Consider the following 124,774-nt stretch of genomic DNA (forward strand, 5'->3'; position numbering starts at 1 on the left):
GAGAAAGGGAAAGAGAGGAGGAAGAAGGCAAAGAAAGGAAAGAGGCAGGCAAGAAAGGGATGCAGACGTTAGAGCATGTCTGGGAACTTGGTGGCCCTGAAGTTTCCTACCCCACCGCTCCCCGTTTCTCCCCTCTACTGCTAGTTTTGCATTTTGCAACCAACAGCAAAAAGTCTTAAATGCTTTCTTCTCCCTCCAAGTTCTTGCCGATGATGTGAGAGCAAATGGGGTAACAAGTATCTCTAAGTGAACTGAACTCCTGGTCTGAGTTAAATCCAAAGCCTTTTTTTCCCTCTCACCTTTCTCTTTCAATTGACTTAAAACATGGATTAAAAAGTGTATCCTCTTTAGTTCTTGGGAGTGAGTGCCATTTGCTATGACGAGTCGTAGTTTTGAGCCCAACAGCCACGGAGAGTGTGGTTAGCATGGCTTTATAGAAAAGTGCTTGGCAATCATAAAGCAAATGCATTACTAAATCAGAACAATAGGTACATGAATCCCCTGAATAAATTAGTATTAGATTCAGTATTCTAGATGGAAATGAACTAACATGATATTTCTGTATTTGACTTGGAAAGACGTAACTGAAAATGAAGCTTCAACTGGCAAAAGAAAGGGAGATACCATCCGGTTTTCTTTCTCAAAGTTCCAGTGCTGTTTTGAGGTTGAAAAAAAGACATTCTTGTAGTAATATGACCTTGTTAACCTTCCAAAAGAAGTTTAAGATTAACCAGAGGGGATATTACTTAGAACAAAACATTAATAATGCATACTGCAATGAAACAGATGCAAAAGAAGCCAATAAGCCCACTCAAAACTAATTATTTAGTAGGCAAAACATCAAAAGCGAGTGGAAAGATGTACCCGACACAAGTTTGCATTTGTGCCCGAGCCACTGGGGCCCAAAAGGATCATCGCATTAGCCGGCTGGCAGATGCACCCAAAGAACTGGCAGTGTTGTGTCTTGTCATCACAATGCTTCTTTCTGTTAAATGGCTTAAAATGTTTGACAAGCACATTACAAAGCTATCCAAGGAAACGCTTTCCTTCTAGGGATTAGATTCTTGCAGCCAACCATTAACACTGGCCTTTGTCAGTGATTCGGCCCACAGTGGGGGCAGGGCGGGTGGGAGCTTCTCACAGAGAGACTGGTGTCAAGGAGCCTCTGGGGAAACACTAAGGGCTTTGTTACTGCTTCTTCACACGTTATTAATGGTGGTTTAACTGAGGCAAAGGGGTTTTTCCTTGTCTTCAGCAATTTGTCTTTTTTTTCAAAGATTTTATTTATTTATTTTTAGAGAGGGAAGGGAGGGAGAAAGAGAGAGAGAGAGAGAAACATCAATGTATGGTTGCTGGGGGCCGTGGCCTGCAACCGAGGCATGTGCCCTGACTGGGAATCGAACCTGCAATGCTTTGGTTCGCAGCCCACACTCAATCCACTGAGCTATGCCAGCCAGGGCAGCAATTTGTCTTTTTTAAAAATAATTATTCTAATCTTTATCATAGTAGTATAATCAGATGGCAATGAGATAATCACTTAATTCCTAATTAAATGGAAAGAAATCATCAAACAAAATGGTATTTTTCACAAGTGTGTATACCTACCAAAAAGCCTTTGGCCAAATTACTGTCAAGAACACTCAGAGCCATAGGAAACAGGGTCTGGCCCCAGATTAATACTTCTCTACACAATAGGGCAATGGTACGAGAATAAATTCCTAGACCAGCTCTCCTTTTCATTCAGTATTTATTACCATGGAGTAGCTTGACTCTCACTTGGTTTGCAATTTGTTTTCATGGAGTCTTGTTTCTAAATAAAAATTGACTCTGTCCCTTATCATTTGTTAATGCTCTCAGGTCTTTTCATCTTCTTATTTTACTTCCCACCTCAGTTTCCAGAAATCATTGACTGCACAGAGAAACTTCAGTAGCTCATCATCGTCCTCAAAAACTGTCCCCCCTCCCCACCCCAAAGGCAGATGTGACCACATTTCGGTTGGAAGTTGGCTACTTGACCTCACACATCTTTCCCTACATTCAATTCTAGAAGCACAGTGAAAAGCACAGTTTCTTGCTCTAAATCACGTGCTCTGTTATTGCCCCTAGTCCAATCTAAAGGCACATTATGGAGCCAGTACAATACCAGACATGCTATAGTTAGATCATTTCCCCAGCCTCCAACCACGGGAATGTTTGGGGCTTTAGCACACGACCTTTACTGACACGATGACACAACTGGGATTTATAGATGACACAACTGAATTGGAAAAGTCGTTCAATGTAGGACATACATGTGTATATACAAACACATTGTGTTTTACCTTAATATTGTTGCACACTGATTCTTCAGTCTTCCGTTGTAGAACCAGGGTCTTTTGAATTTATTAACTTGGATGGACTGATTGAATCTATTCTCTGTACAATTCCATTACAGACGTATCTATGAAGTTCAAGGCTATTTTTAACATTCTTTTAAGCAAATAAGAGTTTACCAGTGTTTGCAAAAAGCACACTTAATGAAGAATCACTAATTTTAATTTTTCTAATATTTGACAACTAATTCACCAATGTTTGATTCAATATAATTGTTAAAATGACTCTCTTTTGTGGTGTTTTTTCAACTTTCTGAACTCATTTTCCACATAAAATTTCCTTCTCCTCACATTTTGTTGCTTTAAATATTTAATTAATTATATAATTGTACAAGTACAATAACAAGTGTATCTAAAACAAATAGTTTATGGAATATACACAATTAACATACAAATTTCTTAAATATGGCACAAAAAGCAAGATCCATTTTAAAATTTGATAAATTCAACTTTAAATTAAAATCTTATCCTCTCCAAATGACACTATTAAGAAAATTAAAAGATAAACCAGACTGGGAGAAAGTATTTATAAATCACACATCTCATAAACCATATATACCCAGAATATATGAAGAATATTTATAACTCAATAGTTAGAAGACAAACAATCCAATTTAAAACTGGGCAAATTTTTGTATGGTTATTTCACCAAAAAAAGGATATACCAAAGTTTAAGAAACACATGAAAAATATAATTTATTAACGTCCCCATCATGGATAAAGAAACTGAATCAGATAGGGGCAAAGTATTTGTGAATCCGGGACCCAGACAATGCGATTTCAGATTCCCGTCTCTGAGGTGCTGTGTGTGTGCTGTCTCCTGACCAAACAGTCGGCCTGATTGCTTCATCTGAACTAAGTTGAATGAGATTTGGTGCATTCTCTATATTTTCCTAGACTCCTGCTAACACAAGGTTCCCAGCACCTTACGTATCCATGGCCTCAAAAATGGCAGTTTCATGTGGTTCGATCACAACTTTATTTTTTTTCAAAAGTTTCTGAAACTAGACCTCATAGGTAAGTACATGCTATTTTAGATTTTAAAACATTCTCATAAAAGGGAGATGGGCTAGGCAGAGCTGGGGAGAGGAATGGGGGGAAAATGGGGGCAACTGTAATTGAACAACAATAAAAAAAATTCAAAAACATTCTCCTAAACAGATTCATGCATTATCTAATTCCATAAAGACTTTGGCTTTTTATACACAGTGACTACAGATTGTTCAATCTGTTAAAATCTATTACCCACACTATCACTGTCTACACAACCTCCTAGTTCTCATGTCTTGGTATTTGCTCTTTTTAGATTTTTTTCACTAGTAATCCTGAAGACATCTGCTTTGCCTGTTCTCATCATTTTCAAGAGGAGTAGATGGGTGATTGCTTACCAGAGGCAACCATAAAGACAACACCAGTAAGAGTCTTCATTTTCAATGACACAGCATTTGATCACCACTGTTTTTTGAAAATGTTGAATATTACTTTATAAGCGTAAAGTTCCACATGTATTCTCTTATTTCTGGATCTGTTTCTGTAAACTTCTAGATTCATGGTAAGTAAACAATCTTCTATTTTTTTAGGTGCCTCCACAGAAGCATAGAGAAATATTGTCCTGTGTTCTATTATTGATAAATTGTTTAAAATCCTTTTCTAAATAAACAAGAAGGTACGTTTTTCTCTTCTACCCTCAGATTTTTGGAACAAGCTTTTTAAACTTTTTGTTTCCTATTTCTATGGCACTTCCAAAACCACATAAGTATATAAAATAGTCCACTTTAAAATATGCAAATTTTATTGTCCAGTTGCATATTACCTATTATTTGTTTCACACCAAACTTATTCAATACATAGGAAGATTCAATTTTGTTTGGTCAGGATCAGCACCCTGTTAACACCATTGCTCACTCCTAGCTCAAGATGTAGACTCTTTAAAAAGAGGGTCTAGGTTTAGGCTGCCTCTTTTGAGGGAAGCCCTCTAAGAGCGCCCCTGTTTGCCCTGTGGAACAGCCCGCCATCCTCCCAAGACTGGGGGTCTCTCTAGACATGTGAGGCCCAGGACCACAGCCACTAGCCACAGGAGGCTCCTGGGCACCTGTAATGTGTCTGGTCCAGATCACTATGCGCTATGAGTGTAAAACACTCACCCAATTGCAGAGAGTCAGCATGAAAAAAAATGTAAAACATCTCATCTGTGGTTTTTATATGGATAACTTGTTGAAATAATATTTGGGACAGCTTTTTCTATATGGCACCAAGTGTTCCGCAGTCTCACAACTCACAGCTTCACCTGCAGAGAAGAACCTGGCTCAGTTAAAAGATTCCAAAGAAAAATACCTATTGATCCACCTTAGGTCAACTGTTCCCACCCTCAGGACAAATCACTATGGCAAGCAGACAAGGTTCTGCGATTGACACGCACGGACTGAAATACATGGATTGACAAAGCAAGATAGCTGCTCCTCAGAAGAATGGGGGTGCTGGGCTGACGAAGGCGTTCACAGCAATTGGAAAGCTCTTTAATCAGGAAATTTTCACGAGTCAACCTTCCTGATCGTCTTCAGTATAATAAAAACAACAGCATATGTAAAACAGGAATCACCACTATATGCTCTTTTTTTAAATTCATTTTTAGAGAAGGAAGGGAGGGAGAAAGAGATAAGGATAGAGAGAGAGAGAGAGAGAGAGGGAGAGAGAAGCACCAATGTGCAGTTGCTGGGGGTCATGGCCTGCAACCCAAGCATGTGTGTGCCCTGACTGGGAATCGAACCTGCGATGCTTTGGTTCGCAGCCGCGCTCAATCCACTGAGCTACATCAGCCAGGGCTCTATGCTCTTTTAAGCTCTGTACTAAAATGCAAGCAGGGGTGATAAATTAAAACAAAATGGCAAGCCCTTAAGTAAGTAGACACTGTTTCATTCAGTCTTCACAACAACCCTAGGGGGTGATAGTTTTAGTATTTCTAGTCTATAAATGAGCAACTTGGGTCCGAATTTACCAAGTCACTTAGTTACTAGCAGGCTTTGAAAAGCAGATAAGCTCTCAGGAAACTTAATTCCAGAAGCTGTAGTTTAAACATTATAATATACATACAGTAAAAATATCCCAGGAGTCTTCTATATGTTGACTCCTCTGATACTTAAAAAACAAAAACAAACTCCATGAGGACAACATTATTATTCCCACTTTATAGACAAGGAAATTTAGGCTCAGAAAGATTGTATAACTAATAAAGGATAAGTGTTTGGGTGTAGATTCTTAATCAGCTCTGTCTGGCTCCAAGCTTATTAGAGTGAATTCTGAACAGTGGTTGCCAAGGTGTGGAGATATGAATTGCTGGCATGTTGGGGACCGTGAGCAGTTTGGTAAGGTGGGAGTACAGTGTGCACGGGAGAGAGCAACAGAGGGTGGGACTAGAGAAGCCGAACTAGGGTGGGGTGGATTGAGAGGTCATTTATTTCATGCAAGAAAAGTTTTTAATTTATCCTGACAGCAATTTAATTTAAGCCAGAGATTAATACAGTCAGTCAGATTAACACTGAAGTGGCATATATGCTGTGAAAATTTTGAATGTAAGAAAAAGTTCACAGTATGTTTTCTTTTTAGACTTGGGGATGAAGGGGAAGGCCTTGCTAATACCTGGACTTCATAAGAAGGGACTTCTTTTATCTTGGTGTCTAAGTTCACTTGCATCCCACAGTGCTTTCATATTTCAACTCGTACACAGATGTCAGTAACAACTGATCATTAGTTGATTATTATCCTTTGACTACTTATCAAGAATCATATTGTATTAGGTATCCTCTTTCCCAGTTATCCTCATTTGGGATAGTTATAAAATAGTGTGCTTAATTAAAGAAAAGAAAAAAAACAATGATACAGATGAGCCTGAACAGGTTCAGGTGTCAAATCCCAATGCAGATTTTACATCTAGTGTTACAAACTGAAACAAAAGAATGTCCTCCCAAAATGCTGTTCCTGGGCGATTATTGTTATTGTAATGACTTTATTATTATTATTGTAGCTAAAAACTGGCCTTGTGGCTTTTACTTTATTTAAGTCACCATCCCTTTTATTAACTAACAGGTCTTAGGAGCAAAAAGGCAGGCAGACAGTGTTCGGCTCTCTGCCGAACTGATGCTGCCTTGCACAGTATCAGCACATGGTAGGTGCTCACCAAACAGTTACTTAATAAACCAATGGGACTCAATTGAGGTCTTCACAAACACTGAGAATTTTCAGGATTTTTTTTTTTCAGTTACCGTTCTGGAAGTACAAAGATGGATAAGACAGTCTTTATCGTCAGGCACAAATATTTATTGAAATACTAATTTGGTAAATGCAGTAACCACACAAGCATAGTTCAGCCACCTAGCCCTGGGGCATGAAAAGATCAGAAAAGATTGTTGGAAAACTTGAAGCATTAGCAGACTCTTAAAGAGAGGATCAGAGCTAGGAAACCAATGAGGGAGATGAAGGCAGCAATACGTGACCAGTATTAAATTCTCTCAACATTCCAGGGATAAAAGTTGAATATAAATTCACTTGGAGGATGGGGCATACTTCACCTGCCAATGCCCGGAGACCACCGGTTCGGCCCTCAGTTACCTCCGCCCACTTCCGCTCCGTTTCCACAGTCATGGGCAGTCTTCAGGAACCACAAAGAAATTGCTGGCATTGATGAGATTTAGTGTGAGAGTCAGGCTCATACAAAGCAAGCAAGGCCACTGGCCTGGAAAAGGCCTTTCTTCTCCGTGTGCTCTTCCTACCCGTCTCCTGTAGAAAACAGAGCTCCTTTGGATCAAAGAATCAAAGAATCCTGGAGCAAGAAAGAAAAGACTTACTTTTGTTTTTGTTCAAAACAGTTCCAGTAAACCAGCCCCGGGCTGCACATCTCCAAGTCATAAATAACTGCTGCGGTGTGCCGTAAAATGCTAGTGCCTGGCGCCGTCACTGATGTTGGGGCAAGGGGAAAGATGGAAGTCTGCCAAAGAGGGGGCATAAACTTGTCTAAGCATCCGGAGAGTTTCTTGTGGATACCGCGCCCACGGAGGACGATTAGGGAAAAGGGCAAGGACTTCGCAGTCAGATACAGGTGTGTGGAATCCTCCCTCTCCTGCATAAATAATTATGTGGTGTTGAGCAAATCACTCGACATTCTTGAACTTTAGGGTCCATATCTACAACATGAGAATACTAAAACCTTCCTTGCATGGTTGTTCTGCAATTTAGTGAAAGTATATTTTAATGTTTCAACACCGGGCCTTGGCACAGAGAAGGCACCTGATAAGTGGTAACTGGGAACTATCACCGCAGCACGGCCCCAACTCCAGTGGCTCAATACACGAAGCTTTGGAGAGGAGGATGCGGCACCAGAACCAACCCCGATCACGTTAACATGCTCAGGGGCGCTGTCCAAGGCCAGACGTATCCCCCTTGCCAATTGTGAACTAATAAAACATCCAGCTAGACCTTACAGGACATTCTCTTCTAGTCTTGCAAACCCCGACACAACACCCATCTGGTTGGTTTGCTTGGATGTGACGTCAGCTTTTCCTTGAGGAAGACCCATCTCCCTGACCAAATTGGCTACATCACAGCTCAAGGCCTTAGCCCAAAATCTGCAAAAAGGGACTGATAGAAATTCGGTATATTAGAACAAAAAATGTTTTTAAAATCAATCATTAAATAAAATAAAGTAAAATAGAAAAAAGGGCAATTAAAGTTGGTTTTTAAGTATTTTGTTTGGTTTTGTGTTTGCTTTTGTTTTACAGGGTGTAGAATTAATAGGCAAAGCACTTTCAAGGAAAAATTGCATTAATAAGAAGAGGAGGCACCTTCTAGATTACATGTTAAAACAGAATTTAAGCCCTTTTATGGGAAAGTAGCTTCAGTATTTACTTTAGTCCATCTTTTGCCCAGTAAACATTTCTGTGTTTCTACAGTATCCTGTAAGATATATGTACATATATACACACAGACACACACACACTGTGTACACACACATATATGTATATATACACACAAATATATATATACGTACATATATATATCTTTGCATGATATTTTTCTGTAACCTGATATATCACCTGGAATCTCTTGTACACTGAATATTTGTGAACAGATCCCAAAACTATAAAATAAATATTTGAGGGGTTTTTATGCTCTATTACAATCCAAAAAAATCAAATTGTTTTTCTTCCAATTTGAATTTCTTCTTCTTTGGGAAGAAGAAAAAACACATTAATGTTTTATTTGTGTAATATAAAACAGTGGAAGAGTTCATCTATTTTATACTGTAGTAAACCAAGTTAGATACTTCAGAGTAAAAAGTCTGTTCAGTCTATAAGAATCTGAAGTCTACATAAATGAAATTAAGCAGTTAATTGTCAGATCTGGAATTACTTTGTGTATTGAAAGCAATCTAAACACTGTGCTTAATAATTAAAACTTTTGCTGTTGTTTATGATGCTAGCCTTGTTCTCAAGCATAAAGCAGCACAGCAAAGGTTTACTTTGCAGAGCAAAGGATTTTTAATGATTGCAACACCATTTTTCTTGTTCTCCAGGCATTCCACCGTGCTGCGGCGTATGGCAGAGAGAGCGCTTCACCCTCACTTTTCTCAGTGGAGGGTTGTTACTTCAGAATGGCTGCCCTGCCAGAGACCACACTTCCCAAACCCTCCTTCTTTCATGTACACACGGACATATGACTGACTTTCCCCATGGAATGGGAGCAGCAGAAATATATGTCACTGCTCCAGTGGGGTAGTGACCACTCACTTTCCGTGGTAGATGTCAAAACCCAAAGAGGCCTGGGATGTTGACGGTGGCTGCCATCTACCTGGCCCTCATATGGTTAAAGGGGACAAAGCACCTCATCTCCCCACCACACGCTCCTGCAGTGCAATGTTATGTGAACAAAAAGAAATCATTTGTCTGGTTAAGTGACTAGAATTTGGGGATCTGTTCATTACCGCAGCTAGCATTACCATTACTAATACATGGTAGAGATGATTATTCAAATAAAGAAACTGAATTATACAGCAAGTAATTACACAATACACTTACTACAGATGTCAGTGCAAATAAAGAATTGGGAGACCTACCAAAATTAAATAACAATGTGTAAGAGGCCAGCTCACAAAAAGCTTCTTATTGTGTGGTATCTTAGTGGATTTATCAAGCTATAACTTCTGGACCTCTATATGGAGGATGCAAAGTTAACTTTGCTCAGACGACTTAACATATATTAGCCAAACTCACAGGAGGTGAATATATAAGCCTGAACACCAATGTATTCATTCACTATGATAACTGCATCTTTTGTACTGTCGTTGTTACTGGTGAAAAATGAGTTCTTATGGTGTTGAGAGGAAAAGAATTTTCTGAGACCCGCACGGGAGGATGGGGCTCTGTGGCATGGTTTATCACTGATAAAATTAAGGGGGTTCCCCTCTTGATGTCCCAGCATCCCATCTTCATCAGCCTCACCATGGAAAAAGCCCAATCTTGTCTTCAGTAGGGCCACCACAAAAGCCAGTGTCCAGAGTTTCTGCTTCATGTTGCAGTCAAGTCCAGTGCAGCACCTGGCAAGCTTGGCTTGTGTTTCCAGCTGCTGTCCATTGCTGTGCTGCGGTCTTCCGGCTCCCTCCTGGAGCCTGTGTGTGGAGTCCCCACAGTCATGGGCCACACAGCTGCTCGGGCCACGTGGGTATGGAGAGAACGGGCAAGTGCACCATGTGTATGTGGGACATCAGGAGAGAGAGAGAGCTTAGTCTTTTTGGAGCCCAGCAATCTGCCATAGGCCCCAGGGGCTGCTAGATGCACATGGTTGTGTGCTCCTGTGTGAGGGAAAGTGTGCGAATGTGTGGACGAGTGCATTACCAGGTGGGGAGAAGGAGAGAGAGAGAGCGTGAGCACGCTTCTTTGTTTCCCTGGGATTATATTCCTTTGGGTTTGGGACAGACAGGTGTCTTTTCAAAATGACCCATGAACTTCCCCGGTTTTCATGGGCTTTGGATGGGTTTCCACTGCCTAGTTAGACTGACAGACTCTATAGTCTGGAACAACCCCCTGAACCCCCAACAATCTGGTACCAGAGGAGAGGAGGGAGGAGTGTTAATCCCCCTGGTGGAGCAATGCTGTAACCCCCTGGGGTGTGGAGCTATAGCTTCCTGGGTACCAAGCATGCTTATGCTTCACATTTTATCAAACTCAATGTCTAATTCCCTTTGCAACCCTTTTCTAGCTAAATACTGACAGTAATATCTTGAGCATCTAAGGTAAGTACTCCTAGAGACAGTCACCAATCTTAGTTTTACCCCAGAATATATACAGACCTCAATCCTGTTAACATAATTACTCTAAATCATCAAGTTATACCAGAAATGAGTAGATAAATGTAATAATATTATCTCTGCAGATATATCTGGCTCACCTAGTAGAGACTTGGAAGTAATTTATATTGAAACAATTTCTTAAGATGGATTGCTACACAAATGACTATAAAAATCTTCTTTATGTGGATGTTTGCTAGTTTTACTCTAAATGATTGACCATTTTCTCTGTTTGAAGGAACACATAGAGGACAAGAAGTAGGAATAAGAAAGAGGATTGAACAATTGTGTTGTGAGAGATGAATGGCCCTGAAGAGAGATGCACACACCAAGTTTAAAAGGTATTTCTCGTGACGTCAGTACCTGGATCTATGGCCGAGAGAACTGAAGTAACTCAGTTGCTTGCAGCCTTGCTGTGCTTCTGTTTGTGGCATGCACTTGGCTATGCTGTCCCACCTGGCTGAAGCCGATGAACCTCTAGCACGTATTTGCAGAATACCTGCCCCACGTGCCATCCCTTCCCGAGGGTCCAAATTTAAGTAAAAAAAAAAAAAGTCCCATGAAAAAGAAAAATTTACTGGGCCAGGAAATTAGAAGGCCATTTTAAGTGGACAGATTTTTCAGAATAGGAGAAAAAGAGAAACCTTAATATAAAAAAAAGAAGTTCCTTTTAACGTTAAATGTAAGTGATTCCCAGAGAAAGGCGTATACCTGTGAAAAACTTCTAAGTGTGTTAGAACTTATTGTAACATGAGAAATAGCCTTACTACAAATTAAAGGTTGTAGACAGTGAAGTGTATTTTAAAATCTGTGTTTTTAAGAAAATTCTGCACAGGGACTCTCTTCTACTATTCCATGCCATAAAAATACTTGTTCTGTCATTTTACTTCATTGTATTTATCTGGCCTTCCAGGTAAGACCCCCAGTCCGTGAAGCGGGGACTGCATCTCATTCCTCCTTTATCCCTTACAGCCGAGGCTCCAGAACGGAGACAAGGGCGGCAAGCAAGACAATCTCCTGGAACGCAGGAGTCCAAATATTTGAACTTCTATTAACTTCCTTAACTTCAGTCTTCCACTTATCAAATGTTGTATAATATAACATAGTACTTTATTTATAAATAACAATTTGGGGAGCACATGCACAGAACTTCTTAATTAATAGTGATACGGGACTAAAATTATATAAACCATTGCCATATGGAAACTAGCATAAGAAGAAAAAGAAAAAAATTATTAAAATAATGTGCTGACTGGGCGCTTGCCATGCCAGGGGTGTAGCTGCAGAGGAAATGAAATGGATGCCCTTGAGATTGAATTCATTCTTTCATTTAGCAATTATGCATTGGGCATCTACTATATGCCAGAGGCTGTGTGGGGCAGCGGCCACCAGAGAAGCGATTGGGTTGTTAAAAATAGAGTTAAGTGACAGTAAATCCATGACCATTCTCCCCACTGGGGACCGGCTTTCCATTTCCTGAGCAGTTCTCTGATCCCTTCTCTTCGGTTAAGGACATCCCTGGAGGGGCCCCCCCGACCCTGCGTGGCTGAGGAGCTGTGATCTCTGGGGGTCACTCAGTGGATACTTCCTGACACACTGACAGTGGGCTTGCCAACACAGAAAAAAAGATAAATTAATTCAATTATTTCAGTATTGCTCAGGATTTTCAAGTACATATACTTTTCAGTTATATGGGCCAGGATCCCAAGAGAGAAAATGTGATCCATATACAGTTGCCATGAATGGCAGTTAATAATTTCTCACTATATTCTAACAACTGTACTAACAGATGCTGAGGAGCCCTAGATGCTACATTCACATGTAACCATATAATTAAACAGATATAAAAACATACTCATACAGCAAGACTGTAATGTAAGACCAACACTGTAATGATCCCTGAGTTTAATATACAGAAGAGAAAAAGTCATAATTGACAAATCACACACATAAGGCATCCATATGATTTAGAATAATATGCTGCAAAAAAAGGAAAAGAAATATCTGACACACGTTTGTTTTTTCTTTTCTATTTTCTTTCTCATTAAAGAACATTCACATGGCTTGCTTAGTCAAGTGATTTGCTGTCTTGAAGACATCTGGCTGAATACATCATAATGTTGTAATTCATTTTGTGTCTCTCAAAGAGCAGTGTTTCTCCTGAATTCAGTCCCTGTTTAAACAAAAGTGACATTTTCTCTCCGTATTAAAATTAAGATCTAAAGAAGCCAACCAGCACTTTCCATGTGTATAAGTAAAGAACTTTATAGCAAGATGTGATCCTTCTTCAAAAGATCCATGGTACTCAAAGGAAGTGTGTTTATATGCAGATCACGATGACAAGACGTGGTTTATTTGATTACCTCAGTTGAGGGAAAAGGGGGAATCAGTCCACTCTCCTCAGACATGTAATGAATGGGGACCCACAGCTAAAGATCATTACCTTTCTCGGCTCACAGGATCTGCCAGAAACATTTTCTGCTATGAAATATTAGGGAAACAAAGAATTTTGAATGCCACTGGCTTTTTATCCATTACCCTTTACTTAGTCTGTCTCACAGCAATTTTCAACAAATTCTTCAATAAAATTACCAAGCAATTTTATTCTATTTGATCCCTAGAAATAGGATTCAATCTGATTTAGATTTGTGTGTTAATATTCAAAGGTATCATAATAATTTTTCCTATGGAAAGTAATTAAGAGTTAAGCTATCAAATGAAGAGAATATATTAGTGAAAACATAAACCTATTTCTCAAAAATTAAGCATACCTTTTAACATAGCTCCATGGATGTGTTTACTTAAAATGTGGATGTGTGTGATGAAATAATATAGACTATGCCTAAAGATATTTAGTCTTAAACTCTCAGAGTCACAAATAAAAAACCCTAGTAGACTCACAACACAGTGCTGAAGAAAGGAACAGTGGAAGCAAGCCAGCTTGGGAACTGATTAAGCATTCAGCAGGGAGTTCTCTGTGGCTCTGTCAAAAGGCTCTGTCAGTGCATTTAACTGTCAGGACAAAAGGGTGTTGAAATCACACAAAGGACTGTCCCCATTCAAATGCTGCAGATGAAATGATATTCACACAGAAGCACACCAGATCTCCAAAGCTTAATAAAGGCCACATCTACTCATGGTATAGCTTTAACTTGCAAGTGGAGTAAGAAATTGAAATAAAACAAGCATTAAAAAATCTCCTTAAGAATGGAATTCCTACTTTTGCCTTACATATTTACTCTCAAGTGCACGTTCAGGGAGAGGGCCAGCGCTAGGGCGGACACGAAGCGGTGTGAGCAGGTTCCTTTGCCCCGGTGCGAGAGCAGCATCCGTTTCTCTCAAGCCTGCAAAGCCTCGTTATGTGAAAAGTGGGCAAACACTTTTGTGTTGGAACATTTGCAGACAGAGACCTGCTGTTTAGCAGAACAATCTGAGAACGCACATTCAAAGCAGCCCTGTATTCAAATTTGGATGAGGACTAACAAGTAAACAAAACGACTTCATGTACTTAATGGCTCTTTGATAAAACTTCTTTGCTTTCATTGGCTCAGTGGGTACAACAGCTTCCATCAGGGTTAGCCCAACAATGGAGGGAGGAAAAAAGCAACACGTCAGATAACCTCCACCAGGTGAGCGTGAGTTCTGTGACCTTCCTGTTGCACTTCTGTGCTGGCCCTGTAGTTGAATCACATAGGGTCCAATTAGAAAGAACTCGGTAACATTTAAGGGAGAATTTCAGGAACTCTGCCCCACAGACTCCTGAGCTCCACAGGAGCTGGCAGGGAAAGAGTAAGAGGGTAGGGAAGCCGTCGGGGCAGGAGCCCCAGCCTGGCCTCCGGGCAGCCAGAGCAGCTTTTGTTTTCTTCCTTAAACCACTTTATGGACATATGATCGACATGTGAAGAGCTGCACATATACCCACAACCTGACGGGTGGGGAGGTAAGTATACATCCACCATGAAACCATCAGCACAGTCAAAGCCATAAACTTACCCATCATTTCCAAAGGTTTCCTTCTACCCCTTGAGTTTATTTGTTTTATTTTTTAATGAATGAATTTAGTTTTACTTATTGACTTTAGATAGAGAGAGGGAGGGGAGAGAGAGAGAAAGAGAGAGAGAAACATTTGTTGTTCCACTTATTTATGCATTCACTGTTTGATTCTTATATGTGCCCTGACTGAGGATAGAACCCACAACCTTGGCCTATCTGGACGATGCTCTAACCAACTAAACTACCTGGCCAGGGCCTATCTGTTTCATTTTTAAAAAAAATATTTTGTGTTGGTTTTGGTCCCAGGTAGAGTCAACCAATTGATGTTTTTCTCTCTTACATCAATGTCTCTTTCTCTCTCTCTCCCCACCTCCCCCTCCCACCACCTCTCGAATCAACACACATATCCTTTGGTGAGGATTTAAAAAAAATAAAACCAAGATGCAAACAGCTACAGCATGATTGAATTAAAAATAAAATATTCTTCCCGCATTGGAATCTCAATTTGTCTCTCAACGACAGGATGCAGGCTCAGAGTCTAGTCATCTTTCTGCATCTTGTTCCCGACTATGGTCGCAGGAAAACAAGCTCTTCTGAAAATTCCTGACTGTCATTGACATGACTCAAGCATGTGGGAGTTATTATTATGTGTGACAGAATACAAAATATTTTCCCCAAGTGAAAGATCTTTACTGAACATCACTGCCAGGTTAAAACCACATACATTTTCATTGAAGCTGCAAAGAGCATATTTGGTCCCCAATCTGGCTGCTGGGAGGTGTGTGCACCTGCCCATTACTTAGAAGAAAATAAAGGAAAGAACTTCGTTCAGACTGGACCACTCCTACAAACAGCTATTGACCAGGCTATAGAGCAGTAAACTCCTGATTTATTAGGGAGGTGAATGGCTGGGCCCCAAATAATTCCCTGAATAAGATGCACTTTTAAAAAAGGAAACTAATTAATAGAAATCAAAATTACACAAAGGAGAGCTTAGTTTCGAAATGAAATGACATTTTCATATGAGTCCAGTATTTTAACATTTAAAACATTTATCAAACTAGCATTTTTCTTCAAATGCTTTCTCTTCGTAAGTGGAGTAGTAACCGATGACCAAAAGAAAGTGGCGAGGTCCTCGCAGGACCTGAGCCTGAAGAATAGCACACATTGTTGCCCACAGGAGCAGTGTATTGTGTCTGAAGGAGGTTGTCCTTTGTAAATTATGATCAGGACTGAAGTGTCATAATCTCACCACTGACTCCTCAATTTAAGCTAATATTCTGTCCATGAAACTACAGCCCTGCCCATGGCTATAGAGAAAAACTTAGTCTATTTCACTTCTTCCTAAAGTTATCAGTCAGCAACTATTGATAGATCAGTCAGGCCATCTGGGTTTTACCTTCTCAGACTACCTCACAGAAAACAGCAGTACAGAGCCGTTTTTAGGACTCAGACTTACAATTAAAAAGATGCTAAACAAACTCTCAGTGTTGGGAGGTTTCAAGCAGTTATGAAACTGGAGTTTTTCTTTGTCTTGCACATGAGAGAAACCATTGTTCTATGTTGCTAAAAACATCATTTCCTATTTTAGCCACAGGTAATCAACATATTGAGGAGTGTGAATACAGCAAAAGGCTCTTTTCATTTAGGAAACTGCCACTTGGTTATTCATAATCACTTGTACATCCTTGCCTGACTCCTTTAAATATTTTGTCTATCTCCACCCACTTCTCTAAAGCAATGCAGGTTGGCTAGGTGACTTTTTAATTCCCATAAAAAGGGAGTGAGCTGGCCACACGTCTCCTCTTGTTTTTATGTACGGCATGGGCTTGCCTAATGAAGTAGACATGCTAGGAAAGATGACAAGTTCCAACTGCGTGGCAATGTGGCCAAATCTGAACTGCAGGGGAAGATGTGAGAAGGTGGATGAATCAGTAAACTGGATGGGCAATTCAGGGTGAGCGCTTTGCAAACACAACCTGCTAGACACTGAAACTCCAGAAGCACGGCGTGCGTGGAGAATGAAGAAGGGTGGCCGTGGAGAAGAATGAAGAATTGTGGATGAGTCCACTGGATGGAGACAGTTAACAGAGGGAATACACTGAAGTTTCCAAAGTGAGGACAACTGTCTTGTTAGCACTTAATTAGGATGATAGGTATATCCCTGGTACCCTATCAGGCTTCTTTTTTACTTTTAAATTGTAAGACTTGGGTTATTAGGCATGGTCTCTTTAATTACCTTTATAGTCACTTGTCCAATAAAACTGATAACAGTCATAGTGTCCTTCAGACTCGACGCATGAACTCTACCAGCAGGCCAAATGAATAAGAGCGAGAGGACCCTGTTCACCTCTAATGGGGCTCTTCAGCCATCCCTCTCATCAATGCTACAGCCTGCTTATTGCTGCGAGCCCTGAAGATTGGTAACAATTACATGAATGCGGGAAGGGATGCTTTACTTTGTGCTTCTTGTGCCCATGCCCAGCCTCGCCCGGCACAGCATGTGTAAGCTACGCAAGAGACTTCTAGAAAAAGAACGCCTTGCTAGACCTGCATTCAGTATCTAACATTTAGTCTATTCCATAATATATACCTGAAGTCAAAGTCATCATTTCTTTTGGCAATCAGCATTATGGGGCTTCACTAATTGCCACGTGATTCCGGAATCCAAGAACCAGAAGGGATCTTACTGCATCATCTAACTTAAAGTTCATTCCACAAGTACTGTCCTCCTCAACCATGTACAATGGATGATGATTTATGCTCAAAAATAAATGTACAAGTAAATAGATAAAGATGCCATTGGTTTTTGTCAGCATTAGTGTCCTTAGTTTAGCCCTGACTTGATTATAAGTGTCTTTTATAAGTCAGTTATGAATAATATAAGTACCAAGCTCCTTACAAGATGCTCTGGGTAATTAAAGTGAAGGCGTAACTGCTGACCTCAAGAAACTTGCTGTGGAGTGACAGAAACAGAGCACATAGAGGCACACCGCATGTAAAAAGAGCTTGCGACTCTCGGTGTTGTTTATGCTAAAGTGTCTATCCTGTGGCCAGGTGGCTACATTGAGCTTCTCCTCCCAACCTCTATTAACTGGTGTCTCGGTTGGCTTATCCATCACATTTGTCCCTCGGAATGAACCCTGCCCCACCCCGCAACCATGACTGACCCAGAAGAGTTCTTGAGATGAAAAAGATGATCAGGATAGAAGAAATTCAGGCCGAGGGATCAGAGAGGAGCTGAGACAGCAGAGGTTTTTACCTCATGTTATTTCCCCAGTGAAAATGAGTAAGCAGTACCTGTCACACCATAAAGCATTTATTAATTGACTGCTCAGTCCACTACTTTCATTTTACACTATCCTAACTCTTTTAAGGACCCCGGGAATTTCCCCTACTTCCAATGCTGTAGTCACTTTTAAACTTTAGGTCTTCCATACAACTCTAAATGTATAACAACACATTTTTATAGCATAAAAATAAAGTTCCAGCTCCCATGTGCTATTAGAATTATAATCACAATTATAAGTGATGAACACATTGAGTTGGGTCATGTTTCGGTAAAGTCCAAGGATGTGCCGATCTGGAAATTTATTTGGTTAGGTTCCTGTCTATAACTGTGTGAGGGAAACTCATTTTATTCAATTTAATAAGATGAATAACTTACTTACACTAAACATGATGGAAAAATACTGGGTATGCCTATGCCTGGATGGAAATCTAAGACTTCAGTTTAAACAATTAGCACATTATTAAAAGTAAATATTTTAGTAATGTTTCCATGCCTGTGTCACTATAAAATATGTCACTGAAAAGATCTTTCAGCTTCTTAGCCATCCTATCTGATGTCTGTATGGTGGTTATATCATCTATTAACCTTATGAGAAAATAACTAGAAATACTATTTACCTTGAACACAATGTAATACTCAAGGATACTCTTACCCTGCATGTAAGAAATATAATCGTAGATCTGGGTGTTACGCTAAAGGACCTGAACTCTCACATTCTGGGACCTCTGATGGCAGGGAATGGTCTTCTCACATCCTAGGCTCCTCCGGGCTGTCAGAGCTCACTGGAGATGAGGGAGAGCAGAGACCAGTCTCCATCTGTCCTCGGGACAACTGGACTAGCCAAGGTCCCAGCAGGAAACAGAAGTCACTCCTCGGATCGTTCAGATGAAGAGACTTTAATAAGGGAAATAAGTATAGAGGTGGGGGCAGGTTTAAGGGAACCAACAAGAGAAGTTCACGCACTGAGATATTAGCAACAGAAGGAAGTCAGAGCTATCACTCTGGGTAAAAGAAAGAAGGGGAAGAAATAGAATTAACCAGAGCACAGCGGCGACTGAAGCAACAGGAGAGGATCTGCCAGACAAGAGCTGTGTTGCAGCCATTACCAAAGACAGACCACCAAAGGGAGGAAGTGGAGGAAAAATACCCTGATTATCTCCCTTCCAGCCCTTTCATCTCCTGCCAGTGTTTCCCATTGGCTGGACCCAACCAGAATCCAGAGAAGCAGCAGTACCCAGGGATCAGTTTTTTGAGGTAAAAAGTGGGACAAAAAAAATAGGTTACAGGAAGGGCAAACAGAGAAGATCTGGTAGAACTGCCAAAACCCAGCAAAACCCAAGTTAAAGCAAAAATCTGTGCAAAGTCTCCCAGGCAGTCTTCTCCAAACTTTTAGAAACTTCGGAGTACATTACTAAGAAAACGATATCCCTACAGTTTTTACTAGAAAATTCATGGGGCCATTCCAAATGGCTCCAGCTTGTACATACCAGGAGAAAACATCCACAAGAGGTGAGCAGAGAGTACTTGAGGATGTTGACCGGAGACCCTTGGAAACAGAGACAGTGATCAAATGTAGTCCCTTGGTGGCTGAGCACAGAGCTCAGGCTCAAGAATACTGAACAGCCAAGGACCCGGATGAAGATACATGTTGCCATACTTCAGGGACCTACCAAAACTCAGAAGACCAATTCTATATCATCCTTGCTTCCAGACACCTCCATAAGGTGAACCATCAGCATTTCAAACTCAACGTGTACAAAAAACATAATTTCTCCCTCTCCCTAAACTCTTCCATATCATTCTCTACCTAAGCCCACTACCAAACTTACACACAACTACCACCAACCAAAAACCTGTTCATCTTTCTATCTTCCTTATTTCTAATAAAGTATTAGACTTTATATAGTATTATAAAGTCTAAGGAATCTATTTCATTTACCATCTTGGACTCCCCTCTGCCCACTGAATCTGGGGCCAAGACCTCTAAGAGACAACCTGCCCTCACGTGAGCCCGCAACCAGAGTAAGCACCAAGCATTGTGCTTTGCTCACTCCATTGTTCTGATTCGCATTTGTTACTCTTATTCAAGTCTATCTTTACCCTTTCTTGCCTGCATTCAATTCATCTAATATTATAATGCTCTCATATGAAACATGAATGAAGCTCAGCTGTGAACACTGAATTCATCCACGCAAATATCTCTTATCTTCCCATGTCCTGCAGATGGTAGACAAAATTACTTAGCATAGTAGTCAAGTTCTGGCCTCCACTTAACTTTCCAACTGTATTCTGTTTTGTCTTTCTTTCATCCACTTAATTCCAGCCAAACTCATGTATAATTTATTTCTTAAATATACCATGTATTTCTGCCTCTAAGACTTTCTTTCCTGTAATGAGTATTCTATCATCTTTATATATCCAAATAATTCTTTTTCATTATTCAAATCATTCATAGCCTTGCTCAAAGGCCACTTCCTTTTCAAAATGTTATCCAATACCCTCAGATTTCAAAAAGTTATAAAGTCACTGGAGTACAGGAGGACATAAATTTGTATCCCCTATCCTACCACCTTTTCTTATTTGCAGAGTCAAAGGACATGATATGTTCCTCTTGTGAGAGTCATTACTTTCTAGCTTATATTATGGTTACTTATATATTTCATGTACCTCACAAGGTTATATTCATAAGAGAAAAAAGTAGATGTTATTCAATTTTGTATAGTCCACAACATCTAGAGGAGAAAAATTCTTAGTAAGTCTACCCTCTACTTTGCAAGCAATGTCTCATTTAGGCTCCATAACAACAGCAACTGGTCCTAATGGCCCTGCTTTATAGCTCAGAAAACTGAACCTCAGAGTGGTTGATTGACTTGCATAAATCAGAGCCAGGACTACAAACCCCAGCAGACTGTGAAAAAGCTCTTGTTCTGTTTAAGACCCTCTGCAGCATTATGCGGACAGCTCCTGCATGGTGCCGTGATGAGTTCAACGGAAACTAAAGACCCTCTGGTCCAAAGGGCATTTCAGTTTAGTAGCCATCTGCAGCTATAGCTCACCACCAAGGAATTTAACAGTTTCATTGATCCTAATGCAAGCAATATCAAGAGGTTTGCCTAAAACAGAAATCTAAGAACATTACAGATTTGTAAGAATAATCTTTTTTTAGAAAATGTTTGTTCAAGTATAACACACATTCAGGAAAAGGCACATACCATATGTGTCCAGTTCCAAGTGACTCACCCACTTAGCAGCACCCTGATCAAGACACAGAATAGAATCATGCCCCAGTTCCACGCTGTGTCCACCTCCAGTCACTCCTAGCATACTGGAGAACAACCACTCTCATGACTTCCACCACCGTACACTAGCTTCAACTGACTTGAACTTTATGCAGATGGAAAGAGCATGCTCTCTTTTGTGTCAGCTTTCTTCCACTCAACACCATGCTTCTGAAATTCACTTCTGTTGTTGCATGTAGATGCCGTGTATTCATTCTCATTGCTGGACAACGGCATTATATTACACAGAAATACTTCAACTTATTATTGATAATGCCATTGGTGAGCGACTGGAGAAATTTTCAGCTTGGGGCTAATATAAACAGTGCCACTATAAACAATTTTACACATATCATTTCTTTGGAGACTATAAATAGAGGTGGAATTACTGGATCGTTGGATATGCATATCGATATAGCAAATATTTTTCCCAAGGTATCCCAGTGATTACTTCTACTTATATGCAACAAAGAATAAACAAGAATTCTGGTTGCTTCACATCCTAAAGGGTACTTTGTATTTCTTAGGGTTTTTTTTCTTTTCTCATTTTAGTCATTCTAGTAGATATATATTAGATCATGCCTCAGTTTTAATTTGCACTTTTCTAATGACTAATATTCATCTCTGATACATTTTGACTGTTTAGGTATTGTCTTTTGTGAGGTGCCTGGCCCAGTATTTTGCCCATTGTCCTATTGGTATTTATACTTATTTCCCATTAGTTTTTAGGTGTTCTTACCATGTGATTGGAAATATTTTCTCCCACTCAGTGGATTGTCTTTTCTCTCCCTTAGTGGTGTCTTCTGATGAACAGAAGTTGTTAACTTTAATATAATTCAATTTATTAATTTCCCTTTTATGTTTTAGAGGGGTTTTTTTGTCCCTGGTTAAGACACTTACATCTGCTCCAAAATGATGAAGATGTAGCCCTACATTTTTTTCTAAAAAGCTTTATTATTTATTTCAACTTGATGTGGAAATTGACTTTTTGGTATGATGGGAGATAGAGTCAAAGTTCAGCTTTTTTCATATGGGTATCAGGTTGACCCTGATATATTTATTCAAAAGATTATCCTTTGCCCATTATAGGGCAATGTCTCTTGTGTGATAAATCATATGACTCTATAGAAGTATATCTGTTTCTGAGCTCTATATCCAATTCCATTGGTCCCTTTCTTTTCTTCCTAGTGCCAGGAACACATCCTGTTAATTACCTTTGGAAAGCAGGATTATTCTTAAAATGCCTTTTCTCTTAAACAGTGCAGACAAGAAAAACATGTATTTTCCCCCTTAACTGTGAAATCTACATTCATTAATGAGTTCGTGAAGTCTGTGTTCAAGTATGTTTACCTAAAGGTTAGCATAGAAGCACTACCATTAAAAGTAGTGGTGGGCTCAAAAGATCTTGCTTCTCTTGGACAGAGTGATATTGACATGCTCAGTCAGTTTCTTTCTTTTTCTTTTAAGGAAGACTTGTACATGAATACTCCCTGCAGTTATTCACTACAGCCAAGAAGCTGGAAACAGTCCAAATGTCCAATAACATGTTCATCTATTTTGACAGGAAACTAGCAATCCATCTACACATAACTCTGAAGAATAACCCTTCTAAAATTTCTAAGTTAAAGTAATTTCATGAGTTTCTTTTCTCTTATTTTAAACTATGAAGGTTAGAATCTGTACAAAGTTAGCATGTGCATCAAACAAATGAGTTTACTCTCGCACCTCCCTCTGTGAGGCGGGTATTGCGGTTACATGAGACCTTTCTTCCGGTCAGTTGTTCTCAACCTGCATGGCCCATTGGCACCACCTGTGGAATATTAAAAAACAAATACCTGGGCCCCACACCCACAGATTTTGGTTCCATTGTGCTGAGTAAGGTCTAAGTCACAGGTGGCAAACACAAGGCCCTCAGGTCAAATCCAGCCCTCCACCTTGTTTTATCCAGCCTGGCACCTTGTTTCTACCCAGCAGCAGCACCAAGCTCTCACTTAACTGTTAAGGAGTAGTTACATTTATACAGCCCTAAAGTTACATTTGGCCCTTTGAAGGCAACCGTGAGGCTGAGGCTGCTGTGGCCCCTGGTGAAAATGAGTTTGACAACCCTGGTCTAGGCAAAGGGACTTTAAAAAACTCCCTGCACCTGAAGGAAGTTCTGATGTGCAGCCAAGCTTAAGAGCTACTGTTGCAGGCTCAGCAAGCATCTCTCTCTCTTGTACAGGTGGCGTGATCACTTAGAAGGATGCCTGGGACATTGGGGCAGACAAGTAAGACCACACGCATGAAACTGACTTACACAGGGAGTGGCACCTGGTAGGTAGTCCACACATACTTTTATCCTATGCCCCTACTTACCTTCTCATTTGCCCCCTAAAATTGCCCATCTGTCTGAGGGAGGCCACATTCTTTTTAGGTGACAGTGTCATGATCAAATAATACTTAGGCAAAAAACCAACTGCTAGAAACAAAAATCCTTTAGGGTTAAAGGAAGAGCAACAGCAAAAGTGAGAAGAGGCTTGTCCACAGGACAATGGATAGAGAGCGAAACTTGGGTTTGCCTAACGCAGACTTCTCACGGCTTCTTCTCAGTTCCTGCAAGGAAGCCGAAGTGTGATACACAGACATTCTTCCCTAGCAGTCAGCTTTTTCCTGAGGATCCCACCATCACATACTTAACAATGGCCATTAATAGAAACATTTTTCCATTAAAGATTTTATTTATTTTTAGAGAGAGGTGAAGGGAGGGAGAGAGGGACAGAAACATCAGCGTGAGAGAGACACCTCCATCTGCACTCCCACAGGGCCTTACACATGCCACCCAGGCATGGGCCCTGGCCGGGGATCGAACCCACGACCTTCTGCTTTGTGGGATGACACCCAACCCACAGAGCCACACAGGTCAGGGCGAATAGAAACATTTTTACATTGTCATTAAAAAGCACCAGAAGACCCTTTTTTCTGTTTCTTTCTCACCTGCCTGCTAAAGTCACCTTTCATGTACCAAGACCCAAATCAAATACCGCATCTTCCAAGAAACCTGTCTACATCCTCTGGGGTAAAATTAATCTCTCCCATGACCTTATCATTATAACTGTTTGTTTATGAACACAGTATGACATTATTAGAGACGTTTATATGTGATGGTCTCTGATAAACCACGATCCTAGAAGGCAGGGACCAGAACTGGTCATCTTTGTGATGATCTGTGTGCCACATAGGGTTCCCCTATGATGTGATATTTGCATTTCTAAAAGTCATTGTGCTATGCAATGTCTTTGTATATACACCATAGGGTGCATGGGAAAATGGGAGGTTAGTGTACCACATCATTAATGACACATAAAAACAATATAGGAACTTGGTAAAAACAGTAGCACGGTTTTATGCATATTAAGTGGTTAAGAAATGCTACAATAAATATGGCACTATACTCAAAAAAGACCTGAAGTTTGCTGGCAGAAGCAGAGTCTGGAAGGCTGGCAGCCTGTGAATCATTAGAAAGTGGTGAAAGGAGGGTTTTCTGAAATCGGAGGAAAAGTTGTACAGGCAGCTGCGGATGGGACTGACGCCTTAGGTCCCGATGACCAGATAGATGGTAGATATTTCAAGTACGTGGGGTTGACATTTATGTATTTCTATGCTGCTAGTGCCAGCTGAGTGTAATTTTCTGTGTTTACCTATTGTTCCTGAGGACATAATTGCACCTACCTATAAATTTGAATTTCAGGCATACACAAATCACATCCTAATATGTCAGTCACACTGAAGCAAATTCACATTTCCCAAACAAGTGTTATAGCAGAACTAACTTATAATACTACCTATACAGTATAAAACATTATTTTTGTATTCGAAAATAAGCAGAAAATGCTACATAAAGATTCCTTTTTTAATGCTTCTAAAGAAAGCTAAAATATGGGGTTATGAGCCAAAAATATGGGTTATGATCTTCTTTTAGGATGTAATATAGGCAATCACCCAGGCTTGCTCTGCCCTTCTTTTACATTCTCTAAAATGGGAATAATATGCCATCTCCTTACCAGACCGTTGCGGTGTGATGATTGGGTAATGTTCCACAGTCACTGAAGATGAAAGTCATTCTGATAAACTCTAAGGAATGAGCTTTTATAAACTTCACAACAAAGGTATGTTCTTTGCATATCAAAGAGTGTGCTTTGTCAGCATATATGACCTATAATCTCTAGAGGAAGTTCAGTAATCCAGTGAAAGTCAACATTTCCATATAAAGAGATACAACTTCTGGCCAGGATGGAGGCATATGTAGATACACTTTGCCTCCTCGCATAATCAAAAGAAGGACAACAACAATTTAAAAACAAAAAAGAACTAGAACTGCCAGAAAATCGAACTGTATAGAAGTCCCACAACCAAGGAGTTAAAGTAGACACATTCATCCAGACCGGTAGGAGAGGCAGAAATGGGCAGCTGGGCAGAGAGGACTTGCAGCAAAGTGGCAGCTGGAGGACCTGCTGAAGCAGCGGCTGGCAAACTGGTGGTCCCACATTCTCGTGTGGATAAACTGGGAGGAACAACTGGGAGAGAGACAGACCACACAACCCAGGGTCCCAGTGTGGGGAAGAAAAGTCTCAAACATCTGACTGAAAACACTTGTGGGGGTTGAGGTGGCCGAAGAAACTCCCAGCCTCACAGGAGAGTTCATTAGAGAGACACAGTGTCCTAGAATGTACACAAGCCCACCCACCCAGGAATCAGCACCAGGAGGGCCCAATTTGCTTGTGGGAAATGGGGGAAGTGAGTGAAAGGCCGCTGAAAGATAAGCAAGCAGCACTGTTCCCTCTCGGGCCCCTCCCCCACATACAGAGCCACAACGCAGGGACGTGGGTTGACCCTCCCTGGTGAACACTTCAGGCTCTGCCCCTTACTATGTAACAGAGTGGCCAAGACAAAAAAAATATGGCCCAAATGAAAGCACAGATCAAAGCTCCAGAAAAAAATACAACTAAACAATGAAGAAATAGCCAACCTATCAGATGCACAGTTGAAAACACTGGTAATCAGGGTGCTCACAGAAATGGTTGAGTATGGTTGTGAAAAAGAGGAAAAAGAGAAGGCTATACAAGGTGAAAGAAAGGAAAGTGTACAGAAAACCAACAGTGAAGGGAAGGAAACTGGGACTCAAATCAACAATCTAGACCAGAAGGAAGAAACAAGAATTCAAAAAAACAAGGAAAGGCATAGGAAGCTGCAGGACAACTTTAAACGTTCCAACATCCATATCATAGGGGTGCCAGAAGGAGAAGACAAAGAGCAAGGAATTGAAAATGTATTTGAAACAATAATAAAGGAAAATTTCCCCAATCTGGCAAAGGAGGTAGACTTCCAGAAGGTCCAGGAGGCTCAAAGTCCCAAAGAAGTTGGACCCAAGGAAGGAAACACCAAGGCAACCAAGATAAGGAGAGAATCTTAAAAGCAGCAAGAGAAAAGAAGCCAATTACCTACAAAGGAGTGCCCATAAGTCTATAAGCTGATTTCTCAAAAGAAACCATGCAGGCAAGAAGGGACTGGAAAGAAGTATTCAAAGTCATGAAAAGCAAGGACCTACATCCAAGATTACTCTATCCAGGAAAGCTTTCATTTGGAATGGAAGTTAAAGGAGTTAAAGGAGTTTATTATCACCAAGCCCTTATTATATGAAATGTTAAAGAGACTTATTTAAGAAAAAGAAGATAAAAAAATATGAAGAGAAAAAATGACAACAAACTCACAACTCTCAACAACCAAGCCTAAAAAAAAACAAAAAAAAAAACCACACAAAAAAAATGAACTAAGCAAACAACTAGAACAGGAACAGAATCACAGAAATGGAGATCACATGGAGGGTTATCAGCAGGGGCAAGAGGGAATAAGGGAAAAGGTACAGGGAATAAGTAGCATAAATGGTAGGTACAAAATAGACAAAGGGATGTTACGAATAGTAGAGACTGAATGGAGAAGTCGAAGAACTTATAAGTACGACCCATGGACATGAACTAAGGAGGGTGAATGCAGGTGAGGGGGTGCAGGGTGGAGGGAAATAAAAGAGGGAAAATGGGACAACTGTAATAGCATAATCAATAAAATATATTAAAAAATAAAAACAATTCCATATAAAGTATAAAGGTCCAGTGGTGTCACTTAAAGACAAATTCTGGCCCTGGTTGGTATGGCTCAGTGGACTGAGTACCAGCCTGCAAACCAAAGGTTGCCTGTTCAATTCCCAGTCAGGGCACATGCATGGGTTGTCAGCCAGGTCCCCAGTAGGGGGCATGTGAGAAGCAACCATACATTGATGCTTCTCTCCCCCCTCCCTCCCTTTCCTTCTCTCTAAAAAAAATTACTTAAATTAATAATTAAATAAATAAAGACAAAGAGCTAGTCAGTTGTTCTGGAGTCAGTGTTGCTAATGTTATGTTGAAATGACTTGGAGCAGTTGGCTTCTCTAGCAGTAAAACACAGATTTGGACCATAGTTTAACATTAAATTTGCCTTTCAAGACAAGTGTCAAGGATGCAACTTCATTTTTTTAACTGTACTGAGGAAATAAACTGATGCCCCTCAAAAATGACTTAAGGCAAAAGACGTTAATGGCTCTTCTATTCTCAGATCAGAAGGAAGTAGAGGACCACATGAATGCCACATGGGGTCAGCCAGTCATTTTCTGAGGTGCTGGTTTAGACTCATACGTAATAAAACAGGAAATAACTATATTTTTTCTTTTATTGGTATGATAAGAATATTTGTGTAACAAATTTTTATATGTATTTACCCTCTACCAGGTGGCTATTTCCTACTGAAAGTATGACGATTTTAATTTTTCTGCCTTCTACTCCTTGAAAAGGGAGTGTTCCCTTTGCTCTCTATTCATTTTGTATTTCTGATACACACACCCTGGACTTCCTAAACTAAGTTGGAAATTTTATATCAGTTCTCAAAATCTCATACTGATGTACCTTTCAAAAGTTATTAAGTTTGATACTTTAAACTGTTATCTAAAATCAATATATTTGCATTCTAATTTTCATATGACTCCTTACTGGTTTTATAGAGAGCTATAGTACTAATAGCAAATAATAACTTAGTGTTTACTAAGTATTGTACTTAATCTGCTCAGTCACCTCACATGTTGGGTAATTATTCCCATTTCACAATTTAGATAACTGAGGCATAAAGTAGTTAAGTAATTTGTTCAAAGTCCAAAAGTTAAAAGAGTTAGAACTGGTATTTGAAACTGCCATCTGGCTCCAGACTGTATGTATTGAACAACTCTGCTCTATTGCTTCCAGGTACATTATAATATAGTCATCAACCTGATTTTTAAAAAGAAATTTGTAAGTTTCTTTGTTGGCAATTCGGGATCTCAATCATGGTTTCAAATCAGCTCAAGTTGCTTTTGCGTCAAAACCCACCTACCCTCATTCCTTCTTGCATAAAAACCTAAATACCCGCATCTTTTCTAAGTTTACGGCTCTTCTTTTCTCCACACTTTAGTTGGTTTTGGTGATTAAAGAGAATTGTTCACCTGCAACAAAAGCAAAGACATTTCTGCCGAAAGCAAAAAATGACGGCAGAAACAGCATTTAAAGTACATCTTGAATAAATGTTCAAAAGTATGGCCTTAGGGCAATTTCCTGTTTTACTGGAAAATCTACTTTGCTGGTGTCTGATAAAATTGTATGAACAGGGGAAGCTTAATACTCCCAGGCATGTTCTGTGAAGCATTTGACAGCTTATCTGATGAAATCTGCTCTACTACCAGTTCAGAGAGAACACGTGCCCATTGTGAGGTGAGCCCAGTCTGAAGGGCTCTTGGAGCCTGGGGACTGAGGTCATTAGCTCCTAAATGAACTGGTTAGTGTTCCGTTGACTTATTTCCCAGCGACTGTACATGTGCTTGGTGCACCAAGCATTTTCCATTTCCTATGATCAATACACTGTGGAGAATGACTTTCTTGTGTGTAAAAATCTTATTGGAGCTATTTAGTATTTTGAACCATCCAGGTGATTCGATAAATTTAGACAAAATTAAATCACAAAATGACATGAGATTGGATGAAGTGTCAGTTCAAGCCCACAATTAAATGTTCCACTTTGGGGAACTGTTGCAAGAATAAACAGTCATTCATAAACGGAGTGCCAAGTGTGTGGCCCCAGTGGACCTACTCTAAAATACTCACACTGTGTAAGTTAATAATACATTAACGTTAATCACTGGAAATTCACGTACAGTTCCTTAAGTCTTTCTACCGCATATCCAACAATAAACATCAGGGCTACTGGACTGTCCTGAGCTCCATTAACTGCCAAAGTTTATGATGGCATACATGACCAGCATCCGAGTCTCTGCACTCCAGGTAGTTCACAGAAGTTACGTGTGTGTGTGTGTGTGTGTGTGTGTGTGTGTACATGTGTGTATCTCATTCTCCTTGCATCAAATGCTAATTGGTACTGATTAGCTTGATTAGAGAGATCGATATTTGTGAGCCGATGTAAACCTGATCCTTCAAAAATGTTTTGGTTTAAACTGTATCCTTTTGGTTAAGCCATCCCAGAGCCAAGCTGGACAACTGAACAATATTATTTTGGGGTTCCCATAGAACTTCTTTTGGGTTCCTTATAGAATTACCTCTTACTTAGATGTTGGTATGGTGTCATGTTATAAGGGATAAACAAAACTTTTGGATATATTTACCACATCAATACTGTGGAAAAAATTATTTCTCACATCATGTAGTGTCCTCTTTGTGAGAACAGCCAAGGATACTTCTCTGGGGTCTCAGAATTGTTCTACTTTTGAATCACTGGTTAGTTTTGCTTTAGTAACAGTGTGCGGAATGTAATTGGTCTTTCTCTTCTGCACAATGTAAACCCAGAGTTGCAGATCACCCTTAGAACAGGCACCAGAGGTTCTGATGAGCATTGCATATACTGATCTTGTTGTGCTTCACCCTACAATCTGAACCTCATCAACTCTTGGGATGCTTTTCCTCTTTTACTTATTTGGCCACGCAGAGTGTCTACCTTCAGGGTATATTTCTACCTTCAGGGTTCTGAGACACCTGAAATTTTTCAAGAGCATGTCCAGGTATGAATGAATGAACGAGTAAGTATTTTAGGACTAAGCACATCAGCTGTTCACACTCAAAGGTGATTATTGTGATAGTATGTCAAGGATGAAGATGAGAATAAAGACACGGTTATGGAAAATCATAAAAATTTGACAAATTCATTTTCATAGAAAATTTATTTGCTGTCTCTGTATCACTAAAGAAATTACCTAACTTCCCTGAGTCAGATAATATTCTATATGGCTGTTATGAATGTTTTATGAGGTAATTCACTTATTTATTCAACCAGTACAGTAGCTACCATACTATATTTGGTGTATACATATGTATAAAATATACTAGTATAGTGTATGTGTGTATACACATAATATATACATATATGTATATATGTGTATATATGTATACATTATACATATATTACACACACACGTGTGTGTGTGTATATATATATAAATAAACTATTCTGTATGCTGGGACAGGGCAGAAAAGATAGGTAAGGTTCCTTCTCTCCACATGTATTCTCCTCAGGGGAGGCAGAAAATCAATACATAAACCAATGAACAGAGTAATTTCAGATGACAGAAAATGCTCTGAATGCTGTGATAGAGAAGTTGGCCATACTAGTCTTCTTGAGCAGCTGACATTGAGCTCAGACCCCAGGCATGGGAAGCGTTAATTTTATAAAGCAGGGAGAGGAGCATTTCAAAGGACTTCGGGTAAAGGCATCAGCAAGTTCAAAGCAAGTTCTGCAAGATGGCAGCACACCGGCCCCCAGCAGCCAACAGGAGGAGGATGGCCATGCTGAGTGCAGGGAGTGAGAACGGCAGGATGGAGGAGGAAGGGGAGTGTATGGGGCGCTTCCTCTGTGCTTGGCATGTCTTCTCATCTGCAAATATCCAGTACAGTGAGGCAGCATGTTAAAGCAAAGGGGGAAACCATAAATTGCTTAAAGTTATTTGCTATTTCAGGGAGAAAAAAAATGACTTCATTTCATTCCACCAGGAGCCAGGACATACAGCGGAAACAAGAAAGGTGACGGATCACGTGGGGCAACGTTAGCTCCTGAAGAAGCAGCGGGTTCATTCCCTGAGCCAGAGCATACGGCAGGGCCTGTGTACAGGCACCAGGGGTGTCACCAGCATACCCTGGAATCCACTCAAAGCCCTGACTCCCTCTTGAGGAGGACACCAAACCAGGACTGAGAGCGGAGGCGGGTTTGTCCTCAGCCCACTCCCTTCTGTACTGACTGATTCTCCAGCCAACTCAGCTTCACGCCCCTTCTGATAAAGGCAGTGGGAGAGAACCATAGTGATGTAGCCTCTGCTTTCCTGGTGCCTCGTAGCTACTCAGACAAGACATGTGCACAGGAAAAAAATGAAATGATTATGACGTTCTGCAAAAGCTGACTCATAGTATGCAGTATAGGCCCAGTGTTACTAACACTCTAACTCTGAAGTAGGTACACAGGAAAAAAAAAGTCTGGAAATTCCGTATAAAAGAATCCTTTAGAAAAGCAACAGCTATTTATTACATTAATTAACACAATTGGAAGGGAGCTGTGGAAGAACGTGAAGCCTTTTGATTATTTTAAACCACTTAAACTATAGCACGCATCTTGAATAGCCTCGAACTCTCAAGTGGCTTTTTTTGTTAAATGAGAAAAGTCTAGCCGTCAAACCCACGAAGCTGAACTATCAGAGGCATCTAGAATTGGGTCAAATCCTTTTTTTCTGCCATGAACAGGGTGGGCTGTCCCACTGGTGAACATGCTCTGTGTTAGAAAACTTCTGATCTCAACCCAGAAAAGCAAAGCAACGATTAAAGTGCCACGGCTCACACACGCTTCCACTTTCGCCTGCAGAAGCCGGGAAGCCCAGGGAACTTCCTTGCAGAGGGCACTCCCAGCCCCCTCCCCCCAGCAGTGTCTCGGGGGCCAAGACAAGCATTTGCTGCTGGTGTTTAGTAGACCGGAGTGCTTTTCACCAGCCACCATACTTCGCAACCTCATGAGAAAATATTGCAGGATTCCCGTCCGTTCCTAGGAGTAGGTAGAGACATGGAAGGAAGGATGGCAATTATTTCCCACTGTAGGAAAAATATACAGGAGAGTGGTGAAGACAGGACAAAGAACACACCTACTGATGTGACTTCTGGATATCTCCGTGTGTTTTTATGAGATAAGAACCATCTGGGAACTGTCAGACAGTTGAGTTCGGGATTTTGGTCTTATTTCTCTGTTGTTGTTACTGCTGTTGTTCATTTTATGTAGAAAAATAGGAGCCAGGGTGGCCCTTGAGATCTTGCTTATAACATTCTCCTCTAGAACCTCAGGGCTTGGATGTGAGGCCACAAAGTTGATTTATCATGGGGCTCTGAAGACAGTTAAGCCTTTGCTGATTAGCATTCTGTAGAGTTGAGTGAATTTGCTACTGATATTAAAAAGAACACCAAACCTAGCCTTGAAACTTTGTGTAACCCAGTGATTAACCTAGAACAACAAACACATTCATTTGGCTTTATTACTGGGTAGGGCAAAAGTAGGTTTACAGTTGGGAGTATGCAAAACACAGAGTTTATTCTTGTGTTTTTAGGTATTGTATTATCTTTCATGTGAATAACTGTAAACCTACTTTTGACCTACCCTGTACAAAATGCTGAGAAGCCAACACCTGCAGGTTTGTATCTATAAAAGGCTAACTTTTTTACAATTCACAGTATTTCCTTTAGTTATAATTTATTGTGGGAATAAAGAACATAAGTTATTTCTTTCAAACACATAATTTACTTTGTAAAGATGAGTTTTTCTAATAGGATTTGATTGAAATCCACATTTGCCACTTGGGGCAGCATTTGCCCTGCTGCTCAAGCTGATATGAGCTCTAGAATCTAGTAATGTTGATGGGTGTCCGTGGTTAATGTCACAGATCCTTCTTTTCAAAGCACAGATGGAAAATGAAATGCAGGTATATGGGACTTCAGTTCTTAAGTTTCTCCCATCCCAATCTGTTCCCTATCAGAGAACTCCAACATTGGCTCTGAGTACATGTTTCTCCAACTTCATATCTTCTGCATTTAAAAACAACTCAGAAGAAAAAAAAAAACAACTCCAAGCAATTGTACATCAACTTACATCATTTGGTTTTCAAGCAGCCTTCTCAAGTAAGATCAAAATCTCCCCCACAGTCTAAACCGAAAGTTTGCTTCCCAAACTTGGGCAAGATTCAAAATATAAATCATAGATGCTTGTCAAGTCCTTGTAAGCACGTGACGGCTTCCCAGGAACTGGTGCACAAGAAACCAGTCTGGTTTCAGGAGGCAGAAGAAGCCCAGTTCTGGTCAGCATGTGGGTTCTGTTTGCTTCCGCACCTCTCATCAGTGCTCAGCCAAACCTGTCTGCTCCCTCTTCACAGAGCAACAGCCATGTGTGACAAACACAACTTGGTCAAAAACAAGATCTGTAACCCTGTTGAAGGTTCATCTTGGAGCACATTTTACCTCTACATCTTCACCGACCTCCACGAAACAATAAACAAACAAGTCAGCCCAACCCACAGCTCTCTCAGGAGAGGAATCACTTCCCCAAGTGCTCTAGGACTCAACTGTCGGATGTGTCACCATTTGTCACTGGGGGTCTTCTACCTTTTAGGTGATGACTGTGGAGTAACAGAGCAAGGCCACAGCACCAGCTCTTTGAAAGTGTCACTGACCCACAGTGGAGGACTCTCAGGGCTAAACAACACCCTGGTAAATCAGGCAAGAAGAATAGGAACTCAAAAGCTCCACAAATTGTTAGCTACTCAAATGCCACAACTAGCAAAAACAAAAAAGCGGTGAGGAAAAGGGAGGAGATTGAAGGAGACCACAGAATTACGTTTCATGGAAGTTCCACAGAGGCCTTTTATCATATTTAGTCACAATCTACTAAATGGAAACAGGTAAGTTCTGCCTGCATTCAACCCTGTGAAGCAGAAGCAGCCAGAGGAGAGTCAAGAAGTCACATGCTGGGAAATTTCTAGAAAAAAATTACCTGACAATACCATCTTTGGTTTGAACCATCTCATTTCCCCTCTAAAATAAATAGATATTATTTGTACAATCAGAAAATTAAAGAAAATAGGAATCAGGAAGAAAACAAAAGAGAAATGTACAGAAGGATTAAGAGAAAGAAGTATGAAAGAGAGAAAGAGAAAGAGAAAGAGAAAGAAAGAGAAAGAGAAAGAGAAAGAGAAAGAGAAAGAGAAAGAGAAAGAAAAGAGAGAGAGGGAGACAGAGGGGGGGACAGAGAGGGGGGACAGAGAGAGAGAGGAAAAGAGGGAGGGAGGGAGGGAGGGAGGGAGGGAGAGACTGGCTCTTTAAAAACCCAGCCCTGGCTGATGTGGCTCAGTGGATTAAGTGCTGGCCTGCGAATCACAGCGCCCCCTGTTGGATTCCCAGTCAGGGTACATGCCTGAGTTGTGGGCCAAGTCCTCAGTTGGGGGCGCATAAGAGGCAACCATATGTTGATGTTTCTCTCCCTCTCTTCATTCCTTCCCCTCTCTCTAAAAAATAAAATCTTTAAAAAAAAACTAAATAAGGAGAACACAGTAGTACAGTCCCCTTCTAGGAAGAGTTGCCTGCACAGTGACTGCTAACTTTGCCCACACTTGGATGAAGCTGAAACGTAGATTTATAATGAAACTATTTTCATTTCTCCAGGATAAAGAATTCAAGGACATGAAAGTCCTCCATGGCATGAGCTTCAGCACCAGGGACATAGCTGGAGCACTGGAGAGGCTTTTCGATAGCCCTTCAGGGAAGGGAGCTAAGTGCCTGTGCCACTAGTCCCTTTGCTTATGTTATTCCAGTAAACTCTAGCCATCATTTATCCACATAGTCAACATTATTCTCACTTCATGCAAAGAAAACAAAAGTCAAGAGGTTGACTGAGTGAAGTTCGCACAGCTGGAAGAGCAAGGATTTGAACTCAGACCATGTGGCCCTGGAAGCTGTGTACACTCTGTCTACCCCACATTGCCTGTGAGTATGAGCACCTGTATCTCAAGAACCCACTTCCTGTATTTTATAAACTCAACTTTCATGCAACCTAACACAGATCTTAAACTCTGGCAACCACGGCTATTTTCATCTTAACACTAGTACATTGCTAACACAAGAATATTGGGGCTTATTTTTTTGCATTCAATATATTTCTTAGCCAGCTGCTACATTCCTAATAACATCAATTTGTTTAATTGAATCCCACCACTACACTTCAGCTGCTCTTGTCATTCCAGTTGTCAAGTGAGGTGAGGACCATCTTCCGCTCCACCAAGCCCCCACCAGCTCCCTCAGCCAATCCCCCCACCATTGTCCCTGTCCTTGGGTCATGCACAGATGGCACAGATGTTCTTTGGCTAATCCCTTCACCTTCTTTCAACCAGTCTCCACCTCACCCCCCACCCACCCACCCCTTACAGCTGGGTTGACAGCAGTTGACGGTTAATTATTTCCTCCATTTTGAAAGTCTTTATTCACTTGATTATCAGAGCATTAAACTGTCCAATTTTCCTTCTGCCTTCTAATGATCCTCTATAGTCTCCTTTGTAAGCTATTTCTCTTCTTCCCTCTTATTTATGTACATCAATTCCCTCATTGATTTTATCTATGGTTTCAGCTTCATGTACCATCTAGATACCCCATGAGCTCCAGAATTGCCCTGACATCTTCCAAAAGACATCTAACAGGCAGCTCAGGCTTCACATATCCAAAACAAAACCCTTCCTGTCTCCTCAAATCATGACCCACCATCAATCCTTCCAATTTTGGTAAATGCAGCCTCCATTTATCTGGTGGCTCTGGCTAAAGCTTCAGTGGTCATTCTTAACTTTTTTCCACCTCACACACTGCATCAAACCCAGTAGTAATATTCTGGCTCAACCTTAAAATATTTTTTCTACAATCCAAACACTTCTCCAGCGTCCGCTGCCATTTTCCTATCTCAGATACCATCATCACCTCTCACATATACAACTGCAGCAATCTCCACGTCCCACCCACAGCTTCTTCTCTCACACGTGCAGAGTCTACTTCTAACACACACAGGGAAGATCCAGCTCCTTGCCTACAAGTTCTTACATGAGCTTATTCGGCCTCCCTCTATGATCTTACCCCCAATTCTCCCTCCCTCTTTCCTTTCCACGAGCACTCCCCTTCCTGTTGTCCATCAACTCACAAACCCATTTCTACCTTAAAGCCTTTGCATTTGTTATTCCCTTTGCCTAAAGTGCTCTTCCACCACATCTCATGATTCATCCTCTAATTTCAATGAGCCCCTTAAAGAGATCTCCCCTATCCACCCAAATCAATGATATCTTCCTACATCTTTGCTCTACAGTGTCTGTTGCATTTGATTTTACTGAATGCATTCCTAATATATTCCATGTTGTTTTATTTATAATCTAATTCCCACTAGGATACCAATTCTACATAGGCCAAGACTTTGCTGCACTCATTCTCAGTGGTAAATCAGTGTACAGAACAGTGTCTAATACACATTATGTCTCCTAAAATATTTATCAAGTGAAAAAATGAATCAGTGACTAATAGTAAGCAAAAGAAAATTGGTGAGAGGTAACAGGCAAAGGTAGACAAGGGTCAAGGGACCATGGGTCTTGAAGGCCACAAAAAGTAGTTTGGATTCTCTCCAAATGCTACATAAAACCTGTGCAGGCTGGGTGGAGGTGGGCCAAGGGGGTAGAATGGGAAACATCCTTAATGGTGTCAACAATAAAATTTTTTTAACCTACATAGGATTTTTTTCTTTTTTATTGAATTTATTGGGGTGACATTGGTTCATAAAATTAAATAGGTGTGAGGTACATAATTGTATAATATAACATCTGTATACGGTATTGTGGGTTCACCACCCCAAGTCAAGTCTCCTTCCATCATCATTTACTCCCCTGCCCCTTTATCTTCTTCTACCTTTCTCCACCCCTTTCCCTCTGATTTCTCTCTGGTGATCACCATACTACTGTCTGTGTCTATGAGTTGTTTTTTTCTTAACCCCTTTACCTTTTTCACCCAGCCCTGCAACCCTCCTCCCCTCTGACAACAATAAGTTTGTTTTCTGTGTCTATAAGTCTCTTTCTATTTTGTTTGTTAGTTATTTTGCTCATCAGAGTCTACATATGAGTGAAATCATATGGTTTTTGTCTTTCTCTGACTAGCTTATTGCACTTAGCATAATCATCTAATGTTTTAAGAGACAACTAACTGCTTGATGGATAATGATATATGACTTTTCAAAACTTCTTCAAAATCTGTGTGCAAATAAGATTTTGGTACATTCAATAATAGTCTTAAGATGTTATAGTAGCCTTAATTTTATAAAATAAAGACTCCATGGTTGGTGAAACTGCTATTTGATGGGGACAGGTTTTCCTATTAAGGTGGAATAAGAGCAGAAATGATTACAGCTATGAGCTAAGCAGATTTAAAAGAAAACAAATCTTAGTATAGAGGAAAAAGAGTTATCCCTTATTCCTATCCCCTGCAAACTTGTGGACCTAGATCTTTTTTATTGCTTATTTGAAAAAGAAGAAAAATATTGCCTCACTGTCAGACATTTTTTAACTTTTAAAAATATTTTATTTATTTTTAGAGAGAGGGGAAGGGAGGGAGAAAGAGAAGGAGAGAAGCATCAATGTGTGGTTGCCCCTCACATGCCCCTAACTGGGGAACTGACCCAAAACCCAGGCATGTGCTGCGACTGGGAATTGAACCTGTGACCTTTCCATTCACAGGCTGGCACTCAATGCACTGAACCACACTGGCCAGGGTTTTTCAAGGTACTTTCACTTCAAGCTGGTGGAAAGTAATGTACAAATATAGGAGCAAAATATAGTGTGAAAAAACCAAGAGAGAAAATTGTAAGACAAAGGCAGTTATCTTCACAAGCTGGACTCATTTAAGCTTATTTTTTATCCTCATCAGAACAATATAACTTCTCCCAGAATAACAGTGAAGGCCTGCAGCTGGTTAATAAATTCAAAACAAACACTGAAGTACACAGAAGATACAGAAAACCTTACATGTTCTTGCTCTGCTTCATGGAAGTGGGGAGCCATATTTTGCGGCGACATTCCACAACCTTGAAAGTGATTTAAGCAGAAATAGTGATGCTCCATGCCTGTTGACGTAGCCCCTTTCCCATCTCTAACATCTGTGAAATGAACAGAGCTGCTCCCCTAAGGGAATCCTCAGGATTGGGAAACCGAGGCCAAAGCTTGCCTGAGTAGCTTGGGAAGCCCAGACAATTGCCAACAAAAAGAGGCCTCAAACCCCAGGTCTTTGCCTTCCCTTGCCCCATTCATGTTTTCTTTAAAAATGTTTATATGTAGAAGATGGATTCGATTAAGGTAATGCAAGAGACCAATTCAACCCCGTGAGTCTTGCACGCAGAAATGTGAAACAGATGAGTTCATTTACAGTCAGTTGTATGTCAACAAACAGAAAGAGGAACACCCCACACACACACACACACACACAAAAGGACGGGTGGGTTGGAGGCAGACTTCCTAATTAAGGACTAGCAAACCCAAACCAAAGGTAACACATCCCTCTGGGGTGGGGGCGTTGGGGGGAGAAGAAGGAGCTGAGGAAATGGGGGTGACACGTGAGTGATAACAAATGAGTTTGGAAGACACGTGAGCAACAATGACATTTGTACACAGAGACAAAGTGGAGCAGAGAATGAAGAATACAGTTTTAAATTAAGAGGAAAATAGAAAATGAAAATGTGGGGTTTTTTTAAAAAAAAATAGTTTCTCCTCTACTTAATTGAATAACAACCTCAAAGTTAAATGTTGCTATACTGACTGCAAGCTCCTGAAGACAGGAACTATGTCTTACCCCTTTTTTTTCTTGAATATCAGGAAATCGTTCAATGTTAAGTAATAATAATTGAAGAAGAGAAATAAAGAAGGAGGAAGAAGCAAAGAAAAACAGTCAACATTCTTATCCGAGGCCTCTTCGCTATCTTGCAACAAGAAGCAAATAGGCAAACATAGATCCACATAGTCTGGGGGCTTTCTTCATTTAAATAATTGACCTAAATTGCTAAGTCAAAATCATTCTGTTTATAGTAAGGACAACTATCTAAATCAAAACAAATATTTAAAGTGCACATTCCAAGTGCAGTTTTGCAAACTGGTACAGGATCCTTCCACATCTCATCAGAATTAGGGCTGTGGTATGAGCTTTCAGACCTAGGTGAGGTAGGAGAAGAAGGGAACCCCATTCCTCTGTACCCTGCAAAACTTCCCAGGGTCCCTACCAATATCCCAGCTCCTCCTTTTTCTGGTCTTCCCTCTCCGCCAAAACTCTGCAAGGCAGACAGAAGGGAGCTGTCCCTATGACCTCTGGAAGCGTTTCACTCATCCCCAAGATGCTTTCTGTACTGCTAAGAACATGACCAGGAGGAATTACTGATCTCTGTAAGAGAAAGACGGTCCCCTTTCCCTGGATCTCAGTGCTTAAACAGGGCATGGCACTTTAGCCTGCCAGATGGGAGAATCAGTCTGGCTTCTGCTTTTAAACACAGATAAATGCACTCTTCCCTAGAGCATCTGGATGCTTTTGATGGTAATAATCACTCCAAGTGATTTGGTTAAGCTAGAATAATAATTCTATCCAATTTAGCATCGCTCGTGTCAGGAGAGACAGGACTGATCAAAAGACTCTGAAAGCAGGAATCTGGTTCGGCAAGGGAGCCTGGCAGACCCTGCAAGTCCGGGCAAGCACTGCCCAAGACATGTGGCCAGCGGGCTTATGCGGAAGACAAGCTAAATCATAGAGCCACAGGAGACACCTGAAGTGAGTTCCGTGCAAACAAGGGGGTCCCACAATCCGGGTTGACGCCCTCAGGCAGGGGTTTCCACCAAAGGGGACTGGATCAAATAAATGCATTTACCTCTGGCGACCACTAAGCTCTAAAATTTAGAATAAAGGATAAAAATAATACAATTAACAAAAACAAAAGAGAATTGTGTGTGCCACTATGTCAATAACATTTTAGAAGATGGAAATTCCAAGCACTAGTTTCAACAAATTCAATGGAGTCCAAAAGGCAGGCTCCCATCTGCTGAAATTAATTTGCAGCTCGGGTCCCAGATAGCCAGAAGGGGATGCGGGAGGGGCTGAGTCATTCAGTCATTACAGGGAACAGGGAACATTGCAGATCTAGTCCCTGACTCTTTTAGCTGGCTGACTGTCCCCTAACTCAGACAAGATGCAGGAGGTGTATTCTCTGGTGAATTGGACCAAAAAAGTTCTCCTGGGGCAAGGGCGAAGCACCTCACCAAAAACAGGATAGTATCACATTTTCCATGTTGAATGTTAATGTTCTGCTGTGTGAGTGAACAAAAGTTCCCAAGTCTGGGGTTGCAGCCTGAGGAGATGGGAGGACAGGAGTTCATCGGGACCAGTAGGTACAAATTATCCTGTGGGCAGAGGGCTCTGCCTTCTTGGGAATCACAGTGGGGCCATCACACCTCATTGCTCTTAGTCAGTAATTAAATAAAATGAGAGGAAAATGGAAAAGCCAAAACTTTTTAGCATGCAATTTTTAAATAAACACTGCTGTAGCAGAGAACTCAAACATACACAGAAGTAAAAAGAATGGTGCGATGAGCCCATTACCCACATCCAGCAACTATGAACTTCAGCAATGGCTAACTTTCAGCCTGTCACATTTCACGTTCACTCCCTTCCTTCCTCGGCACTCCTTTTTATCCCTTATTACTTAGGAGCAAATCTTACTCATCACGTCACTTTTTCCACAAAGAGGTCAGTGTGTTTCTCCAAAAAAGTATAGGTACGTTAAAACTTCACAGACCTAGAACTCACCTGTAGGTACACACAACCATCAATGATCGCATTTAGTGGTTGAGTTTTCTACACTGATTTCTTTTGAATTACAAAAATAGAAAGGTAAACCCAGAGTCAGGATGTCATGATGTTAGAAAGCTATTTAGAGATATCATCTAAATGCTCTTAGTTAGCCAGCGCAATGTCTGAAGGCCAGGGCGTTTCAGTGACCTCCCTCAGGTGAGGTGCTAGTTGGAGGTGAAGTCCAGACGAGCACCCGGGCGTCCCTGGAACCAATGAGCTTCAGGTTAGGGCTGTGTGGATTGTGGAGCTTAGTAAAGTCTGCGACCTGCTATGATGACTCAGTATTATGTCAAATCACCTAAGTGGGGACTACGTTTCCTCACACGGTGTGAGTCAGGACTAGCCAAAATGAAAGTTTTTTCCAAGATTTACAAGGTAGGAGGCACGCAGCAGCCATGTCTGCCCGGGAAGATCTGTTGCGAGTCAGGTGCTGACCTGAGCTCACACCACACACAGTGCAGCAGATGCGCTGGGTCGCCTCATTGGCCTGGGGCCACATCCAGGCTCCGGTTCTTCCAGCAGCTCCCAGACCTCCTGCTTAGCTTCTCCGTGGCACAGCGCAGCAGCTCTGCTGCAGTCGCCCGTACCATCCAAGTAGGACGCTTAGAAGCAAAGACCGCCTGGAGGTCCAGTGAGAGACAGACCCAAGTCCCAGCACCTCCTCACAGTTCTCACCGTATCACTTACCTCCCACACCTCACAGGCTTTTTGCCTTTCCAACCTCTCCCAGCCGAGTTTGGCCTGGCACTGGTACTGGGGGAGGGTATTTATATAATGTCACACCCGCTCCCATAATGGCGTGAAGTCAAATCTCTAAAATAAATTCCTTTTATTACTCAGTGTGGTTCTCGTTGAACCCTCGTTTACACACCCACATGACCAACGGCACTCAAATTAATTAATGATGTATGGTTTAGATGCATTTGAAAATCGTTATCGGCTACCATGTTTTATCAAGGTGGTGTCTTTTAAGATAGCACGTTTCTCCAAATCACGGAAGAAAATGTCTCTGAAATAAACCTGCAATTTTAATTTGTACAACACCTTAAACTTTGTATAGCCTGCTCACCTTCATTATTTAACTTCATCAATTCGTAAGAAAATGTAGGCATTTTGCAAAGGAAGTTTTGGGGGCTTCTCATTAATAATTGTGAACAAGTTTAATTGAATGGAAATCGGGAAAACTATTTTGTTAGCAGTTTAGAATGGCAGGGTTGTCCGGCTGAGTTTCCTGTTTTTCTGCTGAGGCATCGTGGACCCTTACTTTGAAGTTAACTAGTTGGTCCGAAGGCTGTGGGTTAGTGTTAAGCTGATTAACACAGCTAATGTAAGTAAGGGTTGGTTTTCTGTGTGGTGTATGGCAGGCATGTGAGGCTGGGTTGACAGGATTACCTAAAAATCTCCTGGAGATAAATACATCTTGGGAGATGAATAAGTAATGGAAGAAATAGTGGCAAAAATTAGTCATGACTTCATTTATTTATTCAGTCCTTTGTCCCCAAATATTTATTGAAAATGGTCTACTATTCTCTGAATATAAAGTAGTGAACAAGACAAATGAAATTCTGCTTGCACGGAGCTCGTTCTTGTGGGAATGTGGATGTGAATGAGTAAGTAAATGGAAGATCAATAAGCAAGCAAAAAACGGCATAAATACTATACACAACATAAATACAAAGGGTAATAAGTGCTATAAAACTGATAAAATAGGGTAATGGCAGAAGAGCAGGCCCCGGGGGCGTCCGCTGTGGCAGGTGGCCAGGGAAGACGTCTCTGAGGAGGTGACGTTTGTACTAAGTCATGGGCGGTAAGACTGAGCCACACGGCTCTCCTGGGAAAAACACTCCGGCAGAGGAACCAACACGTAGAAGTGAGTGGAGAAGTCCAATGAGCCCGAAGCATGGGGAAGGCCAGGAGGGGGAAGAGGCACAGCCCCAGATCCTGATGAGTCCTAATTATTGCTCTGGGAAACGGCGAGAGATTAGAGGCAGAGAAGAAACCTAGTCGGATTGATGTGATGCACAATCTCTCCAGCTAGAAAATGAGAGCTGGAGGAGGAAGGCCAGCTACAGAACGAGCCATCTTGTTGAAGGCATTTTCCATGACCTGGTGAACCGTTGCAACAATTAGAAAGGACTGGATCCCAAAGGGCAGTTAGTTTTCCCTCAAGGTCATCCAAGCCAAAAGTGAGGTAATAATCTGTGGGCTTCCTTCCACAGCCAGGGAGTGGCCGCCGGGCCAGCCCCACCGCCGTGCAACACCAGGCAGCGATCGGGCAGCGTCTCCCTGAGCTGAGTGGGCAGTGCCAGGGGGCCTTCCCCGACGGGGGTCAGAGAGGGCTGCGGGGAGCCTGTGCCGGTCGGGAGCGGCACTGCAAGGTCACGGCCGCACTGGGCGTTCTCCTCTGTCCTGACGGGGTTGGGAAAGCTGTTGGGACTCACGTGAGGAACTGGGTTGTTCAGGCAAGGTGCGTCATCATTTCAGAAACATCTTAGTTGTGACTGATTTCTCTCGTCAGTAGCTTGTTTTGTTATCCTGTGTGTTTCAAATATTTGGACCTCAAGTTTTACTGCTTTGGAAGACCTCAGACAAAACCCTTATGGCTTTCCTTGCAAAGCATGCTGGGGCCTCCAAATGAGCTGTCAGAGAAAGGGGTGCGAGGGTGACCCTGCAGTGAACGTGAGTCTAACCTAGAAGTGGGATTAGGTCTTTCTGGAAGGTCTGGCAGCCCAGAGCAGAGTGTCTGAGGGCAGGCAGAAATGCAGCTGTAATTCATCCGGGCTGCTTTGGCTGCTAAAGTGTCAGAGCTGGTGGGTTAAGTAGGGCACTGTTTCAGGTCCCCGAGTGGTGGGATCATGGTGCTGGAGAGCTCTGAGTGAGGAAGAGAAGAACACACCATCGGAACAGGACATTTTCAGGTGTAAGGGCAGGTAGAGGTTGAGAAGTTATCCCAACCCTAGATGACTACGTTGTGCTTAGAACTGTATTCCAGCGGAACAGCAGAAGCCAATCTGGCCCCCGGGGCAGTCCTGGAATTGCTCCAGGAACGCCTGCTGGTAGGGGCGAGGCCACGGGGGTCTGGACTGACGGAGGCACCAAGCAAGACCGAGCTCACAGCTTAAATCCTGCAGCTCCCGCAGCTGAGTGAAGATTGGAGGAGGCATGCCCGAGAGCCACCAGGGAGTTTAGTGCTGGCTGTTATGGAAAACACCCTTATTTTGTTCGTTATTACACATTTTCCTTTGATTTTTCCATGCAATTTTTTTTTTTTGCCTGCTCATCAGAACCTCTTTGGCACGGGACAGGCTGATAAGATGCAGGATTCTAGGTGATGAGACAGCGGTCACTACCCAAAAGTTTATGTGTGCTCGTTGAGGTGAGCTAGTGGGCTCTAGCTACTTCTAGGCCGAATGGTGGTTAAATATCAATTTTTTGTTTAAAGGAAAAGCCTTTGCTTCAGAACTTATATTGACTACTTCTCCTTCACGGTCTAAGCCAGGGAGTAGTAAACTTCTCTGTCAAAGGCAACACGGGAGATGCTTTAGGCTTTGTAGGGTGCACGGTCTCCGTTCGCAGTTCAACTCAGCTGCGGACCACAGGTAAACAAATGGGCGTGGCCATGTTACATTAGGCTTCATCTAGAAATCAGGTGATGAATTGGGTCTGAGGGCTGTTTATCTTGACCCCTGGTCTGTATCAGCATTCTCCACACTTTTCTAGTCACATATCTTGTAAATGCCTACAAACATGCAAATGCACACACACACATATACACATGCATTATATCTGATATAAATAATATATGTAATTTACAGTCTATATGAAGCAACAGGTACACAAAGCAGTAATTTTAAAAGCTGTGATGAAAACATAAATGAAAGGCCCCAAGTGGCCGGCCTGTGTACACAGTGGGGTATGGGCGCCCCGCCGTGGGCATCCCTTATGCTAACACAACGAAAGCACGTGAGCAGACATGTGTATTACGTTTCTGTGCATGGATGTTCTCACTTGCCATATAACTTACTTCATGGTCCAAATGTTGAAGAGCAAAGTGAAAATAGCTTTGAAGCCAACTACAAACCTGGATTTAATTTTGTCCCCTCCGTTTTACCAGACGTGCAACCTTGGGGAAGTCCGTTTCTCCCTGCTTGGTTTCTTCCTCTAAAAAACTCATGTAATAATATCCAACTACATGTTTGACAATTGGATTTAAAGCTTCATTTTAAATGCTCAGTGAAGTCCCTAGAAAGTAGTGAGAGTCCCAAGAACAAGTCCTTCCACCCAAGTTAAAAGACACATCGGACTCAAACGTGTGTCTGACGCGTCGTGTCTGTAGCCGTGAGCCACCAGCAGCAGAGCTGCCCATCCTCCTCCTCCCCGTGCTCTGGCTTCTTCCTTCCCAGCCACTCGCCCACCGGGCCGCCTGACCTCATCCCTCGGGCAGAAACCACACAGCCGTGCTTCCACTGGAAGGGCTCTGGGGTTCCTCTCGTCCTTCCTGCCTCCTTAGCTACGTCTCTGGTCCCCACAGAGACAACTCCCCGCGTCATAACTTGCCAAATGAAGCGATGGACTGATGTCTTTCATCTCTTTGCACTCTTCAGAGTTGTCTTTCTGGGCAGGGTAGGGGGCCCAGTGTGGAACCCACATCCACCTGACCACCACTGACCAGCCCCCCAAAGCGATAAAACTTACATTTTAATATCTAGGGTGCTTTCTTTATCTTCTGGAAAAAAATTAAAGAGCCATTGGCCATGAGTCACAGACAGTTATCAGGAATTAGGAAGGTAATGGCAGGAAGATCTCTGGGAACTAAACAAAGCAAACTGTGCTGTGCTCACCAGCTCCCTAAGCGCCAGGCTGTGATGTAAATAATCAACTCAAGCAGGACAGGGCTGACGCTGTGATGTCTTTTTCTTCTCTTGCCTGCAGAGAATGGCCACTTGGGCCCAGTGAGCACCGACGTCTAGTTTTCCTGTATCACAGTGAGCTCTTCTGTCTTTCACTCAGAGATGACTTCCTTCCGTAAACCGAGACTTACGGACAGGACCTGTGGAGACCCCCAGGAACCCAATGGCCGGCCCTGAGAGAAAGCATGCTAAGGCCGTGTCACAGTCAGAAGTATCGAATGCAAGTTCCTTTCCATCAACTCCAACGGAGACACACATTGCCACTGTGCTCGATATCTCTCCAGCCTATCCCCTCTCAGCAGCACTTCCCAGGTCATCTCTCTAAGACCAAACTGCTCTGGTCCCATACTGAACAGGACGAGACCGTTGTGACCTGGCCTTGGGCGCTGGTCATGTGATCTGAATCAGACTCCCAGGACCCCAGCACATGGAGGAATCCACGTGAACCGGCTCTGAGCTGGTCAGTAGAACAACTTCAAGTTTCATTATTGATATTTTTCAGCTGCCTTTGGGCTCCGAGCACTTGGCTGGATCTGCTGGGTTGGTACCAGGAGATCAAAGACTATCCTTTGCTTCCAAGAGGCCCCATCCGGGAGGAAATGAAAACCTCCTGGTAGCCAGAGACTCGTGTTTGTTCGAACTCCCTCTCCCCAGCAGCTTCTCCGCTCCTCCGGTGATGGGTGATGTCACGGAGCCCACAACGTCGGTTCCCCCTCCTCAGTGACCTCAGTGACAGGGGTGTCCATCTGCAAGGGCTGATGAGCTGAGTCTTTTTTGCAAATAGTGCTTCCTTGAGGTTAATTTTTAGAGGCTTACAGTCATGTGTCTCTGTAATTTTATTTCTAAATTTCAAAGCTAACAAAAAGAACAAAATATAATACAATACATATCTGTGTATCCACCCCCAAAAATCAATAAATTTTAACATTTTGCCACATTGGCTTCAGAATTTTATTTTTAACATATATAACATTAGAGTTTCAGCTACAATCTCCATCCCCCATCTCCTTCTCCTCTGACCCCCCCAGAAAATCAGTATCCTGATTTTGGGGTTCATCCTTCTTTGCAAGGATTTACAAGTTTTGTTTCAACATTACCATTTATATAAATGTTGTCATGTTGTCATTTGCTTTATTCACTATTATGTTTTCATTATATGTCAGTTATATCTCAACAAACCTGAAAAAATTATGTTTTTAAAAATTTTCCACATTATTCCATATAATTTAGCTCATCCAGTTGACCCGTCGCACTGCCTGCCACTGTGCCCAGGACTTTCACCCATCTCCCCACTGATGCTGCCACATTATTTCCCGTTTTCGCCACCATAAAACATGCCTCAGTGAGCATTCTCACATGTAGATCATTTCATCCATCATACGTATATATGCCTTGCTCTTCAGGTATTTGTTTTATCAGTCTTCTCCTGGGAGGTATATGAAAAACAAAATAAAAAGGAAATTGAAAGGGAAAACGTTCAGCTCACCCCTCATCCTCATGTTCACTTGTGCACCTGTAACAGCAACTTTCTGTGCTTCCCCGGCGCCTGTTCTGAGTTAACAAAGACTTAGCCAGTTTGTTTTCAGCAACTGCTGTATCACCGGCGACGGCAGCACAGTGACTCAGCGTGTATCTGCTAGCTTCCTGAGGGTTGTTTCTTTTTCCCTAAGGGTTTGCTATTCCATGACCAATGGGACAATATGTGCACATTTTCCCTTCTGTAGGAGAGAAACTACCCAGTTTCCAGAATATGGCTCATTTCTGAGTTTCAGTTCAGAAGAGAGCTGTTTTCCAGGGGATCTTGAAACTGTGCTTTAAAATGGTTGATGCTGGGGTCCCTAACGGTGGAAATGTATGTCATTCTGTGATCTGCTCTTCTTCTAACATAGACCACAGCTCTAGCAAATGTGGAGTTTGGGGGTTTTCCACCAGTGTGTTACTGCTCTTCTCCAGAATGTGAGGCTCCTCATCTCCAGGGCCCAGGTCAGGCGCTCCTGGCCCAGAGCCCGAGTCCTCTCTGCTCTTCCAGCGCCCCCTGCTGAGCCGGCGCCTCCTGCCCCCTGCGGAGCAGCCAGCAGGCCTCCTGTGCTCCTCGTGGTCACAGCAGCAGAAGAATGGACTCTGACCTGAAGACTTATTTCCTGTCCCTCCCAGAACTGAAGCATTCAGCTGGATTTGCAACCCAGACCTCCCAACATGTTGCCAGACTCTGGACGTGTCCATCATCAGCTTACTCCTCATTCCCCGCAATTTACTGACCTCATCTCATCCCGTGTTGGACACTTCTCCCATGCAAACACATCAAATCCCTGTCTGCCTGCCATGCTGGCATCTTTCTAGATACAAGCCCACCGACTTGTCTACCAGTTCTTTCTCTGTCAACTCAAGGTCAAGAACACCATTAGCCATTAGTCTGATTCTGCTTATATGAAGAATTTAGTGTGTGCCTGCCAGGCACCAAGTCAGGTCTGGGAAGAGAGCACAGCCCTGGTCTTAAAGGGACACAGTCTACTGCACAGGTGGCCAACACAAGGCCCCAGGGTTGAATCCGGCCCTCCACCTTGTTGCATCCAGCCTGGCGCCGTGTTTCTACCCAGCAGCAGCGCCGAGCTCTCGCTTAACAGTTCAAGAGTAGTTACATTTATACAGTCCTAAAATTACATTCAGCCCTTTGAAGGCAACCTCGAGGCTGATGTGGCCCCTGGTGAAAATGCACTTGACACCCTTGGTCTACTGAGAAAGGCTGACAAGTCAACAGGCACCTCCAGGGCTGCATGATGAGGGGCCACAAGACACACCAGCCACAGACCAGGCTTCCCAGAATCGATCTCAGGGCATTCCTGAAGCAGGGAGTGAAGACAAGGAAGGGGCTGTGGGAACATTATTTTGAGCAGAGCAAGCAACCAATGCAGAGGCCCGAAGGCAAGAGAAAGGTCAACTGCGAAACCTAAGAGACACGCTGGCAAGTAGAACACTATGAAAGCCGAGTAGGGAGCTATACTCAGCTGACTTTAGGCTCTTTGAAAAGGTAGAGAAACTCAGCTGGTTAACCCGGCCCCTCCCAAAGTAGAATCATCTGAAACAAATACACACAGCAGGTGGGCGTTACCACCTGTGACAACACCGGGCTAAGGAAAACAAAGGGAAGGGAATTCATTCCATATCTAACCACAACATTTGTGTGCTCTTGCCCATTTTCCTTTGATGAGTCACAGGGTGATGTTAAATCAGTCCATGATTTTAAGGTGGGATTGTAGTGGGTCCAGAGTGAAGGCGAGAAGAAGGGATTCAAAACAGTGCAAATCCTTCTATATCCATAATTAGAGTTAAGTCCCGAAGGGCCTAATAGTGCACGACCCTTTGATGAGGCATCAGGACGCATCTCCAGGCAGGAGGCCCTCTCACACCAGTAAAGAGAGTAGTATCCTTCCGCACAGAGACCTGCCCAGAGAGGGTCCACCTCGGGCTGGCCTGTAGTGTGTGGGTTCTTGACTTCCCATAGGAAAGATGTCACAGCACGAGTCCAGGTGACTGTGAGAGCATGTTTACTAAAGCTGGGGACAGTGAAGCAAAGGGAGGAGTCAGGGTCGAAGACGTAACAGGAGAGAGCCTAGGCGGTGCTCTGCTTTGGCTCGCTAGAAACGTTATAGGAAAGGTGTGAGCCCAGACCGGGCTGTTCTTAGGTCACTGGGGAGGGAAGGTCACAGAAGGTCACAGTGACAGAAGTGAGGCAAGGTGGGGCTGTTTTTAGCTCGCTGGGACGTCAGAGAAGAGCGGGCCTTGGAGACGGGATCGGGGTAAGCCTGAGACGAGCTGCCACTGCCCACTGCTCCCCTGGCCGCGAGTCTCGCGGGGACCCTTGGAGTTTAGGAAGCAATAAGAAGCTCACGCCCACAAAGGGGCACGGGCGTGCTCTAGGGCAAGCCTGGACTGAGTCTTTGTCCTAAGGGCGTTTTATCTTTTGTTTTTCTTGCGGGCAAGAATCTTAGGGGAAGGTTTCAGCCAAACATTCATCAGCTTTCTAGGTGTACTTTTATATCCGGATGCATCAAAATGAGCATATAGGGGTGGTGGGTGGTGGATTATTTTTTGAGCTGCTGCACTGTTTTACTTCTATCTTGGGTCTGTCTGGCTCTAATGGGGCTTTTGTTACGTGCTCCCCTGACTTCGCCTGTCCTCGGGTTTGGCTGGCACACGTGGCACTAATTAGACCTCTGTTCTCTGTTTCCCAGACGGGGGAGATGTAAGCTACGTGCGCTTCGGTTAGAGAGGGGAGGTAGAAACTGCTTGCTCTCAAGTGTCCTCGATTAGGAAAGATAAGGTCTTGTGATCCACCAGCTGGCTGTAAATTCCTCAAATTGTTTGGCCTTGTTTAATTTTTTGTCTCGGTTTCCCTACTCCACTTGCCCAGAAGTTTTCCCAGCTTCCTACTCTCCTGTCATAGTATCAGTTGACAAAAGCGACACCACAAGAGCCGCTGGTTAGCACAGGTAGCAAGAGAGGTGGGTGCTGGAGGTCACGTTCGGTGTGGGAACAGTGACTTCACAGTGACTCGAATGTTGATGACTGCCATTTTCCCCAGGGCCTGTGGCTGTTTGGCCTTACGTGGACCACCAGTGTGAGAACTAGGCATGAGAGGGACAGGATGGACCAAAAAATATTAATAACAATAATAATAGTAGGGAAAAAGAAAAAGGAAATGGAGTGGGAAAAAATGCAAGAGGAAAGAAGGAAGAAATAAAATAACTTAATTAATTCTCCTGGATCAGACAAAAAGTAAATCATGGCTCCTCTGCTTTTGATAAGACCAATTCACAATTATCAAGCATAAACCCTTTTTGCTTATGCTAGTACACGATGAACAATTCACTTAACCAGAATTCGTGCTCTCTGCAAGACAGCGTGGTTAAGGGAAGCCTAAAATATTCCTAGAGCAGATGCTGCCCTCCTGTGGACTATAATGGTATTGCTAGTTGTCCTGTGATGATTTTAACTGGGAGATTATGCATTTGTGGACCCATGTGCGCCTATTATTTAGCCTATATTTATTCTGATATAATTATTTTTGCACAAATATATTTGAGCGATATTTATCTATAAAGATAAATGTTTTATATTACTAATTAAAATAAAATTTTTCCCTTAAGACCTTGTTTTTTAAATCATGGATCAAGAAATCCATTTTGTGAAATTCATTTTGTAAGTCATGATCAGCTTTCTTTTTAAAAGTCATAAAATAGAACAGAAGATAACAGGTAGAAAATATTAGAAAGGATTGCACAGATCCTTAGCAAGACCCCTGCACACAAAGAACTGGTCATCGTGCAGTATAAGTGGCGTGAGCCCCAGCTGATGGGAATAATGTGACAAATGCATGTCTTAGCTAGCGAGGTCACTTAACCTTTTTCTCACTAGTAAGTCGCCTTAATTCCTGGCCTGTGATAGTTAATTTCACCGTCTACGCAATGGACCAATGTGGTCGGCATAATTCTAAGTTGCCCCCCAGAGACTACTGACTGCCCCCTAGTGTACAGTCTGTGTAATTCCCTTTTGTGTGCGCTGTGAACACCTGTGTAAAGTGGAACATCCACATCACCCACCTGTTGCCTTCTGAGCTAATCAATAGGAAGATTATTCAGGTGAGTCAAATCTAACCAAGGCAGCCCTTAAAGGCGTCCTGGCCTCTCCAGAAGGAGATTTGAGGCAGAAAGAGAAAACCGGGAGACAAAGTGGGGTGTTCAGGAACTGAGGTGGACCCCAAACAGACACCCTGCACAACAGTGGACCCAGTCCTACAACTATAAGGATGTGAACTCAGCCAACAGTGTGGATGACCGTGGAAGAAGACCCCACGTTTCAGAAGGGAAGCCTGGCCAGGGGATACCGCGATTTCAGCCTGAGAAACCCTGAGCAGAGAGCCTGGACCTCGGTGAGATAGTAAACGTGTGTTGTTCCAAGCCCCTGAGTTTATAGCAACTTGTTGTGCAGCAGTTGAAAACTAATACAGTAAATGGTCCCAAATTTAGTTTTATATTTTACAATTAATTGTGAAGCAAAGCACAACATAACTTTGCCTGCTGGCTGCAAAAACGTCAGGACTCTCCTTCCACTGAGTCTGGGTCACAAACTTTCAGGGCGCCTGTCACGACGAGCCCTAAAGTCCTGGCAGTTCTAAGCTCTTCGCGATAATCATCCAACTGTCCTTCAAACTGAGAGCTTGTCCTCACAAGGTCGAAAGAACAATGATGAGCAAAACACAGAGATGGTCAGGTCAGGCTTAAATGCTGGATTTAAAGGTATAAAATTTGCATTATAAGAAGAATGTTGACTGTAATCAGAAAACTTTGATTTCACTTGAGTCTCATGAAAAGGTAAAAAGGGCAGGATTTTGAAGTCCCCCATATTTGTTTTATTAACTATGCAATGAAAATAACCTGGGAAGTGTAATCTTTAAAATGGTCTTGAATCTGAAATCTTACACTTCTCAAAATTTACCAGATACCTGGAAACACAAAATATGAATTTATTACTGAGTCCCTTGTATATTATTTTTTAAAAGAATACTAATAAAGCTATTGGAACCATGTTTTGCCATTCTACAGCTATTAATTAGAAAGCCTCAAATTTGTCATATTTACATGTATATCATGCAGTAAAAGGAGGAGGAGCAGATAGCAAAATAAAGTTCTGATATGTTTTATATGACTTTTCATGCTAAATAAGCTCATATCTCCATATTTTATGGTATTTTACTTATTTATTTTACCTTTTGACCACCTTCACCTGTTTCTCCCTCTTCCCACTCTGCCTGTGGCGACCACCAGCCAATCTGTTCTCTGTGTCTGTATGAGCTTCCCCCCCTTAAAGCAACTGATAGAGCCGTGGGTGCAGTCGGGAAGAGTACAGAAGTCGTAAAGAAAACTGTTCTAAAGTGTTAGTAAGTGTGTCATTTGGAAACACTGCTAGCCACCACGCTGCACTTTACATCCCCAAGACTTATGTAAACTAAAAGTTTGTACCTTTGACCCCTTCGCTCATTTCACCCACATCGCAACTCCTAACCCCGCCTCCGGCAGCCGCCAGTCTGTGCTCTGCGTCTCTGAGCTCAGCTGATGTTAGTGTTGTTGTTGTTGTTGTTGTTGTTGTTGTTTTTCAGACTCTACATATAAGGAAAATCATATATTTGCCCTTTCCTGACTTATTTTACTTACTGTAATGCCCTCAAGGTACATGTTGTTGCAAACGGCAAGATTTCATTATTTTTTATGGGTGGATAAAATCATATGTGTATGTATAATTTATTTTCTTTATGATAAAATATTTTCCTTACCCATCCATCTGTTGATGAACGCTTTGGTTGTTGCTGTACCTTGGCTATCGTAAATAGCTCTGTAATGAACATAGGGGTGCATATATCTGTTTGAGTGGATGTTTTCCTTTTCTTTGGATAAATACACAGATGTGGAATTTCTGGATCATATGATAGTTGTATTTCTAATTTCTTGAAAATCATCTGTGCTGAAGCTTATGGGTGTGATGGATAGTCCTACTTGTTTATTTTTGCTATTACCTATCCTCTTTGCTTTTGGGGTCAAATCCAAAAATCATTGCCAAGACTGATGTCAAGTTGCTACCCACCTAAGTTTTCTTCTAGGAGTTTTTTTTATGGTTTCAAGTCTTACATTCAAATCTTTAATTCATTTTTGAGTTCTTTTTTTTGTATGGTATAAGATAAAGCTCCAGTTTCATTCTTCTGTGTGTGACTCTCCAGTTTTCTCAACTCGATTAGATGATTTTTCCCCACTGCACAGAGTGAGGCACAGGTAAGTTTGCGGCTGTGCACACAGAACAGTTCATTCTCATGTTATTATCTATGAATTGTTGTGTTCTTTTCCACATGGACAATGTAAGCTGACTTTCCTGCACCCTGTATTCTTGTTGTAAGTTAACCGAACATATATATGTGGGTTTATTTCTAGGCTCTCTGCTTTGTTTCATTGATCTATGTGCCTGTTTTTATTCTAATACCATATAATTTGATTACTATAACTTTGTGATAGAGTTTAAATCAGGGAGCATGATGTATCCAGTTTTGTTCTTCTCAAGTTTGCTTTGACTATTTTGGGTCTTCTGTGGTTCCATACAAATTTTAGTGTGGTTTGTTCCGTTTCTGAGAAAAATGCCATGAAATGTTGATAGAATTTGCATTGAATCTGTAGATTGCTTTGGGTAGTATGGACATTGTAACCATGTAAGTCTTCCAATCCATGAGCCTGGAATATCTTTTCATTTATTTGTGTCTTCTTCAATTTCTTTCACTAATGTTTTGCCAGTTTAACAGGTATTATTTTGAAGCACTTATAAATGAGATTGTTTCCTTAAATTTTCTTGCTGATAGTTCATTATTAGTATATAAAAATGAAACTGATATTTGTATATTAATTTTTGTATCCTGCAAATTTATTAAATTCATTTATTCTAACAGTTTTGGAAGGATATATAGTCATCTGCAAATAGTGACAGTTTTACTTCCCAATTTGAATGCCTTTATTCCCCCCCTGCCCACTCCCCTAATTATTTTGGTTGACTTCCAATATTGATGTGTTGAATAAAAATGGCAAGAATAGGCATCCAAGTATCGTTTCTAATCTCAGAGGAAAGGTTTTGTCTTTACGCTACTGAGTATGATGTTAGCTGTGATTTATCATATGTGGCCTTTATTATGCTGAGGTATGTTCCCTCTATACCCACTTAGTTAAGAGGGGTTTTTTTTTTATCATAAATGGAAGTTGAATTTTGTCAAGTGCTTCTCTACATCCATTAAGATGATCATAGGATTTTTATCATTTATCTTGCTAATGTGGTATGCCCAATTGACTGCTTTGCATTCTTGTGGCCCTGAAGTAAATCACACTGTTAGCATGTGTTATCCTTTTAATGTATGTCTGAATTTGGTTGGCTAACATTTTGTTAAGAATTTTGGCATATGTTCATCAGGGATATTGACCTATAATTTTCTTCTCTGGAGTCTCCCCCTTTGGTTTTGGTTTCGGAAGAATGCTGGCATCGGGACATGTGTTTGGAAGTGTTTCCTCCCCTTCTGTTTTTTGGAAGAAGTTGAGAAGGACTGGTATGAACTCTTCCTTAAAAGTTCAGTAGAATCCACCAATGAAGGTGTTCGGTTCCGGACTTTTGTTTGTTGGGAGGTTCTTGATGACTGACCCAGTCTCCTCACCAGAAACCGGTCTGTTCAGATTTTCTATTTCTTCATGTTTCTGTCTCGTTAGGTTGTATTGTCCTAGGGATTCATCCATTTCTTCTATTTGTCTAACTTTTTATTGTACAGTTGTTCATAGTCTCTTACGTTCCTATGTTTTCCTGTGGTATCACTTGAAATGTCTCCTCTTTCATTTTGACTTTGAATTTTTTTCTCCTTCTTGGTGAGTCTTTCTAAAAGTTTGTCATTTTTATCTTTTCAAAGAACCAACTCTTATTTCATTGATCTTTTCTGTTGTCTTTTTAGTCTTAATTTCATTTATTTATGCTCTTTGGGTTTTTTTGTTGTTGTTGTTCTAACTTTGGGTTTTATCTGTTCTTTTTCTAGTTCCTTGCAGTGTAAAGTTAGGTTTTTTTTCCTTTTATTGACACTTTCCTTGTTTCTGATGTGGGTATGTGTTTCTGTGAACTTCCCTCCTAAAACTGCTTTTGCCACATTCTCTAAGTTTCAGTACATTGTATTTCCACTTCATTTGTCTCAAGGTATTTTTTTCTTTCAATTTCTTCTTTGACTCATGGGTTGTTTAGTAACATGTTTAATCTCCGCATATTTGTGAGTTTTCCAGTTTTCTTCATGTAATTGATTTCTAGTTTTATACAATTGTAGTCAGAAAATGTGCTTGATATCATTTCAACCTTATATTACTATGATTTATTTTGTGGCCTAACAAATGATCTATACTGGAAATTTTTCCATGTGCATTCGAGAAGAATGTGCATTTTATTCATCTGGGATGAAATATCCTGCAGTAGCTGTTAAATTCATCTGGTCTAATGTGTCATTGAAGGCCAATGTTCCCCTATCGATTCCCTGCCTGGATGATTTATCCATTGAGGAAAGAGGAGTATTAAGGTCCCCCACTATTGTATTGCTCTCTATTTCCCCCTTTAGGTCTGTCAATGCGTGCTTTATAGTCTATTAGGTGCTTCTATGGTGGATGCATAAATATTTATAGATGTCTATCCTCTCGTTGGGTTGACCTCCCTATCATTATGTAATTTCTTATGTCTTTTTTAAATTTTAAATCTATTTGACATACAACGCTGTATAAATTAAAGGTGTACAATGTGTGGATTTGATACATTTATGTAGCCTTCTTTGCTGCAAGGGTCACAGATGTGATCAAGGGACCCCTGTGGTGAAAGAGGGCGGTTCGGGGGCATCTGAGGTTTTGACTGGTAAGCACAGCCATGGGGGCACTGGTTTCGTTCTGAAGGAATCACCAGCACAGATTCCCTTATCTGGCTACCACATTCAGTGGTGGGACACATGGGGCCTGGGGCCTGTCCCCTCAGTTGGTGCCGATCTGGAGGGCATTGTGACAGTCTGGAGGCGGCAGCGTCCTGACCCCTGGGCCCCAGCTGTGGGACAGTGTGTTAGTGAGGTCCGGAATCCCTGGGGCAGCTTCCCATCCCCCACTTCCTTGTTTCCGGCAATGTTAGCAGGTCTCCTGGTCTGCGATGGTACGAGGAGCTGCTCTCAGAGGCCCACCCGCCCTCCCAATAATCTTGTACGCACCCATTCCCTCCACTCAACTCTTTCTCCATCAAAACCATGACAATCTTGCCTTGAAGTCTTCCCCCAGAGAGATCCAGCTCCCCATTCTCACTTTGCATGGACTACAAGACCTTTCCAAAATTAGATCCTTCCCATGCCTTCAGCTTACTTTAAGATTTTATTTTTAGAGAGAGAGAGAGAGGAAGAGAAACATCAATATGTGGTTGCCTCTGCCACGCCCCCCACTGGGGACCTGGCCCACAACCCAGGCATGTGCCCTGACTGGGAATCAAACCAGTGACCCTTTGGTTCGCAGGCCGGTGCTCAATCCACTGAGACACACCAGGCAGGACTCCCTTGCACCCTGCAGTGCAGGCAGACAAAACAATCCCGAATTCATCAAGCAGTTTAACTTCTGTTCTTTGCATATATTATTTGTATTTACTGCTCCCTCTGTAAGGAACCCCGCCCCTTGTGCTTCCTTCCATCCTTGACTTTCTTTAACCCGTTATCCATGTACAGTGTATTTTAAATTCACATTTGTTGAAGTTACTGCTTTGGGGTTAAAAGCCTGAGTTCAGATCCAGGCTCTGGCACTTAATAGCTCTGTGACCTTGGGCATATTGTTTAACCTCTCTGTACCTGAATTTCCTCATCTTTAAAACGGGGATAATATCGAAAAAAGACAAACACTGTATGATTTCACTCTTACGTGTAATATAACAACAAAAACAAGAAAAAAAGACTCAGAGGCAGATGAACAGATCTCCGTTTCCCAGAGAGAGGAGGATGGAGGGAGGGAAAGTGGGTAACAGGGGTTAACTGTATGGTGATGAGTGGAAACTAGACCTTTGCTGGTGAGTATGATACAGTGTGTACAGACGTGAACTTTAAATGTTGCATACCTGATTTCCATCTTGCTGGCCATTACTCTTCCCATTTGCCCACTCTGGGGAAACAATTCATTGTGTTGCAAGTGCCCGAGGAGAGGTCCAGTGGCAAGAAACTGAGGGCAGCTTCTGGCCAATTGCACACCAAGGAAATCCATTCTGCCACCACCCACGTGGGTGAGCTTGGAAACATTCTTCCCGGGGCAAGTCTCTGCAGTCCTGGCCAACACACTGACTGCAGCTTGTGAGGGACTCTGAGCAGGGAACCCAGCTAGGTTGTGGCCAAATTCCAGACCCATAGATACTGTGAGATTATACCCTTTGAAACCACTGAATTTTGTGGGGCTGTCAGGCAGCAATAGCTAACCAGTACAAACGTAAGCCACACCAGGTTGTCGTGTTAACCCAGCCCCGCCACTCCCTTCCATGTCTGAGAGGCTGCTCAGGATCTCCCCGTGCGGGTCCCAGTTTGTCACCAGCATGCGGAACTAACGTAAGGCAGACGGCGTCCATGCCCCAGGTCGCAGTCCGGAGCCCTCTTTGATCTGCCTAAACTCACCTTGGTGGTCTCAGCCAGAGTAAGAGTTCTCTAACCTACTCCACCACAGCCTTGCCCATCTCTATGTGAGAAACTCCATCCGTCTAACTGCCAGCCCAAAATGTTTGGAAATTTTCTTTTGATTTTCGAATCCATAAAGAAATCCTGATGGCTCTACTTTTAGTCCATATCCCAAAGCTGACCATGTTTTGCTCTCTCCACGGCTGTTCTTCTGTTCCGATTCGTCACCTTTTGCCTAGTTTAATCTACATTTGCCATCTTATCGTCCCTTCTCACCAAGTCCCAGGGTGGTACTTTTAAAAATAAGTCAAACGATGAACTCTGCTGTTTAAAACCATGAACAGCTAGCTCCCAGTCCAGAGTGAGACTGGTTCTATTGTGACCCCAATGCCCTGCACGATCTGGCCCCTTTCTTGACCCCATGTCTTCTACGTCCTTGCTCCCTCCGCTCCTAGCCACACTGGTCTCTCTGCTCTTCTTCAGACACACCCGGCATGCTTTGCGCTAAGTCTTTGCATAGGCCGTTCCCTCCTTTCCAGCAGCTGTCTCAAAGGGAGCTCTGTAATTCACTTGGAGGGCTGGTTTAGTAAGTCTGGGGAGGGCTTGGGAATCTGCATTTCTGTGGAGTTCCCAGGAGACGTGGACGCTGCTGAGGTGGGGACTACTGAGCCCTGCTACCCTGGCGCACCCATGGTCTCCCCATAATGAGTTCTCTGCGGTGCAGCTGGAGAGACTGCTAACCGCCATCCCGGGGGGACTGTGAAAACACTACCACCATGTGTGTGCCCTAGAACTCCAGGGAAAGGAGGCCGTGCCAGAGCTGCAGGCCTAACTCCCTCTCACTGGCTCCAAGTCTTTGTTCAAGTGTCAGCTCCCTCACGAGCTCAGCCCGCCGGACCCTGCGTGTCAGTGTGATCTCCCCCCGCTCCAGTCTCTCAGCTTTTCCTTGACCTCCCGTCCTCTTTCTGGCATGGCTCTTAGGCCCAACAGACTGTGGTTTACTGGCTTGTTTATGGTTTAACTGAACAGTTGAAGTGTCAAGTCTAAAATGTGGTGACTTGTTTATTCCAAGGACTAAACAGTTTTTTAAATATAAATTAAACATTTGATTGAAAATGAACTGAATCCTTTAATTTCCTCAGCAGAATATAAACTCATTTAAAAATAATGTACTAACTTAACTACATGTGTTCCTAGGAAGAGAGCACAAGAGGGGGAAAAGGAGACCTTTGAGCTCAGGCAAACCTGGATTCGGGAGTCAGCCTCACTGTCCACTGGCTAAACGTGTGCACGAGGTGAGTGCCCCATCTCCTGGGCTCAGGCTCTTTAAACTGTGGTAACAGCACATGATCGTCAGAGCCAGACAACTGTGCACCCAACACCTAGCACAGTCCTGTCCCTGAAGAAGTGTGTCTTAAACACTGCTTCCTCTGTGACCTCTCTCCTCCTCCAGCTCCCATTTCACTTAAAGTACAATGAAAGGTACTTGAAAGCCAGTCTTTTAGATAGAATTCTATATAAAGGCACACTTTTAAAAATACAAGTCTCCACTGACCTCAGGCAGAACTCCTAAGCTTAGCATAACCTTTCCGTGACTGTACCTCCAGGTGAAAAGCTTTCCACCAACATCACATACAATGTGGAATAAAGATACTATTCTGCTATTGTACTCTGAGGAATACACCGAGGAAATATTTCAAGTTACCAAGGAAGTATTTCAAGTTAAACCCCTACAACATACAGAAATCATCTTTGACAGTGTTCATCCGTAAGGGTTTCAGGGCCACGAGCCATTTGAGCTCCAGCAGCCCTTCCAATGGGAACTAAAGCTGGACCTCACAAGTATTTTACAGAAAGAAACAGTTTCTGCAAACGTGGGTATTCTGTCTCCCTGCTTTAGACATAAATGCCCTGGTGAGAACGTAGCAGCCACCACCACTTTCACGACTCTAGGGAAACATATGTTTATGCTGCACATTCGTGCACGACCTGGTATTGCTGAAATAGTCTTTATTTCTGAACATTCCAAAACAGCAGGTACACAGTAACAAATATTAGGTCATATACCATAAGAAAAGCATTCATTAGTGCAAATGGGTTTTGTAAAAGGTCTATCAAAAAGATTTATTTGCTTGAAAATGCCTTCATTTCCAGAAGCATTGTTAATTAATAAAACATTACAGTTTCGTCCTCTGTAATAAAGGATTGAAAATCAGCTGTGGTACAGTAGCAAAATTGCAGATATTAAGTGCAATGAGTTTGTGATGCCTTTTGTAAATACGAAACCCATGTATGACAATGAATTTAACAATGAAAAAGACAAGACCACTCAACTCGCTGTCTGGCTGTCTCCTCGCAATGCCTCTGATTACGCTGTGCTCATTCAACATAAAATTATGTCTCTCAAATTGTATGGTGGATTGTTGTTGATATTATCCCTAGAGCTAAAAAAATAGTACCTTACCACAAAAATATTTTTATGGCACAAAATTTAAGTTGTTTCATAGTGGTTCACAGAGGTGTAAAAAGAAATAGGCACAAAAAATAAAATTCCTGTAAACTATAAAAAATTTCCAAACATACATTGATAAAACATATTTGTAAATATGCAATGTATTAAAATACAGAACACGTAATGGGAAGATGTTTAGAACACGTAAGTAAAGTGAACAAGTTACTTTAAAAACCTCATATGGCAAAGAAAGCATTACTGATACATCTTGATTCTCTCCAAGAGTGTTCAGGTACGTAGCAGTTCTACAAAAACGTCTAGGTCTAAGGGTCCCCGACTGCAGGCATGGATCCGAGAGCGCTGCAGTATCTCCGGCGAATGCTTAAGTGCAATAGTTAGTCTCTGGTGATTGGTCCGTTGAAAAACAATGCAGTAAGTATGTTAAGATGCAAAGGGGAAAGAATATCCCAACATCCACTGTTACCTAGCCAGCTAGGTAATACGTACAACCCTCATTTCCACTTCTTCCCCATTCTTCAAGGGCACACAAACTGCATCAGTAGCAACCATCTCTCCAGTTTCCATCCCTCAGAGTGCTGAGTGACGACAGAGGCTTTGGAGGCTGGAGGAAACTGTAAGGGTAGGAAAGGAGGAAAGAGGCCATTAATCGCCCTGTGAGTCCCGTCACTCACTTCCCTCCGCTCCTTCGCCAGCAGCGGCAGCCTGTGGGCACGCCCCTCAGTGCACCTCGTGCTCCACACTCCAGAGCTCTGCAGCACACCCCCTACTGAAAACCAGCTCTCAGCACAGTGCAGCGCACACTGTATGGGCATTAAGTGGAAAATGATTAACACCCTTACTGTATTGTATAGAAAAACTCAACAAAAATTGGCCCCAAAGAAATGGTCACTTCATTGAATACAAACAGCAAATTAACATGAAAAAAAATTAAAAAAATAATTCCCAGTGTTTGCTTACTTTTGAGAAAATATCTTCCCATAGAGTTTGGCAGTGACAACCTTCCCAAGTGTTGGGGACATGTAGCCAAGGACGAACAGATGGTCCTATTTACCTCTGTGTCACATAACTGTCCGGCCACACACAAAACACAGCTCTGCATGTACCGGAGGAGGGTAACCCAGAACTGACGGGACAGACACGCACCAAGTTGTTGAGTTGTACTCCTCTCCATCTGGGGAGCAGGGGTACAAGCCAGCCTTGATCTCCTGTGTTTTTCAATAGTTTCTGGATTTGTTTCTGAGCACCTATTACTTCTACTCAGAAAATAAAACGATTTATACATACCAATGCATGGAAAAAAATTATTTGCTCCCAAACCCCTTTCAAACGTTTCCTACGGTTCCCTTCCTCTCCTCCTCGATGCCTTCACTTCCTGTAACAGCTGTCTGTACTACTGCCTCCACTGTCGCACCTTCTGCGTCCCCTCAGCCCACCCTCACGGAGTATCTCTTTGACCATAAACATTCCAGGATACCTAGGTGCAAGAAGGGTATCTCAGGACCACGATCTCATCTAAAATGTGCCTGCAAATACTCTAGAATTTGAAAAACAAAATGTTAATTGGACCGTAACCCACTCACCTACATAAGCTAACAAAACCCAGCTAAGTATCATAAGATGCTTGTTAAACCATGAATATGACGGAAATGTGCACACACAGGTGCCTAACACAGTTTTGCTCATTTTGATAGAAAAATTACTGATTCAAAAACCATCTGCAATCCTACCCTGTGCGGGACCTACAGCAATGATGCAAAGATCAGCCAGCCCCCTTCGGGGATGTGCATTCTAGTGAGGAGAATCAGGGCACGTAAAACAGCAAGTAGAATGTGGAGCCAACTGATGATGACAATTGCTACAGAGAGAAAACGGAGAAGGGGAAGGAGGCGGCAAAACTCACAGGAGCTGCAATTTTGGACAGAAGGAGGGGGTTCTGGCTATGCAAAGGAAAGAAAATGCAAGTGTCTCGGGGGTGGAGCTTCCCTGGTAAAGTAAAGCAAAGGCAAACAGGCATCAGTAGTCAAGTAAGGAGGGAGGGTGGGGATGAGATCAGAGAGGGGGGACCTGACCACATAGGGACACCCGCGCCCCATCACCTTCCACAGGAAAAGGGACACAAGTCAGGCCCTAGCGGGTAGAGTGACCTGCTGGTAGGGTCAGACTGGACCAAGGAAAGGGCAAAATGGAGCCAGGAGCGACTTCTGATTTCAAACTGCGAATGAAGCCATCTAGACCAAGGAGCAAAGTTTCTTACCTTCTAACAGGTTGTGCAATTTTGCTTCGAGGCAGGTTACTCCCATTTATTGCCAGGGAAGGTCTTGGAAGGGCGCTGCGGCCCATCACCCCGGAAGTGGCGGCTTTGTTTGGCGTGGGGATCCCGGTGCTGGAGTACAACTGCAGGCCGTTGGACACAGGCATGCTGCTGCTGCCTTGGACGGTCGGGCTCACGTAGGCGGTAGCTTTAAGAGGCTGTCGGACAGACACGGGGAAGTGCCCCACGCTGTGGATTCTGTGTTGGAGCTGTCCTGGGGATGGGACTGGAAGAGAAAATGAGGAATGACGTGCACGTGAGAGAGAATCTATCGCTGCCCAACTTAGGAAATGCTACGTTCAAAACACCTATACTGTCTGAAAGATGTGTGAATATATAAATGAAATTATTAATATATACTTTATATTACTGTATTTCATTCTACAGTGTTGCCGATTGACAGAAGACTCTCTTGTTAAGAATTAGAATTTTCCAATACTCCACACATCATTTAGTATTGGAAAATTCTAGTTTTTTCCTAAGATTTTATATATGTTTATTTTTAGAGAGAGGAGAAGGGATGGGAAGAGACATCGATGTAAAAGAAACATTATCAGTTGCCTTTCGTAGGTGCCCTACCTGGGGACGAACCCTCAACCCAGGTATGTGCCCTGACTAAGAATTGAACCCGTGACCTTTCACTTTATGGGACAACACCCAACTAACTTAGCCACACCAGGTGCAGCAAAAGTTCTAGTTTTTGACAAGAGAATCTTCTATTCTGTCAATGGGCAACAATTATGAGTGCCTAACTATAATATAATATTATAATATAATATATTATTATGATATGTTACTATAATATACTATATATTATATATAAGATATAAGATATATAAGAATATATTATAATAATGAATTATATTATAATATATTCTTAGAACCACCTCCTTTCCTTAAACAAATTTGAATTCTCACAGGACAATTTCTTCCCTGCTTGCTTGGAAGACGTTAGGATTTCCTGATGGTTACTTTGGGGGTGATTTTACAAAAACGAAACAAGGGACCTGTAATTATACAAAGGAAGACAGAGGTGAACCAGTAAGTACGAAGTACAGGTTATTACAGACATGCTTCCCAAGGAGCTTCCCTCGGGCCGTTTACCCACCGCACAGGGTCGGTGGGAAGACTGAGTGGGTTCATCCACGCGCAGCCTTACGAGGGCACCCGGCACGCAGTGACCACTAGGCTGGGCTAGCCTGCCATTACCGTGATCACGAGAGCAAAAACGAAGGGACCTCTGGGTGAGACTCACACACTTCACCCAGGCCCGGGCCCAACATTATGTATCGTTTCACATTTAGAAGCACAAACTGAATTCTCTGATGCGCTTCTCCAAGACAAAACTGAAGCCGTATTTAATGGGGCCTCACGACGCAGCCCTGCGCGGTGTTTGCGCGCTGCTCCAGCCTTCACTGCCCGGCGGCCACCGCTCAGTTGACAGGGACGTACCCTGCTTTCCAAAACAGTTTAGCTGATTTTGAACTTAAGCACAGAACATACAATATCTTTTTGAAATAAAAATAGGGGAGAAAAATGTCTACAGTTTAATCTCTTGAAAATATTTTCTTAAATTATATAGTAAGTGAATTCTATAGGTAGGAATGCTGATGTACATGGACAGTAGTCAAAGTCAATAAAAAATAAGGTCTATAAGAAGGCAAAAATAAGGATTTTGCTATAGTTCTGTTGCAATCAAGTTTGGGGGCACAATAATCTGTTTCTGGCTGGCAAGTCAGCTCTAAGATCCTTTGCAACCAACTCTACAACTCAATTCAGTAGCTTCTAACCATGAATATGTCAATACACTGGCTTATCCATTGTTACCACTATACCACACAATTGCAATATATTATTAATAGGGGAAACTGGCAGGGAGGGTAAGGGGAGCCATGGGAAGATATATGGGGACTCTATACCTCTCGTTCAGTTTTTCTGTAAACCTAAATCTGCTAAAAAAAAATCTTAATTTAAAAAAATCAACATATGAATTTGTCCCTATGTCTTATGAAACAAAATACACAAAGTACATACTCGTTAAGTACAAGGAAATCTCAAACTGAACACACTCATGTAACCACTACTCACAGTACAGTACCAAACATGACCAGCATCTCAGAAGGCTCTCTCATGCCCCTTCCCCAGTCCACAGCCCCGCAAAGGTAACTGCAGGGTGGGCCAGAAGGCTGTTCAAAGTTTTTTCCATGTGATGGCTCTCCTAGTCCTTAGCTGTCTTTAACTTCATTCGAAACAATTTTGTTAGATTGTATTGTGGCAGCTTTCATGTCAGCATGCATTAAAAAACATCAAAATTGGTGAGTTTTTGTACAGCCATTTTAATATTAAAGAGGAAGAAAAATACACATTCTAGGCATATTATGCTTTATTATTTCAAGAAAGTTAAAAATGCAACTGAAACACACACAAAAACTTGTGTAGTGTATGGAAAAGGTGCTGTGACTGATGGAACATGTCAAAAGCGGTTTGTGAAGATTCTTGGTACTACTGACATTTTGGCCAAATAATTATTTTGCTGTGGGGCTGTCTCATGCCTTGGAAGATGTTTAGTAGCACCCTGGCCTCTACCCACTAGAAGCTGATAGTCAGAGATAGCTGACATACTCAAAGTATCCAAATCAATAAAGTTACTGGTAAAAATGAAAAATGAAGTCTTTTACTTTACAGAAAAACTAAACGGACTTTTTGGCCAACCCAATATTATGGTCACTTTCATCAGCACAGACTGGACATTCCTACTTCGAACTTCACACAAGTGGAGGAATTACACGGTATGTTCTCTTGTGTGTCTGGCCACTTCCACTGAACATGTTTCTGAGATTCATCCATGTTGTTGCACTGCTATGCACTACTTTATTGTATGGATGTTCCAACCTACTCTGATGATGATGGAAAGCTGGGTTACTTCTGGTTTGGAGTTTTATGTACCTTTGTGAGTATGTGTTGGTGTTTACATGCACTCATTCTGTTGGTATATTCCAAATTTAAACACTATCAGGATACGTGGAGTTAGCAAAGTCACCAATACAACATTAAAATACAAAAAGCAACTGCATTTCTAAATACCAGCACACTCATAGAAACTAAAGTCAGAAAAAACATTTAAAAAATCAATATGCAAGAATAAATTTAAATATAGATTTATGAAACCTCTATACAGAAAGCCACAAGACTTTCCTGAAACATGGAAGACCGAAATAAATGAAGATATATTCCATTTTAATGAATTATAAGACTTATTATTGAGATACCAATACTCCTGAAATTTATCTACAGGTTCAGTGAAATCCCAATCAGTACCATTTAAAATATTACAGCAGTTATTTAGGAAATAGTCCTATTAATCCTATTAATTCTCCAATACACAATGGATAACCACTCTAGTCTTTTTTTTTTTTAAAGGAAGCTGTACTCTAAAACTGTAAGGCACTGAAGAAAGAAAGTGAAAAAGATACAGATAAGTGAGAGGCTATCCCATGTTCATGAATAAGAAGAATTTCCATCATTATAATGTCCATACTATGACCTAAAATAATCTATGGATTCAGTGCAATTCCTATCGAAATACCATCAGCATTTTTCACAGAACTAGAACAAATAAAACTAAAGTTCATTTGGAACCACAAAAGACCTTGAATAGCCACAGAAATCTTGAGAAAGAAGAACAAAGTGGGAAGAATCACACTATCTGATATTAAACTGTACAAGGCCATCATAATGAAAACACCACAGACCGGGCATAAGAACAGACACATAGATCAACTGAACAGAAAAGAGAGCCCAAAAGTAAGTCCTTGCCTATGTGGTCAATTAATTTATGACAAAGGAGGCAAGAATGTATTATACAATGGAATAAAGGCAGTCTCTTCAATCAATGCTGTTGGAAAAACTGAACACATACATGCACAAGAACAAAACTTACCACTTTCCTACAACATATAACAGAATAAACTCAAAATGGTTAAAGTCAGAAGTGTAGGATCTGAAACTATAAAACTCCTAGAAGAAAATATAAGCAGTAAACTCTGTGACATCACTCTTAGCAATATTTTTTTGGATGTGTCTCCTCAGGCAAGGAAAACAAAAAAATAATAAACAATTGGGACTATATAAAACTAAAGAGTTTTTCAAAGGAAACCATCAACAAAACAAAAAAAACTATTAAATAGAAGATATTCACCAATGATACATCTAATGAAGGGTTAATGTCCAAAATATATAAAGAACTCATAGCTTAACACCAAAAAAAAAAAAAAAAACAAACAAATCTGATTTAAAAAATGGACAAAGGACCTGAATAGACATTTCTCTAAAGAGGACATACAGACGGCCAACAGATATGTGAAAAGATGCTCAATGTCACTAATTATCAGGGAAAATCAAATTAAAACAAGAGACCACCTCACACCTATCAGAAAGACTATATAGTAAAAAAAAAATCAACAAATGGAGATTTTCCATGAGAAAAGCAAGGTGTAGAGAAGAAAAGCAAGAATAAAAAATCAGCAAACACGTGTTGGAGAGGACGAGGAGACAAGGGACCCTCAGACACGTGATGGGAGTGTGAACTGGTATAGGCATCAGGGAAAAGAGTATGGAGTTGTCTCCAAAAATTAAAAATAGAACTACCTTATGACCCAGCAATTACCCTTCTGGGTATTTATCCAAAAAAAAAAAAAAAAAAAACACTAATTCGAGAAGATGTGCACACTCTTATGCTCTCTGAAGCATTCTTCACAACAGCAAAGACATGGAAGCAACCCGAGTGTCCGTCAGCAGACAGACAGATAAATAAGAGACGGTGCATGTGTACAATGGAATATCACTCAGCCACAAAAAAGAATGAAATCTTGCCATTTGCAAGCACAGGGATGGACCTAAAAGGTATTATGCTAAGAGAAATAAGTCCGACAGACAAAGACAAATAGTACATACGATTTCACTTCTTTTTGGAATCTAAAAAACAAAACAGATGAACAATCAAAACAAAAACGAACTCACAGAGAGAGCCTCCTGACGGCTGCCTGATGGGAGGGGAGTTGGGGGACTGCACGAAAGGGTGAAGGCATTAGGAGGGACAGTTACCGATTACAAAAACAGTCGCAGGGATGTACAGAACAGCATAGGGAGTGTAGTTAATAATACTGTAGTCTCGACGTATGGTGTCAGATGGGAACCAGACCTATCCAGGGAATCAGTAAGTTATATAAATGTCTGATCACTATGCTATGTACCTGAAACTACTGTATGTCAACCATAATAAAAAACAAGTAATTAAAATATAGAAAAACTAGTTAAATTAATAGACATAATCCTAATTTTACAAGTGAGAAAGAATCAAAAAGAACACATAACTGGTGATTAAGATCCAAACTCAAACGCTGGACACTAGTAATCCAGCGTGACTCCTTCTGCATCACACGGCGTTTCCAAGGCCGTGTTCTCCTGTGTTCCTTCCCGAAAGTAAAATGGTCCAGAACTAGGGATCCTCATTAGGTAAACTTGGGACTCAGAGAGAATTCTGCTCTGAATGCTTAGAAATAAAAGTAACTGAGGGCAGAATCCTCGGATCTGAGTCAAATGTATGACTGACCTTCTTCTACACGTCACCTCTCTTCTCGGGTTTTCTTTCCTCTCGTTATGACATTTGGCTAACAAACAATGATTTTCCTACTTTCTTCCTTTCATTTACCTTTGTCAATTGGAATTCTAACATAAAGAATAATTTTCCCTATTCTCCATTGATTTACTCAATTAAATATAGACCCATGGTTATGTATTTTAATCTATGGGTTATAATCCTTTAATGTAATTATTTATTCTGGGGCTCAAACTGCCCCAGGTTTCGTCCCTGGGGGCTTCTGCCAGTTGCTCCCTGTGTCCCCCTGCCATGCCCTGTTTCTGAGCACCTCAACCCCGGCCGCTCTTTGCAGAGTGTGCTCTGCTCTCTTTTAGGTGACACCCATGTTCCGGCACTCAACTCCTGTTACTGGCCCCCCACTGACTGAGAGTTAGCAGAAAGAAACTCCTAATCATCCCCATATCTGCTACTGTCAAACCCTATTTTCCCATCCTACGTTTACACACTTTATTTTTGTAAACTGTCAACAGGAAGCATAAAACTGCGTGTTTATCTCAGACACCATCATGGTCCACTTGGCCCCTTGCCCTAACCTCCCGATATAAAATCAGTCAGCAGTCCTGTCTGTGTCCCGCATTAGCAAAGTGCAGATTGTCTTCAGTGTTCTCACACAAGGTATTAATTCAAATACTAACAAATCAAGCCTGGCGATAAACCCTATAACATTCTTGTCTTCATTCATTCAAACGCTTACTAAAAACTCATTAGGAACCAGGCACTGGGGTCAGAAAATCAGATAAACTATGGCCCAAGCCCAGGGGGAGGTGACAGTCAGTAGGCAAGATGAAAACAGTGACAGTGAAGTATGACACAAGGAAGAACAGAGGTCAGCACCAAGCACCTAACCGAGTCTAGATATGTTGTGGGGGCCCACGGGACAGTCGGGGTCATCAACAGGACCTTTTCACAGGGAGTGGTGTCCGGGCTGTATTATACAGGCAGTAAGAGGAAACTGGTTGAAGTGGAGAGAGGAACAGCGTGCGGGAGGCAGAGCACCAGAGTAGTCAGAAGCATCAACTCTGGGTAATCAGAACTGTTTCACATCCACCCCTTCACCCGTGTGGCCTTGTGCCCACTGGTTCCGCCCTATCTAAAACGGTCTCCTCCTCTGCAAAATGGGAACGACAACAGCAACGACCCCACAGGATCATTGGCAGAACTCAAGAAAATAATGAATATAATAAACCAGTTGGCACAGTTGCTTGTGCAAAATAAATGTCACTTTGTCTTTAGGAATTAAGACAAAGAAATGAAAGACCATCACACGCTAGGAAAATACCACTTGAGCCCCAAAACTGGATGCGAGGGAGAAGGGCGACAACACAGCCTGGGAGCAGACTCAGACACCTGGTTGGTGACTCTCGGGCAGCGCACACTGAACACATTTCAGGCCTCCCAGGGCACATCAGGACTACGACTGAGTCTGTGTCCAGGGGTCAGCCTCAAACTTGACCCCAACCACCCACACAGACAGCATGAGCTCGGGGGCTGGGGGGAACCACCCCTGCCCCACACAAAGTGAAAACATGAACACCAGGCTGAATGCTCACTTATCTGTCTGCCGCTGGGTAAGACACAGAAAATGATTGACAGACTGTGGGGTAAGCTGAAATGGAGTAGATACACACTACTTTAGACACACTAAAATGTAACTTTATTTAGGGGGGGAAGGCTGTGAACTGGAGAAAAACACCACCAAAGTAACAACAAGACGGAATAAGTGTGCTTTCTTCAGAGTAAAGGCACCAAGTAGACAGAAAGAAGCAGATCCATAAAGAAAACAGATTTTGTATGATAAGTAGACAGACTAATGACCACTTAGTGCTTTTACTGCCATCCTTGGATACAAAGGATTACATATAATTTACTAATTATGAATTGGTAACATAGGCACCGGGAAAAGTACTACTCAATTTTAATGGTTGAGGGGGCAGGTGTCACAAAGCAAGGACAGAAGTGTCCTGTACTGTTCCCGAGAGAAAAAAGAAATGGAATAAATAGTGTATCTGCCTAAAGGTGTTACAACTAAAAAAAATTACCAAAAACTAGGCACTGTTGCACTTACTACAAGACTGTATTCTTGAGAGCCCATTCCCCGCTCCGTGCAAGCTGGAGTCGAAGCTCTGGCTGTTCCGCACGGTGACCGGGGAGCCCCCGCCGCTGCTGACGGCGGTGGTGCTCGGCATCCGCGCTAGGTTGGGCATGCTTCTTCGGAGCTTGTCTGGAAGAGGAAACAGTTTTACAAAATGTTAAAACCACAAATTGTGTGCTTATTAAAATACTAGTTTTCAAAAGTAAATACAAATATAAATCATGCTTTGCTCAACAACAAATAAAAATGATCCTGTATGTCATGAATTCTGACAAGCTAATGGAATTAACCTTCTGTATAGGGAAACAGAGTATCTCCAGAAAGGTTCCAGCAAACAGACTGTTAAAAGAAACATGAGTTCTATAAAAAGAGGCATGGGCTTATCCATTATGTATCGGTTCATATACATTAAGTGAATCAAAATGTGTCTAAGTGAGGTTAGCAAATAACCTTACAGCCACTTAGTTAAAAAAGAAAAAAAAACACAAGCATTGTTACAACCTAGAAGAGTGAAAACCAACTCTGGATGTTTTCCTCGCAGTATCACAATGGAAAAAAATTATTAAAATTTTTGTAATAATTTAACATTCAAACGAGATGTTTTGAGAAATCCACTGATCACATCAACACAACCATGTAACCTCTGAAACGTTTTCATTGTCATGAGCATGCCACCAAGCCTTGGAAGGCTTGAAAAAGAGAAGGCATCGCTTTCTTTCTCCTTGCTAAGTACACCTTCTGCCACTGAGGGGCAGTGGAGAGTCACACACGCATCTCAGAGTTGCCGAGATGATGAGCCACATCATCTCAGTTTTCCCTTTATTAATTAATACACACCCCTCCAAGAAAACCACACTAAAATACACAGGTCACTCAAGCTCAGCAGAGTATATATTAAAATACTAAGCCAAAACTCACCCTAGTACACAAGTGGATTCATTTCCGTTTCACACCCAGGCCCTTCTACGTTACCTAGGTCGGCTGAGTCTATAGAGCCCTGCCCCAAAGTCACCTAGTCCAGAAATCTGGAGAATCTCCTAAGATTTGCTTCCCTTCTTCACCCGTGACTCCACATCCTCATAATTCTGCCTCATAAATATTCAGTGAGTCTTCCACTACCACCACCTAGTTCAGACCTCATTATTTATCACTCACATTTTCACAAAATCCTCTTATTGGTCTCCATGCTCCGTCTTGTTCCTCCGGCCCATCTTCCCCCAGCCAGTTCCATTCTTCCTGGAGCACTTCTAGTCCCCTTCTTAGAACCCTCCCATTACTTCCCTGCACCTCCATCTCCACGCCCAGGCGCCTGGGCGTGGTCTAGAAGAGACCCTCTAAGGTGTCAGCTTTGCACATACTCCTCCAGCTTCATCTCCTGCTACCAGCCCCCCAACCCAGGAATCAAGTTCCCAAATACTCCCTATCCTAGTACCTGCGAGCACGCCAGTCCCTCCACTTGGAACCCCTGCCCCATTTCCAATGAATGAACAAGCAGGGAACCAGCATCCACCCTGCATATACTGTGTGCCGGGCACCCCAGAAGACACTAGGGACAGCACAGCAGCTAAGACGGCTACCATCCCCAGCGCACACTGAGTTCACTATTTAGACCAGTGTCGCTCAACCCGTTTTCCATATAGATCCTAAGGGGGACAACTAAAATGAAATTAACATTAAATTTAGTTTTTCCCAAATAAGAAATTAAATATTAAGAAATGATATTTTGTAAGATGGGGCTGAACATTGGGGAACCACAAGCGATTACACTATCTCATGTTTTTTTCACGCCTCCCACTCTGTCGGGTGTGTTTATGTTAACGTGTGCTCTAAAAACACGAGTCAGGACAGTCAGGGTTGTGGTCGACTTTGAGGAGCCATCTCTTTCAAACCTAGACAGTGTAGAGGCTACAGAAGCAATGAACAAATAATGCACTTCTGGTTTATTTTTAATTATTTTAAAATGCATCGATGACTTAATTATTTTCTCTAATGTTATTTGGTATGTTAGAAAAATATTTGACAGATCAGTTTCAATGTTACTGTTTCTATTTTACAATTTTGTTCAAATAGTATTCCACAAATGAAGAGTCTGATATCTGAGTCATATGTTAACAAAATTTGTTTTGTTTTTTTAAAGGCAGTGGCTGGGGGGAGAGGGACAGAGAGAGACATTTATTCACTTTCTTCAGCACTTTATTTACTACTGGCAAGGTAACTAACTAACAGTCCTTTCATTTTTTCCTTAGGTTGGGGGAATATATAGCAGATGGTGTGATGAAATTATACCTAAGTTTTCTAGGAAAGAGGTATTTTGTTCACAATTTATAACCAAGAAATTCGATGAACGGTTCAAGCCACGAGAAACCTGTGAAAGCGACGAGCGGTGGGCGGGACTGGAACTCAGGTCCCCTGGACTTCAGAGCCTGAGCTCGGGACCACTGGGCGATGAGTCAGCAGCAGAGTGCTGCTGTGCTCCACTTCCTCGCAGGGACCCCGGGCCTTTCAGGGACCACCCACCGCCTGCCGCAGCCGGACGCTAGGCTGTGACCTAGGCTGTGACATGGCTCCCTGCCCTACCAGGAATCGTCGGGGCACAGGTTCAGGGAAATGGAATCCCTTTCATAGCGGTGTTTAACGTAAGTAAGTCAAAACCACTTTTCTAAGGTAAGACAATGATCTCATTTGACAAAGCTAATCAAGACGCAAAGCTAGCACCTGCTTGACAGCTAGGCTATGATGTCCTGGGCGCCTGACGAAAGAGCCCTTGGAGAAACAATTCGGGTGCCCCCGCCCTCACCTGTAACATAAGGTGACAACGTGCACTAAGCATATGGAATACAGCCTTTCTGGTAGGATGAGCATTTAGAAATTAGTCACCTCAACATTCTCTAGCTGCCTCTATTTGCTTTTAAATTTAAAATCTAAAAGTACAAAAAGAAATTATGACTAAAATTTTCATTGCTTTCAACTTATTTCTCAATTAGCATTAATGGTACAAGCACACAAAAAGAAAAACATGGTAACCGACCAGCACTAATAGAATTTATATTTGGCTTTGCAGTGTTGCAAAGTTGCCTCCTGGAGCACGCCTGTCCCCAGCTGTGGGAAACGGGGCTGTGTGATTAGAAGCTGTGCCTGTATAAACATGGCTTGTTTCTCCATAGTATGTGGACCGTATGTGACTGATCATTAGTATGAAAACATACCAGGCTTAGAGTGTTACACAACTGTTCTCCCTATCGTTTGCTGGATCAAGGAGGGCAACTCTGGGAGTGCAGAAGCCAGACAAGTGATGAAGAGGAAGACGGAAGAGAACACAAGAGAATGACCTGTGTTCCAACCTGCCATGCTGACACGAGGGCAGGTCGACTCCCCACTAACATGCCAAACACCAGCCCCCGTTTCCCTGCCGCCACACCGATCTGCATTCTGGAGGTCACCCTCAGAGGGAAAGACACATCCCAACGTCCCCCACACCTGGATCGACCAGCAGCACCCCCCTCCCCAAGCACCATCGTCCACGCCAATCACGCCACTACTCTGTGCCAGGAACAGGCAGTGAGAGGCTGACGACTGTGCTAAAGGTGAGGAAAGGCACCTCGGCACCTCGGGCTCTGTGGAGATCCACGACACACTCCACGACTCGCCCGAGCCACCCACCCCACGGCTGACCTGGCAGCCACACAGAGATGCTCCCGTTTATGACCCTGTCTGTGCCAGCGACGTTACGGGGGCGCTCCTGAAGCTCTACATCCATACACCTGGGACCCGTAATCCGGAGTCGGTCGATTACAGATTTAAATTCAGATCACACCGAGAAGGTCTTGACAACGTACTTACTAAACCCGGGAAATACTCACCTATTATCGCCACTGACCTTAAACACCATTTCTTGAGCACAGCAAACCCCGAAAGGGCAACACGGCCTACCTCCGTTGGTCCTGCCCGGCTGCTGCTCCGCAGTCTGGGCCTGGGGCGAGTAACAGTGCTGCTGCTGCTGGTAGCCGCTGGAAGGGAAACACTGGGCGCTGGGGCCCCGCCTGCACTCCCGGATGCTGGAGAAAGTCTGCGAGTGGGGGATCCCTCTTGGGAAAGGCGAACACCTGGGAAGGCGAGGCTGAGGCGGCGGCAGGTGGTCGAACTCTTCCTCGTCCTCCAGGCTGAACCGATCATATTCTTGGTCACTACATGTCCCTTTTTTTCCTGAATTTAATGACACGCTGGAACTATGTCTTGACACAGATGCTGACGTGGAAGCATAATCTTGCCTGAGACCTACAAAACCACAAGAAACAGGACTGTCGTGAGAGACATTTAAACCTAGCAAATACTAAGTTCAACTGTTAGCGGAAAATTTGTGCCAGATGATTCCAGTGGAGATCCAATTATCTTGTTCTTAGTTTATTACATCCCAAGAAAACAGATATATTTGTTTACCAAACAGATGTTTAGTATTAGACTATTCTGTTTTGCAAAAGGACGGCCCCAATCACAGTGAAGATTAAACATAATACTGCTATATTCACCAATCAATGTGCATTTCCCCAAAGGATTCCTTCTGAACTCTGGACAGATACTGAGGAATTGCTGCTTGGGAGATACCATTCATTATCATTATAAATCATTTGCTGTGAGTCAAACAATTAAAATAACCAAATCTCTGCCCAAGTAGGAACCCCTCCTGATCCTCACCCCAACTCTCAAAGTCAAAGGGAAGTTCAAAACCTGCGGTCCACGTCTTTTCTAACAAGGTCGCCTCTCTTTTGTTCTTTGTGACTAACACTATCTTCTTCAAAGCACACTGACATGTCGATACTACAGTCATTCTGGGTCACCCTAAATGACAACCGTCTAAAAAGAGTCAAACTGTAAGTTTTTAGTCATTCGTCTCGTCAATACCACGATTTTGTACAGCAGCCTGTCCCTGACTACTTACCTTCCGAAAACTGGCATCCAATCTTTTAGCCACACAGATTTAGACGGAGTTACTGTTAGTTTACTGTTACTAAATAATAACAAAAAGTAATCACTTTTTCCCTTAAAATGTAGCTTATTAAATTCTGCATAAGCATCACCATGTTTCTCATGGCGGCCTTGGCAGACTCTGAAAACAGGAAATTGTTACATTTAAATGGCACCTGGGTGTTTCTACTCGTATCGGCCTGAGAAGACAGCCCCAAGGCCAGCCCAGCCCAGTTCTGTGATTTACGTGGTACTGTGCCTCTGAGTGCCATTAACGTCCTCGAAGTGTCCATTCCCAGACTAGTCAGTGTGGCTTTATTGCTGAACCGAGGAAAATTTTCTTGTTTCCAATGATCTTCTCCTCTATAATCATTTATCCTGAAGAGTCTATCAGTGCTTTTTAATTGAATTTTTATTAAGAGAACCACTTGCAGTTCTAGGAACTAACACAGAGAGAGTTCCCTGGTGCACTTTGCCCAGTGTCCCCCAGCGGTAACACTGCAGAATTACAGAGTAATATGGCAACCCGGACACCAGCAGGGATACAAACCCATCTCAGGTGTTCCCAGTGCTATCGTGTATGCATATGTGTGTAAGTATTAACCTTGATGCAACTTTACCACCCATAGGATCAAGTGTCCACCATCAGTGTCAAAATACTAAGCAGACAGTTCCAAACCCCATGGAAATCTCCTGTGTTGCACTTTGTAACCACACCCACCTCCCTGCTGAGACCCCCACACCCTGTCCTTCCTACCCCATAGCAACCAATCACTAGTCTGTCCACTTCTAAAACTGTCCTTCCAAAGTGTTATATAAATGGAATCAGAATGCACAATCTCTTGAGATCATCTTTTTCACCAAACATAATTCCCTGGAGACTTATCCAAGATGCTGCATGAATCAATAGCTCATTCCTTTTCACGAGTACATAGCACTCCGCAATATGGAGGTAGCACCATCTGAATAACCACTCACCTACGGGGAGACAGACATCTGCCTATCACGAACAAAGCTGCTCTGCACACCTGTGTGCAGGTTTCTGTGCAGACACAGATTTCCACTGCTCTGCAACAAACGCCCAGAGCGAAACTTGCTGGGCCTGGTGGAAGCTGCATGTTCGGCTTCTAAGAAACCGACACACTGTTTCCACAGTGGCTACATGGCAATGGTCTTTATAGCAACGTATTTTGATCAGAGTGTGTCCTAACACCTTATGATGCTCATGGGAATGTGAGACCTGTTAACCACTCCACCTACGAAGTAGGACAGCATGAGAGAAAGAAACTGCCCATTACCTGGGGAGAAATACCTGAAATCTCCCCACACCCAGATGGTTCAAGTAGAAGCCTCCAGTTTAAGAAGTTTTCTAGTATAAAAAGAACGTACTTTCTTCTTGCAGACGAGCCATAATCTGCACGTCAGTGAGGTCCTGTAACTTATATCCCATGGAGATGGAATCATCCTCAAGTTCGGAAGTACTCAGCTCACTGTCTATAGAGGACTGGGGGCTGAGCGGGGAGCTCCTGGAGGTGTAACCTGAAATACAAAGGAGATACGTTTAGTGTTTAGTCGGAAGAGCCAGTATCTATTTATGCTCTACAATCCATGCTGTCAACAACGGGCAGTTTCTGTCCTGTGTTCGTAAGGTCGACAAAAAGTGAGCTATACGACCCCACTTAATGTTGAGACAATGCACATATTTCCACAAGTTTATAACCTCTACACAAAATCATCTGTTTCCTGTTTCTTCAAATTCAATGTTTACAATTTTTAAAAAATCACTCTGTGCTAGACTAGAAAAACTATAAAGAAGATCAATCTCATGTTGTTTTTTACCACAATAAGGAAAATATCATTAATGCTAAAATCTGCATCCCGCTAGAGAAGCATGTCTCTAAAGGTATCGTATAAAAATAGATGTTCATGTTCACTTTCCACTAACAATCAGATAGCCTTGTCTGTGGCAGTAATCAGTATGTACTCTAAAACTAAATCTTACCCTGGTCCATTTTTTAAGCAGACGCAAACAACAGCGAGACAAATGATGAAGGACATCGCATGTAAAAGGCACAGCTACACAGACAGAAGCATGAACAAGCCCTCAGAAACGGAGAGCACAGCGGCCATAGGAGCCTGGTCATCGTCACTCATGAACGTGCAAGAGCAAGGGCTTGAGATAAGGGAACCAAGGTGGAAAGGACCCACAGGGAAAACTAGGAATGGGATCACACCAACGTGAAACAAATAAGGAATGGTCAGTCCTTGGCCTCATAAAAAGCTATGATGTACATCTATTTTCTATGTAGTCCTGGCTACAGAAAAAATAAAATTTAAAACAGTAAGATTTAAAAGCCTTATATTCTCCAATCATAATAAAAAGTACTTGAACTGTGTTTGCCATTTAATTCTAAAGGCACAGGAGGCATTTGGAAACACGTTAACCATACACATACACTGTTGCTAACGGGGAAGACCGCCTGCTGCACACAGCCCAGGGGCAGACCGATGGTGTCACGGCACAAAGTAACACGAGCCTCTTCTGCGTCCACAGTAAGTGCGCAGCACAAACTCCATTGTGGTAAGACACCCTCAAGCTTTTCAGGGAAAGCTGGCTATTTACACTGTGTTTAGTACCTAAATGACAAGGCAAGCAGCTAGTCAAGAAGTTGAAACATTACCTGTTCTTTCAGGTGTTAGTATTGCTTTATTTGAGGTTTTAGAGAAGCTGGGAGTATTAATGCCATTGCTATAAGGGCTGAGTCTTGCAACAGGACTATAAGGAAAAGCCAGGGAGACATGTGAAGAGAAGAGACTCCGCCACCGGCCAGCTGTCACGGAAGCAGAAGAGAGAGAGCAGCAGTTAGGGTTAAGGAGGCAGATGCTGACTTGTCAGAGGGAGGGAGGGAAGCGGTTAAAAAATGAGAAGACAAAGCAACTTTCATAAGAATATCTTAACTGGCTTCCATTTACCTAAGGGAAAAAGACATTACAAAAAAAGGCAATTTGTCAATTAGGGTCATATTTATTTATACCTCTAAGAAAAAGCAAATCAGTCTCACCTTGATTTAAGCCAACATGCCTGTATAACAATGAAAATTTGCTTTGAAAAAGTCAAAGAAACTTATTGTACAACCTTTAGAAATTGTGGGAAACATTCTTAATATTAACTATACAGTCCTATATTTTTCCTAAGGTTAATTTTCAACCCATTTAATATCAGAAAATATTGATTAAAATTTTTATAGAAACTGTTCTTAAACTATGAAAGAAATTTAAAGTGACTACTGTGTTTCTGAATGGCCTTGAATCCAAAACAAGATTTATGCAAAAATGATAAAAAAAAATCACCAGAAGGGTATATACACCAAAATTTAATGTCAGCTATTTTTGATGACAAGTATGGAGACCTGGTGATCTACTGGATTTCTTCTTTTTATAAAAATATTTTCCAAATTTCCATACTGAACATATATTATTCTGATAACATTTAAAGGTAGGATTATATATATTACTTTAATACTATAAAATAAAAAACAAAAAAGAATTTTACCTGCAATAGACCGATAATATAATTCTTACATTATCTCAGCTAATTAATGTTTTTCTCTCCTCCAAAATTACCATGCCCTTACTATTTCTAAGTTCTTGGGATCACAAAAAAGACCCCAAACTGTAAAAACTTAAGTCACACCAAACATCACTTCCTCTCCCTTCAAGGGTTACAAATGACTGCACTAGTCAAAAATCCACTTTTCCAAAGGACAATCATTTAGACCTAAACAAAGCAGGATGAGGATAAATAAATAAATACTATAAATTAGGTTAAACTTTACATTTAAGCAATAAATAGGTTCATATTTGCTGGAAATTAGACACAACTTGAAGAAAAACATATAAAAAGACTGCTTTGAAATGCATTCCCCAAATCACTTTTAACAAGCAATACTAACGAGCAAACAGTTGAAAAAGTGTTTAAAAATGGGCAGCAGGGTGGGAGGAAAGAAACGATGGGATGCAGTTTGTCGTGAACAATCAGCTCCAAAATTTGGATCTTTCAGACTCTTGCAAAGTATCACCAAGGTTTTTTAAAAGAGCAAAATGTTTCCTTTTACTTTGGCAAGCAGTCTCCAGATTTAACTACCACCCCATTAAAAAAACTAAAATAAAAAAACACTTTCCCCACGTAGGTGGAAGAACCAGGCGAGGCAGCCTCTGCATTCACAGTGATCACACTTTGAGAATTTGTAAGCTTTCCAAAGCGGGCTCTGCTGCAAAGCCTGGTTCCTGACTGGCACCAGCCAGTCACTCCCCTCTGATGTGCAGTCCTGGTGGTTAAGCAGCTCTTCAATCTGAGCCAGGACAGAGCCAGCACTCCTGGCTCCTTAACTTCTGGCTGTGTAAACCCGACCCCAACACACACCGGAAAACAGGGGTTAAAATGCAGCACACTTGGGGGCTGCTCTCACATCTTCGATCTCTATTACTCAAATTTCTCATGAAAAATTCCGTGTTAAAACAATCAATAGTTCTTTGTGACTGCTAACTCTCTGAACAGATAATGTTATTCTACACCAGTCTGACCACTTGCCATGCAGATTACAGTGGTGGCGTGTTCTCACCCACAGATGCAGGCAACAGCGCACCCTGAGTAAACAGCATTCATCCCCCCCGCGTGCTGACTATGCGGCCGGCCTCCTGGCACAATGGCACAGTGACTGCGGCTATGACAGCAAGATCCCAACTAAGCACACAATCAGCATCTATTGCAAGGAAGAATACTCCGCGTTGTCCTTTGGCAAGGAGGCTTTTAAGAGGAGGGAGGAGGATATTTGTGGAGGGAGAGAACGAAACAAGGATGCTACATGGGTGCCTGAGGCTGGGGTGGAGGAGAGCAGAAGGAAGTGGAAGCCATCACATCCTACTTACTCCTCACTATGTGGCTGAAGAGTTGTTACAAGGAAGCATTTTCTTAGAGAAGAAAACAAAAAGAACTTTTTATAGGGTAATTTCATGTTTTTTAACCAACTTAATATTTTTTTAATGTAAGAATGTTAAATTTTTTGAGAGGCTCCATGATGATCTAAATGATTGTAACAAAGAAGTCAAGACAACTTGACTAAGAGAAAATGGGTGATAAACTTCTGAACAACACTTACGCTTTCCTACACTACTCCTCCCAAGGTCTAGCTACAAGTAAAGGGCTTCTCATACTTGGAGGTGGTACAGACTATGCGTTTTTCATTTAGTTGCAACTCCTAGAATAGCAGAGTTGGGCCCAAACATAACGATACATTGATTAAACTTCGTATCGCACTTGGCAAGGTTATCTTTCCAAAATGCTTCAAGTTAAACTGCCACCAAGAACACTGCCTTCTGCACACTCGGTTCTGCTTCAGCTTCCCTGAAACCCTGGCCACCTCTCACAGGGTCACGGCAATCTGCTCCTCAGCAGACTCCCCGCCGCCAGCATGGCCCTCAACAAGCCTGTTCTGAGCATCGCTACCAAAGTTGTGTTAGTCACGTGTTATGGGAACTCTGCACTTTCGTCCCTTCAAGCACCGCAGTGGCTTTTCATCAAGTACAAGATCTGACAGGTCAGGTCCTGCAGAACGTCTCACGTGCACCCTTATCCACATGCATCCCATGTCCACCTGTAGTGTTCCCAGAGCTTCCTTGTTAAGAACTATACCCCTATAGGCTGAACTTCTCCTTCGCCTCCCTTGTCCAATGAGCATGTTCTATTAAGGTAAATGTTATAAATTACTAAGATGTGGACTGGTCCCTCATCTTTCTGCAAAAAAGTAACTTGGGAGTGTCTAAAGGTCTATTCATTTTTTTATTATCTTCAAGTTGCCTGACATGAAAAATAACAGCCCCATGTAGTTATTTTTGTACTTCATTAAGCAAAGTACTAACCACCAAAATTGATTTGATATATGCTCCAGTGATGATAATATCAATAATGAAAAATCACAAAGGACAGGTGACATGATAGATTTAAGAAAGAGTTTAAATTTCCCTAGTTCTCCACATTGAAAATTATTTTGGGGGGCCACAAAAAAGTTCCAAGAAACAATGACATTCCTACCATGCCCTGATCATCTTTGCCTAGACTCACTGTAAATACAATTACTACTCAAATTTTGTTGAATATGTAAGTGCCTACATTTAATCAAAGTCAAATTTAAGAAAGCAGGATGTGCTATGCACCCCAATGTTCCTAGAAGACACAATTTACAATACCCAAGTATTGGAAGCAACCTAAGTGTCCATCAGTAAATGAGTGGATCAAAAAACTATGGTACATTTACACAATGGAATTCTATGCAGCAGAAAGAAAGAAGGAGCTCCTACCCTTTGCAACAGCATGGATGGAGCTGGAAAGCATTATGCTAAGTGAAATAAGCCAGGCAGTGAAAGACAAATACCATATGATCTCACCTTTAACAGGAACCTAAACAACAAAACAAAGAAACAAGGAAAATAAAACCAAAGACACTGAAGTAGAGAACAGGCTGACAGTGACCAGAGGGGGAGGGGAGGGAATCTCAGGGGAAAGGGGGAAGGGTTTACAGGAACAAGTATAAAGGACACATGGACAAAAACTAGGGGAAGGAGTGGAAATGGGAGGGAGGTGGGAAAGGCTGGGGGGTGGGCTGGGATGGGAGGGAAAGGCAGAAATCTGTACTTGAACAACAATGAAATTTTTTAAAAAGAAAGCAGGATGTGGTAATTCATATGAAAGGCAAAAATAACTGATCTAATGAAAATCTGCATCTAATAAGATGCAGAGCTAATCTTTTATAAACACTCGGCACTGCATCAAGCTAAACGAGTTCAAAAATAAAGCAACACTGTAATAAAGGGTCTGACAGAAGCAAGGTCTGCTTGAGTGTGGTTAGTGGGATGATATGGGTGTAATAATGTATAGTTTTAATTTGAATATTTTGTCTGTCATATGGTATGCTTGAGTGTGACACTGTAATGTTACAGAGTTACATGCTTATGATTTTATAATAAAAGATTTTGTAATAAAAAGGGGATATTATTTGTACTGCAACCTGTATATTCTGGAAATCATTGTTTTCACTCTTCTTAGTATAAAAGTAGCCCCTTCAGTACCTAACTAACACACCATCTGGCACATAGTATGCAATCAATAATGTTCAATGTTGTCAGAATCTCAACAATTTCACTAGTGCATCTTTACTTCAAACCATTCTACCATTCCTACCCTGACATCTAAATGATTTTGCCCAATTTCTTAAACCTATTATAACTATGATTCAGTAGATCAATGAAGACAAAGGTGAGTCTAGACACTTCAGCCCAGTCAGAGGCCTGATGAAGAAATGTACTAACTACTACATTGTTGGCCCTTGTGTGTGTGAATCATCTGGCTTCTAGCTCAATGACTGTATCCTACTGATGGCTAGAACCTGCAACGGGGGTGACCGAGGCACCCAGACTAAACAGGAGTCCCCACCTGGGATGAGCTAGTTCCTACAACGCTGGCCACAGTTAAAGTGAAAGGCTGTGCCAAGAACATCAGTTGGTGGTAAACCATGCAGGAAGACAACACATTTTCCTCAATGTTGTGAAATGCAACCATTTCTTACAATCAAAAAAACCACTCACAGAAGAGCTGAAAGTGTGTTTAGGGAAGTCGCTATAAACCTTAGTGTCAATCATGTAGCATCCATGTTGGTCTGAGTGGAGTAAGGAAGTCTGGAGGGTGGCACTCCTCCTCTTCCTCGTGGCTCCTAACACTATGGCCATACTTCTAAATCAGGGTACTGCTCTCTGAATGTTTGGGTCCCCCCAAATTGTATGTTAAAATGCTAATGCCCAAAGATGACAGTATTTGGAGGTGAGGCCATCAGGAGGTGCCTAAGTCGTGATGGTGGAACCCTCATGAACGGGATGAGTGCCCTTATAGAGGCTCCACAGAGCTCCACAGGCCCTTCCACCACGTGAGGACACCACAGACGTCTACAACCTAGACGAGGACCCTCACCAGGCCATGGGGACGCCCCGATTTCGGACACCCGGCCTCCAGAGCTGTGCACAGTACATCCCTGCTCTTTATAAGCCAACCAGTCCATGGTACTCAGTGACAGCAGCCGAAGCAGACTAAGACGCAGGGAAGTTATTCCAGAAAACAAGCCCTACTTTATGCCTATCCTCTTCTCCTTCCTCACATGAGACTCTGCAAGGCGAAACTGCAGCTCGCGGAGGCTATGACTCACTCACACTCGCCGTGCTCTACCGCCTGTCTCTCACACGGGGCGGGTGATCGGGGGACGGAGGGGTGGAACGGTCCCGGCAGTGAGAAGAGACCAGTCTAAAGGAGCCCTGTGTTCTTGCTTCAGTTTTAAGTCTGATGAAAACTCATGAACAGCAAGTTTTAGATTTGTTTTACTAAAATCCACATAAGTGTCTAAATAAGCCCTAGTTGTATATTGCCTTGCTCCTGGCTCTGTTCTTGGCTACCCAAACTCATATTCTCCTTCAGCATTCCCTACCCCAGGTTCTGCCTTAAGGAACTGGCCACCAATCATTTAAATCTTCCAGGGCAAAACCTCATGTACTCCCTGAGCCAAAGAAAAAGTGAAGTACTCCAGAGGGATTCAGAAACTCAGCACTTCAGACCACATGTGGTCATTCCTTCATTCAACCCTTGCCAACAGACACCAAAACAAGAAAAAAAATTTAAAAGCCAGTCTCCAGTAGTTCTCCAAATAGCATTCATAGATGCACACAGCACAGCTATTTCCCTGCTCCACAGTCATTCTGGGATAGCTGCCCGGCCCTATGCTCCCACCTGCTTTTTAAGATTCATTTCTCTACTCATTTCATAAGCACCCACCACAGTGGCAACAGAGTACCAAATGCTACAGATACCAAGATGCATAAAATATGGTTACTCTTCCCATTCCAATTTCTAAAGACCAGCCAATGCAGAAGATAGGCAAGTAAGATGTGAGTAGAACATCACATGGTAAGTGCAACAAAAGCCCCACGGAGTACACTCAGGGTGAAGGGAAAGCAATGATTAATTTTGAGGGAATCCAGACACTGTCCCAGAAGATGTGATGTTTAACACGGTCCTCGGAGGCTGAGGAGCCTACCTCGCAGGCACAATGTGCCATCCTACACATAAACAATGGCCAAGGCACGGAGCTGTGTGACAGAGCAGTGTGTATTCAGGGAAAGGCATATGTATGGGGACTGAAGCATGAGAAGGGTTACGGCTGGAGAGGCTGGTAAAATCGACCTCTCACACTGTCATCTACAGTATAATATTCAGTCGTGTTTGACTTTGAGGAGAAAAGCATGACCAGAGAAGTATTCTATGAAGACATAGATAGGCATGTAGACAATGGACTAATTGGGTAGAGGCTGATGATTGGGAGACCAGTTAGAGGGCTTCACAGCAGAGCTGATGAGACATCACAGGACACTGAACTAAAATATTAGAACATCCGGTGTGAGCATGTTACACCACATCTGAGCTCAAGTGAAGACATCTGGTGACCCAATGAATGCAAGACAGGGAGATGAGCAATCCAAAGCTAACACCATGCTCTCTAGGACACTGATGCCATTCACTAGTGTTCCCAGGGAACATGGAATAAACATGCTTGAAGAAAATGAGTTGAATTCAAGATGGTTATAAAACATGCCTACTGCTGATGTCTGTAAGGAGTTAAGGGTTCAGAGAAGAGGATTAAGGAGAAAGAGATCAGGACACATCAACAAATAGGTGTCAACTGAAGTCACAGGCATCCGTGAAGTCGCCCAGCGATGATATCAATAAAGAGAAAGAGAAGGGGCCTAAGGCAGAAACATTCAAGAGTGGGGAAAGGGAGACCAAGGCAGGTCATTGAGAGAGAGAATTCAGGAGGCTCAAGGGTGGGTAGACACCAAAAAGAAAAAAGATACTGAAGAGTTTTGCTAAGAGTGATAGTTAATAGGGGGAATTACTGCAGAGAGATACTGCAGGATGAGGGCTTAAAAAAGACCACTGGCAGGGGTGTCCAACCTTTTAGCATCTCTGCGCCACACTGGAAGAACAGTTGTCTTGGGCCACACAGTAAATACATTGTGACACATAATCACAAAAAATATCCCATAATAGTTTAAGCAAATTTACTGTTTTGTGTTGGGCTGCATTCACAGCCATCCTGGGCCACAGGCGGCCCGCAGGTTGGACACCCCTGGGACTGGAGACAACTGGGTCACTGGGAGCAGATTCAACAGAGGAGCCAAAGCAGAAACCAGTGTTAATAGGTCAGGCAGATACAAGACAAGAAAAAAAATGACTCTTTTTAGAGGGATTTGGCTCTAAGAAGTAAGAAATAGGGTTGCAGATTGAGTATGGAACTGAAGGGAGGACAGCTTTCAGGATAAAGGAGACCAGCATATTTCTAGAATGAGGAGAAAAGAAGGGTCCACAGAAAAGAGGAGGTAAGACCCTGGAGCTCAGAGGAAATGGGACAGAGGGAAGAGGGAAGGCAGAGGGAAGCAGAGGGTGATCGCTCCTCGGAATCGAGAGAGTGAGGGCATGGAGAACGCAGAGGATGAAGGCAGGCTGCAGGGCTCCTCATCTGGACGTCAGCAGGCAGGACCCGTGCTGTGCAGGCAGGGGCTGGAGCAAAGAACCTGTGCAGTGGGGACAGCCTGGCCCCCGTGGCACAGGAACGAGTGATTGCCCGGGGAGGGTTGGACAGCACGTCTCTGTAACAGTGCTGAGCCTGAAAAGAAAAGTGAAGATGTCACCAAGTGTCTGTTTTACATAATTCTGTAAAGGACACTGATGTCTTAAGGGTTCAAGTTCAGAGAGTTGAAGTGTGGTGGCCATGTTGTTTAGAGAGATGTTGAAGTGATTAACTGCTGTCATAAATAATCTTTAAAAAAAACCCACAGTGACTGAAAGTTATTTGCCGCTAGGGAAATCAGAAATAGGGAAATCCTAGGGATTTCCAAGGAAATCCCCTAGGGATTTCCAAGGAGATCTAGGGAAATCCAAGATCTAGGATAAGATCTTGGTTAAAAAAAAAAAAGTTAGGGAGGGGTCTGGAAGGGTTAGATGGCCGTATTCAATGCCAGTGAAAATCAAAGACCACGGCAACAGGCTCACACAAGAGCCGGCCAGGGGTTTCAGTAACAGGGCAGCGAGGACTCACGTCAGGCTCTGCGGGCCACATGGTCTCTGTTCAGCAGCTACACAACTGTGTCAGCAGAGCATTGAAGCAACCACAGACAATACACAAATGAATGGATATGGCTATGGCACAGTGAGACTTTATTTATACACAGTAAGAGTTGAATTTCATGTAAGTTACCGGACATGAAATATTCTTTTGATTTTATGTTTAAACACCATTTAAACACGTGAAAGGGCCCACACAGGAAGAGGCAGAAAGCCAGAGATGGCCACAGTTTGCCAACCCCTGAGCTAGTATATGGGCCGGTTTTATACAACTCACTCTGAAACGTGCACAGGAGTAGAATTCTCCCGCAAGGGCATGCCAGCTGTGGAGACACAACAGCGGTGGCTGACGGCATACTTCTTTAGTGCGAGTGTCACAACCTACTGTAATAAAGCCCACGAGCAGACTACCAGGGCAGCAGACTACAAATCTAGATGACAGAGCTCCCGTCTCCATCCCGTCACATGCCCATCCTGAGAGCTGAGCATGACAAGGTGACACCTTAGTGTGTCGGTGTACTCAACGGAAAGAAGGGGTTTGTCAGAGGGCACCAGGCTGTGGTATGTGTAAGGCAAAGCTTGGCTGTGTGCTCCCTCAAGCTATGAAGCTGTTTTAAACAACTACTGAAATGTTATAAACTATAGCAAAAACATTCCATAAATGCTGAGGAAAAATGTTCTAGAAGCCACATGGGAAAGGGCAGAATGCAGAAATTTTCCACTATTTTTACTAATTCTTAGGTAGTTTAACCTGTCCTCTCAAAAAAATGGGCATGCTTCATCCATTATGTTCTTTCTCCCAATTACAGCCGGCCTGCAATATTAGTTTCAGGTGTTCAGCACGGTGGTCAGACATTTACGTAACTTACAAAGTGGTCTCCCCGATAACTGGAGCGCCCACCTGGCACCACACAGGGTTCACTGCTGGATCACTGACTGCACTCCCTGTGCTGAGCTTTGCATGCCCACAGCCGTTTCCTAACCGCCAACTTGTACTTCTTAATCCCTTCACCCTTTTCACCCATCCCCCCGACCCCTCTCCCCTCTGGCAACAGCCAGTCTGTTCTCAGTATCTATGTGTCTATTTGTTTTATTTGCTCATTTATTTTGTTCTTCAGATTCCACATATAAGTGAAATCATATGGTATTTGTCTTTCTCTGACTGACTTCATTTAGCATAATCTAGGTCCATCGATCCAGGTGGTCAAAAATGGTTAAGATGTCGTTCTTGGTTATAGTCAGGTGATATTCCATTTGTATATGTGTACCACATCCTCTTTATCCAATCATCTACTGATGAGCGTTTAGGTTGCTTCCACACCTTGGCTACTGTGAAAAATGCTGCGATGAACACAGGGGTGCATGTATCTTATCTAGACAATTTCACGAACTTAGTCTTTCCTCAGACATTACCAACTCAGAGACAAAGTACTGAACTTTGAGCTTTCCACAATTTGATCAGACGAGGTCAACTGTTCTCATTTATTTACACAAAGGAAACAAATTTCAGAGGAAACAAATGTCCCAAATGCCACATTTTTGAGAACTATGGTTTCTTCAAAACCACAAGCTGACATCATATCTTTGATTCTTTACCAGAGTCCTAGACAATAAGGGAAAAGGAAGCAAGGGGAGAGTAACAAACGTTCACTTCTTCTGCTTTTATCCTTTCTTTATGCAACAGGCAGGCAGCCCTCAGTTCTAAGTCAAACAATTGGAGGATTTCAGCTACATGGCCCTTTACTCACACTAGTTACAGAGTGGTCCGAGATCAGTAAAGGGATGGGGGACATCAGCTCTTTTAAGACTTTTAATTCTTCTTTACATAGGCAGGAAGTATAATCCAGACTATAGCATTCTGACCTAAACCCACAAACCACCAAGGCAGGAAGACCTTACTTTTCACAACCAGCCTTTCTACTATAAACTTCCTAGGTGATCACACTACATCTTTTCATACCTGGAACCTACAGGGATGCTTGGACATTGATGCATTCAGATGTTTGGGCTAAGCTTGAAGGAAGGACTTAATGACCTCAGGCAGAGATAGTATTTCACTGGTTCACTCTCATAAACTCTGCATAGACTGAGGTATAGGTTTTCTGGAGAGGCTACATGTTTACATTAAGTAAACACTGCTGACTTGGCTCCGACCTGAGCAAGCCCCCTGTTCATAGTAACATATGGCTGGCAGCTTATCTGATCCACTATTTTTACCGGGTAAACCTGAGTAGCATTAATTTCTCCCCAGCTCTCCATGCCCTGATAAATAAGCATATGGGATCTAGGAAGTCCCGCTATTACTTTGAAACAGGTGTTTATAGTGTTCTTTCCCAGGCATACACAAAGTAAAGAGGATTTAACTGTGATGCATTTGCCAGAATATTCATACCAGGAAAAGAGCTGAGGAACTAGTAAATGATATTCCTAACTGGCACTCTTAGGGAGTATTTAATCAGGATAAGTTAGTCATAACCCCCAAGTCAGGGGTTAATCCTCAAACTACAGCTAGAAAAATCTATTGGGTTAACGTGCATCTTTTCCCACAGTTCTGGCACATTCAACTTACGATGACAAATGTCATGATTTAATATTAGTAGCAATGATATACATTCACTTACAGCCCCTTAACACTGTAGATACTCAGCAGTTCAACTCTGAGTTGCATTCAAAATGTAATAATTTGTAAAAATATGGCTTCATACCACTTTTAAGAAACATCTAGTAAAAGAGTTCATATATCCATTTGAATAATACCTAGAGCTAATCAAGAAAGTCACTTTCCACATTAGGATTAAGTTTTAAAATATATTAAGTTTGAAAGTAACTCAGGGATTATATACCTCCAATGATTGGCAGATAAATGAATCCTTTGTTCAGTGAAAGTTACAAAATTGCACCACGAAGAGTACTGCTTAATAACATTTATTCCACAGGGATCAGAGGTTTATAGTAGTTCTTCATCTGAATTTAGTGTGTCAAATACTTCCTAGATCTTACTTAACAAAGCAGTCTTGCTGGCGAAAGCATCTAGTCAACATAACTAAAGCATTAAACCTCTTCTACTTCTCAGCCCTTAACCAGCCCCGAGGCCACATGCCGAAAGCTCTTCTCCCACGGCTGGGTCCTCCTGCGGGTCTTCTCTAACCAGGACAATGGTCTAAAAGTGAAGTTGAAAAGTGAGAGTTGGAAAGGGGAAAACTCTCAGGACTGTCAACTGGTGTTTACTTAATTGCCGGTCAAATGAAGACAAGCTGTGACCCCATGGACCAAATACCGTGGTGTCCAGGAGCAGAGTGATCTCTGCAGCGTCACCTGGCTCATCATCCGACTTCCCACCTGCGGTTAATAAGGGAAATTAAAAAAAAACTACTTTAGTAGTAATTACACTTCAAAAGCATGCTTAAAAATTCCCTTTTATAAAAGCAAATTTCCCCTTAGGCCTGACTGCTAACGTTTAACCAAATTTAAGGACAGTAAAAAAAAAGAGCCACAGAATGTGACAAGAATGTGCGAATGTAATGACTTAACCAAAAGGAACAAGGAAAGAGTGACCTGATAACCCATCAACCACGTGATGTGCTCATGCAGGTTCCAGACGGCTGCTTTCAATGAGACTCCAGCCACAATGCAAGCTAGCTGGGACAACCAGCTAGAATAACTTCCAAGTTCTATATTACAAGACCGGGATCGGTTAAGAAAGATGCTACAGAATTTAATTCGATGGAGAAACAGGCTAGATGATATTGTGCCTGCAAGTAATAGGTCCCCCTCCCCACCTCCAGAAACTAAGGGTAGACTAGATAACCACTAAGTGTCCCCTGACCTTGACCATGTATGCTGTGATGGAAAATCCAAGCCCAGTGCGCTATCAGGTTGCACCAGAAGTTACTCAATAGAAGAGTGATAGAAATGAAATGTGGACAATACTTTCTATAACACTCTTCTTTCAGTAAGGGACACACGCATGTGCTTATATCGCAGTGGCAGAAAAGGCCTCTGACCCACCAATCTTAAAAAGTAGTAGAAAGTAAACATAAATTTAAGAGTTTTGACCAAAAAAAAGGACACCTTTCTTGGGGGCAGAAAGCCTAAAACTAACTACTTTCATGATTTTATTATAATACCTACACAAAGAAGAACATTAAACTATACATAAAAGTCTAAAACAGCCAGACTCACTTTCCAGGAGTTGTCTTAGAATTGGGAGGCAATTACATAAGCAGCGTCTATAACGCTTTAAGGAGACAACCTCAGCAGCCCACTTCCCGCAGTGAAAAGATCAGCCCGTTAGTATGCACACACTCTCCTTCCTGCCACCTCATCTCTAGAACTTGACAATTCTATTTTCACATCATCAAGGCTCATTGCATTTCCATTCCATTCTACAGTTGTGATTATGGCAATTTTAAAGCGATCCTGAGATGGCGCACCACACAAACGTGGCTTTTCAGGGTTTTGATGCGATGAGTATCACGAACGAAGCACTGGGTGCTGCTGGAAAAGGACCACGGGGAAGAAAAGCCATTGCTGGCACCGCACCCTCATCGCCAGTGAGGAGCACCACAGGCCTGCAGCTCCCGCGCTCTTTCTTCCTCCATCTCTCCTCGCCCCTCCTGGGTCATCTGGGGGCCAACGTTCTCTAGACCTCGTGGGTCTTTTCCCTTATACTTTTCCGCCATCAAGATAGGGGCACAAAGTAAACGTAAATCTTTGCAGAACCAAAAACCCCTGCCATTTGCTCCACAACTTTTAACTTGCCTACGTACAAAACTATAGTTTGAAAATAACTTTCCTTCAAAACTTTGAAGAAAACACTCATTTTTCATCTAGCATCCAGTATTGCTTATGAAATATCTGAGGTCCATTACCATTGTAGATAGCCTCTCTCTTCCTTTGAACATTTTTAGGATTTTCTCTTTAACTTCAGAAAATCTGAAACTCAACCAGAAAATCTGAAACTCAACCAGGACGTCTAGATGCAGGTCTTTTTCTCATCTATTCTACTTCATGCTGAGGACTTGCCTTTCTTCAGCTCAAAGAAGTTTTCCTGTTATTAATTCATACTTCCTTCCTCCCAACTATCTGTTCCTGCTTCTAAGCCTGTTTCAAATGAGAGGTTCTGGATGTGTCCTCTGTCCCCTAGCTTCTCTATTTTCTCTCTTCTCTTTTGGGGAGATTCCTTTGCCTAAATCAGGTGAGCAGCTTGGTTTTTAGCCCTGTTCATTTTTTAAGGGTTTTCAGGAAGTTAAAAGTGACTTAAAAAATTATTTGACTGCTTATTTTCCCAGCAACCCATTCTTGTTTTAAAAGTATATCACTGCCCTGGATGGTGTGGCTCAGTTGGTTGGAACATCATCCCATACACCAGAAGGTCACAGGTTCAATCCCCAGTCAAGGCACATGCCTGGGTTGCAGGTTCCATTCCCAGTCAGGATGTGTGCAAGAGGCAACTAACGGATTTTTCTCTCCTTCCCTTTCTCCCTCCCCTCCCCTCTAAAATCAGTAAGCATGTCCTTGGTGCAGATTTAAAAAGTGTATTACTGTCCTAACTCTGAGCACATAATTTCTCTATACTCCCAGGTACTCATTTCCTACAAAGTCTGTTGCTATTTATTTATTTATTGCTGTTATATTTTTCCCAAAAAGTCAGATTTTGTTGCTGGTTTATATTTATGAGTAAAAACTAAGTTCATCTTAGAGGTAACGAGCTTGCGTGTCCTCTGCACCGACATAGGTATTACCCCCATGGGCCTCTACCTCCTAGGAGAAAACTAACACAGGCACAATGTACAGGGTGGGTGAGTCCACAGCACACTTTCCACGTGGTGCAGGCGTGGGCCACAGCGGAGTGGCTGAGGACCTGCACAGTGCAAAGGAAGGAGGCCTTTATCCCTGGGTGGGCTGCTTTAGAAGCCCATCTACCCCTCCTCCCAGCCCCTGCCCAGTCCAATGTGGGTATCTGCAGTTACCGTGAGCTCTGCTTTGCAGTCAGGGGTAGAAATCTCACACTCAGATCTCTCCTCAAAGATCAGGTGTCTCCGCCCTGGCCTGATAGCTCCGTTGGTCAGTCAGATCATTGTGCCATACACCAAAAGGTTATGGTTTGATCCCCAGTCAGGGGACATATGGGAGACAACTGATTGAAGTTTCTTTCTCCCACCCCCCACACACCCCTTTCTCTCTCTCTAAATCAATAAACATATCCTTGGGTGATGATTAAAAAAAATAGGCATCTCGTTCTATCCTCAAACTAGACATCTCCACCACCTGCAGTCATCATCTGTGGCACATGTTAGCAGCTCCCACTGCTTAGCATAGCCTTCTACTGATCCGGCATTCCTTACCTGAAAATGAAGATCACAAACAATCACACAGCATGTACTATACACACACACGCACATGAACACACACCCAACACCACTATAAATCTGAATTTCCAAAAACATGTTTTATACCACACCCCCCATACACACCACACACACACACACACACACACACACACACACCATTCCTTGAAATGCAATCTTACAGCTATGACAGTGGCAAAAAATTAAACTCACAAATAGAAACTGACAACAGCTCCAACTCAAAATACATGAAACATGTTACTATATAAAGTTTTAAAGCTCCATGTATTCTAAATAAATGAGAATATAAAAGCCTTATGAATCACGGAGAGTCTGGCCACATTTTAAGCTACCATTCTCACATTAAGTCACCCAAGAAGTTCAGAATATTGCCCTGACCAATATTCTGGTGTAGCTCAGTTGGTTGAGCGTCATCCCACAAAGTGAAAAGTCACCAGTTCAATTCCTGGTCAGGGCACATACCTGGGTGGCAGGTTTGGACCCCAGTTGGGGCATCTAAGAGAGACAACCAGTCGATGTTTCTCTCCCTTTCTTTCTCCTTCCCTTCCCCTAGCAAGAAAGAAAGGAGGGTGGGAGGGAGAGAAGGAGGGAGGGATGGAAGAAATTCAAAATATTACTGAGAAAAGCAGAAGAAAGTATTTCCAAGTTTATATAAATTAAAGAATCCCCCTAAAAATGCTAAAAGTCCCTGGCTGGAGTAGCTCAGTGGATTGAGTGTGGGCTGTGAACCAAAGTGTCACAGGTTCGATTCCCAGTCAGGGTACATGCCTAGGTTGTAGGCCATGACCCCCAGCAACCACACATTGATGTTTCTCTCTATCTCCCTCCCTTCTCTCTCTAAAAATAAATAAATAAAATCTTAAAAAAAGTTTTAAAAAATGCTAAAAGTCTAACTTTACTCACATTCCAAAGAATTTCTAAAATCACTATTTCACTCTCCACATCTTTCCATATTTCAACAAAGGCTCCGCCACATAAGACATTTCAGGCAATACCCTGTAGCTTTCCTGTCTAGAATCATGTCATTTCTTTGCTTAAATCCATTCACAGGGCTCCCAATCATCTTAAGATAAAATCCAGAATCCTTAACCACTTTGAAAACCCTGTATACTTCTCTAGTTTCATTTAGAGCCACTCAGTTCATGCTTTCTCCCTCCATTCAACTCCCTCCACAGTGGTCTGCCAGTTCCTCTCACATCATGAGTCTCGTCCCATCTCGGGGCCTTTGCACACGCTGGTCCTGTGCTCCGGACTGTTCTCCCACCCCGTGCCCACAGAAGCACCTGCTGATCTCTTCCTGACTCGCCGACATGTCATTCCTGGCCACAGCCCTCAGACTCAGGTGCATTAGCATCACGCTTGTTTAAGGGAAAGGGGAATAAAAAGAACAAGAACTGCTCTATTTACAATGTTTCTTGACTCCACTGCATACTCCAAAACCAGACTGGAGTCTGTCTCGCCACTGTACCCGTGGTGTGCAGCACCGTGCCTGCACCAGCAAGCACTCCGTACATTCACTCCAAGATCTAGCATGGGGATCGTCTTTGATTGGGGCCCGATATTTCAGAAAAGGGCAGTCTATAAATTCTTACACAAACTGACTGATTCTCTTTCAGACACGTACGTCCCAAGTAACAGGCATGATCTACCAAAATAAATTTTCACTGCCATGGAGGGGAATTTAATCAATCATCAGAGTAGCATACAAAAGCAGTAACAACCGCTTTGGGAGAATTTCTATTGCTTTATTTTTTCCTTATTGAGGAAGGTAACAAAGTAGCATGTCAATTATACATTCATTATAACAAACATTATGCACTTTCACAAGTTATTGCTTATTGTGACACCTTCCTAATCATGGTAAAAAGACAAAACAAACACAACTACACTGAAACATAAAACAGAAACTGTAAATTTCATAGGAACACAATCTCAATTATTTGTCACTCTCTGTACTAAATAACATTTCTGAGAGTGAAACAAATGCATTAGGACTATTCTGAACGTAAGAGCAAAGAAAACATGTGACAGAAGCTCACGGCCATGAAAACGTGTCTTCGATTTCCAGGACATGCGAACAGCAGCAAATGTCAAGAGACCACATCTCTACACAAACATTTCAGTATGGTTCCAGGTCATCTTTCTGCTGAGAAAGGGAATCCTTTACAAAGCTCACCTAAAATGAACTGCACAGACTGAGTTTTAATTTTGTGTTCCAAATTTGACAGAGCACCTCAAGACTGGAAACATGAACTGATGAAGATAGCATCTCGGGCCACGCAAGGAGAGACTGGACAGGTTCCAGGAGACAGACACTTAAGCAAGCTTCTTAATGTCTCAGTTCAATCTGTGGCTGTTACAAATGAAAAGGCCGCCTTCAGAGCATGAATTAGTCAACAACTCTCTTCTTCATTGGCTAAAATTAGAGAGAAACACTCCATCATAACAACCGAGACAAGAATGGAAACTGGTATCATATGAAGATCAAGAAAAACTCAATAACGAAGTAGCATCTACTCACATTTGCTGAGCGTGATCCCAGAGGACATGAGAGACAGTCACAGGGAAACATGACCCAAGATAGCGATTGAGCAGGGCTACACTATTTGTGAAAACTACACCCACACTCCCCAAATGTGACCTGTCCTGATTCAATAGTTATGGACATTCAAGTATCTTAAGGCGAGATAAGCTTTTATTAACTGGCCCCAAATTAACTGAGCCACATATTGGGTGTTTCAAATTACTTAGATAAGCTTTTGATCATTATTTGGTTATTTAACATCCCAGCCTCATGACCTGGACTTTAGCAAAGACTCTAGATTATTAGTCTTATTCCAATTTAGGTTATCGTGTGACTTAATGCTATCTATGAAAGTTCTGTGGGTGTTTGTTACTTATAATCTAAAGGGGTAGGGAAAGTGGGGAAGAATACAGAAAAGCATGTCAGAAATGGAACACATACAGATCTGAGAAGAAACAGAAGAGACAAACGAAGTTGTCTTGAATTTTCTACTATTCTTGAATAAACTTCACTCATAAAACTTTTCAATTTGAGACTCCTTACTCCAACAAATATATTTATAGAGAAAATAGATAACCCCTAAAGAAAAAAATGCTATTAGTTTTCTATAAAGTATAAATAGCTAAACAAAGATGATTCCCTGTATTTTTGGTTTCATTTCTAAATAAAGAGCTGTATATTAGGGACCGTGGCTGGGCAGCTCAGTTGGTTAGAGCGTCCTCCTGACACGCCAAGATTGCAGGTTTGATCCCCAGTCAGAGCACATACAAGCATGAACCAATGACTACATAAATAAGTAGAACAACAAATCAATATTTCTCTTTCTCCTCCCCCCCACTTTCTGTCTCTAAAATCAAATAAATTTAAAAAATATAATTTGAAAAAGAACAGCGGCCCTGACTGGTGTTGCCCAGTGGGTTGGGCACCATCCTGCAAACCCAGAGGTCCCTGTGTCAATTTCCGTTCAGGGCACATGCCAGGTCCCAGGTTGTGGAGTAGGCGTGTGAGAGGCAGCCAATCAATGCTTCCCCCTGGCACTAACAGTCCCTTCCTCTTTTTCCCTCCCTTCCCCTCTCTCTAAAAAAATAATGAAGGCTTTAAAAAATAAACTATAAAAGAACTGTTATCAGAAATGTGTCTCCGTTTATAGCACTTTACATTTTTCAAAGTATGTAATTTCACATTTGACATTTCCTGAAATCTTTACAATAGCTCTGTGAAATCTGTTAAATGTGCCCACTTACTAAGCAAAACACTGGAAACAAGTTGGCATGCTCCTAATTGCACAGTGAAGTCGGCATGAGGCATTATAGGCACCAACTCGAACTGCTAGACCAACAACTCTTCCACCATATTGGTTCACTGGGTAATTAGCATTCAGCACCTACAGTGTGAGAGGAACTATTCCAGGCACTGGGAAGGGGAGAGCAATACGCAAACCCCCACCCTCAGAACTAACGTTTTAATGAGCACCGCCATGTGATTCTTTTTCCTGGCTTGCCTTCTCGGATGCCATTTACAACACCAAATGTTCAATGACTTTCTTTGCTCTGGATTCTAAGGAACTGAAATGTAGTCAAATTAATAAATCACAAAAAAAACAAACGTTCACAACTTAAAACATGTTTGGGAGCAATTAAAAATGAAATTAAGGTACAGGCAACTATTGCTTCCAAATAGAAAATATTGAATGTTGTTAGGACCATTTTCAAAAGAGAAGAAACAACCAAGATACTGAGTTTTGTCTAATATTGCATATTCACATGAGGGTTTAGTGTTGGGGGGATAAACTATAATTCTGAACTTAATTAATTTTAAACCAATAGGCTGCAGATTTAGAAGTACCAGAATATTTAACTTTCAGCAAGTATTTTACTTTTAATGTTACTTTCTGTATATTATCCAAAAAAGCCAATTACTTTATTCAAATATATTAGGAAAGAGATCTGAAATTTAAGCCTTTACTATGTCTACTTTGTAAACGCCTTTATTTAATCTCTTAAACTCTATAAATATAAAGGTAAAAGAGATAGAAAAAGCTTAAGTGATTTGCCTGCTTTGACTATTTGATATGTAAGACTTTATAAATTATGAAACTTGGAATTAAAAAACCAGTTTGGAAAAGGGAAAATAATGTTGGGATCCACAGTAAAGTTTCCAGTTAATTTAGTTAATATTCAATTAATTTCCCTATGAGAATTTAAGGGTATTAAACACATATACCAGTCATCTGTAAGAATATACACCTCATATACCTTACACAAAAAATAACTTACACACACATTTAACCAATTTGCAAAATTGTAGCTGCGAAGACAAAGCACTTCTCTTAGCGATACCTTAGAACAGTTATAACACCCTATCTCCCTGTACTATCACCCTGTAACACCCTGTACTATCTCCCTATAAAATTAAATCTCACAAAACATCACTTACTTCCCCTGTCTTCAGAAAAACAAACTTTCAGAAGAGCAGGGTTTTAATAAGCCTGTTCTCACAACCTCAAGACAAAACACTTCCCATACACTCCCCCATAACTTGCCAAGTTTTGTTACCTAGAGCCCAGTCACAGTCGTCAGGGGCAACATGAAGGCTCTCTGAGGACCTCCCAAATCAAAAATGGAGGCAGCAAGAAGAGAGCCAGAGGTCCTTCCAGAAGTTACAATCCAGAAGAGCTCATCAGCAGCCACACCACTAGAGACACCCTTGAAGAGAAATGCTGCCAGGTCTACCTACCGAAACTGAGCCTGACAAATTCTTACTTGGGTGCGTTCCTGCAGGGGCCTCCTCCTCAAGCAGGAAGGAGCTAATTTGTAACCAGGAAAACAGCAGAGGCCAAGTTCCTGGGGTATAAGAGGGAATAAGAAGAGGATTGAAGACCACGGAGCCAGAGGGTATATATACACAAGGTCCACCCACTACATACACTTGGGCTCCTCACAGCTATGGCCCCTCTCCACATGTTCTACAGGGAATTAATCTTTAATTTATGAGTAATTTTCACCCTCAAAACATCAGGGTCAAAAACAGAAACCGAATATCTGAACTATTTGCTCTCTAGAAGCAGCACCTTATCTGAAGCCCGGGCTACCGTGGAGGAACACTGCCCTGTCCCCTTCGGTAAAAGAGTGAGTGTGTGAGCGAGACAGAGCAGGACAGGATGACTGGACCCTTCTTCGAATCTAAGCCCTAAGTGCTCCTTGTCATGGCGGCAGGTGGTCTTACCAAACAGTCTGTACATGCATGGAATGTATACGACCACTGACCATTCTGCAACAAAGTGCAGTAAAATAAGTAAGAACCATTATTTTACATTAAGCATTGTGAATGGGAAAACAATGTTCCAAGCTGATACTTCAAGCCATGCCCATCTGTCTTCTGGAAGAAAAAGATGGCTAGTAAGGAAAGTGGTACAAAGACTCTATCTCGCTTAAAATGTTGGAAACTCAAACTGAAATGATAACAGTAGGCACTGTGACACTGGGTTCAAAAACAATTAAATATTCATTTATTTTAGCAGCAACACATATGACAGGCCAGATGCCCTTCTAGCTGCGGTGACCAACAAAACAGAGTCCCTGTCCTTGGGTACAAACGTACACACCAGTGAAGGGAAACAGACCCGGTCTCAAAGAAAATGCTCAAAAACAGTTATTTCCTGAAAATGCTGAGTGTTCAAGAGAGAAATGAAGTCTACATAAAAAAGAAAATGCTTTATTACAGAGTTACTTGAAACTTCTAAAATACAGAATGTGCACATTGTTCCAATTAAATATTTATGCTGCGAGTAAAGTTTAAGTTAAAATTGTAATTTTAATGTATGTTAATTAGCTATCTTTGACAAAGGACCCCCTTAATTGGGAGCCAGTACGAATTCTTCGATATGGAGGACTAAATAAGAATTCTTGTCTATTCTCTCACAAGCCCACGCTAGAATGGCAGCTAAACTTAAAGTCCTATAAACCCAGGTGAAGTCTGAATAGGAGAGGAGACCCTAACAGACTAAGTCGAGTCATTTCACTCATAAATGAAAAGACAGGTAAACACTAAGTAACAGGGTTGGGTTTCAGCATTCACTGCTCCCAGGGCCCACAGTGGGGGATAAGCCGACAAGAACCCAGAAAGGCTGCAGAGTCGAAGGTGCAATGTGTGACACAGAGGAGGAGGGATTCCACAGTGAAGCCAAAACAGGACTACAACTATTTCAAAGTCTACTGAGAATGCCCTTGGGCTCCCTCCCCCCCGAAAACAGCGGCTCCTCTCCTGCTTTTCTCAAAGACAGGTTTCGTTACTTAAACCGAAACAGAAAGCTGCAAGATTTGACACTTTACCCAAATAAGTGCACCCTGCAAAACAACAGAAGCCATAAGTGAGAAGTCAGTACATACTAGAGGGCTGACTCAGTGAGGGCAGGGACTTAACATCTGTTTGGACCACTACTGTATCTCCATTACCACAATGGTGCCAGGCACAAAGGAGGTACTTAATAAATATGCAACAAAGGAGTTTAGAACTACAAGGGTTTTTTAAATCTCTAAGAAAGGAAAACATCAAAAAAATCAAAAATAAAAGAGAAAAATAATAACTAGGAACATGGATCCAGGAGATTTGACGTCTGACTAAAAGGAGAACCTGGAAAGAGAGAACAAAGAACACTGGAGGGGAGGGGAGAATTACAAAGAAAAACTGCTTGAAATTTTGCAAAGCTTAGGTTTCCAGGTTGCCTACTAATGGTCTAGCACAGAAATGAAATTTCAAAATACCAGGAAGAAAAGATTCTAAAATACCTGGGGAGTTAATAAAAAAAGTCACAAGAATCAGAAACGAGAATGAAACGGGACTTCAAAAGCAAGCCTAAAGCTAAAATATAATGGGAAAAAATGCCTTCTAAACCCTGTTGGAAATGGTTTCTAACCTAGAATTCCATACCTAGTCCAAAAGACAAGCAAGTGTAAGAGTGAGGGTACAATAAAGGCACTTTCAGACATACGGGGTTCTCAAAGTTTGCCTCCCACATATCCTGTATACTTTCCTACTCCCCCAAAAGCAACAGAAGAATGTATTCTATAAAAGAAGGAATATAAAGGAAAGGAAGTCTCTGCCTCTAGGAAACAGGTGAGACAACACTGAAGAGAGAACAGGAGGATTCCCAGGATGAGAGCAAATGGAAGTCCCGCCATGACAGCTGAGCAGGGGCCCTCGGAGAACCTATTCAGAGGGCACTGCCAGGACGACTAGTTTAAAAAAAAAAAGCCTTGGTGGCTTTATATATCAAAAGATGATTTGCTTGGAGTGTTTGGGAATAAATTAATGACAAAGACCAAAAAAAAAATCAAGTGTGTTTTTACAATTAACTCTAGGAAAAACAAAAAGACAAAGAAAAGAAACATAATAAAACAGCGTGTGGCTTAGATATGACTATTTCTATCATAATCGACACATCCTAAGATTAGTGAAAAGCTGCAGGGGGTGTTATAAAAAAATTAAGCCTTCACCATCCATAGCAGAGAGCCAACGGATAATGTTTTAAGTTGACAATTCAAGTGACAGCCATATAGGCATGGCATTTATAAATAGAGGCAAACGACAGTATCAAAACAAATGGCTCTTGTGAAACAATTACATCTAGGTAATAAAATGGGCATGGGAGGACGGGGCAGGAACTTGCTATTTTCCTTATAGTATCCAGAAGACTAACATTTCCTAAGCTACAGCCATATTGCTTTATAAAAGATACATTTCAAAAAAAATTCATCCAGTGAATAAGCTAATCCGCTGGGTACTTCTTGTCTCATATTGGGATTATGGAGCTTCGGAATAAAAGCATTATTCTCACAGCAAGAGGATTTAGATTTCTATACAAATTTAGCAAAGGACTAATTTTGGCTTTGAAATGCTGGTTCTCTGCTTAACATCTCTTATATGAAATTTAAATAAATTAAATCATGAATAAAACAGCAACTTGTCAATTCATTTCTTCGGAATCTCACAATTCTGCTATAGCCCCCTGTCAATGAAGGTAAAATCAGATAATAAGGCTCTTAGCCTAAAATCTCAAAAGCCACCACAATTAGGATTATTTACATCCAATTTAACAAAAGCCTCTCCATTTTTTTTTAAACCAACCTTCCATGTCAGTGTGCCCTGTATGCAAATGAACTAAAGCAGGGGTCAGCAAAGGAGGCCTGAGTGCCCAGATCCAACCTGCCCCTATTTTTGTAACACCCACCCGCTAAGAATGGATTTTACATTTTTTAATCCTTTAAAAAGACAAAAAGGACATTAATTTGTAACACATGAAAAAAAATCACATGAAGTTCAAATCTCAATGTCTGGCAGATAAAGATTTATTATCAAACACAGGCTTGTTCATTCATGCCTGCATCTGGGGCTGCTCTCCAGTGACGGCAGAGATTACGTGGCCTTCAAAGTCTAAACTCTGACTATCCGGTCCCTTGTGTTGACCCCTGAGCTAAAGAACTGCAGTTCTGAATTTCATTTGAATTTTAAATAAAATTAAGCCAAATCTATGTATTTAAAAAATGTACATATAAAAAGTCCTTGAATCCAGGGGTGCTTGCATAAGAAACCTGGGGATGGTCCACACGACCTCGGAAGAGAGGCGTCCAGAGGGCTTACGTGGCTTGCTTAGGGCCTCCTGGGAAAGAGGACGCAGCTTCAGGACCGGAGTCTCCGGACTCAGAGACGGTAGTTCTCCCAGGGCGGCACCTGCTGCCCAAGTCTTAACCCACATACTCCTTTGTTCCTACTCCAGTCTTCGACTTTGTTGCTAAATAACTGACTTGAATCAAAATGTTAATAAAACATGCTTTTGGGATTTGATCTTCCCCAAATATCTAAAACAGATTTCTCATGAAATTTACTTATGACTGTGCCAAAAAAAATAGCAGAAGAGGATGCAGAGGCTATGGAGAGTCTTCGTCACCCCAGAGACCCAGGCTCGTCTTGGCTCTGCTCCCCCAGGTTTCACTCTGGCCTCAGAATCCTCTGAATTTCTCTGAACTCCACTTTTCTCACCTCTAAAAGCAAGCCTAGTACCTACTTCAGATGAGGGTGGTGAGACCGAATAAAATGAAGGCCATCAAAAACCTAACATACTGACTATCACAGAATTAAGAGCTCAAGAACTGTGACCTATCATGCTTTGTCTTATCTTGTCCAAATACTTTATAATCAGTCGTGACCCTGAAGAGCTTCACGGGCAGTGTTCTCGAACTTCAGCGTCCGTAAGAGCCACACCGGTGACCCTGCCAGTGCAGGTCCCCTTGGCCCTGCTCCCATCTACCTGCTATTTAGACTGGAAGGGGCAGGAACCTGCATTTTCACACCCAACTGACATGTGGATAGGGGCAGTCCGTGGAACAGAAACCGTGTCCTAGGTGATGAAACAGACACTGCGAGGTCAGCAGGCAAGCAAAGCCCAACTCCAGCATTTTGCCGTGTATAATGCACGCTTTTTGCCCAAATGTTTGAGGGAAAAATAAGCATGTGCTTTACACATGGGTAGTACTAATTCCATATCTAGAGAAATGCTTTTAGTTCTTTTATTTATGCTTATGCATTAAAAGTGTCACGAGAAAGCAATAATGATATCTGTATGGAGAATACTACCCTGGAATACAATTAGTCAGTTTTCATTGTTTCTGAATATAAAAAATAATAAATAATTGAATTAAAAAATATGAAAGATTTTTTTCCTGAAAGTTTAAGCCAAAAATGTGGGTGCGCACCATACACAAGAGCACAGTGTACCCAGGAGCACAGTACACACAGCAAAATATGGTGAATGCTGCTTTAATCAAGTAGTCTATGTAACCAGAATAGCAAGGAGCTGAGCACTATGCATTCCTTTCTGCTGTGTTTCCTTTTATTATAGTCTCATTGTTTTAACTTAAACTTCTGTTGAGCTCCGTAAGTTAACTTATGCTACGCACAATACAAGGTTATTTCCCAATTTATAAATGACTTTAGAACTTGCAGCTTTACATCCAGCTAAACATTTAAAGAACTCAAAATGGTCAGTACCTGGGTCCCAATGGAACCTCAGTTTCCTGTCTTGAAACTCAGCCACACACCCTTGTTACCATCCCCAGAGAATTTAAAACGGACCCATCATGCTTAAGGTCTATTTGCATACAGGAAGAAACAGAAAAACAACACGTATTCCTACCTTACAATGCAAACTAAAACAAGCTGAAAATATGGCTGAAAACAAGCACAAAACAAAATTCACTCTATATGAAGAACCCCTGCCGTGTAATACATGTAATGTGAATCGCATGCAATAGTCACGCCTCAGGGTGAGGTTTTCCCACGATGTGTCCACTCCAAAAACCAGCAAAAACAGTGGACGCTCCCAGGAGTCCGAGGACGTAAACGGGTAGGTGAGCGATTGATTACCTTGCTCCAGCCTGAGGCACAGGGAGCGCCTCGCGGCTTCCATCTCCGGCGTCGGGTTATCCAGGACGTGCCTGCACCACTGCAACGGGCTCAGGGATTTCTCTGACGTGGAGAGTGTCTTTGAAGAGCCAACGTACAACCTTTAAGAGAGAAATCTACATTATAGGTATTATACAGGTTTATAGAGATTACCGGCCTTCTAGAGAAAAGTAACATGTATTTAACAATTTCTACCAAAACAGAACTCACATTTGATTAGTTTAACAAAATTATTTTAACAGGCAAACATCCCCAAGTAGAATTTGACACTTTCTGTAGCTTGGTGGGAAGGACTCCAAAAAACTATGAAAGTGTGTCTGAGAGCCAGAGATTGGAGGCTTTTGTTACTGAACTAACCTTGAACAGATACCATGACGACCTGACCGCCTCACTTACATTTCTAGAAATGAACATTCTCATCTCCTCTTGGCTATAGAATCTTACATGAACTTGGGCTAATGTATGGAAACATGACATAGCAAACAAAGCAAATCTCATGTGCTTTTTAAAAGTGAAAGTCAGTTGTCTGTTGATTCTCTCAACATTCAAATAATGAGATACTTCTCTAGTCAAAGTCTATACTAAATTTGGTAAGTGCTTGTTTCTCATTAAAGCCAAACAAGCAGCTTTGAAAGGTAAGTTTTAGGATGAATTGACTTCCAGCAGCTATACCATTACATAATAATGGGTAGGATTCAAAATAACCACAAGGCCATGTAAGTTAAAACATAGATTTCTGCCCTGGCTGGTGTGGCTCAGTGGATTGAGTGCCAGTCTGGCAACCAAAGGGTCGCTGGTTTGATTCCCAGTCAGAGCACATGCCTGGGTTGCAGGCCAGGTCCGCAGTTGGGGACATGTTATAGGCAACCACACATTGATGTTTCTCCTCCTCTTTCTCCCTCCCTCCCCCTCTCTCTAAAAATAAATAAATATTTTTAAAAGCATTTCCTTTCATTGGTATATGGTTCTAAGGTAAATTTTAGAATTTCAGTGACAGGGTTACATAAAAAGGCTTATCTTGAGGATTAACCAACAGTTAAGTAAAAAAAAAAAAAAACCAGGAAAAAAGGAAATCATAATCACTGGCTCTAGTAATTGACCTTACTTTATAAAGCTGTATTCTAATTACAAATCTCATTAGAGTAATACTCCTTCAACAAAGTTACCGTAATTCTAGTGGGTGCACTTTCTTGGAGTACCATCCTCCGTTATTCACTCTTTCACTGTTTATAGTCAGGAGTCCCACCTCTTAGGGTAATGTATCAGTTATCCGAGACGGTTGCGGAACACACTATTCTTTGGTAAATTACTTTAAGTCAGGGGTTGGCAAACTTCTTCTGTAAAGGGCCAGCTGGTAAGTATTTGGGGTGTGGGCCATAGTCTCTGCCGCAACCACTCGACTCTACTATTGCCACCCCAAAACATCACAGATGATTTGTAAATGTGTAAGTTCCTATAAACTTTACCTATAGACATTAACAGTTGAATTTCCTGTAATTTTCACATGTCATGAAATAGTATTCTTTTGATTTTTTTGATAATTTAAAATTTAAAAAATCTAGCTGACAAGTCATACAAACCAGGCCCAATGCACCCATAGGATACAATTTGCTAACTCCTACTTCAGATGAAGATTCTAAAACATCCAGTTAGCCGACTTAATAGTAACCCTAATATAGCATCACTCCCTGAGAGTATGGACATAGTCCTGCCCTCATCAAGAGTATACTGATTAGATAAAAACTTATATTCCTGGGCCTCACCTCGGTCTACTAGGACAAGATTGTCACCTACCCATGTACATCCACCCCTTTGACCCCACCCTGCTGAAGGCCCCGGTGTACTGTCCATTACTAGGTAGCTCTCTAGACCCCCAAGGAAAGGTTAGTCTAGGCCAGTTGTTCGCAATCTGTGATGCACCAAAATCTCTCAGAGGCCCTAATGAAACAACAACTGTGAACACCTGATTTACAGGCAGGTTTGTGGTGAGGGGGCAGGGTGTCAAAGAACCTGCATGTCTAACAAGTTCCCAGGTGACATCTGGAGACCACACCTAAGGACTGATGCCGCGGGCTGAGCCAATGCTAGTAATCCCATTATTCCTGTTTGCCCTGTGTCTGGTGTGAGCACAAGCCCTGTACACAATCCTAACCAATAAAAACTTGGGAGAAAAATTTTGAATGGGCATGTGGATGAGTCTCTCCTTATTTTTAATGGAGTCACAAAAGGCCCAGTTACATGCTCCCTACAACATATACACTTTAAATACAAACATACAGGTTAAAAGTAAAAGGATGGAAATTATTTTTTAAAAAACTACCTACAAGAAAAATCCAGACCCAGAAGGTTTCAGCACTGAATTCTACCAAATATTTAAAGCACACCAATTCTTCACAAACTCTTCCAGAGAAACAGAAGAGGAAGAAACAAATCCGAAGACATCCTATGATGCCGGTGTTACTGATACAAAAACCAGACACAGACATTACAGGGAAAGAAATTAAAGATCAATATCCCTTATGAACATAGAAGCGAAAAGTCTAAATACTTTAGCAAATTGAGTCCAACCATCTAGAAAAGATGTACCACACCATTACCAAGTGGAGTTTATCCCAGGAAGAAAAGGCTGGCTTACCATTCAAACATCGTGTAACTTAGTATATATGCTAAAATAGAAAAACCATATAATAATTTCAATGGACAAAGAATAAAGCATAGAGGATGCATCAGTTTGTCATAGCAACTGCCAACAAGTTAGGAACAGGAGGAAACATCCTCGATCTCACTAAAATGCATCTACAAAAACAGCATCCGTGACAGTGAAAGACGACAAATGCTTTTCCCTGATGGCAGCAACAAGACAGTGACTAGGCACTCCAGCCAGGGCCATCGGGCAGTTAAACAAAAACAGTTACACTGGAAAGAAAGCAGCAAATCTGTCTTCATGCACAGACGACATCGTAATCTATGTAAAAAATCTGAGGAATCTACAAAAACATTACCAGAAAGAGTTTTCAAGCAAGATTGTAAGATACCAGATCAATGTATAAGAGTTCATTGTATTTTTATATATTAGCAAAAATGAGTGTTTCTGAAATTTCACTTTCCACTTATAATAGCATAAAAAAAACATAAAATGCCTAAGGATAAATCTGACTGAAGATGTCAAGGCCTATACACTAAAAACTACAAAATATTCTAAGAAAAATTAAGGAAGATAGAAATAAATAGACAATATTCATGGGTCGGAAGATGAAATATCATTAAGATGTCCATTATTTCTCGATGGCTCTAAGTCCATTATTTCTAGATGGCTCTATTTAACAAAATCCCAATCAAAATCGCAGCAGGCTTTTTGTAGAAACGTAGAAACTGATTCTGAATTTCACATGGAAATGCAAAGGTCCTAGGGCAGCCAGAACACCCTCTAGGAAACTACAAACTGGGAGAGCTACTGCTGACTGAGACTCATTACAAAGCTGTACCAACAGCTTCCTGGGGCATAAAGGTAAATAGACCGATGGGCAAACACAGCCGGTCCAGAAGCAGAACTACACCTATAGGGGGCGCTGGTTCTTGGCACATTACAAAGACGATGCACGAAGAAAAGACAGCCTTTGGAACACTCGGGGGCCAGAACAAGCGGATATCCATATGCAAAAGGTAAAGCTGCATCTGCACTTCCCACAATATCCAGAGTGAACACAGAACAGATGACAGACGAGAATGTAAAACCTGAAACTACAACATTTTTAGAAGAAACCACAGGCGAAAGTCTTTGTACCTATGAGTTGGCAAATATTTCTTACATACAATTTCTTAATACCAAAAGTATAACCCACAAAAAAGGATTATCGATTAAACTTCAAAGTGAAAACTTTTCTCTTTGAACAACACTATATTAAGAGAATGAATGATGAACCACAGATTGGAAGAAAATATTTGCAAATCATGTGTCTTATAAAAGAACTCATATGTACTATAGAATATATGTGTATGTATCTATACAATAAATTCTATTGTATGTTCTGCAAACAATAATAAGCAACCCAATTTTTTAAAACAAACAAAAGATTTGAGCAAACATTTCACCAAAGAAAATTTAGGGATGACAAATAGAAAACATGCTCGTCATGAGTCACCAGGGAATTATAAACTAGAACAACAGTGAGAAACCACCACACGCCCATCAGAGCAGCTACAAGGGCAAAGACTGGCGGCAGCGCATCTTGGTGATGATGTGGAGCAAACGAAACTCACACGCTGCTGGTGGAAATACAAAACGGCATAACCACTTCAGAAAAGATTACAGCAGCTTCTTGAAAAGTTAACATACACCTACTCACTGTTCCAGGCATTCAAAAGTCATTAAATATTTAGCCTGAAGATATGAATACATGAGTCCACAACAAAGACTTACTTGTAATAGCCAAAAATTGAAAACAACCCAAGTGTTCATTAGAAGATGAATAGATAAACAAGTTCATTGTTACGGCCATACAATCAAATAGCTCTCACAACGAAAGGGAACGAACTATTGATTCATGTAACAACACAGATGAATTTCAAAATAATTATCTTGATTGTAAGAAGCCAGACCAAAACAAATAAATGAAAAAGAGTACATACTGTATGATCCCATTGCTCTGAGAGTATAGAAAAGGAAAACTCATCCAGACTGAAAGAGAACAGCTCACAGGTTGGCGGGCTGGAAGTGGGTGGGATGAGGAGACGGGACATGAAGGGCCACCAGGAAGCTCAGAGCACAGGGACACACACAGCCACAATCTGGGTCGTGGTGCCGGTTTCATGGGTGGATGGATGCATGTGTCAAAGCCTATCAAATAGCACACTTTAAATATACACAGTTATAGTTCACTTATACCTTAATAACGCTTTAAAATGAAAGTCACAAGACAGGAACTTCCCCTCAGTGCTCCTAAGACCTGAGCTGCAAGCTGCCTGCCACCTACCACACAGGCGACTCAGAGAGACAGACGTGCCCGAGCCCTGGCATAAATGAGCCACCCAACTAGTCGAGCGAGAAGCCTCCTCATCTTCAGACTTCAGTCAAGTTCCCTCACTGTCTAACACACATACGTGTCATGGCACCGCCTGAGCCTTTGCTTCCTCGCAAATTGCTCTCCACTGCCATGCGAAGCTGCCGTCTGAAGCACGGCTCTGCCCACCACCTTTAGCACCACAAGGACAACTGCTCATATCTGCCGCTGCTGGGAAGCTTCCAGCTTCCACCAACCCGCTAGTCTCAGGATTTCAGAAGCTCATACCTATTTTCTTTCAGTAGAGTTCACTGTTTTTTGCTTATAGGGGAACTCCACAGGAAGATTTCCTTAATCTCTCAGAGCCCATGTAACCTGGTTCTTCCATTGGACCACACAGCCTCAGGGCACATTCAAAAGCCCCGCTCGCTTCCCACAGGCACCTCGGATTACTCCGTGACTCACTGCCCCACATTTGTGAATGGGGATTTCTCTCCTTCATACTCCATGCCCATCTGTGCTGTTTGGTACAAGAGTATGTCTCACGCCTACCCTGAAGTTCATAGAACATGAGGATGATCGTGCAACTGAAAGCAGGAAATTCAGTTGAAGGTAGGCATAAGGGACAACTGGAACCCCAAGTCCCTCCTCTACCCCATAACAACCAGTCCCACCACCCCTTCTCTGTGACAACCTGAGACCAGGTAGGCTGACCAGGAAAAGTTCTGGCTTCAGGCACACTCAATTTAGTTCAAGGAGGGATAAAGAACCTTACCGAACCAGAGAAATTAAATAAAACTCTACCTGCTGACTGGTTAGGTGTGCCAGGGTTCCCCAGCACATTTCACCTTTCACATTCCGAGAACTGACTACCTTACTTACACCTTCCAGGAGTATGCAAGTTCAAGAAAAGACCCAGAGATGCAAAACTTGAACTGCTACCCACTCAGTGACTTAGTAAAGTGCATCAGCCAAAACACTCTACCCACGCAGAATTTTAGATCAGCTTCAATCAATGATACCAGGCATTTGGAATGTTCCTTTTAAATAAAACCCTGAGACTAAAGGGCGGTGGGGCGGGGGGGGGAGGGGGGGGGAGAACTAAGGATAAAAACAATGCAGAAAACAAATGAAAAATCCAAGACAACTATAAAATATCATCTGAGAGAAAATGTTGCACTCATAAAACAAAAACAGGATATTGAAAAGAAAGAGTTTCTTCACTCTTGGAAAATGAAACTATTATAGCAGAAACAAAATATTCAATAAGTGAGTTTGGAAAATCAAACTGAAGTAGTCTCCCAGAAGCAAAACAAAGACACAGATTTATAATGTGAGATAAGAAAATTAAATGGCTGCACCAGGCAGGCCTACATCTGATTACAAGTTCTAAAATACACACACACAGAAAAGGTTATGTTAAAAAGAAGAAAAAAGCAGACAATGTCTGAGAGTTAAAGGCAGTCAACTGAGTTCTAGAGTGAAAGCACCAACAACATCCAACACAACAAACGAATAGAGAGGCCCATGCTAAGGTGCACCGTGTCACATACTCATGTGACACTGGAGAGCACTAGGGATAAAGAAAAACCCAAAGAAAAAGCCAGGAAGAATTATATATCCAAACTACAGTGTACTTCAATATCCAGAAAATAATTATAAATTAAAATAAAATGGAACAATGCCCTCAAACATAAGGGAAAATGACTGATTAGTCTTTTATACCCAGCCCAACTCTGAATCCTGTAGGAGGAAAAAATAAAGACATTTTCAAATATGCAGGATTTCACAGTGCACTTCTCGTACATGTGCCCCTACTCAGAAAGCTAATGGAGGCTGTGCCCCAACTACAAGAACAAAGGAAATAGGAAGAGAAAGAAGATAAGAAATAGGAGATCCTAGATAGGCAAAGAACCTAAGGAACTCCCTTGACACCAGCACTGGCCATCCAGCCTAAGGAGCAAACAGTAAAGACTAGAGCAAGGGGCTCCAGGGCTCCAGAAGGAATGGCACCACGAAATACATTTTTAAAGACAGGTGTAAGAGATTAGCAATGTGTTCGGCCTTCTCGATCAAGTAGTGTTTGGATAAACAGTAATAAGAGATCAAAGAAAGTGAAGGGGTGGGAGGGGAAAAAGACTGTTACTAACTCTCGGAGGAACAAAGGGATTAGAGAAAACAAATGTAAGGTACAATTAACAGGGCTCAGCTAATAACAGTTACAATCATTGTGCAGGCATGACAACGATTTAATACAAAAATTATGAAAAAGATAAGAAGGGAAAGGAGACATGCTGGTTTGGGAGCGAGGGGAAGAGAGCTCAGTCTTCACTCTCCAAAACAAGTCTACAGATGCTCGAGTTCACACCGTGGAGACTACTGAGAAATAGCCAAAGAACCAGCTAGGGGAGCATAAAGCGATGCCTGTGTGGAAGGAGGACTTGGAGACAGGCGAGAGTGGTGGAGGACGGCTGCTTTCTGTAGTAAGTGCTACAGATGAGTGTTTGAGCTATGGACGTCCTGTTTATTACACTACTTTGATAAAGCCTTTGAAGCACTGTGCAAACATATGGTATTAAGGCAAGTTTCAGAGTCAGTGTCTAAACAATGTACCTCAGACAGCCTTGAGCCTGCTATTTCTATGGCTAAGACCTGCAGCCAAACTTAAAGAAAGAAGGCAATTAGAGAGATCATGTAGCTACAAACTCTTTGAGTACATACAACATAGCTCTAAAATTTGATAAGCAAAGAAAACCACCTGTGTTTCTCCTAAATGGTGCTAATCTTCTAAAAAGGCATTAGTCACCTTATGTGTTATCATTACAATGTCGGAGACATTTACAATATCCTATTCTGCCAGCATTAATACAACACAGTGTACTTCCTAGTGACTTAAAACCACTCTTTCAACCTCTATGGCTTAACTGATGGTGTGTTAGAATCTGGCAAGAATATTTGAAAATGCCCCACTCTGATTTTCTTTAACTTTTCTCCAATATCTTCTAAAAACACATGACAGGAGAAACTCATCCTGCTCATAGAATCTCTTCTTTTCCATGTAGTTCTTATTCTGGACCCCCTTAATCCAGGTGCTAACAATGCCAGGTCAGAAATAATGCAAAGCCCACCCAGGGTGCATAATCACCCTGAATATCTCAGATGAAGTGTGACAGCGGTCTAGAAAAAATATCAATTATTCTCAAGCAAATGTTTGGGTCTAAAGTCATCCTTCTGCAGATAATACAAATTATTCAGCAATATCTGCCTATACATATGTATATTATACATGCACCTGTCACTAAAAAGTAATATGTAGCAATTTTCAAGAAATTTTAAGAGACTTCAATCACTGCAGGTTTTACTTTAAGGGACACGAAAACATCACTAATAAGCAAAATCACTCTCTAGCCAAACTAAACAATGTTCAATTAACTAGCACCTGGCTAGGGTCAAACTGGTCAGCCACTGCAAAGGAAACTTCACCACCACTGAGCTATTACAAGGATATAGGAAGTCCAAATTTCAGTACTGAACTGTCCTACAGCAGCCTCTCCCCTCTCCTCCACAGTTAGATCTCAATTGCTAGTTCTGGGTCTCCCTGCGGTGTTTCCAAGTTACCCATTTTAAAGACACATCAGCACATGCTTCACTCAGTTCCTCTGGCTCCTAGAAAACACTGCTGTTTTCAATTAGCATTGTCAGAAAGTGAAGCACCCTCTGGTCTTTTCACTGAAAATCAATTATGCAAAAGCACAGTTTAGGTGGTCTAATTCAGCTGCGCCATATGTATAGTACAAGGTGTTCAACAGCTTTGATGAAGAATTGGCAAGGACTTCAGCCAGCTGTCCAGGGTCTTGGTGTTGCACATGGAAGATGAATATTCATTCATTAAATTTTCTTTAATTTGTAAACATCACAGTTTTTTCTTATGTAATTATGAACTTTCCTCCTGTCCTTTCCAGTTGGGCAAGTTGAAAATCCCTGCCACCTCCCTTTACACAAGTCTCAATATTTTGCTAATTGCCACTCCACTAGAATAAAGGTCTCCTTATATAACTGCATTTTACACGTTAACTGGCACGTTTCTATCTTGGCATCTTCTGAACACAGACTCGGTTTTCCAGCTGAGGTGCGGAAGACCTGACTTTCCCCAGTGCAACAGACACTATCTTGAGAGAGCTGTGCTTTCCCACCTTTTTTCTGTAAGTCCATTTTGTTTGCAAACAGTATAAATTGGAGTGTTTCTAACTTTGACCGCAATGCAAAAACACATTTCCTATTTCAGCCTGGGTCACACACAGGTGAAACTAAGGAAGTTTACCCAAAACAAGTTTGTATTGTAAGATATATTGCACTCTGATTTTAAAATCTGCTCTTCATTTTTTGAAAAAGAAAATGTTGATCAATCTACTAAACTAACTTTCCAGCCCACCAATGGGCTATCAACAGGGGTCACAGCACAGCTAAGGAAAAACATTAATGGTGTAAACACTTCTGAATCTGTGTACACATCTGGATTTTGGTCTCAGTTCTTCCACTAAGTAACTGAGGGACTTACACAAGTCATTTCACCTGGGAACTCCAGGCCCTTAACAGTGAAATAAGGGAGCTGCACTGTCAATGCTATGGGATTATAGCAACTGGACTTAAGAATGAAGGTTCTGGAACCACAACTTCGATTTTCTGAGACATCTGATTCTGGCAGCACTGTGCTAAGACAACCAGGTTATATTTTGGCAAAATAAAGACTTTAAATCCAACTGAGAAATAAGACCATTGTTTTGTTTCAAAGCTTTCATCAAAATGAAAAGCAAAACACATCATTCTTCTAACATTGTTTTGTTTTGTTGTAGACAGAAGATACTTATAGGTTAAATAATTCTTTGAAAAAAAGACCTAAGAGACCTTCTAGATCACTCATTAACCAATGAGGTATGATCAAGCAAATACTGACTCTCCAAATTCACTGTTGTTCCTCATTGTTCTTGAACCAAGTGCTGTCCAGGTTGTTACTAAGAGGTGAATAGTTACAGTCTAAAATTTTATTAGAAAAAATAGACTTACATGATAGAACATCTAAAATGTTCATGACTAATCTATATCTGTGAACTTTTTCCCTGAAGGCAGGACATCTTAGCATCCTGTCTTAGTATTCTTCTAAATACTTAATAGTATTTAAAAATACTATTCTAAATAAATTATCAAATATCAATTTTGTTTCACTCACTAGGATAAAATCATGACAAAAATACATGAAAAATTGTGCATAATAGTTAATAGTAACTTGGTCCTTAATACTGTAACACTAATGTAATTCTTACAGGGAGACAAAGATATCCAAGATAGTTCAATAAAAGTATAAAAAAACTGATGTCTATATTTGCATATTGATTTGTATCATTATGTTTTTATTTTGAAGGACCTACAGAATGTTAACAGGGTTAACTTAGTCATGCTAGTAGACTGAGGATTAAGAGGGAAAACACAACTTTATACTCACTTCTGTGCTTTGTCTTTTTAAACAAAAATAAAAAACTTATTTTTAACTATTTTTAAAATAATCAGGTACAAATTATCCACTACAGATGTTTCCTAGTAAACAATAAAAATAAGCTGCCTTCCTGCAAACATACGGGGGAGTCCAAATGAAAAGGACCCTGCTGGTGAGACCACAACATGAGGACAGACAGTCTGCAGAGAGGAAGGAACTTCAGAGGCTGTGCAAGGATTAAGGAGCGGGTTAAACCCTGGCAGTTACTTGTTCATCAATAAGCCAAAATATTTTGTTACAAAAATAGCTCAGTGCATAAAATGCTATGATAGGAAGTTTTCTGTAAATCAGGGGACCTTAAAATATGTTTCAGTCCATCCTACTGAGATTAATAATCTCTCCCTGTTTTTCCACCTGGGATTCTATTCCTAGGTTTGTTTTGAGAAAGAATCAGTGCTCTATAAATACTGTGCCATTTGCCTGTAGGAACATCAGTAAAGTGTCCAGGCAATGATTTACTCATTCGCCTATGCACTTGATGAGTAAAGTCAGTAGAACCTGCTACAATTTAGATTTGCTTCAAACTATGTAAAGTGCTAATACCCTAAGAGAACTAAGCAGGTGATTTTTAAAGGTATTTCAATGCTACTTTGATTAAAAATAAATACAAAAGAACAGTCTAGATATCAAATATGAGCAATAGCTGGATGATAACTAAATATGGTAGTTCATTCAAAAGAAATTAAAACTATACAGCTATGTATGTACTATCACCAATCTAATATACTTATAAAATAGTAAGAGTATCATAATGTTTAAATGCTAATGTTGTAAAGCACAAAATTGATTCCCATGAAAATACAAACAGGTTTTCTTCATTACTGAAGTAAACATCTTCACAAAAGGCCAAGGCTGCGGGGGCAAGGGTAAGTCAATCTAAAATACTACGAGTGGTATGAGGGCCTCCAGTGAATGACTGCCTATGAACCGCCAGGTCAGCATTTTCCAGGACCATATTCAGGCTGAAACTCAGAGTACAATACAGCCTGGGTTCCACAAAAATAAAGGCGTAGCTTCCAAAGAGAATGGCTTAAAGTTCCAGTAAGTGGTGAGTTGTTTTGATTTTTACAACTTGAGTCAACAAGCTCAACAAGGACGATGTACCAACAAGGAGGATGAATGCCTTAAGTGTGAATATGCTCCATACACTCTGATTCTCAGAATCAAACCAAGTAGTTAATGCACCTTACAGTCACAGCACTCTGGTGAGAGTGGAAGGGGAAAGGAACAGCGCCATTCCCGACAGGAAACCAGTGACGTTCTGCATGTCCATTTCCCTCCTGTGCAATCGTGCAATAGGAACATAAAGGAAGGGAGGGTAACCCAGCTTGCAAAAGTAGGAAGGGTCCAAAACGAAAGAACCCAAGTTACAAGAGGGACTACACCTATTCTTCTTGTCACTGCTATGCAGAGTGGAGTGCTGCTCATTTCCCCACCCCTGCAAGAACCTAAATTCCATCCTATCTGAAGCCTCTACTCACCTGAGCATATCCCACTACCTCTAGTGACTGAAGAAAGCATGTTATTACTCCATAAGCAAGTAGCATGAAAAATAAATAATAAAGTAATTAGATCCCCCTCCAAAACTACTCGCTGACGGAAATTAGGAGGAACTGTGCATATGTCGACTGAATAAACGCTGCCAGCCTCAAATTTTCTGATACCTTAAAGTTCCTGAAAAATGAAAAGTTCCTCTCATCTCGCTTTTTTCAATCACCAGTTTAATTTTAAACTGGTTCCTAGGCCTTTAGGTGCCCACTCCATTACCTGAAAAGCCCCGGATTTTGATAACATTACGGATAGCAAAGCCAGTGAGTGAGGTCAGCACATTTAAAAAAAATAAAGAGTCTGAAATGAGAAGCTCTCAATGAAAATGCAGGGCACGAGGACGCAGGACTGCACAACTCAAAGTGCAAGAAAGAATCTCTAAGGAGAGATCCATCACTAAGCAGCGTGGTTCGCCACGGGAGGAGGGTCAACAAGCAAATCCCGTCCAGCCTTCGTTTGGAAGGAAAGAGCAGAAACAGTCGCAGACCGAGGCCAACCTCTTTCCATCCCTGGTCACTACCAAAGAAGACTGGGAAAAAGAGCACTGAATTACAAAAACGCAAGATAGCATGGAATTTTCAGTTAATGCTATCAAGGAGCTTGGGGCCCAATAATGAGGCGAGAGCGGAGTACAAGGAAAAGAAGGGGACCAGTTCATCCCCAATCCGGTCAGCCTGAGCTATTAGAAGCAGGTTTCTGCCCTCATGAAGCTTCTGCTCAGCGCCCAACTTTGCACCTGCCAAAGGTCACCACGTCCGGGGGCCATGGCGAGCCCCCCCACCTTTCCTGCCCACGCCCTCCCGCCATCCCCGGGGCCTCCGAGGTCAGGGACCTAGAGCAGGGACCGGAGCTCGGCAATACCAGGTGTAGTCGTCCTCGTCCCTCCAGGAGGCCAGGCTCTCCAGGTCCAGCGGCTCCACCTCGTCCAGCAGCGTGGGGGGCGGCGAGGGCAGCGCGGGGGGTCCCCCCGGAGGCGTTCCCGCGCCCCCCGGGTCCGGGCCGCTGCCGCCGGCGCCGAAGAAGCCCGAGGCTGGCTTGAAGTAGACGAAAGGCGCCTCGGGGGGCTGCGCCAGGCTGCAGAGAAGGGAGGGCGCGGGGCTGGGCAGGCAGTAGGTCCCGGGGAACGCGGGACTGGTGCCGGCGCTGCTACTGCCGCTGCCCCCGGTGCCCAGCGCCAGCCCCAGCCCCAGGCCCCCGGAGGCGGAGGCGGTGGCTGGGGGGCTCCGCGGACCCAACGGGCTGCAGGCCCCGGCGGGGGGCGGCGCGGCGGGCTGAGGCGGCGGCAGCAGCAGCAGGTGCGGCGCGGCTGCCGCGCTGGCCGCTCGGCTCCGCAGCTGCTCGTTCTGCTTCTCCAGCTTCCGCACCAGCTCCTGCAGCTTCTTCACCTCCAGCTCCGCGTTCACCACCGGCCCGGAGCCCGCTCCGGAGCCGCCCCCCGCCGAGGCGCATTTCACCTGCTCCGCCATCATCCTGGGCCCCGAAGGCGCCGCAGCCGCCGAGGGCTGCGCACGGTCGTGCCGGCTGCCCGGGCCGCGGCGAGGCTACGGCTCCTTCGCTGCTTCCCCGGCCGGGAGGGCTGACCACGCTGGGGCTGAGGTCGAGTCGGATGCTCGCATCAGCACCAGGGCCCAGCCTCGGACCGAAGGAGCAGCGACCGAGCTGCTCTGCACATGCTCAGAGCGCCTCTCCAGTCCCCTGGGCGCCAAGGCGGCTCCGGGTTTTAGCCGCGGCCCCAGGGCGGGGCGGGGCGCGGGAGCCGAGTGGGCGGGGCCTGGGTGGAGGCCGGCCTAGGGGTGCGACGCCTCAAAGGGGCGGGGCAGGTGCCCCGCCCATGCTACCTAATCCCAGGTGCCTGATTGGACCGTGAAGGAACTTTCCCGCCACCGCACATCCTCCTGCTGCTGCGGGGAATGCCAACTGCGCGCTTCTCTGGACCAGGGCTGGGGTTCCTTAGAAGCCGCCGCTGCAGGTCCCGCCAGCCTGGGAGAAGCTCACCTTGCGCCCCTTCCAGGAACACTCCTGAGCTTAACACATTCTCTGCTAGCTGATGAAACCCATAGAAAACCAAAAGGCAGGGGAACGTTATCCCAAGAACCGAAAAGTAAATGCAGGGAACAGAAAGACTTTGAAACAGAGCTATAAATCCAATAACTGGTGATACAGAAACAAAGTGGTGGGAGAGAGGAGGCTGAGGAGAAAGAAGAAATCCCCCTCCCCACACACTGAGAGAGGGAAAGTGGCCAGTGGCTAAAGAGCCAAAGTTCATTTCTGTTTATTCAAAAGTACTCTAGTTTATACTATTCTATACCACCAGTGTTTGCCCCAATAAAACGATCACTTTTCCATACGATGTATATACCCATATATTCATTAAATAAGACTTTGAGCACCGAACTCTGTGCCTGACACCTTTCTAGAACTCTGTGCCTGACACCTTTCTAGGACTTGGCCGTGCAAGTAGTGAATAAAACAAACAAAAGTCATTATGGGAGACACGTGAGTAAAATTGTGTAGAGCTCCACCTGTTGAATAATTTATAAGCTATTAAAGTCAGACTTGCTGGGGGACAAAAGAAAAACAGGAAACCTAAGAACTCTATCCCGAAACCCCTCACTTCACCTGCAAACCTGTTTGTTACATCTTCTGGAAAACAGCAAAATCTGCTTTAAGATGGGGGAGGAGTGGCTTTTAAGCAGAAGAATTGAATCAAATTTTGTTCATTACTGTTGACTTAGAATTTTGAATGTGAACACAGTCAGAAGGAAGTCTTCGACTTTATTATAAGAAAAGTCCACACAACTGTTTCTCATCCTCAGATGACACAGTATCTAGTGAAAGGCCCTGCACGGCTCCGGAACTGCTAGCACATTGTATCAGTTGGTTTCACATATGGCTCAGTGCCTACCTGCTTCGAAACACTTGTGTCTTCTCAGTTGTCAGTCTGTATCTCTAGCTTCCGCGTGAAGTGGGTGTTCTGTACTTAAGTTACCTGGTGAGAGCTTCCATAAATTAGGTCAGTATGTGTGGTAACTACACTGACCCTCACTCCAGCTTGCCAGACCACCACCTAACCACCTGTATCACCCATCACCTTTCCAAGTTTCGGTCTATCTTCTGGATATTCTGGTTAGCACTAAAACCTGGAGAAGTGGAGTAATACTACTGAAAAGTCCTAAGTAAAGAATCTATTGAAGGATTTTTCCGCATGCTCAGTGGCAGATGCGGGTAGCAGTATCCCTGCAACACAAAGAAAGGGAGAGGACAGGCACAATGAGAACAAAGAGCTGCTCGTTTCCACATTACCAAAAGAAATTGGGAATAGGCACAGGCTAGCGAAGGCAACAAGAATTAAGATGTAAAGAAAAGCAATCACTTCACTGCAAAATTTATACATGCTAGAGGAAGAGAAACAAACAGCCCTTTCCTCCCCCGCTTACCCAGCATGGTCTCTATAGATTGCATGCAAGCAACCAGTAGTCGCGCTTTAGAACTGAGTCTTAAAAGTAACACCGATTATCAAAACCTCTGTTGCTTAGAAAGAAAGCATTCATTGAAATGTAGCCATCAAGTAGTGAGTGATAAAACATTCTGGCCTCAATTTTTATTCTTTACTCTTTTTCTGAAAGGACAAATTTGCCCTCTTCTGAACTGTTTTAAAAGTGTGAAATGATTCATGTCTTGAGAAATTTAAATCATTTATTTTCATTCTATTAAAGCACCTCTTTTTTACTCCTTCTGTGAATTACACACGTACACACACCAGAGATACTCAGAATGCACACTGATTTTAGGTCCCTATCCCCAGGGCGCCAGTCACTTTAACGCGCAATTAGAGGTTGATGGTGTCAAGGTTTTAATTAAGCAGTCTTCATTTTTTATTTTGATGCAAATTTGGAGGCTTTGTGTTTTGAAAGAAACTTCATGCATAGTGGCTCAATTTTAATATTTTTTACTTTAAATGAAATACACAAGGTGATTTCAGAGGTTTACAAAGATATGAAAAATGAAAGTGCATGTCTCAAAAACTTCATGCTTTACAGATACATTTGAAACACCATAAACTGACGAGAAACATCCATATACCACACATTCTTTTAAGAGACAAAGTCAATTTATTTTGATTTTCATTTTTAACATATACCTCCAATAAATCTGTGGACATCAGACTGATTCAGTGACAGAATTGCGAAGCGGCATAGTTTCTTCTTGAGTCTGTAAATCTAATTCCCCAAGGAAATCTAGGAATCCCTTGTTATTATCCCAGTTTTATAGATGACCTAACAAGGTTAGGTTACTTGACCAACTTCAGTCATGAAAATGGCAGTTCTTGGCTGAGTTTCTAGTGGTCCAACCACTCCTTTGTGTTAGAATAAAATTCCTCTAAGAGTAAGTTCCATATGTTTGAAATGTAAATTTTCAATCAGTGCAGTGGACATACCTTAATATGAGCACTACATTCATTCAAGTTGATAAATCCAATTACGGCAAGAGAAAAGCACCAAATGTGTTAAACTAAGATCAAAGATCCCCAGCTGTGTTTTCACATTGATTCAGCCAGACTAGTGTTGGCTTTTTTCCCCCATCTTAATGGAGATACCTGTTTATCCACACAGAACAGACTTGAAAAGTCTGTGGGTCCCCACTGTCCTTATGTAGTGCCTAGCACAGTGTCCAGTACATAGAAGAAAAACACTGAAATAGGTTTTTAAAGAACAGATAGATAAATAAAAAATCCCCCAGTTCTAGCTGAAATTTAGACAAGAACCTTGTTTCTCTAAACCTTATTTATCAAATGGTAACAACACGGGAGGATCAGAAGGCTTTACGCAAACTGCATAATAATTGATTATTTCTCATTTCATTCCACTAAAAGCTAGAAAAATGCATGCATCTAGTGTCCCAGGTTCGATTCCCAGCCAGGGTACATTCCTGGGTTGCAGGCCATAACCCCCAGCACCGCACATTAATGTTTCTCTCTCTCTCTCTCCCTCTCTCTCTCTCTCTCTCTCTCCCCCCCCTCTCCCTCCCTCCCATCCCTAAAAATAAAATAAATAAAATCTTTTAAAAAAAAAAAGAAAAATGCATGCATCTAATGTATGTATTTCATGTAAAGGGTTAATGCAGAGAAAACAAAAATACATGAAGCCAGAATTTGTGTAAATACAGGCATGCTTTATTTCATGTGCTTCACTTTATTGCTTTTTTTAAAACAAATTGAAGGCAACCCTACCAACAAGAAAGTTACTTTTCGTTTCATTGCTGCGGTCTGGAACTGAACCCACAGTATCTCCAAGGTACATCTGTAATCCTTGTGTGGGTTGCTCCATTCTGACCGCACTCCACTCTACTACTCAAATCCATGCCAATAACCCATGTAATTATACCCAGTAAAGTCCCATGTACTAGTGGTTAAAACAACAATAATAGTAAGAATAACAATTCTGTTTATTTGGGAAGCCCTACTTGCCAAAGCCCTTGCTAATAAACAGTTATTACATGTCTATTATGTTCAAGTCACAATGCTAAATGATATTTTAAAAGTGAGTAAAACAGTATCTCTGCCACTAAGACCTTATCTAGTTGGAGAAAAAGAGCATGTAAAAAACTAGCTATAATACAAGACTCAGTGTGATAAGTATCATGATGAAAATAACATGGAACAGGCAAACAGCCATGGGGAGTGGGTTGGGGAGCTGGGTGGAAAAGGCTAAGAGATTAAGGGGAAAAAAACAAAGACAGCAGTATGGTGACTGCCCGAGGGAAAGGGGTGTGGGGGGAGGTTGGAGGGGGCAAAAGGAGGATAAATGGTGGAGGAAAGAGACTTGACTTTGGGGAGTCAGCACGCGATGCAAGAGGCAGATGATGTATTACAGAACTGTACACTTGGAACCTGTGTGGTTTTATTAACCAACGTCGCTCCAATAAATTCAATTAAAAAAAGAAAATACAAGCCAACAGCCTAGGGAGTGCCCAGTAAGGAGCACTCAATTTTGGCTAAAAATTTGGGGAAGACTTCATGTAGAAAGCATTCATTATTTCATTTGGATCTCCTTACCAAGCTGTGAGACATCGGGGCAAGTGTGATAGTCACTACCAGACAGAATATCAAAGCGACAGTAGAACTAGGCCCCAGCGCTCAGCTCTGATTCCTAGTTATCATTGTCTCTTCTGTGGTCAATTTATTTTGGTTTTATGAACAGCTCACACATCTACCACTCCCATTAAAAGGAAACTTGTTACAATTTATCTTAGTAGTAGGTATTGGTGCTTAGTAAATGCCAGCAACTATTCTAAGCCCTTTACTTGCATTAACTCATTTAATCATCAAACAACTGTTTGAGGTAGTTTCTATGGTTATACTCATTTTATCAATGAGGAAACTGAGACAGAGAGGGGTCAAACAATCTGCCCAAAGTTACCCAGCCAGGAACTGGCTGAGCCAGGATTGGAAGCTAGGCAGCCTGGGTTCAGAGCTGAAGCTCATAAATGGCAGTGTCTCTTTTCTGGTCCTAGGCAGCACCCAGCAGAATGTCCTGCTCTGGTCTTAGTGGCTTATCAATAAAAACTATTGACTAATGCAAAATCAATAGTCAGGAATGCATGAAACAAAGCCCAATTCATTAGCAAGCAAATATCACTGCACCTTTAAAAGTCCCCAAGCACAGATTAGAAAACAGCAGGTTTCCAAGTTCAACAAAGTTGCTCTTGCTGGCCAGACAGTTCTGACGACACAGCGGCCATTCACGCAATACTTGTTTCGGTTCAGGTGACGGAAGAGCGTAAGCCGTCACCGCTTCGTTTTGCATTTCTAGCCATTTGGATTCTTCATGGGTCAATAACCACTCTCACAGTCCATGTCAGACCCGAACAGAGCCTCAAACAGTTTGGGAGGTATTTTAAAATTCAAAGGTAATAAATAAATTCAGGAACTTTTTTCAAAATCTGAAACGTTTTTACCCAAAACAAACAGACGTTTTTGAACAATAAGCATGGAAGATTTGTATGATTACTTCAACCTTATAGAATAAGCTCATCTTTAATTTTTTTTAAATTTGTTCAAAGAGAAAAGTGAATCTGGTGTGCCTTGAGTCTTGCCGGCAAAAATCGGCACTTTCACACACTGTTACACTTGGGGTCTACTCTAGAGCTTCTGAAAGTGTTTGGGTTTAGATCAGTTCGTGTTCTTCTCTCTCCCAAATGTTTTATCATAAATGTCCACGTGGTATGGTTTTCTTTCTTCAGTTGAAAACATTTCTCTCTGATCATTTCCAAAGCTTTTATATAACTCTTTTGCAAAAAAAAAAAAAATTGCAACCACACTGGAGTGTTCACAAACCAAAGTCAGAGATCACTTGAAAGCCTGCGTGACTGACAGGGCAAGGAGCCTTCCAGTGAGGGGGGCCTTTTAGTCCCCTCTCCAGGGACCAGCGCAGCTGCAGGGACATGCTGTTGGAACCTGAGTCAATGGCGGTGCACGGCAGCGAACAGAGAACAGGGCAGCACCCTCTTGGGCAAATCGCCACTTTCTAGAAGTTATAAGCCAGCCTCAAAGAAGTTGCTGCAAGTGTATTCGAAACCAACAATCAGTGAGTACCTAATCATAGTGCATGCACATAATTAATTTTTAGAAAAGAATAATAATTGTACGATAAGGGAGTGAGCTGTGTTTCAACGACATCTCGTGCTCGATCGGTCACAAAAACAACGATGATAATCGTGTCATAAGAGGAGTTTGTCATAACCATCGTAGATGCGTTCTTATTTCTTTTCTTCAGGAGTATTTTTGTTTGTTTGTCTTCCGAAAGGAGGATTTGTGCCAGTTAGCAGAGGACACTTTTATCATGGATATGGGGGCCTTCGCCAGACAGCATGCAAAGAGCTTCGAAGATGCACGTGCCCTGGAGAGTAAGGAAGTGTCACGTGGTAAGATGGGGCTTCATTCACTACGGGGACAGTTCTCCGGCTCTATACCCAGTTTAAAGCCGGGTTTCAGACTCAGAGCTCCATTTGATTGTATTTGTACGTGCTTTTTATTATTAGTCTGTGCAAAACAGTGTCTGAAAGCTCCCACATGCGGCTAAAAAACTGGAGACAGAAAAAACAACAAAACATGATTTTAAAAGACCAGGCTCATTAGAAGATTAGGCCAACATATTGTAAAAAAGAAAATCTAAAAAAAACTTA

The 124,774-nt window shown here is 42.1% G+C and overlaps 1 protein-coding gene and 1 long non-coding RNA gene across 3 annotated transcripts; both read right to left on the reverse strand.

The window, feature by feature from the left end:
• Positions 1–60,414: 60,414 nt before the first annotated feature.
• Positions 60,415–118,272, reverse strand: SLAIN1 (SLAIN motif family member 1). Of its 2 annotated transcripts, XM_036011251.1 has the most exons (8): positions 117,452–118,272; positions 104,453–104,592; positions 78,600–78,749; positions 77,308–77,457; positions 74,887–75,231; positions 70,930–71,085; positions 63,149–63,431; positions 60,415–61,505 (listed from the first exon to the last, which is right to left on the reverse strand). In XM_036011251.1, the coding sequence occupies exons 1-8, from the start codon at positions 118,057–118,059 to the stop codon at positions 61,430–61,432; spliced, it is 1,908 nt and encodes a 635-aa protein (XP_035867144.1). In that variant the 5' UTR covers positions 118,060–118,272; the 3' UTR covers positions 60,415–61,429. The 2 variants fall into 2 exon arrangements, with proteins under 2 accessions (XP_035867144.1, XP_028382440.1); XM_028526639.2 differs by lacking the exon at positions 78,600–78,749.
• LOC118497320 lies at positions 113,884–114,624 on the reverse strand. Its single transcript, XR_004899847.1, has 2 exons — positions 114,160–114,624; positions 113,884–114,105 (listed from the first exon to the last, which is right to left on the reverse strand). It is a non-coding gene; the product is annotated as an uncharacterized LOC118497320 (long non-coding RNA).
• Positions 118,273–124,774: the final 6,502 nt, after the last annotated feature.

Source organism: Phyllostomus discolor, chromosome 11 (assembly GCF_004126475.2).
Source record: "Phyllostomus discolor isolate MPI-MPIP mPhyDis1 chromosome 11, mPhyDis1.pri.v3, whole genome shotgun sequence".
Classification (NCBI taxonomy): Eukaryota; Metazoa; Chordata; class Mammalia; order Chiroptera; family Phyllostomidae; genus Phyllostomus; species Phyllostomus discolor.

What these genes read in the sequence shown, in the direction of transcription:
- SLAIN1 (XM_036011251.1), bottom strand. Translation starts at nt 118,059, where the DNA reads ATGATGGCGGAGCAGGTGAAATGCGCCTCGGCGGGGGGCGGCTCCGGA. An exon ending in GCCGGGCAGGACCAACGGAG is followed by an intron (nt 71,086 to 74,886) that starts GTAGGCCGTGTT and finishes TTCCTCTTCCAG; the next exon opens with ACAAGCTCCGAAGAAGCATG. An exon ending in ATTGCACAACCTGTTAGAAG is followed by an intron (nt 61,506 to 63,148) that starts GTAAGAAACTTT and finishes CTACCCTTACAG; the next exon opens with TTTCCTCCAGCCTCCAAAGC.